The sequence below is a fragment of the Cryptomeria japonica genome, chromosome 4 (assembly GCF_030272615.1).
Source record: "Cryptomeria japonica chromosome 4, Sugi_1.0, whole genome shotgun sequence".
Taxonomy (NCBI): domain Eukaryota; kingdom Viridiplantae; phylum Streptophyta; class Pinopsida; order Cupressales; family Cupressaceae; genus Cryptomeria; species Cryptomeria japonica.
Genome location: NC_081408.1, coordinates 14202167 through 14346345, shown reverse-complemented (window position 1 = coordinate 14346345; position 144179 = coordinate 14202167).

Genomic DNA, 144179 nt, shown 5'->3' with positions numbered 1-144179 from the left:
TACAACAACTTTGATTTCCGCTTTCAAAATTGAATTTTGCGTGAAATTGAGTCAACTTTCAAATTTCAAAACTTGCATTGCTTTTGGTATTCCCTCTAAAATCATAAAATTCAAAATTTCAGTTTCTCTCTCTTTTTCAAAATTCAGCTTTTGCATTTTTCGACAATCTTGGTAGGGTTCAATTTTGAGATTGCAACTTTAATTTGGCCTATCTACAGATCGTAAAATCACTCAATTTTTTCAGGTTAGCTGTAAAATCATCATAACTTTCATCCTTGCAAATTTCGAAAAAAGTTGCGAGGACCGTGTGCACCCCGAGCGCCACGGTCCCAGACATTTTTTTCGAAATTTTGGGAGATTGTCCTGATTGTATTTAATAGCTTAAATCTAGGAGATTGGTTGATTTTATTGAAATTTGCTACCTCTAAAATTCAAAATCTTCTCTCTCTCTTTAGTGCATGAGTTTTACAACAATAAGCCCTACTTACACTATTCCCATTAGACGAAGCCTTAGAATTAAGTCCTTCCAAGGTTTAATTACTGAGGAGATGGAACCTAATTTGAATGGTCTTTTTAACGAGGACATGGGTAATTCCTCTAATCCTCTTAATGATGAAGAAGCTCTCCATGAGGTTTCTGTAGAACAACTTTCAAAATTGGATAACCAATTTGACGATTTTCGACAGTGGATGTCTCAAGAATACCCTAATAGTCAAGCTCTTCCTTTAATTGAGGGTCTAAAACGTATGCTTCAAAGTGATAAGAATGGAATTGATATTTTGCGTGGTATTGCACACATTGTGGATTCAAATGTGATGCCTATGAAAAGTTGTGCCGAAACCTTAGGTTATACACAACCTCCTACTCAAGACAATCATTCTATTCCTTTGATGACTCCTATTGCTAGTATACCTACTTTTACATCAAACATAATGACTACTTCAACACAAGACGTTCCTCCTATGATCACTAGTCATGGGGGCAATCCTTCTTCTTCAATTAACCCTCTTCCTTCATTCAATCCAACTTCATCATTCATTCCTTCAATGAGTGTTCCTCTTATATCTCTACAAATGAACATGACGCAAGGGGACAATCCATTTAACCATTCCATTCCTCCTTGTAGTGTTCCTCCTTTCCAATCATCTCCTATGACTAACTATCATAGTGTCCCACCACCTTACTCTCTACCTTCTTTCAATAACATAACACCTCCATCACAGTCTAACACGTCTAATATGAACTCTTCGACTGAAGCGACCATTAACAATCTTACACAAACTGTCTCTTCTTTACAGCAACAAATTACCTCTATGAATCAATCTAAGTTTAGTGTGCCCACATTTGATGTTGCGAGCCCACTTTCTCTTGACATTGTTCGAGCTATCCCCCCTAAACATGTTGAAATCCCGCATTTGGAGCTTTATAATGGTAAGGGTGATCCTCTAACACATGTTAAGACATTTCAAACAATATGTACCGATTTTGCTTATGACCAAAGGTTGCTTGCAAAACTGTTTACTAGAACATTAAGAGATAAAGCCCTACAATGGTATTGCTCGTTGCCTTCTTATTATATTACTTCTTTCGAACAACTTGCAAATGCTTTCATTCAACAATTTCAAAACAATATAAGTCCTAAAGTTACTTTGATTGATTTAATGCATTGTAAACAAGGTGTTAAAGAAAAAGTGACTGATTTCATTGGTAGATATAAGCATTTGTATGCTCAAATTTCTTTTCCAGTGCCTGACAATGATATTCAAAGAATCTTTATTTCTAATTTACAAAAAGATATTAGAGAAAAACTCATGTTTTCTGAGTTTACTTCTTTCCAACAGTTGTGCACAACTCTTCACAATTATCAACTGACTGTGAGTCAAATGGAACAAGCAAATCCTATGGCTCCGAGTGATAAGGGTGATAGTAGTCAACAACCATTTGGGAAGTTTAAACCAAACAGAGAGTCAATCAAATTCAACGAAAACATCATCAACAACAATGTGAATGCAGCATCAGGTGTGTTTCCTATTTCTAAGTTTTTCAAGAAAGAAAGAAAGTTTACTCCTTTGAATGAATCATTGCATAGTATTATGAATAAGTTATTGGAACAAAATGTGCTTACTCTTCCTCCTATAAGGCAAATTGATCCCGTGAAAGTTAATTCACCCTATTTTGATAACAAATCTTTTTGTCAATTTCATGGTCAACCTAGGCATGATACTGAAAAATGTTTTTCTTTAAAGGGGAAAATTCAAGATTTGATTGATAATAATACTATTTCTGTTTCTGGAGTGAATGATAAAGGCAATACATCTGTAGCTCCTCCTAACCAAAATCTTCAGATTTTTACTGATCCATTGCCTTCTCATACCTCTAATGCGATTGATACTACTGATTCCTCTGTCTCACCTGATGATCTTGTGTCTATGACTCCGAATGTGATTAACTTTGTGGAGCAACAGAAAATCCCTAAAGAACCTTCCATCACATTTGATTCTAGTGAAACTATTAGGGCACCTGATGCTCCTTTATATATAGTTGCAAAAGTCAAGAACACACCTTGTCGTGGAGTGCTTATTGATCCTTCGTGCATGGTTAATGTCATTACTGAAGAATTTCTTTTTACTTTGCAATTGAATCAAGTTATCTATGACGAAACAAATGTGGTTGTGAAACTATTTGATGCATTTTCTTCTCCTGCAATTGGTTCTATTACATTACCTATTGCGGTCCATAACAAAACCCTTGATGTGGACTTTTCTATTATTCCATCATCCGAACAATTTCATGTGAAGCTAGGCTATCCTTGGCTATCTTCCATGAAAGCTATTTCTTCTCCTATCCACAAGTGCTTGAAATTTCCCCATAATGGTGAAGTTGTTACTGTCAATCATAGTCTCTTTAAACCAGCTGAAAGAACTTCTAGCGTTCCTCTTGATTACTTTTGGCCTAAACAATTCCAATCTCTTCCTCCGCGAAGTGATCATCTTTTCAAATCTTATCAAAAGTGGAAAACAGATATGATCCTATCTCTAAGTGAACCTAGAACACCCAAACTTGATATTCCTATCATTCTTGAGAAGGAGGTTCTTCCTTTGAAAGATAAAACTAATGTCTTTCCTCAAGAAGATTCCCAACCCATTCCTATGGATGTGACTATGCCTATATCTAATAAACTTCCTAAGAGTAGACCTATACCTCCTCGTCATGATGGACTTGGTCTCCTTCCTAAACCAAATATTCCTCCTTTATATGGAGCAGTTCCTCCTCCTTCCTCTTATGGAGAGAAGAGACCTTCCTCTTCTCCTATTGTTCAACCTAAGAGACCACAACCTAAACACCCAAGTGATAAGGATGAGAACATTCCTCCTCCTCAATCTTCGCAACTTCCTACTAAGACTAGACGAAATCATTCTGCACGTGAACGCCGACGAAAGCGTCGTCTTAGAGCTCAGGCAGCTGCCTCTCAAACTTTGCAATCCCCAAAAACACCTTCAACAAGCATTATTCCATTTTCTCCTCAGCCGACGATTGAGCCAAAATCTCCTAAACATAAGATGCATGATGGTCTTGATCCTGTACGAGTTAAAGATCCTATTTTTATAAATCTTGATGATGATATAGATGAAAATGTTATTCATGATGAAAATGCTACTTCTCCTATTCATTCTGATAGTGAATATGAACTTGTTGATATTGATAACCATTTATCTAATGAATTTTCTAAAGCACTTATCCTAGCTCCTAGACAAGAACACCGCGGCTTGGGATATGAACATAGCCCTTGTTTGGATCTTGCGATAGCTCCATCTGCTGTGTTAGATGTTCCTCCTCTAGCATGTTTCCTACCTTCCCAAAATATTGATCAGCAAGATCAGGGGGTAGATGACGTGCTAGACTAGTTTCATTAGCATAGCAGATTCTCTCCTCCTCTCTTTTGTTACTTCTTCTATATGTTATTCTCATTCTTCTATTTGTTGTCCTTAGTGTTGTCTACTTGAGGATGATGCAAAGCATTGAGATCTCTTGGTCTCTCTCATGTTGACTCAAAAGACACATGTGTTCCCTTCTTCTAGGTGACCTTCCTTGATTGGGGAATGAAGAACAATTATGCATACATACATATGATATACATGAATTATCATACAGCATACTGACCCCGAGGAAAGTGAAGTCACCTTGTGCTTTGTGTTTTGTGTCTATTATCCTTGGGCTTATCTCACACTTGGGGGCTAAATCCTTGCGATAACGTGCTCCTTTCTCATTTCTTATATGTATCACTACCTTAAAGAAATCACCCCCGGTGAGGCGTGTGCGATCACTTTAATGTAGGGGGCATACATCCCATCTATATCTTTTCAAGATACTTGAAAATTTCTTGACAAATTTAGCTTTGCCTTGAAAATTTTTGATATCTTTCTTGCATGACTCATAGTGAGGGAACCTTACTACTGATAGTCATGGTTCTCCCTCATGATCTTCCCTTTTACTTTGTCAATCGAAGTCATAAGATCCTTAGTCCACTGGGGGCTTGGTGTATCTTGCCTCCTTGACGTGGTGAAAGTTTTTCAATGTTGTTTCCTTGTACTTTATCGGAAGTATGAGCGTACGCTTATACTCCCGCTAAAGTGGGGGCTAAATGTAGTGTCCTAAAATTGTGACACTTGCAATTTCGACCGCATTTGGGTCTTCACGATGGCGACGCAACACTGAACCTGAATGGAGACCCCGAAACTTGCTCACGACACCAAAAACTGCATTTTTCAAGCACCCTGGCCTGATCCTCCTTGCACCCTGTTGTCCCGGGAGGTGGGACCAGAGCGCCCAGCGCCCTGGTCCTTCAGGACTAGGGCGCCCAGTGCCCTAGTCCCCCAGGACCATGGCACCCAGTGCCCTGGTCCCTGGCCCTATTTTGGGCCCGGTCTCCTATGGGACTTCGGGCCTTTTTGTTTGCAAATTGGAAAATAATATTTCCTGGTCGGCCTAAGGTCAGGAAAATCAGTCTATCAGCCCTAATTGACAAGTATATAAACTACATTTCCTCTCCCATTTGAGGAGGTAAAAAGAAGGAAGGACATATGTGTACAAGACGTGGAAACTCTATTCAAACATTCAAGCATTCAAGCATTCAAGCATTCCTTCAAGCAATTGATCATTCTAAGTCTCCATTCAAGGCTAAGTGTTGCATTCAAGACAAGGATTCAACCATTGAAGAGGAGATCACATGCTACAACATACAACATACAACAAACAACAACATCTATACCTTCGCATATAAGGATACAAACATCCTTACAACAAGGTACTAGTACTTGTTTTACATTACAGTCATTTACATTTACAACATTTCTCATTTCTTGGTTAATTCCAAAACTGGGGTTTGACCTAAGGGCAAACCCCTAATCCCTAACCCCCCAATCGTCTTCGCTTTTCTGTGTGTAGGTTGTAGGTACGCGGCTGAAATTGAAGATCTGAAATTCTTGTGTAGAGACGAACAGATCCCCCTTCGTTTCGCGGATTTTTCGGAGGACCGTGTGCACGCCGGGCGCCATCGTCCCGTCAACTTTTGCTCAAATTTGCAGGACAGCGCTGTCTCAACATTTTACTGCTAATTCCAGGTCCGCAGCTTCATATCATATCCCTATCTCTATTTATAAGTGAATCTTTCTTTCTTCTACATGCATTCCTAGTTCAATCTTTCTATCTACATTCTTTACAAAAGAGGGTATCCTTGCTATCACAACCCTTGAAACTCATATAGAATCCAATCTTGCATTGCGTGGGATTGGATCTTGTGGGTTTCAACCCCTCTTTTGAATGTAAATTCCCTCCTAAGTGAAAACCATCAACCCTAGTGACTCTCCCTTCTCTCTCCTTGGAGTTGGGGAGGGGAGAACGACTAGGGTTCGATTTTTCTGCTTTACAAAAAGAAATCGATTTGAAAAGGGGAAGATTTTCTCTCTTTAGTTGTAAATGAATTTTGGACTTGTGTGATTTTTTACTTTGTTTAAACTAAAAATGGATCCTTTTACACACCAAAGGATGGTGAAGTTCTTTTTAAGCCCTTTTGATTGCAAAACTTGAGTAAATTGCTTTTGTTCTTTTTAAAGCCTGTGAGATTTTGCCAAGATCAAGAGGCAATGGAAAACACAAATAAGAGAGACAAAATATATGATAGAAATAAACTGTATTATATCAAGAGAAAATACTAATCAACTGGATCATCAATTGATGTTACATACAATGAATATGAGTCTGCTTATATAGGCAAGGCTATATGGATATGTGAGCAGACAAACATGACATGTGGCTCAATAAGAAACAAGGGTAGGTAGGAAATAGGTGTGGGTAGGTAGGAGAAACAATATAATATTCCACATGAGGTGGATCACCCACTGAACGTGGAATGTAACAACAAGATAAGTCCACAAAAGGTGGAAATTCTCCTACACACACTATCCCAATGTGGCACAAACACTCAAGTGTCTCATACCCAAACTACTATGAAATGCATGTACCTAAGTAAACTTAAGTAAGGTGTAATAATATCCAAGATGAATAATTATTACACCAACACCCCCCCTTAAGTGCAACTTAGGGGAATGCACTTAATTCTACAATGCAACTAAGCAATGCAAGATGGGTCCCGGATACAAGGCCATGTTAGGTACCCATGTACAAATGCAAATGCATGCAAACCAATGCAATGAAATCTCTCACAAAGCGAGGAAAGAGAGAAAAACCCAATGGGAAAAAACCCTCCCCCAAAAGAGAGATGAAAACTAGGTACAAAGAACTCTCATAGAAGTATGTGAAGGACAAAACCCCGTGTGAGGAAAAAGTCCCCCCCATATGAGAGAAAAAGAAGAGAGACTAGGAAGCCCCCCCTCAATGTGGAATCTGCACCCATGATATAAGCTCAAAGATGAATGAAGAAACTACTCCATGAACGTCGAACAACATTCCTCCCCTTAGGAAGAAACAAAACCAAAGGTGTATCCATGAAGTCTCCCCAACCATGAAGGGAAGATGAAGCAAAAATACTCATGATGAAAGGAATCTCTGAAAACTACTCAAGTGTCCCCATGTCGATGTTGAAAGGTACCCCCTCCAAAGGTGGTAAACTGTGCCACACTACTGAAAAAGGAACTTCAAGATCTATTGGGGATGAATGTAGAACAATATCCAAAGACTCATATGTTTCCTCAAAAGATAAAGAGACCTCCTCCAAGTGTTGTACAAAAGTATCCATAATCATGTCAACCTCTAAAGATTAATTATGTATAGAATGCACAAGAGGGTCAGAGTGATCCCTCACAACAATCAAAAAAGGATCATCTTCATCAAAGAGAAGATGAATGGTGTCTCCCAAATCTGTAATGTAGGACTCCACAAACAAACCTGCAATGTTTGTCAAGTAGGCATCCCAATCAACTGAAGCTGGAAGACATGAAATATCTTGCTGCACTAAATCATAAGAAGGCAAAACTGTCGCACTAGTTGCATCATCAGGTGCAATAGGTGGTGTAATATCAATAAAAGGAGATGAAATGCAAGGCTCAAGAATGGGGTCACATGTGAGAATCCCCAAGTTCAAATGCCCAAAGTTTTCCTCAAAATCTGAATCATCAACATAGGTAGAATCAACCTCATCAATAGGACCAAAATCTGAAAAAGAGTACAACTGAGATGAATGATCACCACCCCAGTTGCAATGATAGCTCCACTCTCCAAGTCTCTAATGATAACTGAATCAGGTGTGAACTCCACAATTTTCTTAGTTGCCCCATGTGTGATTTGATAGATGGAAAGAAGATTATTTGTCAAGTGGGGTACACACAACACATCATTGAAGGAGTTATCCCCAATGGCAATAGATCCTTTCCCAATCACATCCATGTATGTATGATTGCCCATCAAAATCCGTGACATGTGGCAAGGCTCAAATATAGAAAATATAGACTGCGAATATGCCATATGATGAGAAGCCCCTAAATCTAGAAGCCATCTCCCTAAATCTTGACTTGCAGTAGCACAAAGAGCTTGTCCCTTTCCTTTATCTGTCCCAAAAGAGTGATCCTTTCCTTTATCACTGGAAGAAGAAGCCGATGTAGACATTCTAGAAGGTAGGTTGATTCTATTCTTCTCAAGAAGATTCTTCAACTCATCAATATCCTTCTTATAACAATGATGTTCATCATGTCCCGACTTCTTGCAATATCCACAAAAAAGATTATCCTTATATGATTTCCTCTTAGGTGAGAATGGTGAATCACCTTGTTGTGGAGAGGAAGATTGTGCTCCATCTTGTTGTAGTTTTGACTTAGGTTGCTTTTGATTCTTGTCTTTTCCTTGATTACTTTTATTCCCTTTGTTAGCTACTAAAGCTTGTGACTTTGAAGATTTAAGAATCCGCATCATGGTCAACTTAGATTGCTCAAGTATCAACATCTCTGTGAATGAATCAAATGAGGGAGAAGTGTATGAGGAACCTTGAGCTAACATATGGGTGTGAAAGCTAGATATAAAGGCTGCATACTCTGAAGGAAGCTTGTCCAACAAGTTATAAACCAATTGAGCATCCTCTTTGTCAATTCTACAATCCTTTAGCTTTGCTCTTAGCTCAATTGCTTTTGTGACATAATTTGGGATTGTATCAAAATCCTTGGGATCCAAAGTTGTGAGTTCACTATCAAGCTTGTAGCCCTTAATCTCATCAACTTGACCATACAATTTCTTAAAAATATCCCAAGCCTCTTTAATTGTTGTACACTTATCAATGTAAAAAAATAAGGTCATCTGATACATACTTTCTAAGAGTTCCAAGTGCCATAGCATTCTTAGTAAGCCATTCAATTTGAGCATTAGGATTAGCCTTAGGATCAGGTGGTGTTGTAATAGTTTCATTTACATAATGAATGAGTCCTTTTTCCATTAGTTTACTCCATGCCTTAATTTTCCATGATGCATAATTATGAGGAGTTAAAAGTGGAAATTTAGGAGAACCCATAGCACCAAAATGAAAAAACACAAGATAGAGAGAGACACAATCACACAAGACACCCCCCCAAAATACTCAATCAAGAAATCCCCCCAAAATCGTGATTTTGGCACTTTATACTTAGTGTGTATACAATGGGCCACTTGCAAAACAAGGCAAAGTGGACTTCTGATTTCAATTTACAACTTCTCAAAATGAAATCTAAGAGACTTCAACAAATACTGCTAGTGATCTAAACTGAGATCCAAGCAAAATGCAAGTACCAAATATGTCAAAAATGACTAAATACTAAAAGTACAATTTCTACTTAAAATCACTGCAAACAGATGGCAGATTATGAAAGTAGATGAAAAAATATGCACTTTAAAAAAAAGGCACCTGAAAAGGAGTCCATATGAGCCCAAACGAAGCCTCCAAAGTTGTAAAAATTAGGATTTCATGATTTTCGAAAAACATGTATCCAAAAATCAGAAAACTCCTGCACCATTGTACAGATCACAAAATTCTACCCTAAAGCAAAAAAAATTGCTCGAAAAAATGAGTCCGGATGAGTGAGATATTGCTATTTGAAACATGCCTGCAAAATTATAATTTCTGGAAAATTTCCGCCGCAGCGTCAAACTTCAAATGCCTCTAGATTTGGCCTCCGAAGTCCGATTTGGATGAAAAAAAAGGCAAAACTAACTTTCTTGGACCTCCTAAATCCAATGGTGACCTCATATTTGACCCATTAAGCTTCAATAATAACCTGCAATAAAAAGTTCCAAAATACACAATCCCAAATAGCATCAAATTTCTCTCAATTAGCAAACCAATGACACTCTAATGACTCTAATACCATGTGAGATTTTGCCAAGATCAAGAGGCAATGGAAATCACAAATAAGAGAGACAAAATATATGATAGAAATAAACTGTATTCTATCAAGAGAAAATACTGATCAACTGGATCATCAATCGATGTTATATATAATGAATATGAGTCTGCTTATATAGGCAAGGCTATATGGATATGTGAGCACACAAACATGACATGTGGCTCAATAAGAAACAAGGGTAGGTAGGAAATAGGTGTGGGTAGGTAGGAAAAACAATATAATATTCCACATGAGGTGGATCACCCACTGAATGTGGAATGTAACAACAAGATAAGTCCACAAAAGGTGGAAATTCTCCTACACACACTATCCCAATGTGGCACAAACACTCAAGTGTCTCATACCCAAACTACTATGAAATGCATGTACCTAAGTAAACTTAAGTAAGGTGTAATAATATCCAAGATGAATAATTATTTACACGAACAAACCCAATTGAAGATTTTGTCTCCCTAGGAAAAGCAAAAAGGATTGTTTTGTGGTTCTTTTTAAAGCCCAAACAAAGTGAGTTCAATTTTATCCAACAAGAATAAAAAAAAAAACTCTAAATTCTAACTAACTTAAATAAGTTAGTAAAAATTTAAATTTTCTACGATTCTAGAAATAAAACTAAGCTCCCATTTGCAATAAACTGTCAAAAAAATTGCAAAATACCAAGTAAAACAGTTAGAAAAACCTGTAGATTTTGTGGACTTCAACAAGTCTAGTTTCAAATTTGGTTACAAATTTTTTTTTTTTAATTTTTAATTTTGCCTATGTTTGTGATGCGCTACAGAATAGACTGTACGTGCTACAAGATAACCGGGATGTGCTATCGGACAGACTTGATGTGCTGAGCTATTTTTTGAATGCGCTGCCCTTTTATTCTCCCACGCCAAGACCTACAGGAAAATGTTAGAAAGATGATGCGCTAAGATATGGTCTCTACACGCTGGGGAATGAGTTTCATGCACGAAACAGTGAGTCGGATGCGCTGGAAGATTAACCAGATGCGCTAAGGGATGTTCCCTATGCGCTGATTCTTGTTTCCCGCGTACCAACAAAAATGATTATTTTTAAAAACCAATTTGATTAATGGGGTAGTGCCCCATAGTGAGTGCCAGAAATGTGTGCAGGAAAAGCGGGCCAATGAAACTTAAAAAGTGAAAATGCGGTCTCAAACAGGCTTGTTCACACACCCACATGACTTCTTGGTGCAAGTTATGGAGTCATGAAGAATGACTCAACTTCCCAAGGTAGGTTCCATGGTTCTCTATCTCACAAGGTCCCTCAAGACAATGCCTTTGCTCTCAGATCATTGAGCAAAGTGGCTTAGGGATGACAAATGCAAGAATGAGGGATGCTTTAGATTTACTTTAGCATGAAATGCATCCTATCTATGCATGATTTTATAAATGAAGTAAGCTAGATTATAAGATGACAAGATTAGTATCAATACTATCCTAACATGATATACTAGTTAATGGTTTAAGCTAATGATAAAGGAAATAGTCTAAAATGCTTATTAGATTAATTTCTATTACAAAGAGAAGCTAGATGTATTGATAAATTTGAGCATAAATGAGATACTAAAAGCTTGCATGGATCTTTAAAATGGAGGAATGAGAGCTCTATTTATAGTGAAAATAGGGCAATGGATGGTCAAGATTGAAGAAGTCAATCAAGGGTCAAGAATGAAAGTTATCAATCCATGTTTATAATTTTCACCAATGAAATGGTGACAATTGTCAACATAAGACTACTTGAGAGGAGATGAAAGAAGCATTAAATGCTTGAGAAGACCTCATGGTTACCTTAGAAGGTAAGGGTTAAGGTTAGGTTAGGGTTATCCAATGGATAAAGCTTTTACCCAAGGGATAAACTCTTGTGCAAAAGTTAAAGGGATAACCATGGTCAAAGCAATGAATGTTTGATGAGACCCCTGGGTTAGATGAGGGTTAAGTTAGGCAAAAAGTCTCTAACCATGCCACTAAGGGTTAGTTAACCATTAATGGTTTGGAAGACTTTGGGGACAAATTTGTAAGAGTCCTTCCAAATTTGGGGGTATTCAATGCCTTTAGAAGACTTTACTCCAATTTTGAGAAGTGACCTCCTCAAATTTAGGGAAAGGGGATAATGAATGGGTTTGGGTTAATTTATTAGGATTACATGTATTCTAGAAAAAAATAGGAATAGGGTTAGGATGCAAGTGGGAGATGTAGGAAAATGCTAGTGGGTGAGGGAAAATAGAATTAATTAAAATAAATTGCTTTTATTTCAATTTGGTTGCAAGTTAGGAAATTAAATAAATTAGATATATTGAATTTGGGGTAAACTATTAATTAAATGTAAATTTAATTAAAAAGTAAGAAGAAGGGATTTTTAATTTAATAAAATGATTTATTTAATTAAATAGAAGAATGTGGGCGATTTAATTAAATTAAATTTAACTAAATAAAGGAATGGGAATAAAATGAACATTAAATATTCATTTAGGAATACAATCATTTTTATACGTCTACAACTACTGACGGTAGCAATGCTACCGACAGTAGTATCTGCTACCGTAAGGTAGCAACGCTACCTGCGGTAGTACATGCTACCGTAGGGTAGCAAATAAAGCTACCAGGACACATTTAATTCGTCCCTGGTTTGCGTGCCTTCGACATTATGAGAAATTCGGTTTTTTTATATTATGTGTTACGTAATATATGTGTGTGTGTGTGTGTGTTTATATATATGCTTTTTTTAAAACTTGGGCATTTTATTAATTAAGTTGTATTAATATGATGCAAATTTATTTATGTTTTAATATAAATATATTTAGTAATATGAATATATGTATATGATATATATATTCGGTGAATATATATATATATATATATATATATATATATAGTTAATTCAGAATTTGGTTATTTCCAGAAAAGCTTATATTTTTAGATTCTATATTTATTCTTGGAAATACATTAGAAGGTTAATTTTTATCTGCTTAATTTAGCCTTGTTGATCAAATGACAATTCTGCTTTTCTTTTATCAATGAGGTGTATTTTCTACTTTTCTGAAATATCTGCATTTGCAAGTAATTAATGCTTTTTACTGTTTTAGAAAAGATTGCCTATTATAGGATCTTTAGAATAAAGGGTATTCTCTAGCAAAAGCATATTTCGTTGTAAATCTGATTTGAGTTTTGTCTTGTTACTAAGGTTGTTTTACCCCTTAGTTAGGTGTCGTTGTATATCCTTGTTGATGTGAGCCATTGTGTGTTATGTTTCCAAATGGTCAATCTTGGGTTAGTGATTGTGTATACTTCACTTGTGGTTTGTCGGGATTAGATATGGCTATTAGTTTTGCCATAAAGTTCTCGTAGAGAGACCTTTCATGTTAGTGTCCTATGAGAGAGAGTGGCTTTCGAGCAGGGGTCTCACTCAAAGTGGATGGCAAGATAACCCCTCGAAAGTCAATTAAGAAGTGATAACCTAATAATTGATTAGGGGGTGGGTAGCTAAAATTTTAATTAAGATAATGCACCTCACACATGGTTGAGTGCTTGTATAGGCTCAGGATGTGGTGAGAAGGCTTAGAATGGCAAACCTACCACGTTGCCTTCTCAAAAGGATTGGTAGGGCTCGCATGATGCTTAGATGGAGTTGGGGGTTTGGGAGAGGTTACCAGGATAACCCAAGATGGGGGCCGAGACTTATGGAGGCCTACCTAGGGTAACCACCTTAAACCATGAGATGACACTCTCTCCTTAGAGTCATGAGTGTTTGTGAGTTGAGTCACATGGATGTTTGCGGATTCATGCATTTTTGTCATACTTGTCTTATTTTGCTTGCTTGAGGGTCTCCTACTATCTCCTAGCACAGTGGGGTGGTTCCATTTCGAGATCACATGGTCAGGTGGTAGTGCCACTTCCCATCAGATATCCTTGATTGTATCTTCAGGCGAGGAAAGGCTTTGCTGATGTTTCTTGGTTTGTGGTTCATGTACCAACTCATGTTCGTGATCATTGTTCAGTTGAGACCTTGGATTTTGTTCGGACCCACCCAAGATCCAGTAAGTGTCAGGTAGAGCAAGCTCGTATCCTAGCTCCCCTAGGTTTTCCTGGAGAAAGTGCAGTATTCAGTTGCTAGGAAGAAAGAGATGCGCCCTAATGTTTCGAATCCCTCGACCAACCGGTTGGTGAAATGTCGAGTCCGGAACCTTCTGTTTCCTCCTACTCGTTATGATGCATTTATGTAACCTTGGCATTGTAACTTTTGGATTCTATGGTATTTTTGGAGGCCTTGTATTTATGGATATTGTAACATTATATCAATGGAATGTATGTTAATTCAGTTGCTTTAATCTTTTGTATAAATGACCCATGGAAAATAAATGCATTGGAATACTTTAATTCTTTCATTATGGAATTTAGATGTATGTGTAGGTTTTATTTTAAGCATTTAATTTTCCTAATTAGATGTAAAATTGGATTAACCATGGTGTTAATATAATCTGCAAATTAATCTTCGTTGATAACCCTTAGGAAATCATGTGTTAGACTTCTGATGTGTTATTAAATGTGCAAATGTTATAGTTAATGCACTTATCCTTTTAAAAAAAAAATATTTCACCCTTTAGTTGCCTAGTTGTGTTGTTTTCCTTTAGGATTTCTGGCAGGTATTACAATATCACAACCTAAATCTCATAAGTATTAAGAAAACGATGGGCCAAAAAGGTGAGGAAGAAAATCAAGAATTAAGGATATTGAAGATTTTGAAATAATTTTTTAGGATTAAACTATGTTGAGTTAGTTATGAAATTTATGTTTTGAATCATACTACATGATCCATCATATCAAGATTAGAAGAACATATCAAGGTTAGTTATCAAAGCTCTATTAAAAAGTTTTTTGTAGATCATTTAAAGGCCAATGAGGGGGGTGGGGTGTTGGCTTCCAAATTTAATTATATTTTTATATAAAATTCTACTATAGATCTCCCTTCTTCAAAGAAATATAAAAGTAGGCAATTAGATGCTAAAATATTATGTCTAGAAGTCATAGATTCTATTGATTTTCGAGAAAAAAAGATTATAGTCCAGTCTCTCTTTTTCTACAAAAGTAGGAAAATAACTTCAACCCATTCATGACCATAATTTTCTCTTTTGATATATATTATTTCATCTTCAAATTTCTTTGAAAACTTCCTATTTTTATTATTTTGGTGACCATTGTACAACTCTTAAAAATTTCTTTCCCTAAAGATTGACTTTGATAGTTATTTTTATTATATTATCACCTTTAATAAAGAAAGCCCCAATAAATCTACTCATCTTACTTATCCCAAAAAGCAAATTATGCTAAACATTCAAGACAAAAACAAATCACTATCTCTGTGACATTTGTTGTTTAGTTGGTCTCAATTATTGTTGTATTCTATATTTGTCACAATCATTGAGAAGATTGGTTAATAATACCATTGATTTATAAGACACCAATAATGAGATCTACACCTTTAAAAAATAAATACCCCTCTTAAAAAAATTGCAGCTTTAAGCTTTTTATTATGTAAATAATTTGTTCCCATGTAATACCTAACCTAGCTCAATTTACTATGTTCCTAAGCTTTATAAGGCAGTGCCCTATGATTATGACTTAAATATTTCTTATATCAAAAAGACAATATAAGACAAGGAATCGAAATGTTTGCAAGTTTTGTCATTTTTCAACACTAACATATTAATATAAAGAAGAGTCAAGAAGGCTACAAATTAGTTTTCAAGAGAGGCATATTAAAAGAATAAAAGAGGGTCAACAAAATTTCAAATTTTCTTAAATACAATCTCTCCTTTTAATATTGCATTGATTTTATTCAACCTCATTGATATATTTTCTTTGGCTTTTCTTACATAAAGGTTATAAACTTTAAATGACAAGTACAATTTTGACACATGTAAATATTTTTTGGTTGTGGAGAGTTGAAAATTTATGATAATTAATTGTCATTAATTAGTAAATGGTTTTGGTTTTTTTTGTGAAGTTGGACGATTCATAAGGAGTTCACTTGTTGAGTATAAAATTCATAACATTTTGAAGTAATGAGGATAATTAATTGTCATTAATTAGTAAATGTTTTTGGTTTTTCTTGTGAAGTTGGATAATTCATAAGGAGTCCACCAGAGTCTTGTTGAGTATACGATTCATAACATTTTCAAGTAATGAGATTAAGATTATACGATGGAAGATTTTGATGAAATGAATATTTCACAATCCTTAAATTTTCATTAAAAATGCCAATTGTTCATATAACTTTGAATTCATACTTGTAATACCAAAATCTTTTCAAACCTTGAAAAGAATTTGGTGAGTATCTCAAGGTTTAGCTTGAAGGTGATACACAGGTCCTACCACTACGCTTTGCCTGTCGTAGGAGGAGGAGCCTGGTAAAGATGGAGACAGGGATAGAAATTGCAAGGATCTATTCAAGTTCATCACTGAGGACTGGGGTGGTCTCTTTGCTTAGCTCCATGTTGGTTGTTTTTTGGGGTCTTTTGGTCGTTTTGTTTCAAAAACATTAAAATTTTATTAATGTTGTTTTATTACTCTACAAGTTGTTTTATTACTATACCTACTGTTAATATATTGTTAATAGCTTGCTTAAGTTGTCTTTGGATTGTTAGGTTGAAAAGGTGAACACCCTAATTTAACTACTTTTGGAGCATAGCTCCTCTGTTAAACAATTTAGGTAGTTATAGCTTGGTCTATTAGCTAATGATCTTTTACTGGACTATGGTTTTATTATATTCTTATAAACTATTGTGGATATAGATATTTTTGTTTTTTGACTGTAGGTTTGCTAATATTTTTGGATGCCTTCAGACTATAGATATTATGGAAACAACACCCTTGTTATATTGTTTTTAGTATAAAAACAAAGACCAAAATCATTTTCATCCAAACTTACAATCCAAATTCTATTACAACTCTATACCAAAAGACCTACAATAGTTTATAATAATAAAGCCCAAATATCAAAAGACCTTGAATAGTTTGTAATAATAAAGGCAAAATAGAGTGACATGAATGTGTTGGTTCATCTTTAGCCATCATTGACCTATAAGACAAATAAGGTGAGGCCTTAGTGCTCTTCTAAACTAAAATAATCTCTACATTATTTTACACTATCAATTCATAAAATTTGTTAATGTTGCACGTGAAGACTTTGTATGCCCGCACCAAGGAGGAATATACACATAATTCCAAATGGTTGAATAATAATTTTTTAGAAAATAATTGTCCTCTTCACCCCTAAAAGCTGTAAGGGCCCCACCTTCCATATGTCCTGTCATGTCAACTGCCTAATCCTCCTGCAAACAAATATATATACATTGAGTATATTATATTAGCTATAACTATTTGGATATATATAATGTATATATTATTGTGAGCGTGCAGCAGATTTAGTGCTTAAATTCCCTAGGGAATGAGTTGATGTCGACCCACCGACTTTTTGTATTTAATTCACAAAATTATCAAAGGTTTTTGTGTAGGGCGACTTTCAATAAATTAAAAAAATATATAATGTAATGTATAATAAACAAATAGATAGATATATGTAATTAAATAATTTAATTATTGCACTCTTACCGATTAGTATAAAAGTAAAATATAACAATTTTCAATTAAAAGTATATATTTAAATTTGAGTAAATTTATATCGATGTAACCGTAGGTATTGCCAAAATAGACCAAAGAGAGTTTCACTAGGGACATGGTGGTACTCTTACAAGTACAAAGAAAATATTATATCAAATTCCTCTTGTAAAGTTGTGGGCTTTTACTCATTAAGTTCTTTTGAGGAGGGGAAGACTCTTGTTCAAAAAATAGCTTGAAATCATGTTTGTGAATAGGCATCCATTATAATCATATTTTTACATTTTTAAAGTAAATGAGAATATTTTTTTAATATATATCTTTAGTTTAATGGTGAAAAATTTATGTTTTTGAAAGAGATGTTACAAGTTGAAAAGAGTAAGTTATGTACGGATCAATTTTTCAACTATTTACTTTAAATTATATACTTAAAAACAAAGTAAATACATATATAAATGTATACTTGAAAGGTTAGGTCAATTCTCAAATCCATCTACTTCAGATTTATGAATAGAATGTGTATTATAAATTATTTATATTTTGTGATTCCTGTTAATATGCTAGAAAATGAATGCCTCTTTATTTAATTATATTGTGATGAGGTAAAGTTATTAGTGTATGACTATCTCTAAAGGTCAATCTTATATTAAAATTAAGACATCTAATTAAAATTAGAATTGATTATGTGCTAAGTGGGTCCCTTGTCTTTAATCTTTTGATTTGGATTCAAATTCATAAATATCACTTATGTATTAAAAGAGGTAAATGTCATTAATCTAATAACTATTCATGGAGGTGAACTTGAGGTGACTAAGCATGTATATGAGTATCAACATAATGGTCAAGGGTCAAATTCAAGTGAAAAGATGACACAAATGGAAACGATATAAAGAAGAAAACAAATGAAATCACGGGAAAATTAAAATTACAAATAAAAAGGGTCATCAAAATGTGAAAATCAATATTATGTTATCCAACCCAAAATGTGTGCACATTATTTATCACTATAATCAATTTGAAGTAAAACTATATCCAAAACCCAACTTTTCAAACTCGCTACCTACTCACGCATTTAAATGACTAATTTTCCTATTATATACAACACATGCCATTTGTATTGCCACATCAAATTAAAGTTGGTTACATATATAAATGCATGATCATGTAGTAGATTGAATAATGAGGTGTCATCTAATTAAGAATAATTTAGCCATTTCTCAATGAATTTGAGTTGACATTCTTCTAATTCCACAACTAGCATACTATGAAAAAATCTAATCATGTTGTTTGAAAAAAACATTTTAATAGGATGATCAATTCCTTGACATTTATCACTAACTATTCACTATATATTGTGCAATATAATCAATGGTAGATCCTTAGCACAAACAAAAGAGATCTTGTACTCCACAAAGATGTGTAGGGATGCACCATCAAACAACATAACATGTGAGACACAAGAATTCACCTAGCACAACATGACATGCATGGAACTATAAACAATATGGAAAAAACTATCACAACACAAGGAACATACAAGTTAATCATTTTCATGATAACTATACATCTAGTTTTAGGTGATACAAACTTCCATTGACCTAAGATTGGTCTTTCATCATATGCCTTCTACATATTTTGCAAACTCTCATATTTAAAAAAAATAAAATTTGTTTTTATTGAAAAAAGAATAATAGAACTCAAAGATAGTACAATCAAGCAAAAGAAACAACAATTACAATTGACAAAAATCATGTTAAGTAAAAGAAACAAACCAAGCCTTGACCCTACAACAAAAGTGAAACTAAACTAAATGACAATAAACGTCGTAAGCAGTTCACTATGTATAGATCACCTAAAGCATAAAGGACAGATGTAGTTAAATATCACCCTATTCAATTATCAAAGGTAGATTTTGGAAAATAAAAAATAGGAGGACTATATACAACTTTTTTGTGAGGATGATTAGTAAAATTGTTATAGCTTATTTGATCATTGAAGAGTGTGATATTTAAGTAGAGTGGGGACAAACTATATTGAGACAAAGAAAATGATTACACAACTAGCAATTCACATCAACTATCAAACTAGATAACCACCTATATATCTCACACCAAAGGATCAAACTCATACTCAAGCTTGATAAACCTACTACAAGTTGGAACACAACAAAGATATGTTCACCCATATATTGTTTGTTACAATGCCAGGTCAAGAAGAGAAACCAAATTAACTAATGTAAAATTAATATTCAAAACATAAAACAATGAATGCATTCTATACCTTGTGTCAATTTTGTTTCCTCGGCATTTCGGATCAAACTTCATGACCCATCATCACGAAGAAGAGAGAAAGACGAGAGAAAAGCATTATTTTCTCTTGTCTTGCTTTCTTCTTCGTGATGTTGGGTCATAGAGTGCTTTTCTCTTGTCTTGCTTTCTTCTTCGTGATGTTGGGTCATAGAGTTTGGTTTGAAATGCCGAGGAAAAAGAATTCACACAATTGATTCTAGAAGTTATGCACAATAACATCATGAATTGTAGAAATCATGTCTACAATATTCTATAACCTCCAAACAAAACATTTAACTTCTACCCTCTAGAAGACATTCAAGTTAATGACAAAATCACTATTATCTAAATGATGTCTAAGTTCAAGCCTCCGCCTCCACCTCCACCTCCGCCTCCACCTCCACCTCCACCTCCACCTCCACCTCCACCTCCACCTCCACCTACCTATATTTTAGAGAATATGCAAATGTGCTTGCTATTTTGGGGAAAGTAGACCACATAAACTGGTTGCTATTTTGGGGGAAGGTAGAGGACATCAAGCATGATCACTTTCGGTTTCATGGTATTATGATGTAATACAACAATAAAGTATGAAAGCAAAACATAGGCTATGTGCCACCATTGATTTGGATCTGATAGAAGAAAACACCATTTTCATAATAATAAAACGAAAGCAAAGCAAGTTTGTCTCTTAATCAGACGTCTCGTCTCTGTAGAAAAGCTCTCTCCATTATTGGAGCAACATCATACGTCAATGGCACGTCAAATATTACTAAATTGTATATCCAAAAGCAGCTAGAAATTATGACATCAAAGTGACGTGATGGATAATGCAGGAATTTAATAGAGCAAGGAAAAGGTGGTAGGGACCTTGGGAAGAAAAGATATCATCAGCATTGACCCTTGAGACTATATTATAATTATCACTACGTTGGACGTTGAAAGGCGAGTGGAGTGGACACACAACATATTTTTTCAGCAGGCGTGCAGAAGATTTAAAGCTAAGTGAATGTCAATGCCTTGTAATTTTCAACCCTAGAAAAGTTTTAAAACTTAAACAAAGTCATGTAAGGCATGAAAAGCTCAATTATAAAGACATTAATGGGTCAATGTAAGTAGGTTTTTTTCATGTAAAATAATCACAAGGCGTGAAGAAGAGGAAATGGGAAAGAACGCAGAAACTTTTGGTTATGAAATACGATCTTTACATGTGCTTACAAACACTTAGAAAAATGATACAAATTCTTGTCTTATTGCAGAGATTTCTTTTTCAATGAAGAGATGATTGCAAGGCATTGGCAATATGGCATGCTTGCTAACTTTTCATGGGGTCTCTGAGTAATAACATGCCATTTTGTTGACCTTTTATTTCTCTTGTGCTTTTGATTTGGAGTTTGATAGCAAAAGGTTAGGTGTGTGTTTGAATAAGTTGCAGAGATGTAATACCTCGTGCAAAATGGAAATGATTATAAGATATAGTATGGTTGACCTTCAAGTGTGATCATCAATGGGTTGACCTCTCTTTGGTTGGTTCAGAAGAAAACTTTGGCTAAAACTTTTGTTGGGTCAATCTAATGAAAGAATTCTTAAGATAAATAACCATGTTTCTTTGACCTATAAAGTTTCAGGCATGACAGGCTGATAGCGTCATATACCTTCTGTTTTTTTCTCATTGTAATGGAAATGAAATTGAGCCATTGGCCAAAAGTATGGCACAAACCCTAAAATGGGATCCAACAAGGAGAGCATATGAAGGAATCGGATACCCAGTGGATTATAATATCAAAGTCAATGTTTAGACTTTTGGTAGTTCAATCAAATTTGTTGCTCTGTAGAGAAAAGATGTTATTGTAATATAATACAAAATGTATACAATATTGGCATGCTACAAAAGTAGTCATACACTATGACTATAAAACCAGTAATACACTACGACTTTGCCATCTCAACATCATGCAATTTGATCTTGAGTCAGAGTGTATGGATTGGATGTTGCATATATCTACTCATCTAATGATTATGTTATTTTACTAGCTTGCTCCTTTGGTCAATTTTTATGATTTTTTTATGAATGCATATAGTATGTAGACTATTTGATTTTTTTTGAAATATCTAATGGGATCATCATTATCTAGGAGTTGTTTTGGTTGTTATCTAAATAACGAAGCAGTGGGGATAGAAAAAACAATTAAGGAATGTAAGTTGAACATTGCAAAAATACTTTGTATCTAACCTTGAATAAGATAGAGATTTAAAATGTTTAAAATTCATGATATTGATAGACAATATTTCTATTTTATAATTATGTAATAGTTTTAGTATCGATATTTTAGACTATATTCTATAATCTGACATTAAAACTAGAATTATTATCTTTCCAATTCTAGACAAATAATTCCATATTGAAGGAAATCCATACTAGACTATATACTCAGTTTTCTCTTACCATCTTGTTGATGAGTGCTTTGACACACCAATAGGTTGGAATAAATATCATTTGTTGGCATTATGTGAACTAGTATGAGAACATAATGACATTGTATGTTGTCATTGATGTCAATATGCTGAAGAGGTGAGAACCGGCATATGTGAGAACCGATGTAACACTGTGAACTGACATTTGTGTCAAAGTGAAGCGGTGTGTTTGTTCAAGGTGAACTGGCATATGGTTATGGGAACCGGCACATGGAAGCGTTGTATAACTACCGGTTGGTAGTCTCAACTTCAGGGTTTCTGGTTGAAGTGCTTCAAGCCTGTGTGGCTCAACCGGTGACTTTGGGTGATGAGTTAGCATGGTAACAAAGATCAGATTGTGTTGCCACATAAGCCTTGTGCGCATGAAGGATCTTGCATGAAGGAGATTGTTCCTATCTACCTCGGGAATGTGCGAAGTCTATAAAATGGTGATAATGTGTGATGGGTTATCAATCGCCATGAAATCAGTGGAAATGAATGATGGAGAATGTGTCTTGAGATTGGATATGGAACTGTTGCATTTAATGCAGTGTGCTCAACGGTCAAGATTGAACCGTTTGAATTCCTTAACGTAACAGGTTTTAGGGTTTAGGGTTTATGCTACCGACCTATCTGTTTTCCTATAAGGTCGATGTTGTGATTCTTTCTGAGGTTGTTAGAAAAAGTTGTGTGTCTGTATCTAAGAGAAGGGATACGTGATTCTTGCCAGACCAAAAGGAGAGAAGTGATACCTGCAGAGTGTAAGTGCAGAAGGTGAAGAGGAGCTTAAACAAATCTGCATTGGCATTGAGTGTTGTTACTAGATCATTGTAATACCTGTTGATCTCTAACCACTTCAACAGTTGAGAAATCCCTTAACATGGTAGCTTTAATAGGCTTGTTGTAAATCCTTTAACAGGGTGACTCAAAACCATTGGGTTCTTGAAATCCTCTAACAAGGTAACCTTTAACAGGGTTTAACCCTTAACCGGGTATTCTAGCCATCCCTTAACCAGGTGATCCCTAATAGGATCGGTTCTTAATAGAACCTATTGTATCAGTCTTTAACCGGACAAGGCTCCTAACAGAGCTGACTTCTAAAGAGTTCAAAAACAAGCTTGTGGGTATTCATCCCCATCATGGTTTTTCCTTGTTGGGTTTCCACGTGAAAAATATGTGTGTTATGTGTGATGTATTTTTCATGTGATGCTTTGTTATTTTCTGTCAAGCAGTGAATCTTGTTGATCTAGTTGCTCATATGTATATCTTTGATGGTAGATTAATTGTTCATGCATTAGGGTGAAAAGGAAATGAAGTGTTAGATTGTATGAGAAGATAAGTGTCAGCCAGTTTATGCTTGTCTCAGTTATTCAGGGTTTCGTCGATTGTACTCTGTTTGAGGACCAGTGTCACTGTTTATCTGTCAATGCACAGTGTTTGCAAACAAACCGGTTCAAGAGTGTGCTTTTGTCTGTATTGATTCACCCCCCTCCTCTCAATACCGGTTGGGTATTACTCATTCATCATTGTGTTATCAATTGGTATCAGAGCGTCCTCCAAGTCCTCTATGTTATAAGCTTAACCACTTGAGGTAAAGATCCCAGTCTAATGATGAAGAGGGAAGGTCCAAAGTTTAATAGAGAAAATTTTAGTGTATGGAAAGACAGAATGAAGATATACATCAGAAGCATGGGTGCTCAAAACTGGAGCTATGTTGAGAATGCCTATGTTGCCCCTACCGGTACTCTCACCGATGAACAAAAGAGAGAGATACAGGAGAATGGGTATGTCATGGAAGCCCTAATTAGTAGTTTATCTGACATTGAGTTTATTGATCTCCAAGATAAGGAAAATCCCAAAGAGGTATGGGATGCTCTTGAAAATATCTATGGCGGTGATGAGCATGTAAAACAAGCTAAGGAAGAAAGCCTTAGAGGGATGTTTGAAGATATGCAAATGGTTGAAGGTGAGACCATTCAACAGTATGGAATAAGAATATAAACCATTGTTGGAGATATCAAGAGTGCAGGTGGTAAAATAGAAGATTCCACTGTGGTAAGAAAATTCCTGAGATCCCTATTGTTCGTCTATGCAATAAGGGTTGTTGCTATTCAAGAGTTGAGATCAATAGACAAGACTAAGGTATCCCTAGACTCCATCATTGCAAAGTTGACATCCTATGAGCTAAATAGTTTTGATGGCAGTGTACAAAAGATTGAATCAACTTTTAAAGCTTTTGCAGTACCATCCAGAAAAGGAAAAGAAGCTAGCACTAGTGGTGAACCAAGACAGAGCAGAGAAATGGATGATGAAGAGATTTTGATGGCATTTGAAGATCTCCTTGCCAGGAAACTTCCTAAAGGAACTGGTAAATACAAAGTTAAGCTACCTTTGAAATGATTTTCCTATAATCGGATAGGACATATTGCTGTAAACTATCCTAATGGCGACAACAAGGACAAACCGAAAAGGTTCAAGAAATTCAAAGGAGGAAACCGGAGAAACTATTTTGTGGCAGTTGATAAAGGTGTCACAGATGAGGAATCAGAGGATGAAGAAAATGAAGATATTGTGTTTGTTGCTGTCAAGGAAGATGTGTCAGATAAGAAGGTTCTTGTCTCCTGGTTTGATAATTCCAATGAGCGGATCATTGACAGTGGCTGTTCTCACCATATGACTAGTGACCGGAGCAAGTTTCTATCCTTGGAAGAGTGTGATGGTGGTGTGGTTCGCTTTGGCAATGATAAACCATGCATGGTCAAAGGCAGAGGGTCTATCTCTCTGAATGGAAAGAGTAGTGTTGACAATGTGTATTGGGTTAATGGTCTCAGACACAACCTTCTGAGTGTTGCCCAGCTGAATGACAGTGGCCTCACTCTAGAATTCAAGAATGGAGTTTGCAGAATCAAAGGAAAGAATGGTGAATTGGTGGGCACCGGCATGCAGACCAAAGGCAACCTATTTCAGATAAATGCAAATATAAGTACATGTCTTATGGCTAAATTTGATGATAGTTGGATATGGCATAGGAGACTCTACCATGTAAACTTTGATAACATTGTGAAGGCTAGTAAGATCAAGGCAGTTAGAGGGTTGTCGGTGCTAAGAAAACTAGATAATACCTTTTGCAGAGAGTGTCAATTGGGGAAAATGTCTTCCTCAACCTTTAAAGGTAAATCTTTCACTGCTGACAACTTGCTTGATCTTGTGCATACTGATTTGTGTGGTCCTATGAAAACTAGAAGTGTGCAGGGTGATAGGTACTTCATGATTCTCACTGATGTCTGCTCAAGAATGATGTGGGTCACATTCTTGAAAGACAAGTCTGAAGCCTTTGTAAAGTTCAAAGCTTTCAGAGCATTAGTGGAGAAGGCAAGCAGTAAAAGGATCAAGTGCCTGAGAACTGATCAAGAAGGGGAATTCACTTCCGGTGAATTCAACAAGTACTGTGAAGAACATGGCATCAAGAGGCAACTATCTACCCCCCAGACTCCATAGCAGAATGGCCTAGCAGAGAGGAATAATCAGACTGTAGTTGAAGCGACTAGAACCATGTTGATTCAAGGAAAGGTAGCTCAAACCTTTTGGAGAGAAGCGGTTAGCACTGCAGTCTACACAATGAACCGGGTACTCATCAAGAAAGGTAAGGATAAAACTCCTTATGAGTATTGGACCGGTAAGACACCTGTGGTTAGCTACTTTAGAGTGTTTGGTAGCAAATGTTACATCAAGAGGAGTGAACACTAGAGCAAATTTGATGTGAAATGTGATGAGGGAATATTCCTAGGATATTCCATGAAGAGCAAAGCTCTCAAGTGTTTCAACAATAGGACTCAAAGAATTATGGAAAGCATCAATGTAAGAGTTGATGAAACCTTTGAGAAAACTGAGGAAACCGATAGTGAGCAAGCGGTAAATGAACCGATTGTCAGTCAACCAAGTACTAGTAATAGTGTTCCTACACTAGTAGATGTAGATGTTGATACTGATGGAGATGAGGATGAAGAAGAAAAGAAAGAGGAATCCATTAAGACCATTCCTTGGTATGTCAAGATGAATCATGATCCTAAGCAAATCATAGGAGATAAGGATGCAGGAATCCTTACAAGAAGAAAGGTCAAAGAAAACTCATGTATGATCTCAGAATTTGAGCCTAAATCATTCAAAGAGGCCCATAAAGATGAAGACTAGATCAAGGCAATGGAAGAGGAACTTGACCAGATAGAGAAAAATGGTACATGGTCTTTGGTACCCAGACCAAAGCATAAAAATGTCATTGGTACCAAATGGGTTTTCAGAAATAAGCTGAATGAGGATGGCATAGTGATTAGGAACAAAGCCAGATTGGTGTGCAAAGGATATGCTCAAGAAGAAGGAGAAGACTATGGAGAAACCTTTGCTCCTGTAGCTAGATTGGAAGGAGTATGTATGCTTCTTGCATATGCAGCTTTTAAAGGTTTCAAAGTATATCAAATGGATGTAAAATCTGCATTCCTAAATGGAGTACTTGAAGAGGAGGTGTATATTGAGCAACCAAATGGGTTTACCCTATCTGAAGATAGTGACATGGTATGTAGGCTACATAAAGCCTTATATAGTCTAAAGCAGGCACCTAGAGCATGGTATGAACGTCTGCATTCCCATCTTGTGAAGATTGGATTTGAGAGAACAAGTGAATATAGCAATATCTACTTGAAGTCTGAAGGTGATCAGATCCTAATTTGTGAGGTATTTGTTGATGACATTATCTTTGGTGGAGATGACAAGATGAGTTATGAGTTTGCTGATGAGATGAAGAAAGAGTTTGAGATGCCACTCATAGGGGAGATTAAATTCTTCATTGGACTGCAGATCCAACAGATGAAAAATGAATCTTTATCACTCAGTCCAAGTATGTCAAAGAGGTGTTGAAGACCATTGGCATGGAAGATAGCAAACAAGTTGGTACTCCAATGGTGACCAATTGTAAACTATCCAAAGAAGATGATTCAACATTGGTCGATGAGAAGGAATACCGATCAATGATTGGTAAGTTGCATTATGTAGGGCATAGTAGACTGGATATTGCACATGCAGTTGGCATTACTGCAAGATTCCAGAAAAGCCCAAGAGAATCCCACTTGGTTTTAGTCAAGCGGATTCTTAGGTATCTGAAGGGAACTATTGACTATGGATTGTGGTATCCATATAGCAAGGATTTCAACTTGAAAGTATACACAGATGTTGATTGGGCAGGCAATATAGATGACCGGAAAAGCACAACCGGTGGTGCATTCTTTCTCGGTGGTAGACTGGTCTCATGGATGAGTAAGAAGCAAAGCTGTATCTCTCAGTCTATAGCAGAAGTAGAGTATGTTGTAGCTTTTATGAACTGCACTTAGACAATTTGGATGAAGCATGTATTAAATGGCTTCAAAGTTCCTGTATCTGAACCAGTAAGTATATTTTGTGACAATACTAGTGCAATTAATATCTCCAAGAATCCGGTTTTACATTCTAGAACCAAGCACTTTGAGCTTAAGTATCATTTCTTGAGGGAAAAGGTTCAGAACAAAGAGATTACACTAGAACATGTTTCTAGTCAGGAGCAATTAGCAGACATATTCACCAAGCCTCTCCCAAAGGCTACATTTATGTACTTAAGAGGTGAATGAAGGGTGTTGCCCCTTTAGGAGGTGAACTAAAGTTATATGCTCCACATCAGTCAGGTATTGCATAGTCAAATTTTTCTTCAAGATTGATGTGTTGAAGGAGGCTACTCCTCAAGGGGAGCAGCATAATGGAATAAGGAAGCTTGTGCCTCTACTTTGGCATTGTTGTCAAAGGGGGAGAAGATGTGAAGCAGAGAAGATATCTACAAAAATTTGGGGAGAAGATGTGAAGCGGAGAGATATCTTTGTATATTGCCATCAATGCCAAAGGGGGAGATTGTTGGCATTATGTGAACCGGTATGAAAATATAATGACATTGTATGTTGTCATTGATGTCAATATGTTGAAGAGGTGAGAACTGGCATATGTGAGAACCGGTGTAACACTATGAACCGACATTTGTGTCAAAGTGAAGCGGTGTGTTTGTTCAAGGTGAACCCGCATATGGTTATGGGAACCGACACATGGAAGCATTGTATGACTACCAATTGGTAGTCTAAGCAACTTTAGGGTTTCTGGTTGAAGTGCTTCAAGCCCATGTGGCTCAACCGGTGACTTTGTGTGATGAGTTAACATGGAAACGAAGATCAAATTGTGTTGCCATGTAAGCCTTGTGCACGTGAAGGATCTTGCATGAAGGAGATTTTCCTATCTACCTCGGGAATGTGCAAAGTCTGTAAAATGGTGATAATGTGGGATGGGTTATCAGCTGCCATGAAATCGGTGGAAATGGACAATGGAGAATGTCTTGAGATTGGATCAAGAACTGTTGCATTTAATGCAGTGTGCTCAATGGTCAGGATTGAACCGTTTGAACTCCTTAACGTAACAAGTTTTAGGGTTTAGGGTTTATGCTACCGACCTATTTGTTTTCCTATAAGGTCGATGTTGTGATTATTTTTGAGGTTGTTGGCAAAAGTTGTGTGTGTGTATCCAAGAGAAGGGATACATGATTCTTGCTAGACCAAAAGGAGAGAAGTGATACCTCTAGAGTGTAAGTGCAGAAGGTGAAGAGGAGCTTAAGCGGATCTGTATTGGCATTGAGTGTTGTTACCAGATCATTGTAATACCTGTTGATCTCTAACCACTTCAACAGTTGAGAAATCCCTTAATATGGTAGCTTTAATAGGCTTGCTGTAAATCCTTTAATAGGGTGACTCAAAACCATTGAGTTCTTGAAATCCTCTAACAAAGTAACCTTTAACAGGGTTTAACCCTTAACCGGGTATTCTAGCCATCCCTTAACTGGGTGATCCCTAACAAGATTGGTTCCTAACAGAACCTATTGTATTAGTATTTAATCGGACAAGGCTCCTAACAGAGTGGACTTCTAAAGAGTTCAAAAACAAGCTTGTGGGTATTCATCCCCATCATGGTTTTTCCCTGTTGGGTTTCCACGTGAAAAATATGTGTGTTATGTGTGATGTCTTCTTCATGTGATGCTTTGTTGTTTTCTGTCGAGCGGTGAATATTGTTGATCTAGTTGCTCATATGTATATCTTTGATGGTAGATTACTTGTTCATGCATTAGGGTGAAAAGGAAATGAAGTGTATAAGTGTCAGCCGGTTTATGCTTGTCTCAGTTATTCAGGGTTTCGCCGATTGTACTCTATTTGAGGACCAGTGTCACTGTTTATCTATCAATGCACAGTGTGTACAGACAAACCGGTTCAAGAGTGTGTTTTTGTCTGTACTGATTCACCCCCCCCTCTGAGTACTGTTTGGGTACTACTCGTTCATCAAGAGTGTGTTTTTGTTTGTATAGATTCTATAATCTGACATTAAAACTAGAATTCTTATCTTTCCAATTCTAGACAAATCATTCCATATTGAAGGAAATCCATACTAGACCATATACTTAGTTTTCTCTTAGCATCTTGTTGATGAGTGCTTTGACACACCAATAGGTTGGAATAAATATCATTCCCTTAGCTAGAATGTATTGACCTCAAGAGTATATTCTATATGTGTTGATGGGCTGAAAGTCACTCAAATAACTCAGTAGGTGAGTAGTTCCGTTTTCGCATTAAAGGGCCTAAGTGGAATATGAAAGGACCAAGATCACCAATTGCTTAACCATGAAAGATATATTCATTATCCAAAAAAATGATAATAAATTATATATATATATATATATATATTAGTGAAATCATCATTATTTAGGGAGTTGTCATGGTTTTTATCCTTGGAATAACAAAATATTAAAGATAGAACAAAAATTAAACAATGTAAGTTTTGGATTAAGGAAAAAAATGGTTTTGAAGGGGAGCCAAAACCCTTTACAAAATGATTCTAAGAGGTATAGAACCAGAAAGCAACATCCAAAACAAAATGGGCTACAAGGATAGGCATACAAAACAACAGCCAAAGAGAAAGAAAAATCCCAGTCGGGCACAAAAAGACAACAGAAGGACCAAACCCAGACATGGAAAGAACTAGCAACAGAAAAAAACCCAACTACATTAGGCTTCTGAGGGTCTCGACGACCTCAGCCCCAAGGGCATTCATGGTATCAGCAACAACCTTCATAGCTTTATGATCCAAATTCTGAAAGGAAGCCTTTTTCTTCATGTTCCCTTGGGTCCTTTTGCAGGGTCCTTCACCACTTTGAGCCACCTTAGCTTCATCACCAATAACAACAATAACCTTTTTTCTGGTTGTTCCAGACTATTCACCATGGTATTGATGACCATTGCAGACTATTTGACAATTTTGTGACTGCTACCCATAATAGTCTTGAGGGTGTCCTGGATCTTGTTGTAGCCTTCCTCGACACGGGTTATGCATTCCTCCAACATTTTCTTTAGCTGATTAACCCCTTCCCATGTTTTATTGATACAATCCATGACCGACTTCTTCTCAGCCTAAGTCCAATTCCCTTCATTATTTATATTACCATGAGACAAACCAGCAAGGAAAGAATCCATTTTGCTTCCCAGGGCTCTTTGGTTAATCTAGATCTCTTTAAGTTCATGGAACAACCACTTGAACAAACAGAAAGTATCAATTGCATGATCATGAGCCATGCCCAACACATTTTCATAATCCTTCCTCTTATTATTTAGCTCATCGCTTTTGGGATGAAGGTCTGCAATACCAGCCACACCCACATTACTAGTCTCCTTATAGAACGAAGGAGAGGCCAAGACATTAGGGTTATCAGGGTTCTTAACATCATCTACCTTCTCACTCGAAGAGGGGGAGCCATTCTTAGCCGAAGTAGAGGAGGAGGACATAACAATGTCTTATGACCTTTGGAACCCTTCCTCATCTTGGGTTTAGAGCTCGAAGGAATTTCCATTTTAGCTTTTTTCAGGGGAGGTGGAGTCTCATTAGACCCAGACCCAAAAGCTTCATTATAAGACTCTCTTGCACTAGTCTCATCATTCTCAGAAGAAATGTGTATAAAATAATCAGGGGGAGGAAGAGCACGGAAATGGGCATCAATAAGGACCAACAAGCCTTCATGCACGATGGGAAACTTAGCAGGGTTCTTGCGGTGGTCACTGAAATTAGCCCTAAGAGCAGACATATGGTAGAAAGGGAAATACATCTTCACACCATGGTGGAAATGATTTAGAATAACAAAGTGGTGGCCATACACCCTGGTATACCGACCATCCAAAGTAAGGTAATTCATAATTACCTTGAGAAGCTTCTACCAGAAAGACTTAATGACTACAATATCATAGTAGTTGGTCATCTTCTTAACGATTTTAGTCCGCTCTACCTCTTTATTGGGGAAATTTTGTACAACTTTCTCCATATACACTCTATTGATGTAATACTTCATGCCATCCATAGATAGCCTAGTAACCTATGCAATAAGGGCTTCATCAACCAAGACCTTCCGCCCATGAAGAACAAACATTCCATCCTTCCATTTTTTAGCAAATAGCTCGTGACATCTTGATTTCTCCCTTGAAGCCTCTCAATGTATGGAGTGAGCCCATCTTTCTCTAGAATATGTCAAAGCTTCTTTTCATTCTTTAGTTGCACACAGCTAGGTGGCTCAATTCTTTTTCTCACACCACCCATTTTATTGAGCTCTCTGTAATACTCCCTGCGAAGAATTTCTAGAGTTAAAGAAAGCCTCTAGAAAATGTATAAAATCACCCACAAAGCATGCAAAAAAAATTCACATCGATTCTTATGTCCTCTCTGGCCACCTGTCTTAGAATGGAAGGTATTCACAATTCTAGAAACACTCAAAGTCATTATGGCACTAGTAATCATTAAATTTACTCCCCTAACTTTGCTCGTGGAGCAGATGCATGGAAAATTCTGAGTCCAACTTGTCACCATGGGTCCAACAAAGATGGGCTTTACACATCACTCCCCTGTTGGCAAGGAAGTCAGCAATCACATTGGCTTGTTTATAAACATGGACAAAAGTGCATTTATCAAAGGTTTTAATAATATCTTTAGCTTTTTTCATCCAAATATCAACATTCCAAGCCGGAGTAGAATTGCCCTTTAGGTAGTTGATAATGTTCTTTGAGTCCCCCTCGACCCAAACAAGCTTACAGTTGTACTATTTTGCAAGTTTTAAACTGTAATAAGCTCTTATGGCTTCAACAACATTATTAGTCTATTTACCAAGAGGGAGAGCAATAGTAGAAATGAAGCTGCCATAGTGATCCAGTATCACCCCACCACAGCCAGCTTGACCAAGGTTCCCTTTGGCTGCTCCAATGAAATTGATTTTAACCCATCCTTCGGGTGGAAAGTTCCAACTAATGTTGTCCCTAGGGTTGACCTTAGGTGTAACCATATGATGACCAAAATCCCAATCCTTGACAACATTGGCTTCATACTTCTTACGGATACCACTGTGAGAGAGAACATTGGGGCTAACAACTGAGAGGTTATCAAAGATGGCTCTATAAATTTTCTTGAATACAATATCAGAAGGGAAATGGATATCCCTAAAGATACGATTATTACGTTATTTCCATAAACCCCACGCCATGTGAAGAAACACAAAATACCAGAGCTTCTTTATGAAGGGATTTCTTGAGGGCGGGTTCCATTGGTGAAGGAACTCCTTAACAGTTACCGGTAAAGTCTAGCAAAGATCCCATGTTTGAAGCACCAGACTCCAAACCTCAGAAGTGTAAGAGCAATGTAAAAACAAATGGTCCACAGATTCAGCCTCCTGCAAGCACAAGTAGCATCTATTTTGGATAGAAAAGCCTCTCTTAACAATATTGTCAGTAGTTAAGATTTTATTAAGAAAGAGGAGCCAAAAAAACATATTGACCTTAGGAGAAAGGTCCTTAATCCAAACTTTAGAACACCAAGACACATGGGGTTCATTACAAAAATCCGCAAAAGCCACAAAAAACTTCCCATTGGGATTGAATTTCTAGATTAGTTCATCTTCCACACTTTACTCCACACCAAAAGAGTTTAGGGAAATTTGCAGATGGGTGAAAGATGGATTAATAACAAGAAGATTTACCCACTTACCCTCCTTCCAATAGTCATCCAACGTTGAGCCAAAAGAAGGCAAACAAAGATCCCTTAAAGATCCCAAAGTAGGATCAACAACAAGTGAGTGATTCCTGATCCAACAATCATCCCAAAACCAGATTTTTCTTCCATTCCCTAGCTTCCAATAGGCTCCCTAGTTAACCACATCCCTAGCCTTGAGGATACTGTTCCAAAGATGAGATCTAGCAGGGATGTGAGAAGAAAAAATCCTACAAAGAGTGAACATTAGAGAGATATTTATTGTGCCATAAGGTGTTCCATTCCCTTCTATAGTCATAAGACCTCCAGACTTGTTTAGCCAGAAGAGCATTATTAAAGGTTTTGATACTTCTAATTCCCAATCCACCATATTTTCGTGGCTTGCATACATTCTCCCAAGAAACCAGAGGGATTCTTCTCTTTTCCTCAACCCCTGACCAAAGGAATCTTTTTTGAATTTTGTCAATAATTTCAGCAAATTTAGAGGAATCTTGAACAAGCTGAGAGCATACGCTGGAAGGTTCTGAAGAGTAGCTTTCAACAACTAAATTTTATCAGCCTGACTTAAAAGGATATCTTTCCACCCAGCCAGCTTCCTATTAAATTGATCAATTAAATATTTTCAAAAGGACTCAAAAGGTTTAGATCCCAGAGGGAGACCCAAGTAAGTAGAGGGGAACTTACCAATGAGGTAGCCGAGAATGTTAGGAATCTTCATTTGGCATTGTGCAGGAGTGTTGATTAAATAGATAAAACTTTTAGTTTTGTTAACCATCTATTCAGAGGCTTTTTTATAGATATTGAGAATCGATTTGATGACTTTGGCTTCCCCCAAAAATGATCTACCCATTAAAATGGTATCATCAACAAATTGTTGGTGAGAGCAAATCAAATTGGCAGAGGATGACTTGAGACCTTTCAGGGATCCTTCCACAACTTTTTTTATGAATGAATCTACCTAAAATTTCTGCCATTATAGTGAAAAGAATATGCGATATAGGATCACCCTACCTAAGACCCCTTGAGGTTTTAAAGAAGTGGGACGACAATCTATTAACAATAACTATAGAAGAGGTGGTGGAAATGAGTTGCCAAATCAGATTGATAACCTTTCCCGAGAAACCAAAAGCATGAAGAACTTTTTTTAAGAAGCACCAATCCACCCTATCATAAGCTTTAGCAATGTCCAATTTCAGAAGAAAGCCTTGAGACTTCGCCTCCAAAAGTGAATGAATATTTTCATGAACAGTGATGATGGAATCAAGAATCTGTCTACCTGGCACAAAGCCATTTTGCTGTGGGGATATCAAAAGAGGAAGAACACTTAGCAACCTCGATGTAAGGACCTTGGAGATAATTTTGTAGAAGGAATTGCAAAAGCTGATAGGCCTAAAAGCATCCAAAGAATCAACCCCTCACTTCTTAGGAATGAGGACAATAAAAGTAGTATTCAGTTCCTTCAGTAGAGATCTAGCTCCAAAAAATTCTTTAACAACATTGGACACATCTTCCCCCACCACATCCCAAAAGTGCTGAAAGAAAAACATTAAACAATGTAAGTTAAGAACATTGTGAAAATACTTTGTATCTAACTTTAAATAAGATAGAGATATAATATGTCCAAAATTAATGATAGTGATAAAAGAGAATTTGTATTTTATATAATTATGTAATATCATTTTAATCAATGTTTTAGACCATACTCTATAATCCAACATTAAAATTATAATTATTATCTTTTCAATTCTTGAAGTGCTTTTCATGATCAATCAACCTCTCAAAATATTCACATGGTATCATTATTTTCACTAGTCTATTAAAATATGGTACATTAAATTTGGACTCCTTTAAACATTCACCCTTCACCACTTCCTTGAAATGCTTTCTCAACACATGATCCACTTAATTTATATCATTATTTTCATCATAGAATTTAGACATGGGATATCTTTAATAAATTACTAGTGGTAAAGGGTGAATGTGTTGAATTAAGTTTTCTCTCACTACCTTTCAATCTATTTCTTTATATCTATATATGAGATTCCCTATCATTAAAAATAGCTTCCAAAACCAATGTCTGGAAGTGTACCTTTGCCATATTTTTGACTTGCAAGTATCTCTCCGATGAAATTATTTACCATACACATTTTTTCTTCTAAAATTTAGGTTGTCAAAGCCCATCTCTAATAAATTAGAAAAAAACAAAAGATTTCAGTTTCCATGTTTTTTTTGGAGATCTTAACTTGGATAATTTGATCAATTGGATCAATGATATAGAGGAATACTTTGAATATGAGAAGGTGGAAGACCCTGAGAGGGTCAAATTTTCAAAGATCAAATTAAAAGTTCATGCTAATATCTTGTGGAAGGAAGTACATCTAGAAATAAACATAAGAGGGAAATAAATAATAACTAGATGGGATGAAATTGTGGAAAAGCTAAAGAGACAGTGCATTCATATTGATTATGAGTTATATTTGTTGAAGAATATGCAGGGTTTGAAGCAAGAAGGTAAGTCTATAAAAGAGTATACAAAATATGTTTGCAAGTTCATGATCAAAATATGCCATTTTAGAGGCCAACAAGAAGAAGGTATCTTGTTAGATAAATGGGTTGAAGCCAAGTCTTTGAAAAGAGTCAAGTTTGGTCAAAATGACTACTATATAAGAAGCTTATCAATTTTCCTTGAAGATAGAAGAAAAGATAAATATAATATTTGAAAACAATAAAAGAGGAAGAGGTTGTGGTGTAAGGACTATTGGAAGATCCTATGGAGGATGAAATGAAGACCAAATAAAGAATGAAGAAGCTAGCTAGAAAGGAGATAATTTGTATTAGTGTCATGACTAAAATTATAGTGATCACTTTGACATGTAAATACATGCCACTTGCAAAAATAATTTAAGTTTATTGTATAACCCTTTAATCAAGTCTATATTTGAACCAATAGAATACATAAATGTAACATCCATGTTGATAGGAGTATCAAGTAATTTTTGAAGTACTTTTTGTGATTAATCAACCTCTCAAAATATTCACATGATATCATTATCTTCATTAGTTTACTAAAATATAGTACATTAAATTTGGTCTCCTTTATATATTCACCCTTCACCTTTTCCTTTAATTTCTTTTTTAGTTGACACATAATCCACTTAATTTATATCATTATTATTATTGTAGAATTAATACATGGGATATCTTCAATGCATTTCTATATATTATTAATTAAATTATGAGCTAGGGGATGTGTTGAATTAAATTTCCTCTTACCACCTTTCAAGTTTTTTATTTATATCTATATTCTTATATTTTCATTCTTATAGGAGAGATTTCCTATAATCAAAAATACCTTCCAAAACCAAAGTTTGAAAGTTTGCATTTGCTATATTTTGAGTTGCAAGTATTTCTCCCTTGAAATTATCTACTATGCACATAATTTTTCTCTAAAATATTCATAGAATTAGTTTCACTTAAGGTTTTATGAGGTACATTAGAAATATTGGATCCAATTATAAATATTTTTTCATTCCATGTCCTCATGGTTCTTATAATTTCCTTATTTGTATTTCTAGTGAAAAATGGAATAGGTACAATCTATACCAACTAGGCATTGAGTATAAGAAATCAAGTATCTAACCTTTCTTCATCTCTCTTTTTTGTTTCCTTGTCCTTGTCCATTATTTGTATCATGATGTTTAGGGTGAATTAGTGGTTTATTTGATACATTTTATTAAAGTTTTTCCAAGGATGCCTCCATTACCTAAGATTCAAATATCTAAATGTCATCATTTAATTTGTCATGCAATGGTGTCATAATATTTGCATGCCTAACTACTTGAGAATCTATTGTAATAGAAGATCTCACATTGATTTTGAATCTCTTAGAGGAGGAGGTCTAATATCATAGGAGGAATATGTGAGAAACATATTATCACAAGTTTAATAATCCTCTTCCATTTTGATGTAGGCATTGAGGATGCAAGGGAAATCTTGCATCCACAAAAAAAAATATTTTCCTTTTGTTTTGTATGTTTCTTTAGTTCTGTTAGATCCCATGATGACACTTCACATGTGTGGTCGAGTCAAAAGTAGAAAGGTAAAAAAATGTCACGTGCTATTTTTAGCAAGTTAACCAATAGGGGCATGCATGGACTTGAAAACTTACCCCAAGGAGAATGATTGAATATTGAAGCAAATAGTGAAAGAATCATCTCAATATATTGTACCATTTGAAAGATATTAAAGTTTTCCTACTAAGAAATTTTTCCTATAAAGTTTCAAACTTAAATATAAAGCCTTAGAGGCCTCATAAAATCTTGAAAAGTGGGAGAAATGATCTCTATATGGTTTTATTTTGTCAGTCTATTTGAATGATCTTTCCAATTATATGTTATAATAGTTAATCACATAAATAAGTGAAAAGTTATGACTCTGAAAAGTTGTTCTACGATATATTTTCATAAAATCTAGAAAGAAGAAGGACAATTCAAAAAAGAACAAGATGTAGTAAGAGCTCCCAAGCACTTCAGATTGGTAAAAGGCCATCTTTAAGAATGGAAAAAGGATAAATATTGAAGTTTCCATATTTTTTGGAAATATTAAGCCAAAAGATTTGATCAGTTTGATTAATGATATAGAGGAACACTTTGAATATGAGAATGTGGAAGATCTTGAGAGGGTCAAATTTTCAAAGACCAAAATGAGAGATCATGCTAATGTATGGTAGAAGGAAGTATAGCTAGAAATAAATAGAAGAGGGAAATAAATAATAACTAGAGGGGATCAAATGGTTGAAAAGCTAAAGAGATAGTTCATTCCTATTGATTATGAGTTAGATTTGTTGAAGATGCAATATTTAAATCAATAAAGTTAGTCTATCAAGGAGTATACAAAATATGTATACAAGGTCATTATCATAATAGGTCATTCAAAGACCAATAAGGATAAGGTAGCTCATTAAATAAATGGGTTGAAGCCAAGTATTCAAGAAAAGATGAGTTTGGTTAGAATGATTACCATAGAAGAAGCTTATTAGTTTGACCTAATTGTATAAGAGAAGCTAAATAGAAGATTTGAAATAAAGCATGGAGGAGAGGTTGTGGAGGAAAGGATAGTAGAAGAACCCATGGAGGACAAAATTAAGATCAAAATAGAATAAAGAAGATACAAACAACTAGAACTAGAAAGGAGATAATTCCCACCATCATTATAACCAAAATAATTCTCACCAAAGAAGAAGAGGATGTTATATATGCGGAGGATTTCATGGAAATTGTTTTTAATATGGAGAAGAAGGACATTGAACATGCGAGTGTCTACAACATCAAGGAAGGAAAAATAGAATACTTGAAGTCAATGCATGAGTTTCACATGTAGATGAAGATGTTGAATATGAGCTTTTTGAAGGTTTAGAATGGTGAGAATTTCTTTTCACAAGGAGATACTCGCTAAATATGGAGAAATATCTAGTTCAAAGGAAGATTTTAGTTTGCACAAGGTACAAATGTGAAGGTAAATTTTGGAATGTTATCATTGATAGTGATAGAACTAATAATCTTGTTATATATAGGAGATGGTTAACAAATTATAATTGGTGAGGAGACATCTAGATCCATATTAGATTTCATGGTTGTAGAAGGACCACAAAGCTTTGATTAATGAGCAATGTTTAGTGAAGTTAGAGATTCAAAATTACTATGATGAGGTTGTTGGAGTTGATAGTTAGCCACATAGCTCTTACAAATCACATGCAACCAAAATTCCTATAACATATAAAGAGAAGTCATGATTTTATGCTATGGAATATTGAGAGACAGATTGATCCAATAGACAATTTGATATTTATATTAAGATAAATGACTTGAATTGATTATAATGAATGCTTATAAAATAATAGAGATAAAACCCTATATTTAAACCTAGGTGAGGATTAAATTAGAGTTGACAAGTGTCATCACCCTATGTAATATGATATCGTGGCCTTTAATTAGCTCAATCTAAAAATAGAAAAAAACTCTTAATTTTTCGTTTAAGTACATTATAAATTAATAAGGGATTGAGTAATTAATGATTGATTAATTGATTACTAAGGTTATATCCTAATTACTCTAACATATACTGTATTGTGTGGCATCATGCATATGGGTGCTTGTCAAATATTATTGGGGAGCCTCTAATAACTTGACCAATGTGTAGTACATGATGGACATGTTAACACTTATTCTCTATAAAAGTATGGTGTTTTCTAAAAGTTGAAGCCATTGAAGGAAGTGGAAGAAAAGGTATGCAGTAGTGAATGAATTTATTTAGTTGATGGTATAATTTTTTTGGATGGTATGAAGCAGAGTAAATGTGTTATGCATTGATTCCTAAAGTTAATAAAGAAGAATATGAAGATATAGAAATAGAATTATTATATTTGTCAGAGGAGTTTAGTGAAGTTGTGTTAGATAATGTACCTAAGGGATCACCATTACCGATGAAGATTGGTCACTGGATGGATTTTATACCAAGAGCCAATTTTCCAATTAAGGCAGCTAATAGAATGAATCTGCAGAGAATGAGGATATTAATAGACAAGTTAAAGAGCTATTGAATAAATCATTGATTAAAATGAGTTTGATTCCATGTGCAGTACCTAAAGTAATGGAACTAAAGAAGGATAGAGAATGGAGAATTTGTACTAACTTCCAAGCCATTAACAATATTATGATCAAGTATAGATTCTCATTGTCAAAGATGGATGACATAATAGATTGTCTAAGTGGAGCTGTATATTAAACAAATATAGATGTTAGTAGTGGTGTACTATTGTAGATTGCACCCCATGCAATTCCACATTACATAAGCGCCTTTTCTTTAAGCTGACTAGAGTCCTTCTTCATCTCTTTGTCTGTTTGTCCACATACACTGCCTCATCAACTTAGAATTTGGACTTCCTGCGATCATGCTAACCATTTGAATTGTGGATGCTAATGTGTCATATAGATGTCCATGCACCACATAAGCATCCTGTGAATATGTTAGTCTACAAGTGTCCATTTGAGTATTATGCCTGTGCCTAGAAGAGTTCATAACACCTTTGTCCATGGACATCAACATCACAATTATTTCTTGAGATCTATATCTTGTTCATTTGAGCATATTTTGGGTGTTCTTGATCATTTTGGGAATTATGAAGCTCTAGGCATTCTTCTCTTCATCTTTCACAAGTTTTTCAACATTCAATGTCCACCATTATCATAGGTTTAGAGAGTCCTTGGTGCTCAACTTCACTCCCTCAAGTGATAGCTTCTTGATTGTTGAAGGGGAGTTCTCTCCTCTTGCTCATTTGTATTTCACAATATCATCTCCATTGTTTTCCATTAAGCATATTTGTTATCTTGTTTATCTAGTTGTATCTTTATCATTTTTTTATTCGTGACTATTATCTTGGATTTCCATGGAGGTGGAAACGCCAAAGTGGGGTTCTAACCAAGACAAACCTAGATTAGCACAACCCCAACATTTTCCCTCTTGCTTGTGTGAAGGTTTGTTATCGAGAGAGGAATATTGCTTTGTTTGATTCTTCAATCATGGAACGTTTGTGAGCTTTATTCATCTCTCCTTGTCTCCTTTAAATTGTTGTTGTTTCCTATTTGTTTTTTCATTTAGTATAGCATCTTTGGTTTAGTAGTTCTATTATATTTTCGTTCATTGTATGGATTTTGTACTATGTTCGTATACGAAATTAGTGTGCCACGTTGGTGTCCCAGTTCAACGAGTTCATCTTGAGAATAGAGGCTTAGCAGAGGTTGTTTAGAGGTCTTTGTAGCCTACATGTTGAGTTTTACAACTTGTATCCCCTAGCTCACCAGAGCGCCAGTAAAGTGAGGTAGAGAAAATGTTAGTTTACTCCTTGAGGTTTACCACTTCGAGGGTAGAAAATCCCATCCTCTACATTTTAGTGAACTTAATGTGAAATAGTTGTGTTTTTATTCCTCATTGTGTGTGTGTGTCGTTATAAGCTAAATATATAATAATAATACAAACAAATTTCAATAAGTTTCTTTATCACTAAGTGTTGTAAGACCCTTATAGTACCCTCGAGCTTGTTGAAGTGTTCTAGAGCTTGTTTATGAGCTTTACAACCCAAACTACCATAGGGGCTTTTGCAAGAAGTATTGTTATGAAGATAATTCCTTTGAATCATTACAATCCCCCTTAGCCAGGACCAATGTTTAAAGAATCGCTTCCTGATCCAAATGACTTCATGTCTTCTCACCTTGTTAGGACCATTATGATAGGGGGCCTTTCTCCATCTAGTTCACAATCTAATTCTCAGAATAACACCCCAACAAATTCTCCCTCATATTCTCCTTTTTCTATTGATCATGACTCCACCATCACTATTGAAATTGATCAGATTCATTCATTAGAAGAGAAATTGAAAGATTTCAAAGGGTTCTTAAACTGAGAAAATGTTCTCCCTTGGGTTGGGAATGTTGTGAACACTTTGAGAGACATATTAATTTTAGGTTGAAGAGGCCTAGAGATATTGAGGGCATTACATTTGATTGTTAAGAACCATGTGTCCCTAGTAGGTACTCCTCCCCAGGAAAATCAATTTGACATCTCTAGTTCCCAAATTAGTGTTGACATACCTAGGATGACAATACACATGGTTGACTCAAGACCTATTATTCATAGCATCAATGCTTCTACTATTCTCTTGGGTTATACTGGCATGTCTAGTAGTTCCATTATCACTTCCTCCATAGCTCATACCACTTCTATCAGTGTTGGTTTAGGTTCCAGTACTATCCCTAGTGATGGTGTTGACCCTCGTGTTAGTACTGGTGGAGGTGGTGGTGTGTGTGGTGTTCCTCGTCCTACGCCTTCAAATTCCATTTTAAATACCATATTGCAGAACATGGGTCAATTGCAACAACTCACAAACCTTGCATTCGTCTTTGGATTGTCTTCTTTGCCTACTTATTATTGCAAGAGCTTGCTTGATTTGACTATCCTTAACACTATCCTTCCCTAGGAGGCTGAAGCATTGAAATTTGATTGATTCAATGGAGGTAGTGATCCTAATGTTAATATCGACTCATTAATGACCATATGTAGAAATTACCATAGTTTGGATTTTGTCTTCCTTAACCTTTTCTCACACTCCCTCAAGCGAACTGTGTTAGAATGGTACAACTCATTACTAGATCATTCCATTCAGACATTTTATCAGCTAATGAATTTATTTCTCAAATGGTTCCAAGCCAATATTGGTATCAGGGTCACCATTGCAGATTTTGTTCATTGTAAGAAAAAGATGAATGAGAAGGTTACTGATTTTATTTCATGATAACAATCTATCTCTACCAAAATCCCCTTTTCCCTGCCAGATAGTGACTTGCAGAGAATTTTTATCAAAAATCTATAACCAACATTGAGGGAGAAGCTATCCCTTAATTGATATTAGAAATTTTCTAATTTTTATTTTGCACTCACCAATTACCAACATACAATGACTCAATTAGGAGAGTCTTCTTCGAACTCTTGTACTAGTTCTTTTGGGGGCATGTATACTGAAGGGTCTAGAAAGAGCAAAGTTGTAGCTACACAGCAAATTGCTTCTACATAAGAACCATAGAATAATAGGGTCTTCACCAAATTGAATGACTCTTATGTGAGCATAATGTAAAATTTATTAATGGATAAACTTATAACCCTTCAAAAGTTCAGACCTTTGCCTAACAACAAACCATACCCTCGTTGGTATGATGGCTCAAAATTTTGTCAATATCACTGTATGCCTAGGCACGATACTAAATGTTATTATCATCTTAGACATATAGTCTAAGACCACATTGATAGTGGAGCTATTAAGCTTGGTGAAAAAAAACACAAGCCTAATAAATTTGTTGATAAAACAAAGAGTGAGTTACAGATTTATACAGATTCTTTTTTGCCACATTCATTTAATTTCATATTTGCATCATTTATGAATCCAACATCAAATGAGGACCATTATATTAACATGGTTACTATCACTCCAATCTCACCTCCCAGCCAAAAGATGAAATTCTCTGACATAGCATTCACCCTTTTGGATACCCCATATTGTGGAGATCCTGCTCCTCTGTACATCCCTGCAAAGTTCAATGGCCAAACTATTACAGGTGTAATACTTGATCCTTTGTGCAAAGTTGATGTCACCACAAAGGAAACCTTGTTTGTAAATGGATGGCATAGGCTAAGATACAATAAGTGTTGTGGTACTTTGGGAATGCATAATTGGCTCTCTTTATCCTTTAGGCAGTATCAATTTGATGGTTCTCAAGGCTATTTCAACTTCATTTCTCATCATTCTTGAATTAGATCTCTTTTGTGCTAAACTAGGTATTCCTTGGTTGATAGCTATAGATGTAGTACCTTTAGTTATTCATAAGTGCTAAAAATTTCCTCATGAGGGTTCGGTGTGTGTCATCCAGGATACTGGGTATCGACCACTAGTGGCTTGTGGGGATTTTTTGTTGGATTATTTTTGGCCTGCTTTGATTGGGCCTATGGTTCCCCATGGTGACTTAATGTATAGGGCTTATTATCAATATAAAATGGGGGAGTTGTCTCCAAAATCAGTTCAACCTGTCTATTCGTTGCCTCTTCCTACATCAACTTTCACTCCATCCATTCATGTTAAAATGTAAGATAAAATTTATTGTGCAACTTTCTAGCATCACATATTACTATTAGTCAAGAATATCTTAGTGATTTACTAAATGATAGAGGTAATTTTACTATGACATCATGGATGTGGTGTATATGTAATAGGGATAATTTAGAAAAAAATCCATTTTATTTCAATTATTATGCTAAGGATAATAAACACATAAGAAACACTTACTAGATAACTTGAGATCAAGGTGTTAGACTTGTATGAATATTGTTGTCATTGATGTCAAATTTGTCATCCAGTTTGGTCCGAATGGTATATACAGTATATTGATGTCAAGCTTGTTATCCAGTTTGGTCCGGATGTTGTATGCAGTTGGTATGCTCAATTTTTGCTATGAGCAGGTGATGCACATTTTGGTATTGCTATGGGATGTGATGCAGTAAGATGTAGTTAATCTAATGGAGTGATTTTTGGAATATCCATATCTCCAAAATTTTGATTTGTGCTTACATTGGTCCCAGTTTCAGTTACATGTTTCAGTATCAACTATTTTGGTCATGACAATTGTATCTCTTCATGTCTTGTGGTTCAGTATCCTTGGTGTGTGTGGAATCCGTATTTCAGAGTTTGGAGAAGTTATGCTTGAGTTTTGTGATAATGGGTCTGTATCTACAGGTTCAAATGACCCTGTCCCATTCTGGTAATTAAGGTATATGCATTGGTAAATAAATTATGAAAAATGAAGCATGTAAAGATCTTATGGAGGTCGAGTTGGTTATCATGTTTACATTCAAGGCTTTATTGGATAACATGTTGAGCTATGCCGACACATTGTCTCGATATGTGAGGTTCCCAGTATATATAGGAGTATTTGATATGTGTATTGTGTGGATATAGTGAAAGAGATATAGTAGCAGAGAAAGTAGAGAAGCAAGAGTGTGAGTGTGCATGTGTATGTGGAAGTAGCATAGCAACAGAGATAGTAGAGAAGTAGAGTGTAAAGTGTGAGTTGTGGACAGCGAAGGCAGTTGGTGTAGAATCTATATTGTAGTGTTGCAGTAATCCTTCACCAGATCTATTGCAAGTGTTTAAGGATAGTTGTACAATGATCCTTCACTATATATCTACTATAGGGTTTGTGAATTGTGATTTGAGCTTAACTTGGAATTGATCTTATGCATTTGGAGATGCAATCCTCTTTAGTTCAAACATACCTATTGCAGTGAGCATTCTGACAATAAGCCACTTTTGTAACTTTGCAGGGAGCATTCTATCTATGAGTATTTTTGTAATTTGGCAGTAAGCCACCCTTTTGAAAAACACCATATAACTAGTTATATTCTCTTGAGAGTTAACACTCTCTATGGTTTTTCCCATTTGGGTTTTCCACGTATAAAATCCGGTGTTCCTTTGTGGTTGCGTTTTTCATGCTTATTATGCATTTTCCATTTCATGTGTGATAAGCATAATTGATGAGTTTGATATATTAGAAAAAAATCTAAGTTTGGAGAAAGTTTTAGAGTCTATGGGAATACTGATTTACCCCACACCCCCCACCCCCCCTCCTCGTATTCTGGTCCCTTCAACCAATCCAACACATGGTACTTTTAAATTCCTACTATATATAATCATAATAATAATAATAATAATAATAATAATAATTATACTTATATACTTTATAAATGATGGCATTCAAGGTCTCTATGGGAGAATGGGGAGATTATGATGGGGATCAAGGTTCATGTTTGTACTTTTTTTGAAGAGACATGTTGTAATTTTCCTTGGAATCCATATGGTTACATCTTATTATTTAGGGGATCATGATTTAAAAGAAATCATACTATAAATATTTTTTCTTTTGAAGGAAAATTATTAACAATGATTTTCTAAGCTTTGAAACATCCTATCATCTAGGTGTTGGACTAATCACCAACATCCCTCTTTAGATTTGTGACATGGACTAATTGCCTCTCATGGATAGGTTTATCTCTATCATTTGTATCAGGCATTAATAAGTTGATCTTTTGGCACTACACATAATGTGTTCCAATAAATGGTATCTGTAGCGTCCTAAAATTGCGACACTTGCAATTTCAACTGCATTTCAGTCTTCACGATGGTGACGCAACACGCAACCTGAATGGAGACCCCAAAACTTGCTCACGACACTGAAAACTGCATTTTTCAAGCACCATTGGCCTGAACCTCCTTGCACCCCGCTGTCCCGGAGGTAGGACCAGAGCGCCCAGCACCCTGGTCCCTCAGGACCAGGGCGCCCAGCGCCCTGGTCCCTGGGTCCTATTTTGGGCCCGGTTTCCTAAGTGATATCGGGTCTTTTTGATTGCAATTTGGAAATATACTTCCCTGGTCGGCCTAAGGTCGGGAAAATCAGTCTATCAGCCCTAATTGACAAGTATATAAACTACAATTTTCTCTCTCATTTGAGAAGAGAAGAGATACATGACGGAAAAAGTGTGGAAACTATACTCAAGCATTCAAGCATTCAAGCAATTGATCATTCCAAGTCTCCATTCAAGGCTAAGTGTTGCATTCAAGTCAAGGATTCAACCATTGAAGAGGAGATCACTTATTACATGCTACATACTACAACATACAACATCTAAACCTTTGCACATAAGGATACAAACATCCTTAGAACAAGGTATTAGTACTTGTTTTACATTACAGTCATTGACATTTATAGCACTTGCTCATTTCTTGGTTAATTCCAAAACCGGGGTTTGACCTAAAGGCAAACCCCTAATCCCTAACCCCCCAATCGTCTTCGCTTTTCTGTGTGTAGGTTGTAGGTATGCGGCTGAGATTGAAGATTTGGAATCCTTGTACAGAGACGAACCGATCCCACTTCATTTCGCGGATTTTTTGGAGGACCGTGGTGCCGGGCGCCATCGTCCCGACAACTTTTTCTCAAATTCGCAGGACAACGCCGTATCGACATTCTACTGCTAATTCCAGGTCCGCAGCTTCATCCTATAACCTAAACTCAGTTTATAAGCGAATCTTTATGACTTTCTATGCATCCTTAGCTTAATTTCCTTAATCAACATTCTTTACAAAAGAGGGTAGCTTTGCTTTCCAAACCCTTGAAATTCATTTAGCATCCAATCTTACATCGTGTGGGATTGAATCTTATGAGTTTCGACCCCTCTTTTGAATGTAAAGTCTTCCCCCTAAGTGAAAACCCATCGAATCCTAGCGAACCTCCCTTCTCTCTCCTCGGAGTTAGAAGAGGGGAGACCAACTAGGGTTCGACCGCGATTTTCCGCTTTACATTTTGGTGAACCCGACGTGAACATCCTTTCTGATTTTTCATGCTTAGATCTGAAAAAAAAATTGATTACATTTCCATGTTTGATCTTTTGCAAAATTTTAGAGGTGATTGCATAAAAACCCTAAAATTTCTTTTTAGTAATTAAACTTGTGAAATTTTTAATTGTTAATGCTTGTTTTAGATCTGTCCTTCTATTACAAATTATCAATTTCTATCTATGCTTTAATTTTGAAAATTAAGTGGTTAAATGTCAAAACCCTAATTTTTGAAACCCTCTTAATTCAACCTTTGTTTGACAATTTGACCGATCAAAACATCTCCAAATCAGCTGTAACTTTGGATTCTGCAATAAAATCACAATATCTTTCATCCCTGAAAATTTGGAAAAAAGTTGCGAGGACCGTGTTGCACTCCGAGCGCCATCGTCCCCGACATTTTTTCCAAAATTTCGGGGGCGAGATCTTGCTGTATTTTCCTGCTAAAATCCAGAATTTTGGCTGATTTTGTCAATTATAACACTTTCAAAATTACGGTCAAAGTTGGTCTTGTGATTGCTTGGTTTAAGGCTCCTAATCATTCAAAAATTGTGGAAATTGAAATTTTGTATCAAATTTGCTTTCTTACTGTCCTAAATCTGAAAATTGTGTTTGCATTCATTCAAAATTTCAGTGCTTTATTCAAATCCTTGCAATTTGTGACTTTTGAAATTAAGTGCTTAATTACAACAACTTTGATTTCCGCTTTCAAAATTGAATTTTGCGTGAAATTGAATCAATTTTTAAATTTCAAAACTTGCACTGCTTTTGACATTCCCTCTAAAATCATAAAATTCAAAATTTCAGTTTCCCTCTCTTTTTCAAAATTCAAATTTTGCATTTTTCGACAATCTTGATAGGGTTCAATTTTGAGATTGCAACTTTAATTTGGCCTATCTACAGATCGTAAAATCACTCAATTTTTTCAGATTAGCTCTAAAATCATCATACCTTTCATCCCTGCAAATTTTGAAAAAAGTTGCAAGGACCGTGTTGCACTCTGAGCGACACGGTCCCGAACATTTTTTCCGAAATTTCGGGAGACTGTTGTGATTGCATTTAACAGCCTAAATCTGGAAGATTGGCTGTTTTTACTGAAAATTGCTACCTCTAAAATCAAAATCTTCTCTCTCTCTCTAGTGCATGAGTTTTACAACAGTAAGCCCTACTTACACTATTCCCGTTAGAAGAAGCCGTAGAATTAAGTCTTTCCGAGGTTTAACTACTGAGGAGATGGAACCTAATTTGAGTAGCCTTTTTAACGAGGACATGGGTAATTCCTCTAATCCTCCGAATGATGAAGAAGCTCTCCATGAAGTTTCCGTTGAACAACTTTCCAAATTGGATAACCAATTTGACGATTTTCACCAATGGATGTCTCATGAGTATCCCGATAGTCAAGCTCTTCCTTTAATTGAGGGTCTAAAACGCATGCTTCAAAGTGATAAGAATGGAATTGATGTTTTACGTGGTATCGCACATATTGTGGATTCGAATGTGATGCCTATGAAGAGTTGTGCTGAATCTTTAGGTTATACACAACCTCCTACACAAGTCAATCATTCTACTCCTTTGATGACTTCTATTGCTAGTATACCTACCTTTACATCAAACATAATGGCTACTTCTATACAAGACATTCCTCCTGTGATCACTAGTCATGGGGGCAATCCTCCTTCTTCAATTCACCCTATTCCTTCATTCAATCTGACTTCTTCATTCATTCCTTCAATAAGTGTTCCTATTACATCTTCACAAATGAACATGACGCAAGGGGGCAATTCATTTAACCATTCCATTCCTCCTTGTAGTGTTCCTCCTATCCAATCATCCCCTATGGTTGACTATCATAGGGTCCCACCACCTTACTCTTTACCTTCTTTCAATAACATCACACCTCCATCTCAATCTAACACACCTAATATGAACTCTTCGACTGAAGCTACCATTAATAATCTTGCACAAACTGTCTCTTCTTTACAACAACAAATTGCCTCTCTGAATCAATCTAAGTTTAGTGTGCCCACATTTGATGTTGCGAGCCCACTTTCTCTTGATATTGTTCGAGCTATCCCTCCTAAACATGTTGAAATCCCGCATTTGGAGCTTTATAATGGTAAAGGAGATCCTCTAACACATGTTAAGACTTTTCAAACAATATGTACTGATTTTGCTTATGACCAAAGGTTTCTTGCAAAATTGTTCACTAGAACATTAAGAGACAAAGCCCTACAATGGTATTGCTCGTTGCCTTCTTATTCTATTACTTCTTTTGAACAACTTGCAAATGCTTTCATTCAACAATTTCAAAACAATATAAGTCCTAAAGTTACTTTGATCGATTTAATGCATTGTAAACAAGGTGTTAAAGAAAAAGTGACTGATTTCATTGGTAGATATAAGCATTTGTATGCTCAAATTTCTTTTCCAGTGCCTGATAATGATATTCAAAGAATCTTTATTTCTAATTTGCAAAAAGATATTCGAGACAAACTTCTGTTTTCTGAGTTTACTTCTTTCCAACAGTTGTGTGCCACTCTTCACAATTATCAACTGACTGTGAGTCAAATGGAACAATCACATCCTATGGCTCCGAGTGATAAGGGTGATAGCAGTCAACAACCATTTGGGAAGTTTAAACCGAATAGAGATTCCATCAAATTCAATGAAAACATCATCAACAACAATGTGAATGCAGCATCAGGTGTGCCTCCTATTTCTAAATTTTTCAGGAAAGAAAGAAAGTATACTCCTTTGAATGAATCATTGCATGATATTATGAATAAGTTATTGGAACAAAATGTGCTTACTCTTCCTCCTATATGACAAATTGATCCTGCAAAGATTACTTCACCTTATTTTGATCACAAATCTTTTTGTCACTTTCATCGTCAGCCTGGGCATGATACTGAAAAATGTTTTTCTTTAAAGGGTAAAATTCAAGATTTGATTGATAATAATACTATTTCTGTTTCTGGAGTGAATGATAAAGGCAACACATCTGTAGCTCCTCCTAACCAAAATCTTCAGATTTTTACTGATCCATTACCTTCTCATACCTCTCATACCTCTAATGCGATTGAGGCTAATGATTCCTCTTTCTCATCTGATGGTCTTGTGTCTATGGCTCCGAATGTGATTAACTTTGTAGAGCAGCAAGAAATCCCTAAAGAACCTTCCATCACATTTGATTCTAGTGAAACCATTAGAGCACCTGATGGTCCTTTATACGTAGTTGCAAAAGTCAAAAATACACCTTGCCGTGGAGTGCTTATTGATCCTTCGTGCATGGTTAATGTTATTACTGAAGAATTTCTTTTTACATTGCAATTGAATCAAGTGATCTATGACAAAACCGATGTGATTGTGAAACTATTTGATGCATTTTCTTCTCCTGCAATTGGTTCTATTACATTGCCTATTGAGGTTCATAATAAATCTCTTGATGTGAACTTTGCTATTATTCCATCTTCCGAACAATTTCGTGTGAAGCTTGGCTATCCTTGGCTATCTTCCATGAAAGCTATTGCTTCTCCTATTCATAAGTGTTTGAAATTTCCCCATAATGGTGAAGTTGTTACTGTCAATCATAGTCTCTTTAAACCAGCCGAAAGAACCTCTAGTGTTCCTATTGATTACTTTTGGCCCAAACAATTCCAATCTCTTCCTCCGCAAAGTGATCATCTTTTTAAATCTTATCAAAAGTGGAAAATAGATATGATCCTATCTCTAAGTGAACCTAGAACACCTAAACTTGACATTCCTATCATTCTTGAGAAGGAAATTCTTCCTTTGAAAGACAAAACCAATGTCTTTCCTCAAGAAGATTCCCAACCCGTCCCCATGGATGTGACTATGTCTATGCCTAATAAATCTTCTAAAAGTAGACCTATACCTCCTCGTCATGATGGACTTGGTCTTCTTCCTAAACCAAGAATTCCTCCTTTATATGGAGCAGTTCCTCCTCCGTCCTTTTATAGAGAGAAGAGACCTTCTTCTTCTCCTATTATCCAGCCTAAGAGACCACAACCTAAACACCCAAGTGATAAGGATGAGAACATTCCTCCTCCTCTACCTTCTACACTTCCTACTAGGACTAGACGTAATCGTTCTGCACGGGAACGTCGACGAAAGCGTCGTCTTAGGGTTCAAGCAGCTGCTTCTCAAACTTTACAATCTCCAAAAACACCTTCAAGAAGCATTATTCCATTTTCTCCTCAGCCGGATATTGAGCCTAAATCTCCTAAACATAAGATGCATGATGGTCTTGATCCTGTGCGAGTTAAAGATCCTATTTTTATAAATCTTGATGATGATATAGATGAAAATGTTATGCATGATGAAAATGTTACTCCTCTTGCTTCTGATAGCGAATATGAACTTGTTGATGTTGATAACCATTTATCTAATGAATTTTCTAAAGCACTTATCCTAGCTCCTAGACAAGAACAATGTGGCTTGGAACATGAACATAGCCCTTGTTTGGATCTTGTGATAGCTCCATCTGCTGTGTTGGATGTTCCTCCTCTACCGTGTTCCCTGCCTTCCCGAAACATTGATCAGCAAGATCGGGGGGTAGATGACGTGCTAGACTAGTTACATTAGCATAGCAGATTCTCTCCCCCTCTCTTTTGTTACTTCTTCTATATGTTATTCTCATTCTTCTATTTATCGTCCTTAGTGTTGTCTACTTGAGGACGATGCAAAGCATTGAGATCTCTTTGGTCTCTCTCATGTTGACTCAAAAGACACATGTGTTCCCTTCTTCTAGGTGACCTTCCTTGATTGGGGAATGAAGAACAATTATGCATACATACATATGATATATATACATGACTTATCATACAGCATACTGACCCCGAGGAAAGCGAAGTCACCTCGTGCTTTGTGTTTTGTGTCTATTATCCTTGGGTTTATCTCACACTTGGGGGCTAAATCTTTGCGATAACGTGCTCCTTTTCCTTTCTCATTTCTTATGTGTATCACTACGTTAAAACAATCACCCCCGTTGAGGCGTGTGCGATCGCTTTAACGTAGGGGGGCATACACCCTGTCTATCCTTTCAAAGATACTTGAAGATTTCTTGGCAAACTTAGCTTTGTCTTGAAGATTTTTGGTATTTCTTTTGCATGACTCATAGTGAGGGAACCTTACTACTGACAGTCATGGTTCTCCCTCGTGATCTTCCCTTTTACTTTGTCAATCGAAGTCGTAAGATCCTTAGTCCACTGGGGGCTTGGTGTATCTTGCCTCCTTGACGTGGTGAAAGTCTTTCAACGTTGTTTCCTTGTACTTTACCGGAAGTATGAGCATACATACTCCCGCTAAAGTGGGGGCTAAATGTAGCGTCCTAAAATTGCGACACTTGCAATTTCGACTGCATTTCAGTCTTCACGATGGCGACGCAACACGCAACCTGAATGGAGACCCCAAAACTTGCTCACGACACTGAAAACTGCATTTTTCAAGCACCATTGGCCTGAACCTCCTTGCACCCCGCTGTCCCGGAGGTGGGACCAGAGCGCCCAGTGCCCTGGTCCCTCAGGACCAGAGCGCCCAGCGCCCTGGTCCCTCAGGACCAGGGCGCCCAACGCCCTGGTCCCTGGGTCCTATTTTGGGCCCAGTTTCCTAAGTGATATCGGGTCTTTTTGATTGCAATTTGGAAATATACTTCCCTAGTCGGCCTAAGGTCGGGAAAATCAGTCTATCAGCCCTAATTGACAAGTATATAAACTACATTTTTCTCTCTCATTTGAGAAGAGAAGAGATACATGACGGAAAAAGTGTGGAAACTATACTCAAGCATTCAAGCATTCAAGCAATTGATCATTCCAAGTCTCCATTCAAGGCTAAGTGTTGCATTCAAGTCAAGGATTCAACCATTGAAGAGGAGATCACTTATTACATGCTACATACTACAACATACAACATCTAAACCTTTGCACATAAGGATACAAACATCCTTAGAACAAGGTATTAGTACTTGTTTTACATTACAGTCATTGACATTTACAACACTTGCTCATTTCTTGGTTAATTCCAAAACCGGGGTTTGACCTAAAGGCAAACCCCTAATCCCTAACCCCCCAATCGTCTTCGCTTTTCTGTGTGTAGGTTGCAGGTATGCGGCTGAGATTGAAGATTTGGAATCCTTGTGCAGAGACGAACCGATCCCACTTCGTTTCGCGGATTTTTTGGAGGACCGTGGCGCCGGGCGCCATCGTCCCGACAACTTTTTCTCAAATTCGCAGGACAGCGCCGTATCGACATTCTACTGCTAATTCCAGGTCCGCAGCTTCATCCTATAACCTAAACTCAGTTTATAAGCGAATCTTTATGACTTTCTATGCATCCTTAGCTTAATTTCCTTAATCAACATTCTTTACAAAAGAGGGTAGCTTTGCTTTCCAAACCCTTGAAATTCATTTAGCATCCAATCTTACATCGTGTGGGATTGAATCTTATGAGTTTTGACCCCTCTTTTGAATGTAAAGTCTTCCCCCTAAGTGAAAACCCATCGAATCCTAGCGAACCTCCCTTCTCTCTCCTCGGAGTTAGAAGAGGGGAGACCAACTAGGGTTCGACCGCGATTTTCCACTTTACAGTATCAAAGTTGGGTCACAGTTTCGAATCCCCTTGGGTGACACTAAAGGGGGGGGGGGGGTTGTTGGACTAATCGCTAGCGTCCCGCTTTAGATTTGGGACATGGATTAACCGCCTCCTATGGATTTGTTTATCTCTGGTATTTGTATCAATTGTTAATAGGTTGATCTTTTGGTGCAATGATAAATGTGTTCCAACACTAGTAAGATCTTGGCTAATTAGATGTGATCTTCTCAAACCAAAAGTTAGCAATTAAGGATTCTTTTCTTAATTCAAGTGGAGCTTCACATGCCAATTCATAAGATGTGGATCATGTAGTTATTTTTTGTCTTTTTTGGACATCCCATTATTATATCTTGTTTTAAGATATGGGAAATTATTATATTTATTTAGTTTCAAAGTACTTACTAGTAAAACAAGAATTACTAGTTGCACATAAAAAAATATCTTAATCTATTAGTTACTTCTAACTCCCGACGTATTATGCAATAATTTTTCACTAAACTTATAAACATCAACCTGGTAATTTTGACTTTAATATTAGAGAGATTTAGAAATTGACCATGTCTAAATTTTATGCCCATCTAGCTTTCACCAATTTGATAGTAGAAATTTTAATCAATGAAGCAATTAATCATAATCCTATTAAAATCTCAAAATTCGTATGAACTTACCATATTTCTCATTCAACACAAATTTAGTACAAAAAATATAAACTTAAATCTTCAATATCATTATTTATAATGTTCCCATAGTTATTAACTAAGGAATTGTCATCCCAAATATCACACTTGACATGCACTATTAAATAATCTACCTCATCTAGAGCTATTGATATTGTCATAATATATTCATATTAGTATCATTACTTCTTTATTGTTGTTTCTTTTATGAAATCATTGGTTGTTTAATAATTATTTTAATTTTAGGGGGTTGACTATTTATTTTATTTTCAACATTAACAATTTAACTTTATAGTTGATATTATTTACCTATATATTTTCTTGCCATAAAATGATAGCATATTGTGACCACCCCAGTATAAAATGAACCAACAATTTAAGCCCTTTCTAATTTTTAAAAACCTTACTACATGTTTATACAATTCTACCACTTTGACAATTTTACAACCAATTAATTTTTCTCCTTAGAGTATCTTTTTATCTCTACACAATATGAAACCTCATGAACACTTTGATCAACATTAATTTAAATACATGTGAATGATCAAATTTTCCACAATATATTTATATGATATTAAATATTATGATACAAAGACATAATATAAAAATTCTCTTTGAGCATATTTACAATGAAGTTTGAAAAAAAAAAAACTATAAATACTATAAAATGAATTGTTAAGAACTTTAAACTATGAACATTCCCATTTACATTATTATGAACTACAATAACCAAATTATAAATATCACAAAGAGGTTCAAATTGAATGTAAATTATATTGTGAATCAAAATAAGGTATTATAGTTCATTTTTATATTGAAACTATAAAATACTAAATCAATATTAAATGTGAGGATTAAAATGATATCATCTTGAGATACATTATTAAATACAAACTATCAATATTATAAAAACATAGATTAAATTTTTTCTTAATATTATGAGACTCAAATAACATAAATTAACAATATTTTGATATAAATATCTAAGTATGTTTTGTGAAGGTTATGCATTAATTGTACAACCCTTAACAATATTGTGATGAATCATTATCCCCTTCAAATGATCAAGGTTCTATTATACCAACTCTATAGTGTGAAATTCTTCACCAAGATAGAAATTGAACTAGATTTTGTAAAATTGTCATATTGATTTGTAGATATTATCCCTTATTTGGCTTAGTTTTATAAAGACAAGGTTTTTAATCAAGAAAACAAGTTTCGATTTGAAAGTGTGTGATGAAAAATCATTAGACTATTAATATGTTTCATGGAATGTGTTTCCCTATTACATGAAAATCATATTCTTGTATTAGTGAACGATCAATTTATTGATTCAAATGGATTTAGAGAACCATACTTATGACAAACATCTACTTCACTTTATCAAGGATTTTGAAAGTGAGAATGAATAAAATGGTGTTTACAAGATTTAAATGTAAACAAAAAAAAGATTTTTTATATAATCTATTCTCTTCAAAAGAATAATTTTGAATTCTAAAGTGTAAGATGCAATTTATTGTGTATCTTTCTAGCATCATATATTATTATTAGTGTAGAATATCTTAGTGATTTACTGAATTCTAGAGGTAATTTTCTTATGACATCATAGATGTGATTTATATATGTAATAGGAAGTTATTTAAATTTAGTATCCAATTTATTTCAATTATTGTACTAAGAATAACAAATACATAAGACAAATTTATTAGAGAACTTGAGATCATGGTACTTTTAAATGCCTACTATATTATAATAATAATTGCATTCTATTCATATGCTTTATAAATGTTGATGTGGAATGTCTCTATGTGAGAATGGGAAAATTATGATGGGGATCAAGGTTCATGTTTGTACTTTTATTAAAGAGACTTGTTGTAATTGGTCATCTCATCCATATGATCATATCTCATTATTTAGGGGATTATGGTTGGAAAGTAATCATACCATATGTTTTTTCCTTTAAAGGAAAAAATATTAATAATGGTTTTCTAAGATTTGGAACATCCCATCAACTAGGAATATCTTGGCTAATTAAATGCACTCTTCTCAAATCAACGGTTATAAATTAAAGATTCTTTCCTCAATTCAAGTGTAGTTTTACATGTTAATTCATAAGAGGTAGATCATTTAGGTTTTTTTGTTTTGTTTGGAAAACCTTTCATTATATCTTATCAAGCTATTGAAAATTATTATTATAATTGTACTAAAACACTTGCTAGTAAAATAAGAATTACTAATTTCACATAATTTTTTTTATCTTAATATGTTAATGACTTCTGACTTCTAACTTCTAACCTATTATGTAATATTTTTTCACTAAACTTCTAAACATCAACATGGTACTCTTAGCTCTATATTATTAGAGAGATTTAGAATTGGCCATGTCTAAATTTATGCCCACCTAACTTTCATCAATTTAACAATAGGCATTTTAGTTAATGAATCAATTAATCATAATTCTATTACACCCTCATAATTAATAAGAACTTACCATCTTTCTCAATCAACACAAAATTAGTTACAAAAATCTGCAATATCATTATTTATAGTATTCTCAATAGTGATTAATTAAGAATTTGTCATCCAAAATGTCATACTTCATATCAAATATTAAATAATCTACATCATAGAACTATTGGAATACTATGGTAAGATATTCAAATTAATACCATTAATTATTCATTGTTGTTTCTTTTATAAAATCCTTGATTGTTTTATAGTTATTTTCAATTTTTAGGGATGCCTGTTTATTTTGTTTCCAACAGAAATTAATGCATCTTGGTTTAAATATTTGAATATGGTATGTAGAGGTTATGTATACAATCCTAAACAATATTATTATGATTAATCTTTATCCCTTTAAATGATAAAGGTTCTATTATACCAACCCTATAGTGTAAAATTCTTCACGAAGCTAGAAATTAAGCTAGCTTTTGTTCAATTGTCATATTCATTTGTAGATATTATTCCTTAATTTAAAATTAATGTAGCTTGGTTATAACACTCACCTCATGAATCATATATTTGAGATAGCTTAACGAAAACAAGGTTTATAATCAATAAAATGAATTTTGATTTGAATGTATGTGATAGGAAATCATTAGTCTATTGATACAATTCATGGAATGTGTTTCCATGTTAAGTGAAAAAAAAATCATATATTATTGAAGGATTAATTTATTGAGTCAAATGGGTGTAGAGAACCATAATTATTACTAACTTCTACTTCACTTTCTGGTTTTGAAAATGAGAACCCATAAAATGATGTTTAAAAGCTTCAAATGAAAATAATAAAAAAGATTTTATATACCATTTATTCTCTTCAAAAGGATAATTTTGAATTCTAAAGGGTAAGATAAAATTTATTATGTATCATTTTAGCATCACATATTACTATTAGTGAAAAATATTTTGGCGATTTGCTAAATTAGAGAGATGAGATTTCCATAGTCCATGCTAAATTGATATATGCTTCTAGATTCAGCTGTGTAGGAGTTTTTTGCATCAACGTTTCGAATCACACTCTATGATTCATCATCACGATGAGCGCTGTAGGAGAAAAAAATGATATTCCTAGTTGATGGGATGTTCCAAATCTTAGAAAGCCATTATTAATATTTTATCTTTTAAAGGAAAAAAACATATAGTATGATTACTTTCCAACCATAATCCCCTTAATATTTTTTTTCCTACAACTCTCATCCCGATGATGAATCACAGAGTGTGATTCAAAACATTGGTGCCAAAAACTCCTACACAGCTGAATCCAAAAGCATTTATCAATTTGCTAAATGCTAGAGGTAATTTTCTTATGACACCATGAACGTGATTTATATGTATTAGGGCTATTTAGAAAAGAAATATCTATTTTATTTTTAAAATTATTCTAATGATAATAAATACATAAGACAAGTTTACTAGATAACTTGAGATCATGGTACATTTAAATGTCTACTATATTATAATAATAATGAAAATTGTAGACATATGTTTTAAAAATGTTGGTATGCAAGACCTCTTTATAGGTGAATGGGAAAATTATGATGGGGTCAAGGCTTGCATTTGATCCTTTATTGAAGAGACTTATTGTAATTGGCATCACGTCTATATGGTCACATCTCATTATTTAGGGGATTATGACTGAAAAGTAATCATACTATATGTTTTTTCCATTAAAAGAAAAATATTAGCAATGACTTTCTAAGCTTTAGAATATCCCATCAGTTGGGAATGTCTTGGATAATTAGATGCACTCTTTTCAAATCAAAAGCTAGCAATTAAAGATTTTTTCATCAATTTAATGGGGGTTCACATGTCAATTCATAAGAGGTAGATCATGTAGTTTGTTTTGTCTTGTTTGGACATCTTATTATTATATCTTGGCATTCTATTAGAAACTATTACAATTATTTAGCTGAAGTACTTTCTAGTGAAACAAGAATTATTAATTGTATATCAAAAAATATCTTAATCTAAATTGTTTACTTCTAACTCTCATCTTGTTATGCAATAATTCTTCATTAAACTTGTAAATATCAACTTGGTACTCTCAAATATATTATTAGAGAGATTTAGAAATTGGTCATGTCTAAATTTATATCTACCTAGCTTTCAACAATTTGATAGTAAACATTTTAGTCAATGAAGCTATTATTCATAACTCTATTGCAATATCAAATCAATAAGGACATAACATTTCTCTCATTTGATATAAATTTTAGTTACCAAAACTATAAACAAAAATCTTCAATATTATTATTTATAATATTCCCAAAAGTGATTACTTAAGCAATTGTCATCCCAAATGTCACACTTGACATCAAGTATTAAATAATCTACCTCATAGAGCTATTAGTATTGTCATCTTAGATATGGAGATTAATGCCATTACTTCTTTATTGTTGTTTCTTTTGTGAAATCCTTTACTGTTTTATAATTATTTTTATTTTCTTAGGATTTCCTATTTATTTTGTTTCCAACATTGTCAATCTTTCTTTATAACTTATCTTCTATCACCTATATTTTTTTCTTGCCATAAAGTGGCAGTATGTTGTGGCCAATGTTCATACTTTATGGTGGAGACCACCCCAACATAAAGTATCACCACCTTGACCACAATGAACTCACAGTTTAAACTCTTCAATATCATTATTTATAATGTTTCTAATAGTGATTAGTTAAGAAATTGCCATCTCAAATGTCATACTTTACATTAAATATTAAATGATCTACCTCATAGTCTACTGTTAATATTGTCATAAGATATATATAGTAATACTATTGTTTGTTTATTGTTTTTTCTTTTATAAAATCCTTGATTGTTTTATAATCATTTTCTTCTTTTAGGGTTGTCTATTTGTTTTGTTTCCAATGTTACAAATCTAACTTAATAACTGATCTTGTATCATCTATGTCATAAATGGACAACATGTTGTGACCAACATTCCAATACTTTATAGGGTTCATCCGCCAGCTCAAATGGTTGGCATGGTCGGTCCGCTCGCCCCCTCCGTCCCTACAATCCTACCAATTTTTTTTTTTGAAATATGATATTAGTTAAATGCAATTCTTTTTACTTGGCTATTTATAAGCAAAGAGAACTTTGCTTTCTTATTTAAAGACATGGTATCTCTACAACTAGATCTCTGAATTCAAAAGAATAAAATAATAGAAGAAGATGAACACACATCTTAAATAATTGAAGAGAAGTACAAGAGATGCTGTAATGTGCTGTATCCAACAAACTGAGTGATCTCGCTAGAATGTCCCCCATCAAACTTATGATCTGATTTTTCGCCAACTTGCGTGTTTTCCTCGTCTCATTTAAAATGCCTGCTTCTGCACCTCTCGAGACCACAAACTTCAAATCTTGTCTTAGTTTGTTCACACATTACTCCATTATTTGTCTCCTCCTCTGTAATAAGATATTTAAGATTATAGATGCTGATGTACATCAAAAAGCTACTTAGCTTTGTCATCATACTCAAAAAATTCATTTTAATAATGTATTGGTGTAAGGATGTAAATATATTCTTGGAAGAAGAGTTGAGAATAATAAATAGATTATAATAAATAATATGTATTAGCTCTAGGTTTGATGTAGAATATGATTTTATTATGTGTTTTCAGTTGTATGTTTAAGAAATTAAAGTATGATTGACAAACATATTAGAGTAAGGGAAAATCATATTGTTTATTAAAAGATAGAAAATGGATAGTTGAGAAATGTCACCATTTCTTGACAAGTGTCATCTCTCCCCTCCTCTCTCCATATTCCATATCTTTTTAGTCATCCTGGATTTGCAACGATTCATTATTCTACTTCTTGAGCTCTCTATGATCTTGATGATGAATCACAAAGTATGATTTGAAATATTGATTCAAAAAATACAAACACGATCAAATCTAGAAATAGCAACAAGAAATGTTTAGTAGTTTATTGATCAACTATAACAACAAATTGTGAGCCATATTTCAGCTTTTATCATGAACAGTTGAAGCATAAGGGTTGAGACCATCAAAAGGAATCTAACAATAGGCAGACAAGAAAAATGAAGTATATGAGGCAATAAGTTTTTTCCTATAAAATAGCTAGAGTAGTGGCAAAAATGGATTGTGTGAGATTGTAGAAGGTGACTAGTTGAATTGAGAACTATCTAGAAGTAATTTTGTGATGGGGGCATTGCAACATCACACCAAGTGCATAACAACAATAGTAGGGCACTAGGGTCCTTATATTGGGAGATTGTGAAATTTACCTTGAAGCTTCATCATAACCTCCTAAATTCTCTTTTGCACATGAAATAATCACATTGTTTTATAGATCCTTGAATCACTTAAGCTAGAAAGTATGGGATAAGAAAACATAATGCTCAATAAACTACCTCTATTACTCTCTTATTTGGCATATTTACAGCTCCACTATAAAAAAATGTAAAATATTGGGTGCATGTAGACCCAATGATTAGGTGTTATGGTGGAAGCAACAATAGTAATAAAAATAGCAAGGCGTAGAATGCAAATTATCACAAGTCAAGTGTACAAGTGATGGGGAACAAAAAGGGTGGTGTGGATAATCACAGTGGAAAGGGTTCATAAATGTCAAAATATAAATTTCTATTGCTTTTCATTAATAGGTTTTTTATTAAGTAAGCAAATATTTTGAAAGGGCTCAAACCCTTTTACAAGTGAAAAAAGTTTAACAATAAGAATAATAGGACAACGAAGGATAGCCAAGGAGTAACAAACAAACTACATAGATAAGACATAAAAAACCTAACAAACTATGAATGTAAGATCAGTGTGGTTTATAAAATTGTTCCAATATTTTTTGTTTATACATAGAAAATTCACATGAGAACATCAGAACAACATTATAGAGCATATTGATTACATTGTCAACTTGCATCATCATTTTTTCCTAATAAGATCCTTAAAAAAATTGATAGACATCACCCATATTCAAACATAACAGTGATTTATTTCTAATACATCCCTATATTGATGTTTCTAAATATTTCCAACATCAAAATATAGACAAAATACATTATTAATTTTAATATTTATTAAATTAATGCTAAATCTTTCTCCCAATTTAATGTGTTTATATTGTGATTATCCTCCTTACACATATATGCTCTGATTTATATTTAAATAGTATAATGAAACTTTTCCAATAAAGAAAATTGTATAGGCATTTGAGCTATTCAATAGCAAATCATAGCATTTATAAGGTTCATTGCACTTTAAGGTATTTAAAAGAGATATATCTATAACGCTCAAGAAATATTTACATTTGCCAATAGAATATTAACAAAACCTTTGTTAACATACATGGATGTAGTTTTATGTGTATACATGAAAAGAATTCAACTTTAAACTCTTTAACTAAAAGAAAAATTCTTTAATTTTTTTCTAGCCTTTACACGATTGCCCATGTGAGTGGATATATTATGGTTTGCTTATTCCAATGTATGTTACAAACACAAAATCCTTTCATGTTTTCCACGTGGTGAAATTACCTAATGACGCAATGAAGTATTTCAATATGGGCTGCCATTAAATGTTTTATTAAATAAATTTAAACTAAATAGAAAATCAATAGTTTATCAAGAAGAGAAATGGTCATCTTTTCTAAAAGACTTCTTCCAGTTAAATTTTGATGGCATAGTTAGGGAACTCAAGCAGTGCAAGTAGGTGGTGGGTATTTTCCATACAAAATGATATCTGATCTATAATACAAATTTGCATAACACAATTGTCTTTTAGTAATATTTTTACATATTTACAACATTGAGAAGTCAGATTGAGATCGAACCAGTAGAAATTGCGTAAAAATATGTTGTGATTTGCAGAGTTTGTGTTTTTCATTAGGTGTTGTTTTGTATGGAGAATATATGGCTCCATACAAACAGAGGTAGTTGACTTTTTTAAACTATTAAACAAATATAATGTAATAATGTGAATAATGGAAATTGTAGGGAAGTCTAGAGAGGCTATTATTGAAGGAGTATTTAGAGTATCATCAAGGAGTATTTAGAGTATCATTAAAGGGAAGTCTAGGAGGTAGTGGTTTGTAGGATATCAATTAGTTTCTACATTGACAAAGTGCTTCGTTAGTATTTGGCAAGGATTAGAAGACAAGTGTGATGTAGTGCAAATGATAAAAGAAATGTTTTCAAACAATTGAATTTAATGTATTTCTTTTAAACCCAACTTCCTTAAGGTATGTCTAGGGCATATTTGGATGTATAGGGAGGTTCTCTAAGGTGGAAATTTGAGCTGATGTCATCATGAATTCCATTCATTATATGCTAGATGCAAAAATGAGTTCATGAATTTTGTAGTTATTCTTCCTAGACTAATTTTTTGTACAAGTTTTCATAATTTAGGGAAAATGAAGATGTCTATAACAATAGGGGTCAAGGATCAAGGTTCAACATTGATTGTAGCCCTTGGTGTGGTAGCGTTGATGATAATTTACATAAGTCAAGAAATGTGAGTCCTTCATGTCTTTTGTGAAGATATCGGAAAAGTATTGGTAGGATTACATATGCACCACCACCATGGCCCTCTTCAAGTTGGTAGTGAATTTACAATTATGATGTCATGTGGTATTTTTTCCCATAGGTCTTATCACAATAGATTTTTTTTTAATGGGATTAAGCTCCCATCTTTAACAAGACACTAGAGATAGACTACTACAAGCAAAATGACAATGAGTGGGACCTAGGTAGTAGACACAATGCATGCATCTTCTATTTATAGGACACAATGTGGAGTGTTTTGTAACTTTGGTTTCTCTTATGGTTCTTGGTTGTCTTCTATTTTTTTGTTATACGGTTGATGTTTTAAGTTAATGACTAAGTATGGGTGCTACGTATGGAATATTATCATTTTGTTTATGTTTAGCTACATATTCTTTATAAAAAAAATTATTGCATTATCATTAGGGTTGTTTATATATTGATAAATGAACGATTATAAACAAGGATAGCCCCCTTATAAATCTTCCACTATTATATATAAAATAAAATACTTGAAATATTTTTAAAAAGTAGTTGGCATGGATTATGCCTCAAAATTAAACCAAATTAATAACGATATGGAGTTACAAATAGAAAGTGGCTCCAAATATAGCAATTAGAAAATGATGCATTATTAAAAGGAAAAAAAATAATATAGATCACAAATTTAAATCATAAAATAAAAATAAATTTAGCAAGAACAATAGAACTAGTATTGGATAATGATATCAATCATCTAGGTTATCACACCCCTTAATAGATAGGTATTTTCCATATTTTGAAATTCTCTCAATTAGTCTTGTGGTCCCTCCTATTATGTCTTGCACATCATGATATAATTGAGCACTCTCCTATAGGAAAATGACAAGAGCTAATCGAAGAAATTATTTGTAACTAGAAATTATTTGCCACTTGTTGATGTGTTTTTTTACACAAAAACAAGTTGGAATAATAATAATCTCCCTACTCAAAAGATTTTTCAACTTTGAGAGTTCAAGATTTACAACTTGAAAAGATGCTTGAAATATAAAAGCAGACAATTATTTTTGTTTGTACCATTTAAGGATCTTTAGATGAAAATGAAAGGCCATTAAATTTTTTAATAATATAAGATTATAAAGTTAAATGCATATAGATCATACATACGTTTAATTGTGTTTAATTATTTATCGATGAATGTATGTCAAATTTAAAGTGCAAAAGAAATTCGTAACACAATTAATTTTAATTCTCTTATTTCTTTTAGATTCTATTGTGTACGCAATTTGTTATCATCGACGTTTCGAATCACACTCTGTGGTTCATCAGCGGGAAATTTTTTCATCTCCTTGGAATTCTTTTTGATCCCAATGATGAATCACGAAGTAATATTTTGTTACATATTTACAATATTGAGAAGTTAGTAATATTTTTTTACATATTTACAACATTGAGAAGTCAGATTAAGATCAAACCAGTAAAAATTGCGTAAAAATATGTTGTGATTTGAAGAGTTTGTGTTTTTCATTATGTGTTGTTTTGTATGGAGAATAGATGACTCTGTACAAACAAAGGTAGTTAATTTTTTTAAACTATTAAACAAAATATAATGTAATAATGTGAATAATGGAAATTATAGGGAAGTCTAGAGAGGCTATTATTGAAGAAGTATTTAGAGTATCATCAAGGAGTATTTAGAGTATCATTAAAGGGAAGTCTAGGAGGTAGTGGTGTGCAAGATATCAATTAGTTTCTACACTAACAAAGTGCTTCGTTAGTATTTGGCAAGGATTGGAAGACAAGTGTGATGTAGTGAAAATGATAAAAGAAATGTTTTCAAACAATTGACTTTAATGTAGTTCTTGTTGGTAAATGCACACTCCAATGAGATATTGTAGGTGATTGAAGGTTTTGTCATTGATGGAAACCTTGCAATCCTATGACATCGGCAAGACAATTTACCGGCACCAGCAAGGACAGACTCTACACCGGCACACAAACCACCGACAGTGAAAGAAAGTATACCGGCACCCAGGCTGATAGGATTTTTGTTTATAATATATTTTGTAAATTATTGTAAAATCATTGTAAGTTGACTTGGCATGTTGTAAAGTGACTCATATATGTATGAGATCATTATAGAACCTTTTGTAAGGAAGTAGATAAGTGAAATAAGGCAGACCTATTATGCAAATTATAGGTTAAGGGTTTATGTATGAAGCAGAGCTAAAACCGGTACTGGATCTGGCATAGTAGATGTTATTTTAAAGCAGTACAAGACATTGGATTTACATAATCCATTTTGTAAGTCAGTGAGACTTCCCATTTTGTAATTGAGCAGTGAGCTCTAGGCACTTGGCGTTGCTGCATGTGTAGGCCCCCATTGTAAGAGCAATATTCACTTATTGGCCAGTAAGCGAATATTGTGGGTCACAAATCCCACCGAGGTTTTTCCCACAACGGGTTTCCTTGTTAAACTACTATGTTATGGTGTGTTTCCTTGTGGTTTTTGCTATTCTTGTTTATTGCACTATTTCTGTTTACCGGTAGACAGTATTGATATGCTTTTCATGTTTTAATTGAAGTAAATTTAATTAACCGGTAAGATACTGATTCACCCCCCCTCTCAGTATCTTTGGGAATCCTAACATTTCTCTTAAACCCAACTTCCTTAAGGTATGTATAGGGCATATTTGGATGTATAAGAAGGTTCTCTAAGGTAGAAATTTGAGTTGATGTCATCATGAATTCCATTCATTATATCCTAGATGCAACAATGAGTTAATGAATTTTGTAGTTATTCTTCCTAGACTAATTTTTTGTACAAGTTTTCATAATTTAGGGAAAGTGAAGATGTCTATAACAATAGGGGTCAAGGATCAAGGTTCAACAAAATCACAAAAGAAGCAGTAAAGGTTGTGATAGGGTTACCCTCCACTGGTAACCGACCTAATAAAACAAAGAAGGTCTCAAATGACCTAGTGATTAACCTAACCAGTGCAACATTTGATAAGAGATCCTTAAGGGTAAATGATGTAATAGATATCAATGTCAGATTCATCAGTATGATCTTAGGCTACAAAACCACACATGCAAATAGGTTAAACTCAGTCTCTAGCCTATGCATAAAGAGTGCCTATGACATGATTAATGAAAATGCAAAAATAAATGTGTGCGAATGGCTTAAAGATGAACTAATTGACAATTTGGGAAAGATAAAGAAAGATAAAAAGGGGACATTCAAATTTGGAAACCTACTTGTTTGTCTAATGCTACACATAACCAAACAAGTACCCAGTATCGGTAATAGAAATCTTGGTTTTGATATACTGGTAGGCAAACAGTTGTCAGATTTACTAAACAACATGGGAGAGAACAAAGAAAAGAACATAAATGAGTATTTTCAGGCATTAAAGGCCCAGATGAAGACTAGAGTCAGATTGTCACAAGCAATTGTGAACAAGTATAAGGATGAAATCTATTTTGTTATAAAGAAGGATGAATTTTGGATGGAGGTAGTTATCCCAAGAACCATCTAGGTTACTAAAATGGGATATGAAGCTGATGACCACATAATAGAAACATATGCAAAAGCCCTCCTAGAAGCACCTAATGAACCTAAAGAAGAGGTATTTGGTAGTGCTAAGACTATTGAAAAACAAATTCAATCAAAGAAAAATGTTAAAAAGGTTGAAGCAATAGTTAGAAAAGGATCCAAGCAAGCAAAATCTATTAAGGAAGATGTACTTAAATGAACTGGTATTACTGAAGATGAGTTAGAAGCACTTCAACTAGAAACTCACCTTTCACTGGTTGGAACTTCTTCAGAAAGTGATATACCAACTGCATTCAAAAGAGTTGAGAGAAAAAGCAAACCTTCACTGGTATCTTCACCTTCTCCTAGAAGAACCAGATAGAAACAATAGGCAGTAAGGCCCCCAACAAAGAAATCAACTCCAAAGAAGAAGTTAACCCCTAAGAAGAAGACTCAAGAAACCATTGCTCCAATTGACAAACTTCTCAATGAAATAACAGAGGATGGAAAGCTGAAAAACATTAATAGATTATATGACTCATTATCAACTGATGACAAGGAGAAAGTAGAAAACAGTGTAATCCCACACTTGGATATTTACAAGAAATTTTTGATGCAAGTTGTTGATGAAATACCGACAGAACTGTACAAAAGACTTGAAGCTAGAAGGCAAGTTGTTGTTGAGCTTGATAAGAAAATAAAAATTGAAAAACTACTTGTTGTACATCCTATCAACTCACCTAAAGAGATAGATGAACTGATCTCTGAGGCTAACCGGTCAGTATTTTCAACTGCACACCGGCATGTAGCACTTATGGTTGGTAGAATGAATGAGGTAATAGAGGAAACAACTAATGCATGGGACATATTCCTTGTAGAGAAGGAAAGGCGGGAAGAATAACGAAGCCCTAAACCCATCAAGGTATATCAAAAGGATAAGGGAAAAGGTAAGGTTGGTGGACCAGCCAGCATAAAAATAACAGATAACTTATCCCCACCACCTCTATATACTCCACCGGTAGTTACCACTGACAGTCAACTGGCTAGTGAGAGTATGGACATACCACATGAGGACACAAATCCTGATTCTGAGGTGTTATATACAATGAACATTGACACTCAGAAAGTCAATATTGTGGTAGATAAGGATTCAACAAGGAAAACAGATGTGGCAAATGAGCCACCGACAACAGAGAGCACAAAAGGTAAACCGACAGGTGACAACACTGAGAAACAGACAGAGCAATAGGCTCCCTCACCGCAACAGGTTCATGCAGAGATAGTACCATCAACAACAGCTGAGCAATCCAAACCTTTACTTAAAGAGATGCAAACGTAAACTGACCTACCAAAGGTCACTACAAGAAAAGAAATTACTCCCACTGGTGGAATATAGATTGCTGGTTCTTCCAATGTAGAATCAAACCAACAAATGTGACATAAGTTCTTTTGGATTCCATCAAGAAGATAACAGAGTGTAGTTCACAAGCATACAAGGCAATTGATGACACAATTCCAATCTTGAAAATGATAGCACCCAAGTGTAATGTAGATAATAAAGATTCTTTGAATCAACTTGACACATTGTCTAAGTATATTACTAACAACACTGTGACAATTGAACAAATAAATGAGGAAGCATTCAAGGAGAAACTAGAGAAGGAAAAACTCAAATTCTTTGATGAAGAAATAAAAAAGTGCATGAGACAATTTGACACTCTTTTACTAGAACTATGTAGTACACTAAAAGAATTTAAAACTTTGTACAGAGATACATGTAAAACTAACTTTTTGACAGTAGATATAGACTAGAAGATTAGCAAGGTACAGGAAGAAATAAATCAACTAGCTAATAATTTCATTAATTCATCTGAACCATTATCAGTTCTTGAGTAGAAAATAACAGGTTTTGAGGAGGAACTTCTAAAATTGGAAAGAGAAAAGGAAAGAATTAAAGGAAAGGCAAAAGATCTAAAATGGAGACTTAGTCCAAAATTGGACTACCTAGCCTCCCTAAGAAAAGAGATATTTGAGGCTTTAATTCAAGGATAGAAAACACCAGCACAACAAATGTAACACCTCACTGGTACAATTCAGAGGATAGAGGCCACATTAAAAGATAGCAAACAGTTCACTGAGAGCCTGAATCTGGTATTGGCAGACCTTTTTCATATTGTAACCAACTGGTTACAAGGATGAAACTGGTAACCACACTCAATTGACACTTTGACAACCTTTGTCATTGATGCCAAAGGGGGAGTAGTGGTAATGAGAAAAATAATCAACAAATGGCTCATCAACCTAGGGGGAGCACATATTCTTTTGGTACACAATTTTTGGTAAGACAATTCTGGCAGATTCTTTTTGGATGACATTTTTTGGATTTTTCTCATGAGTGTTGCCATCAATGCCAAAGGGGGAGATTGTTGGCAAATACATACTCCAATGAGATATTGTAGGTGATTGAAGGTTTTGTCATTGATGGCAACCTTGCAATCCTATAACATCGACAAGACAATTTATCGGCACCAACAAGGACAGACTCTACACCAGCACACAGACTACCGACAGTGAAAGAAAGTATATCGACACCCAGGCCGACAGGATTTTTGTTTATAATATATTTTGTAAATTATTATAAAATCATTTTCAGCTGACTTGGCATGTTGTAAAATAACTCATATATGTATGAGATCATTATAGAACCTTTTTTAAGGAAGTAGATAGGTGAAATAAGGCAGACCTATTATGTGAATTATAGGTTAAGGGTTTATGTATGAAGCAGAGCTAAAACGGGTACTGGATCTGGCATAGTAGATGCTATTTTAAAGTAGTACAAGACATTGGATTTACATAATCCATTTTGTAAGTCAGTGAGACTTCCCATTTTGTAATTGAGCAGCGAGCTCTAAGCACTTGGCCTTCCTTCATGTGTAGGCCCCCATTGTAAGAGTAATATTCACTTATTGGCCAGTAAGCGAATATTGTGGGTCACAAATCCCACCGAGGTTTTTCCCACACTAGGTTTCCTCGTTAAACTACTGTGTTATGGTGTGTTTTCTTGTGGTTTTTGCTATTCTTGTTTACTACACTATTTATGTTTACCAGTAGACAGTATTGATATGCTTTTCATGTTTTAATTGAATTAAATTTAATTAACCAGTAAGATACTGATTCACCCCCCCTCTCAGTATCTTTGGGAATTCTAACATTTATCTTTAACCCAACTTCCTTAAGGTATGCCTAGGGCATATTTGGATGTATAGGGAGGTTCTCTAAGGTAGAAATTTGAGCTGATGTCATCATGCATTCCATTCATTATATCCTAGATGCAACAATGAGTTAATGAATTTTGTAGTTATTCTTCCTAGACTAATTTTTTGTACAAGTTTTCATAATTTAGGGAAAGTGAAGATGTCTATAACAATAGGGGTCAAGGATCAAGGTTCAACATTGATTGTCGCCTTTGGTGTGGTAGCATTGATGATATTTTAGATAAGTCAAGAAATGGGAGTCCTTCATGTTGGCAATTGACACTCTATTGGTTGGTTTCACTATGTTGTCATTGATGGCAACATGGTATTGTGTTTTGGCTTCATGTTTTGATTCTATGGTGTACCGGCAGGCACTTCATAGATACTTCACCGACACCGACATCGACAAGACATAGGAATTTCTTTGGTCATCGACAATGCAGGCCGACATGATTTAGTAAAGGGTATCGGTATTGGAGGCCGACATATCTTGAATCCGGCATCGACAACTAATTTTAATGTTTATGCATTTATGTTATCTGTCCGACATATAATTTGATATTGTAAATATCTTTGTAAGCTGACATAAGGCATGTAAATTTGTATAGGGTATATAGAACAGTTTGATAGATCATTTTGCAAGAACAATCATCATACAAATATATAATTGGAAGGAGAGAATATACGAGATACGAAATATATTAGAGAGATTATGTATGTGAAGAAATTTATGTAAGGGCTATTCCGGTAAAGGGTTTAGGAATTTAGACTGGAACAGACAAAGCTTAAACCAGAACTGTATACTGGCATAGAAGATGTTATCTTAGCAGTTCACACTTATCCGGATTCTAGTCTAGAATTTTATGTAGTCAGTGAGACTCCTTTTGTGATTGAGCAGTGTGCTCTAGGCTGTAAGCCTTCCTGCAAGTGTAGGCCCCTCATATTTTGTAATATCTCTTCATATGGCTAGTGGATTGATATTGTGGGTCACAAATACCACCATGGTTTTTCCTCTTTGAGGTTTTCCATGTATAAATATGTGTGTTATGGTTCTCATTTATGTGATTGACTTATTCATTGCTTTACTTCTTTCATTTCTATATGTATCGATTTACCAGTTGGTGTTTGCATGTTTTAATAAGGCTAAAGATTATTATTTTGGTATAACACTAATTCCCCCCCCCCCCTCTCAGTGTTATTGGCTTCCAACAATTGGTATCAGAGCCTTGTACCTCAAAGAAAGTTTAACAGCTTGAGGAAGATCCTAAAACTGGAATCCATGGATATGGTCTTGGAGAAACAACTTGAGATGACACTTGAAGATTATGATGCTGAAAGGTTGAAGAAATTAAAGCTACAAGATGAATTGAATTCTGTTAAGGAATTCATTCTTGTCCTACAAGAGAGGCTATCACCAGTTCAAGCTAGGAGGAAGGAACTTCTGCAAAGTCGAGATGATGAAGAGAAAGATGCACTTAAGGAACGATGTCAAAAATTGAGTTAGCAGAACATTGTTATGAAAAGTGTGATGCATGTTATAACTACGAGGATGTCTAAGGAGATTGAGGACAAAAAGAAAAAGGAATAAGATCTTGTTGTATCCCTGAAGAACAAATTTGAATAATGTGGTAGGTTGGTTCATGAGAATGATCTGTTAAGAACTAATTTAGCACAATCCTAGAGTAATGAGCAAGAGCTTGAAAGACAAATGATAATTCTGAGAGAAGATCTGACTACTAAAAGTGAGTATAAGGAAAAATTCAAAATTAGCTTAGCATAGCTAGATGAGTTATTAAAGAGACAGAGGCAGATTGGAGATTCTAGTGGACTTGGATTTGAACAAGGATAGAGTTTTGGTACTGCTAATGAAGATCAAAACCATAAGACACTAGTAAGAAAATTTAATGCTTATAAATTCAATGGTAAATGTTTTGTTTGCAATAGATTTGGTTGCATGGCTAGGCAGTGTAGAAATAGAGCAAATCAGAACACTGATTTTGCTCCCGATAAATGTTCTAAATACAATAAGTTTGGTCATAAAATAGAAGATTGCAGAATGAATGTTAAATGCTATGCTTGTGGAAAATTTGGGCATATGGCTAATCAGTGCAGGTCAAGCAATTTCACTAGTTTTAGAAAAGCAATTCAAAGAACAATGCTACATGTTATGCATGTAATAAGGTTGGACATATTGCTAAGTTCTGTAGAAGCATAAATCCACCGGTTAGTAATGGAGGATCAAATGAGAAAGGAAAAGAGAAGGTTAGTGAAGTCCAACAAGATCATACTCAGAGATGGGTTAGAAAGACTGAAAAACAATCATCAAATGGGAATGTCCCAGTTACTTATCCAGCAGAAGAGGTTGCTCCTGCACCAAAAGGTAGCTCATCTGATAATTGAGGTAGATGCCTTAGGGGTAGGCAAAATTCATGAAGATGCTGCATATGCCCGAGGAAGAGGTTCTGGAAGATGTTCCAGATATTGATTATCCGACATGGATATGTTCTGAGCGAGATCCAATATCTTTCACCGACAGTCATTTATGTCAATGAATGATTAGGGTTTTTCTCAAAGGTTAAAAGGTCGAATACACTTCATTGTTAATCACCTTTCATTTAGAGCGATTCTTAAGTGATTAAGAGTGACTAAGTGTGATCAAGGCAATTCAGAGCAATCAGATTTCTTCTTGAGCGATCTCACAGACGTCTGGAATAATTTGTTGGAGGTTTTCACTGAAAGTGATCAAAAGGTATTTATCATTAAACATGGAAGCGAGATCATCATCTATTCCTATATTTGTTGCAAACCCAATTGTAGTAAAGGTCAAGGATCACCCCAGGCCAATTTTCAAGTGGTATCCACATGTGGCTACCCTGGAAGATCTGGTTGGAGCTTTTTCTCGCGTTCTAGAGGGAGTTGTTTATGTAGAGGATGTTAGGGCATATATTCACTATCACATCAAGGACTTGGGAACTTTAGAAATTAAGGGCATGTATATGAGTGAGCTGATGGGAGAATTTGGAAAGATTAAACTGACATTTAAGCATATTGAAGACCTAGGGTTTACCGACATTCTAGATATTCCAAAATTTGAGGATGAGATAATCAAATACATTTTGAGTTGAGCACATGGGGAATTTATATGCCTAAACAAACCTTACAAAATCACCAAGGAAGCCATCCAGACAATCATTGGTTTACCATCAGTTGGGCAACAACCAAACAAGAAAGTTTCAAATGATTTCGTGAGAAAAATTACCGGTGCAACATTTGAAAAAATATCCATGAAAGCGAGCACTATCACCGACATAGACATCAAACTTGGTAGCATGGTCATTGGATATAAGGAAACTCAGTCAAACCAACTGAATTCTGTTTCCAGTTCATGCATTTTGGCTACATACAAAATGATGAGAGAGAATATAAAATTAGATCTATGCGGTTGGATGCTTGATGAGTTGTTGATAAATATACTTGGTTCTGGTAAGAGGCAATGGGCTTTTGACATCCCGGTAGGAAGACGATTGAAACAGTCAATTGCTTCTCTAGGAAGCTAGAGAGATGATAAGGTATGAGGGTATTTTAAAGCATTCCAAATATCTATGAGGTCTATGGTAAGGGTACTTGAGCATATTGTAGAGAAATATTCTACCGACATATGCTTCATGGTAAAAAAGGATGAGACACTCATGGAAGCAGTTAATCCATGAAAAATTTGGATTGAAGAAATGGGCTATGAGGTGGATGCACAGATTCTTGATGCTTATGCAAAAATGCTAATTGATGCACCAATAAATGAGGTAGAGAAGTCCTGTGGTATTGCACACCAGAAAAATCAAGAGGTTGAAATAGAGTTCAACTGGAAGAAAAGAGAGAAACATGAAGGAAAAGAAAGCAAATTTGTGGAGAAGGTCTCAAAGGACATCCAAGCACTAATTGATGTTGTTTTAGAGAAAGGCAGAAAGAGGAAGGATCATGTAGTTCATATTGAGCCTGTTATTGCAGAATCAAAATCTGAGGATGAAACACCGTTGACATTTAAGAGGGTTGTTAGGAAGAAACCAGAAGAAACAAAGGCAGAAGTTAAGAAGCAATCGGTTAGGAAGGTCACAATCAAGCTACCAGCACAAAAGAAAGCACCTAAAGCTACACCTATAGCTACATCCAATACTGCTAAGAGGAAGAAGAATGATGACACTGATTATGGTAAGGTTCTACCTAAAACTTATGTAGAATTAGTAGATGAAATCACTAAAGATGGCATGTTGAAGAATGTTCAATTTTAGTATGATCACTTAGAGGAGGATGAACAAACAGAGGTAGAGGAAGCAGTCCTATTATAGTTGGATATTTATAAGAAAGCCTTAATAGAAATAGAAAATCAAATACCAGTTGATTTATATAACATGTTAGATGCTAGAAGACTGTCAGCTATGCAAGAGGATAAACACTTTAAAATTCAAGAGCTATTATCTATCTGTGTTACTATTGCTCCCGATGAAATGGAAAAGACACTTGAGGTGGCAGACATAAAATTTTTCAATAGTAAGCATAGGATAACTAGTCTGATGCTAGGAAGAGTAAATGAAGTAATAAAGGAGACTAAAAAAGCATGGGTTAAATTTCTTGAAGAAAGCAGAGGATTCTTTACTACACTAGAAACCAAGACAGACATTGTAGATACCCCAACTGAAGAAAAAGGAAAGGGGATTATGGGTACTTCACCCATAGTTTTAAAAAATATTAAGATAGTAGAAATTGATCCCCCGGTAAATACAAATGTATAGAAAAATATTGAGATACCGATCAATATAGAGAGTGAACAAGCTAACATTGTACAGGATAGTGAGGATAATTTTCCTTCAGCCAGAAATGTACAGGTTGAGGTTACTATTTCTACAAAGGAACCGACAACTACATTGACTGCACCAAGTGGCGAAGTGACAAGTTCAAGTGAAGAAGTTATAAAGGATAAATCTTTAGAAGAGAAGGAAGGGGAATCCGACAAACAATAGATTGTTGATCCATCATTATTATCAATTGACACTGCACAAGTAGAAAAGAAAAATATCACATAAATGAGTTCCATTGAACTAATGATAATGGCAGCACAAAAACTGATGGAGGGATCCACAAATAAAGGGATTATAGATCAATCAATCATCATTTTACATAGACTGGTCCTGGAGTGTAAGATTAAAAATGAAGCAAGCCCATCTGACAAGTTCAAGGTAATTACTGAGGATATATCAAAGGACTTTCAATCCTTACAAGAAATCTCAAACTAGAAAGCACTAGAAAGGTTTACTCAGGCTAAGAGAGCTGCATTTGATTTGATAATTGAAACTGAGAAGAAAAAGACTGAGGAGAAGTTGATCCTAATAGAAAATTATTTGAAACAATGTACAAATATATATAGGGTATGTTGTAACATTGAAATACTTACAACAATATAGATAAAAAGATAAAAGAGATTTAGGAGAAAATTGCAAGTATTGCTAACTCTTTTGACAAATTAATTTCATTGACTACATCAATTGATGGTCAAATTTTGATTTTGGAGAACCAAATTTCTGCTCTTGAAAAGGAAAGAGACAAAATAATTAGAAGAGCTAGAAGTCTGAGAAGCTTGGTAAGTCCCTGGTTGGATTCACTCTGTGTACACAAGAAAGAATGCATGGATATGGTGGGAAAGCCCACACCAACAGAGGTAAATGAAAAAGAGTCTTTTGCATATTTATTGAGTGGACTTGTATGTATTTCCAACACATTCAAAACCGGTTGGGATACTTATCTGGAGTTACTGGAGAAGGCTTATCCAGAAATTTTAAAATTTGTCAAGCTCCAGTAAGACATTTTTTTGGATATTCATTGTACAATTCTTATTCTTTGACATTTATTTTTGGAATTGATGTCAAAGGGGGAGTAGTATAGATGTGAAAAAGAACAAAAAGAGTTGCATACATTAGGGGGAGTTGAGAATTCATGGATTTTTTGGATCTATGGAATATTTTGCATATTTAGCTCAGGGGGAGCAGGGCAGGATGAAACCAATAGATGAAACCTTGACCATTTTTTACATGAGTTTTTCCATCAATGCCAAAGGGGGAGATTGTTGGTAATTGACACTCTATTGGTTGGTTTCACTATGTTGTCATTCATGGCAACATGGTATTGTGTTTCGACTTCATGTTTTGATTCTATGGTGTACTGTCAGGCATTTCACAGATACTTTACCGACACTGGCACTTCAGGACAAAGGAATTTATTTGGTCATCGGCAATGTAGGCCGACATGATTTAGTAAAGGGTATCGGTATTGGAGGCCGACATATCTTGGATCTGGCATCGACAATTGATTTTAATGTTTATGCATTTATATTATTTGACCGACATGTAATTCGATATTGTAAATATCTTTGTAAGCCGACATAAGGCATGTAAATTTGTATAGGGTATATAGAACAGTTTGATAGATCATTTTGCAAGAACAATCATCATGCAGATAAATAATTGGAAGGAGAGAATATAGGAGATGCAAAATATATCAGAGAGATCATGTATGTGAGGAAATTTATGTAAGGGCTATTGTGGTAAAGGGTTTATGGATTTAGACCAAAACAGACAGAGCTTAAACCCGAACTATATACTAACATAGAAGATGATACCTTAGTAGTTCACTCTTATCCGGATTGTAGTCTAGAATTTTATGTAGTCAGTGAGACTCCTTTTGTGATTGAGCAGTGTGCTCTAGGCTGTAAGCCTTCCTGCAATGGAGGCCCCTCATAATTTGTAATATCTCTTCATATGGCCAGTAGATTGATATTGTGGGTCACAAATCCCACTGTGGTTTTTCCTCTTTGAGGTTTTCCACGTATAAATCTGTGTGTTATGGTTCTCATTTATGTGATTGGCTTATTCATTTCTTTACTTCTTTCAAGTCTATATGTACCGATTTACCGGTTGGTGTATGCATGTTTTAATAAGGCTAAAAATTATCATTCTGGTATAACACTGATTCACACAACCCCCCCCCCCTTCCCCTCTCAATGTTATTGGCTTCCAACACTTCATGTCTTTTGTGAAGATATGGGAAAAGTATTGGTAGGATTACATATGCACCACCACCATGGCCCTCTTCAAGTTGGTAGTGAATTTACAATTATGATGTTATGTGGTAGTTTTTCCCATAGGTCTTATCATAATAGATTTTTTTTTTAATGGGATCAAGCTCCCATCTTTAACAAGACACTAAAGATAGACTACTACAAGAAAAATAACAATGAGTGGTACCTAGGTAGTAGACACAATGTATGCATCTTCTATTTCTAGGGCACAATGTGGAGTGTTTTGTAACTTTGGTTTCTCTTATGGTTCTTGGTTGTCTTCAATTTTTTGTTATACTGTTGATATTTTAAGTTAATGCCTTAGTATGAGTGTTACGTATGGAATATTATCATTTTGTTTATGTTTAGCTTCATATTATTTATAAGCATTTTTATTGCATTATCATTAGGGTTGTTTATATATTGATAAATGAACGTTTATCAACAAGGATAGCCTCCCTATAAATCTTCCACTATTATATATAAAATAAAATACTTGAAAATATGTCTAAATATTTTAAAAAGAGTAGTTGGCATGGATTATACCTCAAAATTAAACCAAATTAATAAGGATATGGAGTTACAAATAGAAAGTGGCTCCAAAATATAACAATTAGAAAATTATGCATTATTAAAAGGGAAAAAATAATATAAATCACAAATTTAAAGCATAAAATAAAAATAAATTTAGCAAGAACAATAGAATTAGTATTGGATAAAAATATCAATCATCTAGGTTATCACACCCCTTAATGGATAGGTATTTTCCTTATTTTGAAATGCTCTCAATTAGTCTTGTGGTCCCTCCTATTATATGTCTTGCACATCACGATATAATTGAGCACTCGCCTTTAGGGAAATGACAAGAGCTAATCGGAGAAATTATTTGTAACTAGCAGGGCTACTTGTTGATGTGTTTTTATACACAAAAACAAGTTGGAATAATAATAATCTCCCTACTCAAAAGATTTTTCAACTTTGAGAGTTCAAGATTTACAACTTGAAAGGATGCTTGAAAAGAAAAGTAGGCAATTATTTATGTTTGTACCATTAAATTTTTTAATAATATAAGATTATAAAGTCAAATACATATAGATCATGCATACGTTTAATTGTGTTTAATTATTTATTGATGAATGTATGTTAAATTTAAAGTGCAAAATAAATTTGTAACACAATTAATTTTAATTCTCTTATTTCTTTTAGATTCGATTGTGTATGCAGATTTTTATCATCGACGTTTCGAATCACACTTTGTGGTTCATCAACGGGAAATTTTTTTATCTCCTTGGAATTATTTTTCACCCCGATGATGAATCACAGAGTGTGATTCGAAACGTTGATAATAAAAATTTGCATACACTATCAAATCCAGAAGAAATAAGAAAATCATAGCATGGATTGTGGAAACCTCATAGCATTAAACAATTAATTTTAACACTCATTTAAAAGAGATTGTTTTAAATTATGATATTTTTACTTTGAAAACATTATCATAACACATTAATATTGATAAAAATACTTTATTATTCTATCTTGTAAGTGAAGTAATTCATTATTTTATACATTACAATTTTTTTTCCTAAAATCAAAACATTAAACCAAAATTGCAGCTAGTTAATCCTAGTCTAAGTACAAGATAAAATATTACATAAGTTAGTGTAGTAAATTGTACCCATTTACAATTTCAAACTCTATTTGGGCTCCTACTTCAGTGTTCTTTCTTCCAGATCATTGGAAGCCTATTTGGGCCCTATCCCACTCTCTAATTTAATTTTTAAACCAACAACTTAGTTGTTATCATATGATAATTTTCAAACTAGGTCCTATGTTCTAGATCTTGATACTTTACCACCCATTTTGCAAATCTATTTTTAAGTGCACAAGGGGTCCTAGTGCCCTAGTCCCTCTAAAAAAGACCCAAATTCAAACACGTGTAAGTGTCAACCTCTATCATTCGCGATCTGATCCTGATTGTATCAGTTGACCATTGGTTGTTGCCCTACATTGAAAACAACCTTGTGAACTCTATTTTAATCAATATTTTATCACTCATAAGGCCTAATTAGATTCTATGAACATTCTATGAGAAAGAAATAACTTTAAATATGTGAGTAAATTCAAAATATTAAGATGCAAGATATGTTTAACCTACATTCACATATGATTTCATGTTTGTGATTTATATCTATGTTATTACATTAACACATGAAGGACTTGTCTAAAGAGAATTGCATAACCATAGTTTTCAATCATAAGGTATAATCTTGTCAATTAAACATTTCAATTATGATTTATCCTCTATCCTCCTTGAGGATAATCTCTCTTTTTATCAATCATAGTTGTTGTTGCTGGCAATATGCAGGAATTGATTATGTGTTGTCATTGATGTCAACATTGCTCCAGTTGGTTGTCAACATTGCTTTGGTTAGTTGTTGACCTGCTCCGGTTGGACATGGTTTTGGCAAAGATTATTGGAGATTCTTCTCTAGTATGTTCAGATTACTAGACTTGGTTTTAGAAGGATATTTATGATGATTATATCTATGTCATATTCAGTTGGTTCATGACTCAGTGCTTCGGAAGCTATTGATTATGTTCTAGACTGTCAGTTGATGTTCTTGATCCCAGTTGGTGATATTTGATGAAATGGTCAAGTGGTTTGTATGTGGCTTATAGAAATGGTTCTTAACATGCTAGAGGTGTTCTTGATTGTGTTCCAATTGTTTGGTGGCTTCACATTTACTAGCATGAAGATTTGGTGATCCTATTTGGGTCTGGTAGGATATTCTGTGTTATTGACACAAAGAGTTTTTCCCGGTTGGTGTAATGTGTTGCAATTGGTCTTGGTGGTATTTTTGGTGGATGTAATTATTTGGGAATTTGAATTAGGTCCATGATATGTAATATAAAACATAATATTGATCTGGTGGTTGATCTTTGTATCGTGTAATGTAATTTTTGTAATTGTGAGTTGAGGCTTGAGGGTTTAGCCGACCTGGTTATCAAGGTTGATGATTTGTATATATAGGAGATATGCTTATGTAATTTTTGTGATCGATATTTTGTATGGATTATCAGAGAAAGGTAAATGTGTGAAAAAGGATATATCATTTAGGGAAGTGTTGTGGAGAGTTTATTGTTGCAGGGAAGACAATTGTGCTTAACTAGAACTGTAACCAAGCATTAGGAGATTCTATTTCCATTGTTCATTTTCTTCAGATTGTAGTCTGATGATTATGTAAGTTAGTGAGACTTCCCTTTTTTATTGAGGAGTGTCCTCTAGGAGGTTGGCCTGATTGCAAGTGCAATCCCCATTGTAATATTTTCACATACTGCTACAAAAGTATTATCTCATTGTGGGTAGGGTTTCCCACCGTGGTTTTTCCATTCACCAGGTTTTCCACATTAAAAATATTGGTTTTGTGTGTTGTATAATTTCATGCTTTATCTTTGGCTATGTTGTTTTCATTTTGCTCTGGTAGAAGGTTATAATCTGCAATAATTGTTGAACTTGTGGAAAACTGATTCACCCCCCTGACTCTTAGTTGTCCTCTGGTTCATTCTAACAATTGGTATTAGTGCATTCTAATAGTTGTGGAGGTGGGAATACCAACACGAGGTTTGACTTGGGCAAGAATCTTTAAAGAACAACCATTTTCCCCATTTTTTTGTGTGTAGGTTCAAATTTGACAATTAAGAAGGTTATAAATGTGTAGAGGAAATTGAGATAGACAGTTATATATTTTAGACAGGTGAAAACCCCTATACTAAGGTTCCCTACAATCATGTTTAAGACTTTTTGGCTAGAATTTTTAGTAATAGGCCTATAGGTCACCCTATTTGCATTTTGGATCTTTTTTTTCAAATTGCACACCCCCGGGAATAGGGAAATCTCTTACTGTGTTTAGCCATTTTGGCTCCAAATTTCAACTACAAGCTCACATATGTGTCTCATTTCTAGATCTATACTACTATATTTTCAACTCTATATTTCAATGTTATTATTGAAAGTTATCATTTAACCTTGGTCATTCACACACACTTTGCAATCTCAATTCCATTTCAACAAAGGTATATAATTCCAAGTGTTCAACTCTTGTATCTGAATTATAACTAAATCTAATTTGTGTTCCAATGATATGTAATGGTGATTTGAGATATTAATTTACATTCCTAGGCAAGGATCTCATTTCCACACATATAATTTTGGTGAATCCAACATGTGTTATATTTTGCATAATTTTTTATTTATATATTTAGATATGAGTTATCTTTTATAAAATTTTAAGATTTAGAGGCATTAATTTCTAAAATTTATTGTTTATGTACTTACACTGGTTAATCGATCACAACATTTCAATTTCATATTGCCTAATTAATCACATAGTTGTTATGTCATATATCATTGCATTCTTAATTATTTGATTACTTCTTCAGTTTTACAATACAAATATATCATGATTGTGATGGTGGCTTACTTTCCCTTTTAATACTTTATTCCTCTCCTAATCATGCACAAAATAGGGTACAAGAGATTGATATAGTTAAACTTTCATCTGATTTCAATTTACCTTCTACTCATTTCAGTGCTCTCTTCTAGAGATGAAGCCTTGATGAGCCATTCTTATTCCTCTACTAAAGCTTCTTTTAGTCATAAGGATATTTAGGTGCAAGAATAGGATATCATTAATAACCATTCAATGATATCTCTCTTGTAGATGAAGTATTGAAGATGGTGATAATTCTTCTCCCAAAACTTACCTCCCATGTGAATACTTTGGTCCAAGAGGAACATACTTTAAACATGGATACCTCGGTGCATGATGAACATGATTTATACATTGAAAACAAAAATATTAACACATAATGGGCATAGATACCTATTCATCTCTCAGAGACTGCCTTACTTATCAAGACACTTAAATGCAAAATTATGTTATTCACTTCCTTAATGAAATTTCACCTAGTAGTACACTAAGTAAAGATGGGATAATGAAAAACAAATTGTGAGAACAAACTAATGAGAGAGGACTCCTTTATCTCCCAAATGGATATGAATGATATAATAACAATGTGTATCCTCCAAAAAGGATCAATCCTTATTCAACTATTGATCCTTTTGGTGCTAAAAAATATGCTTACTCTACTAATTTTAATGTAGCTTATCATGAAAGTAGCTCCCCATTCGAGTTTCATACTCATCACAATGTTGGTATTGATATACTTTCTAAAGAAGGATATATCTTGGACATATGGAACATGGAATTAAGGTCCCATAGATCTCATACATGTTACACATATGAGTCTTTTTTGCCATTTATGTCAAATCTATTATTGTGGTTCTAATGTTGGTGTTGTTGGTATAGAAGTGATATAACACAAAAGTATATAGTAAAGTGTATGGTATGTAAATTTATTCTGGTTATGGCTAAGTCCCTGATGATTGGTTGTATTTGGTTACTAGTTTAGATGTCTATTTGTTGCTAATATGATACAAAGTTATGTGCATATTGATGTGGTGTTTTCAAGAATAGGCAAATATGCCATGTTAACTATCTATAAGATTTCCGGATAGCTAACATGATGATATGATGTATTTCTAAAAGGTTGATGTCTTTTGTTTACTCCAAAAAATAGGTTACTACATTTGTTGATTAATCTAGTGATTTGCATCTTTGTCTCGAACATATTTCTACAATAGATATGTATCAAATGGCTATGAGGATTGGAGTAGAATGATTATGGAAGACCGATTTTTTTTTCTAGTTGGATGATGTTTTTCTATGAGTGTTATTTATGTCTTGGATCTGTTTTGGCACAGTTTTAGGAGTGTGCGGAGGAACACGTTGCTTTCCTCACCTTGCTATTTCCTTAAGGTTATTGTGGATCATTTGATATTGTTCCTAACACATTATGCTTCTTTAGTAGTGGACCATATCTTTTGCCTTTGCGTCTGGATTAAGATATTTTGGTTAAAATATTTTGATATGAATCATCTTATGTGATCTGGTCTATGTGGTTGTGTGTATAACCTTTATGAGGATAATTGGAAGGCGTGTCGACTTAGTGCGAATCTTCAAACATCTTATTTTCCTTCTGCATGCAATGTTTTGGGTCGATAATGCATATACACAATACATATTTCAAGATGACCTAATAGAATTTATTGATATTTTGGTTTGTAAATTAAGGACAAATCAATTGCGATTAAGTGTGCAATATAAGTGATATGTGGATGGATAGATGGTGTACGCAAGTATGGAGATGAATTAGTGATTTGTGTTTGGAGAAAAGAAGAGGTCTGGATGTGTTACAGAGCAGAGATGTATCAGATGAGTATTAAGATGTGAATTGTTATATGTATGTTGGTAGATGTTATTCCTTCTCTAGTCCAAATTATTTATTCCAATTGTATCTATTCAATTTTTTTTGTATCTCACTCTAAAGAAGTACTCTTTAGTTGTGGAAGTATCTCTTTTGTATCTTGCCTAAGGTTGTGCACCTTAGTCTACAAGTCTAAAGTAGTGAGCTCCCTAGCTTATGGCCTAAATCATTGTAAATAATTTTTATATATAATCATGGTTTTTACCAGTTTGATTTTTCTATTGGATATTTTTTTTGATAGGATATGTTGTTGTCATTGATGTCAACATATTCCCATTTTTTGGTGTTGTAGAGAGTTTCTTTGATGATCTGGTGATTGCAGTGAGTTGATGTAGTTGGTTTATCTGTATACTATGTTGAATCAAATAGAGATACTCCATTCTTTATTGATTTAATGAAGATCTGGTGATTGCAGTGAGTTGATGTAGTTGGTTTATCTGTATACTATGTTGAATCAAATAGAGATACTCCATTCTTTATTGATTTAATGAATCAAATAGAGATACTCCATTCTTTATTGATTTGATCTAGTTGTGGATTTCGATATGAAGATTGGCATTTTAGTGTTCAGTGTTGTAGTATTATGATGTTTGATCCATTGTACTCTAGTATGTTCATATCTTTGGTTGCAGATTTGGGAGAGTGTTTTGGATGTTCATGTGTATCTTCATTTCAAATGGTTCATGATTTGGTGCTCTGCAAGTTATCTTTCTTGTCTGAGTTACTGTTGTTGAGTGTTCTTGAGTGTCAGCGTGTAGATCGATGATTTGATTAAGTGGTGTTGGTGCAGCTATTGTGGATGATTCTAAGATGTTTATTGGTGTTTCCTGATCATGTCCTATTTTTTTTGGTGGTTTGCATTGATCATTGTGTGTGTTATTGAAGATCTTATGGGCCTGGTGATATTATTCATGTTATGCGGTATTTTCGGTGGTGTAACATGTTGCGGTTGATCTTAGCGAAATTCCTAGTGATGTTGCGTGTTCGATGAGCTGATTTGGGTACATTCTATGTTGTTTATGGCATTGTATTAGTCTGGAAGATTATTTATGTATTGTGTGATGTAATTTTTTAATTAGGTGTTGAGGGTTGAGTTGACCTTGTAGTCAAGGTTGATTATTTGTATAAATAGGTGTTATAATCATGTAATTTGGGTATCAGTGTTGTGTCTACATTATCAGAGAGTGGTGTATGTTTGAATATGCAAATTAATATTTTTGTGTGGTGTATTGATTAGAGATTGTTGCAGGGCAGACAATTGTGCTTAGCCATAACTGTCATCAGGCATTAGGAGATGCTATTCTTTTAGTTAATCTTATCCAGATTATAGTCCAAATATTATTGTAAGGTAGTGAACCTTCCCTAAGGGTTGTAGCCTTCTGGGTCATTGTATATTGAGCAGTGAGCTCTACATAGTGTGCTTGAATGCATGTGCATTCCCCATTGTAATATTTACACATACTACTGCAGAGTATCATCTTATTGTGGGTAGGTTCCCACCATGGTTTTTCCCTTAATCGGGTTTTCCATGTCAAAATATTGGTGTTATGTGTGTTGTTGTTATTGTGTTTATCTTTATTCTTGCCACAATTGATCAGATATGAGATTTTCTTAATTTGTTTAGTTTGGTGAAACTGATTCACACCCTTCTCATTTTTCCTTGTTGTTGCAAACAATCGGTATTAGAGTTAGATCCTCTAGAAGAATCTTGACTTCTTGATGAGATATGAGATGACTACCAATGTATTCAAGAAAGAGAGTCTGAGATTTGATGGAAATAATTACACTGTTTGGAAGGATCGAATGGAAGTTCATCTGAAGTGTCTTGGAGATGATTATTGTAATATTACAAAGAATGTCTACAATGTTCCTCAGAATGGTCTGGTTAATGCTGATGAGATCAAGAATGTTGAACATAACATAAGAGCTAAGGAAGCATTGTTGAGTGCCTTGACCGATTCGAAGATGACTAATGTGATGGGTTTGGAGACTGCACATGAGATCTGGAAAAAGTTAGAGACCTTGTATGAAAGAGACATGGTATGAAAATTGAAGAAAGAACTATATGGATTGAAGCAAGCCCCTAGAGCCTGGTATGCTAGATTGTACAAGTATTTGATGGAGTTGGTATTTTGTAAAATTACTGTTGATAGTAATCTATAGTTTAAGGTTGATAAAGATAAAATTTTGATTGTTTAAGTGTTTGTGGATGAAATTATTTTTGGAGGTGAAGATGATTTGAGTATGACGCTTGCTGATGATATGAAAAAAGAGTTTGAGATGTCTATGATAAGTGAGATGAAATTCTTCATAGGATTCTTTATTACATAGACTGGTAAAGGTATTTCTCAATCTAAGTATGTGAAAGAATTGTTGAAGAAATTTGGTTTAGATGATTCTAAACCTGTTGGAACTCCTATGGTGACTAGATGCAATTTGTCTAATAATGATGAATCTTAGAAAGTTAATCAGACTTTGTATAGATCTATGGCTGGTGGATTGTTGTACTTAACTCAGACTAGACTAGACATTATGCATGCTATTTGTCTTTGTGCTAGATTTCAAGTTAATCTTAAGGAGAGTCATGTTACTGTTGTGAAGAGGATTTTCAGATACTTGAAGGGGACAATTGACTATGGTTATTGGTAGTTGAAGAAGAATGAAGAATGGTTAATGTTATGTTATATGCCTATACTAATGTTGTTTGGGTAGGTGCTGTTGATGACTGGAAGAGAACTACTGGTGGAGCTTTCTTTTTGGGAAATAATTTGGTTTCATGGGTGAGTAAGAAACAAGATTCTATATCTATGTCTATTGTAGAAGTTGAATACATTGTTGTTGCTAGCAACTGTACTAAGGTAGTTTGGATGAAGCAGATGTTGATGGATATTAGAATTGTGTATGATGAGCCTACTGTTATATATTGTGACAATTCAATGCTACTAATATTTCCAAGAATTCGGTACTGCATTCTAAAAAAAACATATATCAATTAAGTATCATTTCTCGAGGGAGAAAGTTAGTGATGAAGAAGTCAAACTGGAGTATGTATCTACAAAGGATCAAATTTTACTAAAATTTTGCCTGTAGATACATTTGTCTATTTGAGAGACAAGTTAGGGGTCTCTTCCCCTCCTAATGAGAACTAGATGCATTGAGATGCATCAATCCAATGGACTTTAGATCCTTATCTTCTTATGTAGATTGATGAGTTAGTGCTGCTACTCAGTTGGAGTAGTGAGTGAGTGATTCAATTGTTCATTTTTATGTGTTTATCCTAAGGGGGAGAGATTTCCCTTATTAGAGGGAGAATATAATGATTTGTATTTTGTCTTTGGCAATGTTGTAAAAGTGGGAGAGGAGCATGTGAAAAACTGCTTTATCTTTGGAGCTTTGTGTGTATGATTTTAGGGGGAGTTAGTTGGTGATGATTTATTCCTTTACACTGGATATTTTTCACATTCATATGTTGCCATAAATGCCAAAGGGGGAGATTGTTGGATATTGTTGCTGCTAGGATATGCTGTTGCCATTAATGCCAACATATTCCTATGTTTTGGTGTTTTAAAGAGTTGCTTTGATGATCCGGTGATTGAAGTTAGTTGATCTGCTGGTTGATTTGTTTGCTAAGTTGAATCAACTAGAGATACTTCATTATTTATTGATTTCATGACACTATGTGGTGATTTGATCGAGTTGTGGATTTCGGTATGAAGATTGGTGTTTCAGTGTTTAGTGTTGCAGTTTTCTGATGTTTAATCCGTTGTGCTCTGATATATTCATATCTTTGGTTGCAGATTTGGGAGAGTGTTTGGGATGTTCATGTGTATCTTCATTTCAGATGGTTCATGATTTGGTGCTCCGCAAGTTATCTTTCTTGTCTGAGTTGTTGTTGTTGAGTGTTCTTTAGTGTTAGCATGTTGATCAATGAAGATTTGATTAAGTGGTGTTGGTGAAGCTATTGTGGATGATTCTAACATGCTATTGGTATTTTGGATATGTTGATATGGTTTTGTCATTGATGTCAACACCTGTCATCACTTGTCAACACTTATCATCACTTGGAGATCTTTGGTTATGTTCACTACCAAGTCAGAGACTTATGCACAGTCATTGGTATTTGGTTCACCAATAGATTATATTGTCCACCAGCACTTGGAATGACTTGGAGATTACTTGGTTATGTCGAAGACATTATTCGATCACTTGGTTTTGGTGATTTGGTTATTTGTTTATTTAGGTTTGCATATTTGTTGTTACCGATAAATAGGTCCAGGATATGCACTAACAGACATATCTATTGTAGATCAGCACGACACATTATGCAGATGATTTATTATTAATGTAAATGCATTTGAGCCGACATCATGCATCAGATATTGATTTATTTGTAATTTATTTTATTGTAATTTAGTGATCTGACCTATTCAATTGGTCTTAGGTTATGGTATATATGTAGGATCTCATTTGTGAGATTGATAAAGGTTGAAGGAAGGTTATTGTGAAGGCAAACAGAACTAAACTGGTACTGAATCCAGCATATGAAGATGCCATTTTATGTAGTACATTATCATTAGATTTAAGCATCCAATTGTAGTCAGTGTGACTCTCATTTTGTGATTGAGCAATGAGCTCTAGGCAGCTGGCATTTCCGCATATGCAAAATTCATATTGTACACACATACTATCTACAGTGTATCATTTGATTGTGGGTAAGGCTTCCCACCTTGGATTTTCCCCTTACAGGGTTTCCACATACAAATATTTGTGTTATGTGTTGTGGATGTAGTTTTCTTTCTGTTTCATGCATTAATCTTTACCGATACTGCAATTAACTGATAAAACTATCTACCGACATAAAGTTTGGTTTACCGGTATTAGGCATTAAGTTTTGGTTAAGTTAATTTTGGTTGAATTTATTGAACAAATGATTCACCCCCCCTCTCAGTTGTCTTCAGGACCTAACAATTGGTATCAAAGCCTAGTCCTCTTTTTGCAGAAGTTTAACAGCTTGAGGAGATCCAATGTCTTCTAACTATTTCAGGAAGGATAGTCTGAAACTTGATGGAACTAACTATGGCATATGGAAGATCAGGATGGATACACATCTGAATTGCATTAGAAAAGACATATGGGATGCTACAAAGAATGGATATACTACTCCTACTCAAGGTCAACTTAATCCACCTAACTTGGCTAAAGATGAGAAAAATGATTTCAAAGCAAGAGAAGCATTTTTAAGCGCATTATCAGATCAGCAAGTCATGGGATTATTAGATAGATCTACTGCTAAAGCTATTTGGGACAAAATAGAAACATGGAATGAGATTCCACAGTCAAAATTGCAAAACTTGAATGCTTCCGAGTCAGGTATGAAAGTCTGAAAATGGAAGAAGAAGAAAGAATTTATGCTTTTATGGAAAGAGTAAATGAAATTGTTTTGGGTATACAATGTTGTGGAGGAACCTTAAGTGAAGATGATATTGTTTCTAAAGTTTTAAGAGCTTTGCCACCGACATATAAAATAAAAGTTACTTCTATAAATGAATTGAGAACAATGCCTAATGCATTAGTATCTAGAGACACTTTGGTTGGAAAACTTTTAGCTTTTGAGCTTGAGGAATTTGGTCCTGTTACTACTATTAAGAGAGATCTAGCTTTCAAGGCATCATCATCATCATATGATAAATCTGATTGGAAAGCCTTCTATGCAAGAGAATTTGAAGAAAGCAAGAGAGAAAATGAAGAACTTGAAGAACTTGAAGCACTATTTGCAAGGAAAATGCCTAAAGGTCCAATTGGAAGTAAGTATGAAGGTAAAGCACCCTTTAAATGTTTTAACTGTAATAAGATTGGTCATATGGCTTCTAGGTGTCCTGATAGACATGCAAGATTAAGAGAAGAAGCTAAAAGAACATATAAGCCTAACCCTGACTATCAGAAATACAAGTTTAAGAAGAATAGAGACAAATCTTGTTATTATGCTAATGAAGGATTTACTGATGATTCTGATGAAGATCTGGTAGACAATGGATGGGCTTTTGTTGCTATAACAGAAGATCAACCGGCACCTACTGTTCAACTGGTAGAGCATGCCCTCACAGCTAAAGTTGAAGATAAGGATGAATGGATTATTGATTCAGGATGTTCACATCACATGACTGGTGATAAGAGTAAATTCTTAACCTTTTAGGATTACAATGGAGGTCTAGTAAGATTTGGAGATGATAAAGCTTGTTTGATCAAAGGAAAAGGCACTATATCTTTTGATGGTAAGCATAATACTGATAATGTTTACTGTGTTGAAGGTTTGAAGCATAATCTTTTGAGTGTTGGTCAATTAGTTGAGAAAGGATTTCAGTTACAATTCAAGAATGATAAATGCAAAATCTTAAATAGAACTGGTTTGGAAATTGCAACCGGTAATCAGACTAGAGGTAATATCTTTCATTTGAACAATAATGGGAAAGCATGTTTTATTTCTCATATTGATGAAAGTTGGTTATGGAATAGGAGACTTTGTCATGTAAATTTTGATTGCATTGTGAAAATCAGTACAACTAAGGCGGTAAGAGATTTACCTAAGATTGTTAAACCTCACAATCTGATATGTAAGGAATGTCAATTTGGAAAGAAAGTTAAAGCAACTTTCAAGAGTATTCCAGAAAAGTCTGACAATGTTCTTGATTTAATTCACACTAATTTATGTAGTCCAACAAGAAATAGAAGTATACAAGGAGATAGGTATTTTATGCTAATCATTGATGACTATTCTAGAATGTGTTGGGTTACTTTTCTCAAGGAAAAATATGAAGCATTTGGGAAATTCAAACTATTCAAGGTGATGGTAGAAAATGAAACTGACAAGAAAATCAAATGTTTGAGATCAGATCAAGGAGGTGATTCACATTTAAAGAATTTAATACATTCTGTGAAGTGATTGGGATCAAAAGACAGTTATCAACACCTCAGACACCCCAGTAGAATGGAGTTGTGGAAAGGAAAAATAGAACTATCTTGGATGCATCTAGAAGTATGATATCAGAAGAAAATCTACCTCATATATATTGGAGAGAAGTGGTCAATACAATAGTTTATACATTCAACAGAGTTCACATCAGAGGTGAAACCGGTAAGACCCCTCATGAACTATGGTTTGGTAATACTCCTACTCTTAAATATTTCAGAATATTTGGAAGTAAATGCTATATCAGAAGAGATGAGTATATTGGCAAATTTGATCCTAGAAGTGATGAAGGAATATTTCTTGGCTATTCATCTAAGAGCAAGGCATATAGATGTTTTAACAAGAGATTGCAGAAAATTGTTGAGAGTGCAAATGTGAAGATTGATGAACAGTTTAGAGGAAATTCAAGGTACACAGACTCTGAACCAGCAATAGAGATAATCACAAATGAACCTATTGTGAATACATCAATACAAAATGGTGATCCAGTTACACCGACATCATCTGGAGATTCAACAGTTACTGAAGAACAACAACAAGTAAAAACACCCCGGTATGTAAAACTGAATCATTCTAAAGATCAGATAATTGGAAATAAATTTCAAGGAGTTATGACTAGAGGAAGATTGGCAAATGAAGAGGTATTGTTGGAGTTGAGAAACACAACACCACAGGAGCCTAAAGATCTTTTGCAAGATAAACAATCTGTCACAAGGAGAAGCAATGAAAGCAATAACAATCTGTAGAACAAAACACAAGAAAATATGCTCAAAAGATGAGAGCTCTATATTCACCAAAATGTGTAATGATATAATGAATCAAAGAAAAGAAAATTGACCTTTAATAGGTCAAGAAACCCTAAAAGGGAAAACCCTAGGCATGTACATAATAATTAATAAGTATTAATTAATATGCACCTAATGTTAGCTTAAGTGTAAAAAGATAATAGGGAACTTAAAGAATTAAAAAAATATTGTTTAATTAATCAAGTAAATACCCAATTACTCTAACACCCCCCCTTAAGCTAGACTTAGGGAGAAGCTAAAACCTAGAACAACTATTGAAAGAAGGAAAGATGGGTCTCGGCAACAAGGTCTGATCAGGTACCCAAATATAATGAAATCTCTATGAAACAGAGAAAAGGAAAAACCCAGTGGGAAAAAACTCCTCTCCAAAAAGAGATAAAAGAACATGCTGAAAGAAGAAGAAGGAAGGAAGGCCTCAGAAAGACCCCCCAAGGACAACTTCCTTCACCCCAAGCATAGAGCACAACTAAAGATAGAGTGGCGATGCAAAAGGTTTCGTGAAGATGTATGCAACCTACTCAGCAGTGGGAATGTACTCCAGAATGAGAACACCATCCTGAATCAACTGGTGAATGAAATGCATGTGAAGCTCAATGTGCTTTGTCCGCTGATGCTCTATTAGGTTGCGAGAAATATGAATAGCACTCTGATTGTCACACCAAAGAACAGTGGGACTATCAGAAGAAAAACTAAACTCAGTCATCAACTGTCGAAGCCATAAGATCTCCTGACTGGCAAGCACAACAGTGTGGTACTTAGCCTTTGTAGATGATAATGCATGAGCAGTCTGCTTCTTGCAAGACCATGTGATAGGACCAGAGCCAAGACATAAAACAAAGCTAGAAGTAGACCTCCGATTAGTGACATCAGAAGCCCAATCTGAGTCAGTGTAGCCTACAATGTGAGGTTCCCCTAATGTGTAGTGAATGCCATGAGTACTAGTGCCCTGAAGGTACCTCAAAATATGTTTGGTAGCTTGCCAATGACTTTCATGAGGATCATGGGAGAATCGAGAGACAAGACCAAACACAAAGGAAATATCAAGATGGGTGTGAGTCAGGTACAACAAACTGTCAACCAACTGTCGGTAAAGTGTAGAATCTACTGAAGGAGTGGAACAAGCAGTAATTAAAACAACCCCTGACTAAAAAAGAGTGGGAGCAGGCTTGCAATCAAGCATCCCAAAGCGTCGAAGCATGTCAAGAGCATACTTTTGCTAGTAAATGTAGATCCCATCTGAAGACTGAATCACCTGGAGACCAAGGAAGTAGTGCAGAAGACCAAGGTCTATCATCTCAAACTGATCCATCAAGGCACACTAAATATGCTGAATCATAGAGGATGAGTGATAGGGAGGTAGTGCAAGTGGAAGTGCTCAAGTGACTTGTATGCTCACTAAGTATAGGTCCTTACTAATTTCAAGGTATTGTTACTGTAATCAGAGTGCAAGGTGTAAAACCTATCTTTTCATGGCCTATCTAGAAAGTAACATGGTAGAGCCAAGTTTGTTTGGTCCATATTGAAAGTCTCCAACTTATTTGTCATTTGTTGCTACCAAAACCCTTGCAAACCCTCCTTTTTGCACCCATTTTTGGGACAGTCATGGAGAAGGCTTAAGGGACCCTAAAATTCAATAAATCTTTAAGAACTCCCAAAACGGTATCCATAAAAGTGAAGCTTTCAGTATGAAAGCCCATCGTTGGAGCAGGGTGAGTATAAAACCTCAAAAGGAGGGCTAATTGCTTGTAGCCTTTTTAGGCCTTAAAATTGGGTTTTTGTCAAATCGGGTACACAAATGGAGGATGTAAGACACAAAAGTCATCATTACTAATTTAAACAAGTTGTCCTTACATGAATTTAACCCTTTTTGTATGGTAGACTCCAAAAACTTAGTTTTAGCACTTAAGGAGGACTTCTACATCTCAAAACGTAGAAGACAAAAGACACCATTGGGAGCAAAACTTGGTATCAATGTGTAAACCAATAAAAGGAGACCTTGTGCAGTCAGGGAGCAGGTTAGGGATAGAGGAATGAAAGCCAAGAGGATGAATAAGGAGTTAGTTTACCAAGCCAGAGTGATTATGGGGTTGAAGCCCTTGAGCAACCAATGAGCTACCTGTGAGGAGAAGATCATCAACATATAGCACAAGAATCAGGATCTCATCCTCAAGAAGCTGAATGTACACTGTGTGATTAGAATGACTATGGGTGAACCCAGTGGAGAGAAAGAAAGAATCCATCTTCTCATACCAAGCTCGAGGGGCCTGCTTGAGACCATACAATGAATGCAGAAGTCTATAAACCAAAGAACTGTCATGCAAAAAGCCCCGAGGTTTCTCCATGTAGATTTCCTCCTGTATATCCCCATGCAAGAAGGCACTCTTCACATCCATTTGAAAAATAGGCCATCCCCTAGAAGCTGCAATAGATAGTACAAAGCGAGTTCATTTTGGTGATAGGGGCAAATGTCTCAGAGTAATCAATAGCCTCAACCTGTGAAAACCCCTTCGCAACAAGACGAGCTTTGTACTTATCAATGGAACCATCAACAACATACTTAGTGTGATACAACCAACGACACCTAACCATCCTTTTGCCCTTAGGAAAAGGATAGAGATCCCAAGTATGATTCCTCATCAAAGAAGAATACTCCTCCTCCATAGCACAATCCCACTCAGGGTGACTTGTCACCTCTAAAAACTTCTGAGGATCATCTGAAATAGCATAACTCAAAAGACTAGAACCCACAGTATGAGAATGGGTGCGTTGAGTATCTGAAGGATCACCGCCCATAGGACTTGCCGCTTCAACAGTAAGGCAAGCCCACTTGGACATCTGAGGTGGAGCAGGGGGAGGTGGGGATGGTGGATCATCAACACCATCATCAGAATCATCCTCAAAAAGATCCCTAAGAAATGCAAAGGTAGGAGTAGGTAGAGGAGTAGACATTGGAGTTGGGGTATCCACTGTGGGAAGGCACTCATCAAACTGAATATCTCATCAAAATAGGACCTCTCTGGAATCAGGATCAAACAACCTGTATGCCTTAACATCCTCACAGTAGACAACAAAAATGAGTGGTCGGCTCTTCCGCTCCATGGCCTTCCTCTGAGCATTAGGAATAAAAGCCCATGCCTCACTGCCAAACACTCAGAAAAAGGAGACACCAGGCTTAGCATGAGACCAAACCTCCTCAAGAGTCATATGTCAAATCGCCTTGTGAGACATCTAATTCTAAATATAGTTGGCACAATTGACCGCCTCAGCCCATAAAGATGAATCCATGGATCTGGACTAAATCATAAAAGTTTCCATCTCCCGTAAAGTTCTCTTCTTGCGCTCAGCGACACCATTCTGATGAGGGGTGTAGGGAACAGTAAACTGATGTTGCAAACCATGCTCAGTGCAAAAATCTTTGAAAGCCTGATTCACATACTCCCCCCCATTATCTGTATGTATCCATTGAATAGAATAGCCAAACTGCTTCTCTACAAGTGTCTTGAAGATTTGAAATGAATCAAAGACATCAGACTTGTACTTAAGAAAGTACACCCATGTGCGTCTGGAGAAGTCATCAATAAAAGTGAGTACATACTTGGCCCCTGAAAAAGAAGGAGTGGGAAATGACATAAGATCACTATGAATCAAGTCCAAGGGTGCCAAAGCATGAGAGGCTCTTCCCTTTAGAAAGGGATCTCAATGATGTTTGCCAAGCACACAACCATGACAAACACCATTAGTGCAGGTGATCTGTGGGAGCCCAAGTACAAGTGCTTGTGTACTCATCTGCTAAAGATATCTATAATTGACATGGCCCAAGCGCTCATGCCAAAACTGACTCACTGAATCTACATGTGCTATAAGAGATGAACCTATACCTGAAGAGGGCTCAAATTCATCAAATCTATAGAGATGAGATGCAGTATCCACACTACCAGTAGCCACAACCAAATCAGGGTCATGGAGGTTCTGAATAACCACATCATGGGGTGAGAACTCAACTGTCTTACCAGAGCCAAAGTGGCACATCTGATAAATGGACATGAGGTTCATCAAGATGTCAAGGACAACCAAAACATCTTGCAGAGTACCCCCATCCAAAGAGATAGAACCTGAACCCAAGACTGAAAGTTGAACTGAGTCACCCACTGCAATCTGTGAAATACCACAAGAGCCAAGAGAAGTAACCAACTGCTAAGTGTGAGTCATATGGTGAGAAGCACCAGAATATAGAATCCATGTGGACCCATAAGTTGAAGCTAGAGCAGTGAGAGCATGACCTTTCCCTATGGAAAGAGAACATACCTGAGGTGAGGAGATGGCTTCCGCTAAAGCCTCTAAATGTTTCCAACACCTAGAAATGAGATGTCCTTCCTTGCCACAAAAGGTGCAAGTGTCTACTGATTTCTTCTTAGTCTTGGAGGAAGACTCACCAGACTATGAAGATTTCCCTTGTTTTGGAGGAAATGGAGGTTTAGAATAAAACTTAGGAGGTAGCTTGGAGGAAGACTCACTGCCTATAGAATTCTTCTTAGGCTTCGGTTTTTGCTTTTCTCCTTCTCCTTAGAGGACTGAGAAACCAATGCTTTGTTCTTGGAGCCTGAGAGCTTATCTAGCTGAGAAAGATGAGACTACTCACAAGACAAATGTTCACAAAAGACATCAAAGGTAGGCATTGTGAAACGAGTACCCAAGCCATCCATGGTGGAGTAGAAAGTAGAGGCAAAAAAATGAAAGTGACCTCGAAGCTTCGAAAGAATCAAATGAATGCACTCTGTGTCTGTCTTGATCTTTCCACATCCCTGAAGAACAGATCTAGTAGTCTTGAACTTGTTCAAAAAATCCTCAATAGTGGGAAAGGAATCAAGTGACAAAGAAACCAACTCTACCTCAATCTCTAATGCCTAAATCTCATTAACCCTCCCAAAGAGAGAATCAAACTTCAACCACATAGCCCAAGGAGTGAGCAACTCATCAAGGTGAAACAAAAGACTATCGAAGACATGCAAAGAGAGCAAACCCATGACCTCATCCATCTTGTTCCTGTACTGAAGAAGCTCATAAAAATGCTGCAAGACATGATGAACCTCATCTAAACAAGACCACAACCCCCATTCCCTGAGAACCCTCATGATGCGGGGCTTCCAAGTGTGATAGTTGTGTGAAGTCAACAACTCAATTGAAGGATCTGCCATGAGAACAAAGAACTTTGCACTTGCACCTGCTTGTCGGTTTTTTTTATATGTGATCTTTCAGAATAGACAGAAGATGCAAAAGGGCTTGTTTGTTTTGAAAGTTTAGGTGTTCTTAATTTCTAATATAAATGACAGGAAGAGAGAAAAAAAACCCCCCCACAATAGATAAACCCAAACCCTAGTACAAACTGATGAGAAGGAAGTAGTGCATAAGCAAAAAAACTTCAAATTGATATCTCATGTACCTAATGAAAATTCTGAGAAAAAAGATCACAAATTTGAATAGAGCAAGCTGAGATCTTTCCAATTCCTATTCGTTTTCAAAAAACGGAGTCCATTTACACAATCTACGACCCCAAAAGTGCAGAAAAGAAGGCCAAATTTGACTGAAAAAAGTATAGTCAAACACAAGATGAGGGAAAAAAATCCAACTCCACGATGTCTGGCTTGGAACCAGCTTTTCGACACCTATTTGTTTGCCAAAATATGACTCTAGATGTGCAAGAGAGACCCAAAAAACCAACCCCCTCTCAAAAAAAACTAGAGAGTGGAGAAGGTAGGACAAGGTGGCCAGAGGGTGGCGGTGGTGGTGGTCAGGCCGGGTGAAGGTGGTGATCCCAGGTGGAGCGGAGCTGCTGGGTGGAGCGGTGGTGATGGGAACCTCTGGACGTAGCAGCGGTGATGGCTACAGTGGGCCGCCGGTGGGGAGCGGTAGCATCGACAGGGGAACACTGGTGGCGGTAGGGGCTGGGCCAGGCAGTGGCCGGGCCAGCAGAAGCTGGCGAGGGCCGGTGGGGGTTGCCGATAGGAGCCAGAGCCAGTGCTGGCAGGGGGGTAGAGGGCTAGCGGGGGTCGGTGAGGGCCGGACTGACAGGTTCGATAGGTCGTACGACGGTTGCACTGTCAGGTCCGGTACCCTGTAGAAGTCCCACTAACCAAAAAAGTTTTTTTTGAAAAAAAAATTGAATTTTTTTGTGACTTTTTTCAAAAAATAAAAAATCCGGCCTGCATGCTGTAAAAAGGTAAAAAAAAATTTGAATTTTTTCTCGATTTGCATGCCAAAGCCGTACAACCTGGTGTTGGAGAGAAAAATCACCCAGATGCTCAAGAGTCAAAAATGGATAAATTTTATATGACTATAGGGGTTTTTGGGCCTTCTATCCACGCTGGTGAGGTCTTTTTAGGCCCAAAGTTCTCAGAAAAAAGCCTAACCCTAAGAACACAAAAAAATTGCCTGAAACCCCAGATCTGCTTCCACTGCAAATAAAAATTCTCAAAAATAGGAACAAATGGCTGCAGATCTGAGCTCTTATACCATGTTGGAGTTGAGAAACACAACACCACAGGAGCCTAAAGATCTTCTGCAAGCTAAACAATTTGTCATGAGGAGAAGCAATGAAAGCAATAACAATCTGTAGAACAAAACACAGGAAAATATGCTCAAAAGATAAGAGCTTTATATTCACCAAAATGTGTAATGACATAATGAATCAAAGAAAAGAAAATTGACCTTTAATAGGTCAAGAAACCCTAAAAGGGAAAACCCTAGGCTTGCACATAATAATTAATAAAAGTATTAATTATTATGCACCTAATGTTAGCTTAAGTGTAAAAAGATAATACGGAACTTAAAGAATTAAACAAATATTGTTTAATTAATCAAGTAAATACCCAATTACTCTAATAGGTATGTCTTATTTCTCAAATTGAACCTACATCAATTAATGAGGCATGTGAAGATAAATATTGGATTAAAGTTATGGAAGATGAATTGGAACAAATTGAAAGGAATAACACTTGGTCATTAGTTGTCCGGCCTAAAGACAAAAATGTAATTGGAACTAAATGGGTTTTCAGAAATAAACTTAATGAAGATGGTAAGGTAATCAGAAACAAAGCAAGATTAGTGTGTAAGGGATATTCATAGAAAGAAGGAATTGATTACAATGAAACCTTTGCACCGGTAGCTAGAATTGAGGTAGTCAGACTTTTATTGGCTTTTGCAGCACATAAGAACTACAAAGTATATCAAATGGATGTTAAATATGCATTTCTGAATGGAGATCTTGAAGAAGAAGTTTATATTTAACAACCCGATGGATTTTCTTTGACAGATAACAAAGACATGGTTTGCAGGTTAAGGAAATCTTTATATGGATTGAAAAAAGCTACTAGAGCTTGGTATGCTAGATTGGACAAATATCTTTTGAAGCTTGGATACACTAGAGGTAACACTGACAACAATCTATACTACAAAGTGACTAATGATTACATCTTGGTTATTGAAGTTTTTGTTGATGATATAATGTTTGGAGGAGAAGATGGATTGTGTAAATACTTTTCTAACAAAATGCAACAAGAATTTGAAATGTCTATGATTGGAGAGATAAAATTATTCTTAGGATTGCAGATTTCACAAACTGGCAAAGGTATATTCCTATGTCAATCTAAGTACTTGAAGGAATTACTAAAGAAATTTGGCATGGAAAATTGTAAACCGGTAAGCACACCTATGACTACAACTGATAAATTATCTTTGAAGGATGAATCAACACCTATCAATCTGACTAGATACAAGTCTATGATAGGAGGTTTACTGTATTTGACATAAACAAGACTTGATATTATGATACAGTATGTATTGTTTCAATATTTCAGAGTAATCCTAAAGAAAATCATGAATCAACAGTGAAAAGGATTTTCTAGTACCTACAAGGCACTACAAATCTTGGTTTATGGTATCCTAGAGATGAAATTTTTGAATTATGTGCATACACGGATGCTAATTAGATAGGAGATGTAGATGACAAAAAAAGCACCGCCAACGGAGCATTTTTTCTTGGTAGCAGACTAATTTCATGGTTGAGCAAGAAACAGAGCTATACAAGTCTATCAACAACAAAATCAGAATATGTTGCAGCAACAACTAACTATACACAGGTATTATGGATCAAACAAATGTTGAAGGACATAAAGGTAAAATGCAAGGAACCTATAACTATTTACTGTGATAATATGGCAGCAATTGATATATCAAAGAACCTCGTATTTCACTCTAAGACTAAACATGTTTCTATCAAATTCAATTTTCTAAAAGAGAATGTTGAAGCAAAAGAAGTGAAATTGGTTTATGTGAATACTAAAGAGCAGATTGCAGATATTTTTACAAAGCCTCTGCCTAAGGAGAATTTTGAATATCTCAGAGAGCAACTTGGAGTCCTACCCCCACCGGTAGAGACTTAGATAGTTGATGTTTGTCATCAATCGACAAAACTAATAGAAAAATCTTTTATTTTGGCTTTGATGAGGAGAGCTACATCTCAGGGGGAGTAGTTGGTATAATAAGTTGGTATTTTGTATATGAAATTGGTTTTTGTAATGCTTTGGCATTTGATGTCAAAGGGGGAGAGATTGATATGGAAAAACACATTATCCCTTGGGGGAGAGATTGTTACTTTGGGGAGAGACTTTTGGAGAGATTGATTACTCTCTGTATCTGTATTTTCATTTATGGTAACAGTCTCTTTGGGAGATTGTTGGTTTTTGGTTTTTGGCATTTCTATTTTGGCACTTTGATGGTTTTTCCATCTTGTGTTGCCATCAATGCCAAAGGGGGATATTGCTGGTATTTTGTATATGATGATATGGTTTTGTCATTGATGTCAACACCTTTCATCACTTGTCAACACTTATCAGCACTTGGAGACCTTTGGTTATGTTCATCGACAAGTCAAAGACTTATGCACAGTCACCGGTATTTGGTTCACTAGCAGATTATATTGTTCACCGACACTTGGAATGACTTGGAGACTACTTGGTTATGTCGAAGAAATTATTCGATCACTTGGTTTTGGCGGTTTGGTTATTTGTTTATTTGGGTTTGCATATTTGCTGTTACCGGCAAATAGGTCTAGGATATGCACTGATAGGCATATCTATTCTAGATCAGCATGACATGTTATGGAGATGATTTATTATTATTGTAAATGCATTTGAGCTGACATCATGCATCAGATATTGATTTATTTATAATTGATTTTATTGTAATTTAGTGAGCCGACTTATTCAATTGGTCTTAGGTTATGGTATAAATGTAAGATCTCATTTGTGAGATTGATATGTGATTGGGAAAAAGAATTGTAATAAGGTATATGCAAAAAATAAGAAGAGCTGTACACACAGACATCATTTGAAGGTTGAAGGAAGGTTTTTGTGAAGACAATCAAAACTAAACTGGTATTGAATCCAGCATATGAAGATGCCATTTTATGTAGTACATTATCATTGTATTTAACCATCCAATTGTAGTCAGTGTGACTCTCATTTTGTGATTGAGTAGTGAGCTCTAGGAAGCTAGTCTTTCTGCAGGTGCAGAATTCATATTGTACAAACATACTATCTACAATAGTATCATTTAATTATGGGTAAGGCTTCCCACCATGGTTTTTCCCCTTATAGGGTTTCCACGTACAAATATTTGTGTTATGTGTTGTGGATGTAGTTGTCTTTCTGTTTCATGCATTAATCTTTACCGGTACTACAATTAACTGATAAAACTATCTACCAGCATAAAGTTTGGTTTACTGGTATTAAGCATTAAGTTTTGGTTAAGTTAATTTTGGTTGAATTTATTGGACAATTGATTCACCCCCCTCTCAGTTGTCTCTGGGACCTAACACATGGTTATTGGTGTTTCTTGATCATGTCCTATTTGTTTTGGTGGACCGTATTGATCATTGTGCACCTTATTGAATATCTTAAAGGTTTAATGATATTCTTTGTGTTATGCGGTATTTTTGATGGTGCAACATGTTGTGGTTGATCTTGGTGAGATTCCTAGTGATGTTGCATGTTTGATGAGTTTATTTGGGTCCATGCTATGTTGTCTATGGAATTTTATGTCCAGTGGATGATTTATGTATCGTGTGATGTAATTTTCTAATTAGGTGTTGAGGGTTGAGCTGACCTTGTAGTCAAGGTTGATGATTTGTATAAATAGGTGTTTATATTCATGTAATTTGGGTATCGATGTTGTGTCTACATTATCAGAGAGTGGTGTATGTATGAATAAGCGAATTCATATTTTAGTGTAGTGTATTGAGCAAATATTGTTGTAGGGAAGACAATTGTGCTTAACTAGAACTATGATCAGGCATTAGGAGATGCTATTCTTTTAGTTAATCTTATTTGGATTGTAGTCCGAAGATTATTGTAAGGTAGTGAACATTCCCTAAGGGTCATATCCTTTTGGGTCATTGTATATTGAGTAGTGAGAACTAGAAATTGTGCTTGAATGCATGTACATTCCCCATTGTAATATTTACAAATACTATTGTAGAGTATCATCTTATTGTGGGTAGGTTCTTACCGTGGTTTTTCCCTTAATCAATTTTTCCATGTCAAAATCTTGATTTTATGTTTGTTGTTGTTATTGTGTTTATCTTTATTCTTGCTGTAGTTGATCATATATGATTGTGCTTAATTTTTTAAATTTGGTGAAAACTGATTCATCTCCCCCCTCAGTTTTCCTTGTTGTTGCCAACATTTGGTATCAGAGCTAGATCCTCTGGAAGAAGCTTGACCACTTGAGGAGATATAGGATGGCTACCTATGTGACGTTCAAGAAAGAGAGTTTGAGATTTCATGGAAATAATTACACTATTTGGAAGGATCAGATGGAAGTTCATCTGAAGTGTCTTGGAGACGATTATTGGAAGATTACAAAGAATGTCTACAATGTTCCTCATAATGGTCCGGTTACTGCTGATGAGATCAAGGATGCTGGACATAACATAAGAACTAAGGAAGCATTGTTGAGTGCCTTGACCGATTCAGAGATGACTACTGTGATGGGTTTGTAGACTACACATGAGATCTAGAAAAAGTTAGTGACATTGTATGAAGGAGACATGGTATGCAAATTGAAGAAAGCATTGTATGGACTGAAGCAAGCCCCTGGAGCCTGGTATGCTAGATTGGACAAGTATTTGATGAATTTGGGATTCTGTAAAAGTACTGCTGATAGTAATCTATACTTTAAGGTTGATAAAGATAACATTTTGATTGTTGAAGTGTTTGTGGATGATATTATTTTTGGAGGTGATGATGATTAAAGTATGAAGTTTGTTGACGATATGCAAAAATAGTTTGAGATGTCTATGACAGGTGAGATCAAATTGTTTCTAGGGGTAAATTAAGCATAAATGACATAATCAGGTATCAAAGAGAGAATCACAATTCTAATCTAATAAATAGTACTCCTAAATGATAATGAAATAATGCAAAGTCAATTGAATTGAAAGAATGATCTATCTAAAACTCCCTCAATTGAAATAGAAAGGCTTCCATTTCTCTTCTCCATTGTTGTTGATGTAGGTGGCTCTCAGATATTGCACTTGATTTCCTACATAAGATGAACAACAATTTTGAAGACTATGATTCTGTGATTCTAGCTTGAATTGAGAAAATGATGTTGTTTATATAGATTTTCAACACAAAGGGAGTGAGAAATAGAACTCAAGTGTTGATTGATAGATAACTGAAATTGATTGATCAGTGAACTAGTCATGATTGATTTGTTAACTCATTTGATTAATTTGTTGACATGATTGATTGGAGAGTGAATTAAATAGATTGGCTAGTAAACTCATTTGATTGATCAGTAGACTGAATAGACTAGGGAGATGTCTAAATAGATGGATTAGAAGAGTGAATTGATGGATTAGAAGACTAAAATGATGGATTAGTCATAAAAAGCTGATTTTGAGTTAAAAAAGATGATTGATGAGCTAACCAAGTTAACTGATTAGACAATTGATTTGATCAATCAGTTTTGATATCAGCATGTGTTGTAGGATTTTGAAACTGAATTTGATTTTCATTTTCAATTTGGATTTGAATTTGGTCATTTGAATGCTGAAATGCACATGAAATTAATTGAAATTCAGATTTGGTGAAATGTGAATTTAGAAATGTGAAATTAATTGAAATGAAGTGAAATTTGAACTTGGGGGAAATGAAATGAAATTAGTTGGAATTATAATTTGGATAATTGGAGGAATTTAATTAATTAATTTAAATAATTTAAATGAAATTATTTAAACTTAGGAGATTAAATTAATTAAATAATAAAGATTATTTAACTAAGGAATAAATCATAATTAATTAAATAATCGATATTTAATTAATAATTGAGATGGGGTTAATTTATTAAATGATGAAATGATAGAAAGTCATTTTTAGATGTCTACATTTGCCCCTCTTTGACACAATGTCAGAACAAAATTGTTTCAAAGAAAACTGCCCCAGTATGCCCTAGTGACACTTAGGGTATAAATATGCCCCCTCGAAAAAAGTGGTCAGAAAATTGTGGAATAAAGACCATTTTTACGGAAATGTGGTGGATAGTGATAATATGAAGTTTTGTATGGTTTCAATCTTGTTTGATATGTCTACAATTGTGTTGAAGTTGGAGGGGTCCACGAGTGTTAGGGTGACAAAAAACCCTTCTTTTGAGCTATAAATTGAAAATTGGTATTGATTTGAGCTCCTTTGCACTAATTTGCTTTGTGAGAAGTCCTTAAAGATATTAGTGCTTTCGGTGTCCTTGGAGAGAAATGGTGGGTCATAGAGTGAGGTTACATTTATCTGAGTGAGTTCGGTCTTATTAGAGACCTCCCAACACTAGTGGCATGGTGAGTTGTCATGATTTTTTTGCTCGTTTGTATCTATTTTTTTCAAAAAAATTAATCATTTTATGGTATATCATCTTTCATGAATTTCACAATTGACTGTCAATTTTTCCGTAATTGATATAATTATCTTACAATTGATGTTAATGCACCGCAATTGGTATTTTATGTCACACTTGCTACTCTTGATTTGCCTTTTCTCAAATCACTTCGCAGTTGCTAATTTTGTTTCTCAATTGAAAATTTTGCTTCACATTTGCTCAAATTAATTCGCATTTGATAAATTCATTTCGCAGTTGACATAAGTATGTCGCATTTGATAATAAAGGAAATTTTTCTTATGCACCCTGATAATTTGATGATGTAACTGATTCATTTTTATGTTTTGCAAATGCAAGCACATTATCTAGTACTGCTTGCTAGACAGACGAGGCAAGATGGTCTTGATCAACATCATGAGTTGGACGCAGAGGATACCGCTTTGTTATGATAGGTTGGATTGTATCACATAGCATGTTTGCCTGAGGTTATGACCAACAGTGCTATGATTACTGCTTTGATTGAGCGGTGGCATTCAGAGACATGTTCTTTTCATCTACCAATAGGTGAGGTGTCCATCACACTTGAGGATGTGTAGCGTATCTTACACATTCTGATATTTGGTACATGAGTTACTTTTGATCATTGTTATGGTGTATCTGCTTTGTGTACATTGTTCGAGTGTGAGGAGCAGGATCTTCATATTCGTGGTCCTTATGAGATTCACTGGGATAATTTTGACTATGATGGTCTCACTATTGTTCTTGCTTGCATTGTTGCTGGATTATTGATTCTTGATAGATGTACCCATGGTTTCCCTGTTGGATGGGGTCGAATCATGCATGATATGATTATTGATAGATGGGTGTTTTCTTGGGGTCCCTATCTTCTTGTCACTTTATATCATTAGATGCATGGGATTGTTTACTTGCAGTAGAAATCAGTTGGATGTGGCATTACTTTTCTCTAGACATGGGCTTGAGAGCACATAGCTATCTTTCATCCTACGTTACATGTTGATTTAGAGCTAGATCAACAATATGCTTACGGGTACACTATTGGTGTGAGACATAGGGCATTGGGTAACATCTTGTATTGGTGTCATTAGATTGATATCTTATAGTATTTCTCATGGAGACCTTATCTTACGTGCCCCAGTTAGGCTGATGATGCCCAACATCTTCTTTTTTGTCGACAACATAGATATCTTATTGGTCAAGACGTGGGTGGTCATAGGGTTATTGATATGCATCTTCCTAGTCCTGTACTCTAATAGTTCAGGGAGATACAAGGTATTTCGGATGTGACAACTTATTTTGCTTGCACTACTAGAGAGGCTAGTGATTGGGGTGCTTGCGTGCAACCTCATGTTGCTATTGTTGAGTTTGATGCCCTTGCTCTTGCTCAATGGGGATGGTGGGTTTGTGTAGTGGACACGAGGTCCACAACACAGTATAGTGTATGGTGGATTCAACACAAGCTTGTACCTTTGACAAATCCGACAATTCCGATTGTTGCTCAACAGATTTGACATGGCAGGGGTCCCAGGGGGAGAGGAAGAGGTGGGGGAGAGATGTGGGTGGGAGAGATGTGGGTGGGAGAGATGGAGGTGGGAGAGGTGGAGGTGGGATAGATATGATAGAAATAATTACAGAGCAGGTAGATAGAGGAGAGAGTGCATCTATGAGAAGTTCTGATAGGAGTGATAGTGAGGGAGATGAGTCAACATCAGGTTCATTGAGCAACGTTGAGGATGAGGGTGGGGATAGTGGACATGATGTTGAGATGCTCAAGGCTATGGAGTCAGGAGGTGTGGAGAGAGGAGATAAGGAGGGATTGAGAGATCGGGTTAAGCATTTAGAGGACTTGGTCACTACTTTGTGGCAATAGCAGATGGAGGATAGAGATCAGTATTGGTGGGAAATGGAGGAGTTGACTACAAAGAGGGATCAGATAGCCGCTGAGAGAGATCGATAGAGGCACAGAGCTAGGCAAATAGATATTTTGTTGTTGCACATGAGGCTATTTACTATATACAAGCTTATGAGAGAGCCATTCCTGAGGGTTAGAGGGAGCCTAGTTTTAGTTCTTTCAGGGGGAGAATATTGAGTCGGTCTACCTCTTGACATACTAGTAGTGGAGTGATGGGTCCACCTAGGGTGCCATCGGGACAGATTGGAGCTAGGCGAGATGCACCTACTATTAGAGGCAACATAGGTTGAGAGAATCGACATTGATGTTGATTTTATAGATACAATGTATTTTGACTCATTTCTATATAATATGTGATATACATTCTTGCTGAGCTATTTTATGATGAACTTCATGGTCCAATGTTGCTTTATTGTTTTTATGCTATTGTAATGATGATTGCAATGTGAATGTGATATCATGCAGTGATGTGATGTACCTATATTGTGATGCATAATGGTTTATGAAATTCTTATTATAATGCAATGGACTAATATTATGAAGTGATATATGAAAATGTAATGTGACAATGTTTATTGTTTTGTTGTGTCAAAATATGTGTTGAAAATTGATTTGGATGAATTGTTAGTTGTTAGATGCAGAATAGATATGAAATGATAAATCAATTGAATCAACCTTTGTTTATTCTAGAGATAGATATGATAGAAATGATTTGATAAAAATTTGATGAGAAAGTCTTCATTGCTTTATTCGTAGTGCAATATATTATCATCATTGATCCTTATTATTTAACAACTCAGCTTATTACACTAGGGTATGAGGAACCAAGATGTATAGATATCTCATTGCAAAGAAACAAACACATAGAAGACAAGGAATGAACCCTCCATTCTAGGAATTATGCTAGGGGTTGAGGTATGTGTGGAATTCAAAAGATGACCGCTCCTATCGAAGACACCCACTAGAGAAATTGCCCCAAAACTTCATTGGTTCAAACCACAAACAACAAACAAAGAAAAGGATCATGCCCATCATGACTCCTCTAGTCACTTTTTGGACATCCTTGAGTATCTAAAAGCAATGATCTTCGCCAATTTGATAAAAAGAGTCGACCAAAATAGACAAAACTCAACAGTTGGACTGACTGTGCCTTTGCTTTGATATGTTTGATGTGATTTTGATAATGTCTGGTTTCAAAAGTTTTGGACCCCGTTTAAGATTGACCTATCTGGTTTTGAATGTACCGATTCTATTTAAGACAAGATGTTGATCATGTTGATAGTTTGATAGTGATTTAATAGATTAGACAGTTGATCAGTTTGATTGCAGATGTTTTGACAAGATAGTTGTATCCTTTATTTAACTTCATGTGAAGTGTTTGTTGGATTCTTCAGAGACAATTTATTGCAAGTTTTTGATGTTTTTGGATTTTTAGTTTGTTTTTGAAGAGCTTTTCGATGTTTAGGGTGTTTTGGCATTTTCTCAATGTTTTTTATGCTTTTTTCAGAATCGATATTTGAATGTTTTTGTTGTGATTTTGATATTTGAATGTTTTGGATTTGATTTTTTTAGGATTTTTTTTTCGGATTTTTAGAATATTTTCAGGACTTTATTTGATTTTTTGGATTTTTTTAGGACTTTATCTAATTTTTAGAAAAAAAATTTCAGTTATGCCCCCAAGTATGCAACCCTATAATGATATACAACATGTATGTGGAGACAATGAATTTTGACATGAGGTACTAATGTAATATGCAAGATGGAGATGCAATTCCTATTTGAACAAGGATAATTGTGTGATTCTTTCATTCTGAAATGCACTAATTGGATTAAAAGTGTGAAATCTTTTAGAGATAGGAGTTCAATTCATTCTAAAAAGAATTATGCCATCCAACCTAAAACACTATGTAACCAAGATTTATGAATGGAGGTGCGGAAAAATTCTCTATTAATTCTTGAAACTTTGATCTTCTTTTGCCCATGTGTGTGCATTTGAGTTTATTCCGACCCTTATAATCATCAAAGACCCTTGGAATCTTATGTGGCTAGCTATGTGAGTTATTCTGACTTCAAAAGCATCCTAGATAGAGCCTCGTTGCCAACAATAATTTAGGGCCCCGATGAGGTTATACACCATAATCTCTCAAAGATTGCTCCATTGCCAGCAAACATCCATAGCCTTGGTGGAGTTATTCGCATGTTCCCATAGTCAATCTTTTTGTTGTCCAACTTGTATGCGTGATATTTCAGTAATATATCATTTTTTAATTTTATTTTCTTTCCTTGACTTGTAAGTAATAAAACCTACTTGGGTATGACAATTATAGTGGCACTAAAGCAGAATATTGGATATTTCACTAGCCACATGACCAACTAGGTATCTGTAATGACTTAGAGCTATTGATTAATGTGTGAGATATAGAAATTGATAGATTTTGGGTAATAAGACTTGATAGTGAAATCTCTAACCAACCAAGGATAAATATTAATCACAAGGTGATGTTGAAGATGAATGACTAAAGACCTCTTAAAGACTTCATGAACAAGTATCTAGGAAATGAGACAACCTTCATTCTTTTCAGTGCAATCTGGTGAATGACTCAGACAATCTCCTTGACTTATTAATGCAATTATATGAGAAAGGAATAATAATATGCAGCTATATGTTGCATTCTAAAATGGATATATGCAAAGCAATGCAGTAAAGAAATATGCAAATGCAGTACTGAAAATTGAAATGAACCTACCCTTAGATGCAATATCTTTTTAGGTGCATGTTGTTAATGGGACCAGGGAGTAAATCTCCCTCCATTGTTTGCAAATGATAAGCATTATTTCCAATTAATTTCGTTATAACAAAAGGACCTAACCAGTTAGGCTCAAATTTTCCTTGCTTTTCGCGTTCAATGAGGTTACTTTGATTTTCTTTAAGAATGATGTCTCCTATTTTGAAGCAACATGGGTTGACTCTTTTATTGTATCTGCTTCTCATTCCATTTTGATATTCTTGTAAATGATTTAGAGCACTTTGTTATTTTCTGTCTAGGAATTCTAGTTCTTGCAAACATGCTAATCTATAGTTTTCTTCTAAGATAATGTTTTTTTAGAGAGACCCTCAACGATGGCAATTCTACATCGATAGGCAAAATAGCTTTTGAACTATAAACCAAAGAGAATGGTGTGGTACCAATTGCTATGCAAACACTAGTTCGATAAGCCCAGAGAGCTGGATTCAGTTGGAGATGCCAATATCATCCACTGTCGTTGACAAATTTCTTTAAAGTTTTCAAAATAGTTTTGTTTGTTTCCCTAGCTTGACCATTGATTTGGGGATAGTAGGGTGTCGTAAAACATTGCTAGATGTTAAATTATTCGCAAAGTTCACCCACTTCTTGATTTTTGAAGGGTCATCCATTATCAGTTAAAATGCACATGGGCACTCCATAGCTGCAAATAATATAATTCAAAATGAATTTATCTATTTGCTTTCCTGTTGTGAAAGTCATCGGGATTTCTTCAACCCATTTTGTGAAATATTTTGTAGCTGTGAGGATAAATTTATGTCCATTGGAGGAGGTACAATTTATTTTCCCTACAAGATCTAATCCCCATTGTGAAAATGGACATGGTGATGTTATTGGATAAAGATCTTGAGCAGGTACATGAATCAGGTTCCCATGTATTTGGCATTTCTTGCATCTTTGGACATACTTGTAAGTGTCCTTTTCCATTGTAGGCCAATAATAACCCGTTTGCAACAATATTTTTTGCTAGAGTGGGTGCAGAAGAATGTGCACCACATATGCCATCATGAACTTCTTTCAGGGCAATTTGTGCCTCCTCAATATTAAGGCATCTAAGTAAGGTGCTATCTACACTTTTTCTGTAGAAAGTATTAGCAATAATTGAATGTTTTGACAATTGTCAAATGAGTGCCTTCCTTTGATTTCATGAAAGATTGGGAGGTATATATTGATCATGAAGGTATGCATATATATATCTGTATCATGAGGACTCAGGTCCTATTATCATACATACATATTCAGTGGATGGTATTTCATAAGCTGGGACAATGAGTTGTTCCACTTGAAATTCAAAGTGAGTTCCATCATTTGGCATATCCAAGTGAGATCCTACCATTGCCATTGCATCTACTGCCTTGTTTTGCACCCTCGGTATCTATACAAATGTTACATTGGTGAAGTGTTGCTTGTATCCTTCCACCAATTGTTTGTACAGTGTTATCTTATCTTCTTTTGTATTTTAATCATTGTTGGCTTGATTAATAATAAGTTGTGAGTCTTCAAAGACCTGTAGGTCCTTGATCTTCCATTGTAGTGCAGTGCATAGTCCTACCATCAAGGCTTCATATTCAGTAATGTTATTGGTGCAAGGGAAGCTAATCTTGAATGATTTGGGAATTGAATCTCCTTGAGGAGTTATGAATAGAATTCCTACTCCTGCTCCATGACTTGTATGTGAACCATCAAAAAATAATTTCTAGTTTGTTTGTGCTGATAATGCAAATACCAATTCATCTGGAAAATCTATCACCATTGGATGACTATCTTGTAGGGGTGCCTTTGCAAGTTGATCTACTATGATTTTTCCTTTTATGGATTTTTTATTGATATATTCAATGTCAAATTCACTAAGTATCATAACCCACTTTGCAAGTCTTCTGGTTAGTGCTGTTTTATTCACCGAGTACTTGAGTGGATCAAATTGTGCAATGAGCTGTACTTTATGACTCAACATATAATGTCTCAGTTTTTGTGATGCAGAAACTACTACAAGACATGCTCTTTCTATTGGTGTGTAGTTGAGTTCATATCCAATGAGTGTTCTACTGATGTAGTAGACAACTCTCTCTTTTCCTTGTTCATCACGTTGTGCTAGGAGAGCACCTAAGGAGGAGTTTGTTGCAGCTATATACATGAGTAGTGGTTTCCCATGCATGGGTGGAACCAAGATCAGTGTGGACAAAAGATATTATTTTGGTGTCTTGAATGCCTCTTGGCATTGTTGTGTCCATTTTAATGTGACACCTTTCTTTAAAAGATGTTGAAATGGTTGGCACTTTTTTGCCAATTGGGTAATGAAATGCCTTATGGACTATAATCTGCCTTGCAGACTTCTAAGTTGCTTAAGCATAGTAGGTGATGGCATGTCTAAAATAGCTTTCACTTTCTCTGGATCTATCTCAATGTCGCATTTGGATACAATGAAGGCCAAGATTTTTCCGGACGTTACTCCAAAGATACATTTTTTTAGATTGAGTCTTACATTATATTGATCAAGTCTATCAAAGATCTTAGCCAATATGTCTAGATGACTATCCCTTGTGTTGGAATTTTCTAGCAAGTATTCTACATTTTCCTCCATGATTATGTGTATCATGTCATGGAATAAGGTGGTCATTTCCCTTTTATAAGTGGCACCCGCATTTTTAAGGCTGAATGGCATCACATTCCAGCAATATATTCCCCATGGATAAGTCAATGCTATTTTAAGTCGGTCTTCTAGTGCAATTTTGATTTGATTATAACCATAAAAACCATCCATGAGTGATAGAATTTCATTTCCAGTAGTCAAGTCCACTATGATGTCTATGTTAGGGAGTGGAAAGTCATCTTTTAGGCAAGCCTTATTGAGATCTATGAAGTCGGTGAAGATCCAGATACCTCTAGTATGCTTGGATACCAAGACTAGATTTTAAATCCATTCAACATAGTCTATGGGCCTAATGAAATCCACATCTAACAATTTTTGTAGCTCAATTTTGACTAACAAGGCTATGTGAGGGTGCATCTTCCTGAGCTTCTGCTTATGTGGTTTTACTCCTAGAATAAATGGAAAAAATGTAAGACCAATTCAGGATCTAATCCAAGCATATCTGCATAAGACCATGCAAAATTGATTGGTCTTTTAGTAAATAATTTGACAAATTTCTCTTTTTCTATCAGATTTAGGGATTTTACTAGGTGAATGTTACGAACTTTCTTAGTATCACCAATGATTTCCTCAGTTTCTTCTACCAATAATGTTGATTGTTCTTTATCAATAGGTAGAGCATCCATTAATTTATGAGGAATGTGTTCTTCTTTATTATCATTGTCTTGATTAGGAGAGGAGCTTGCTTCATCGAAATATGCAGTTATGTCTAAATCTATTATAAATCCAACCTTGTGATCATTATAAGGGAGTTTGTCCCTTGCACCCAAGAATTCAGCTATGGCCTCATCATTTTGAAACCAATCTAATTATGGATTTCCTTTTTTCCCCTAGTCAGTCAAATATGGATGTATAAGGGGTAAGTCTTTGTTCCCTGCTATCGCAGAAGATCCTAATACCATGCATACTTGGTTATTATTTGATGTGTCCTCATCATAAATTGGTGGTGGCTTGTATTCATTATTAGATGGGAATTCATAGTCATGAGAATCTGTGACACTTTCTATGTATGTTTCACTTTCTGATTATGTGTCACTCATCTGCTCTTGTTCTTGTAACTAAATTTGTTGCATATTAGTGGATCTTCTTTGTATTGTGGATACCCTTCTTAAGACTGGTATCAGTCTTTGCATTATTTCTTCACCTGACTCAAATGGAGGAGCTGGAGTTGTTTCCCTTGGAAAAATTAATGACAACAACTGAGGATTTGGCTCATTTGTTGGTGTTAAGCCTATATCTGCTACCATGTTTTCTTGTGCAGATGTTTTAGGTACTGTATTGCTAGATGACTTTTTGCTAGTTTTTTGTAGAAGTTTCCTCATGTCTTCACCTTCTGATTCCATAATAGGAGATGTTGGTGCTCTCTTTCTTTTTTGAGATGAAGAGGAATATATTCTTGTCGATGACTAATTCTAAGGTATGTATTATGAGGGTAACCTAGGCTTGTTCAATATATCTAATGTATGTTGCCTGGTTTTTGTTATTTACAACACATGTTTATATCCCAAACCTTGATTCTTTGGGTTTTCATGTGGCAAAAAAGGTTCTAATATTCCTTTCTTTTCTAGTCCCAATCCCATGGTGCCATCATACCCATGTTTTTGTAACATCTTGAAGTCATTGCCATATTGATGTAGAGGTAACCTGGGTACTATCATGTCATCTTCTTCTTTGTCTATCTAGTGATTGACATCTTCATTTAGAAACTCTTCTTGTAAGTCTCCCCATCTAATGAAAGAGCATGAATCTGAGTACTTCACTATCTCTTTTCCTTTATCTTGCTTCATTGTTGTGGTCTGAGGCTTTCCAAAAGACTTGGGAGAAAAAGATGATTGTTTGCCATTTGAGGTACTCAAAATGGAATATTATCCACAACCAAATTCCTTAATCTGCAAAGAAGATGTGGTTGGTGTATTTTTATTTGTTTCTCTGATTGATAATAATTCCATTTGTAAGTGAATTGGGCCTCTTGATTGTTTGGTACTTGATTATTTGTGCTTGCCCTTAAATAATTACAGTGTTGAAAAGGGTTTGGGTCACCATGGACAGTGATCTCTATGCCTTGTATGGGAACTTCACACATTGGTAAAAAGTTGATGGTACTTCTTACATGGTATGTATCCATGGGTGACCTAACAACATATTGCACCCCAATTCTTTGTCTAGGACTTGAAAGGTGATGCCTATTGTAACTGGTCCCACTTGTACTAGTAAAGTCACCACACCCTTAGAGGGGCGTTCCTTGTCATCATAGGTTTTGATATTGATTCTCTTGGCAAAATTAATATAATGTTTAGAATATCCCAAAGCTTTGATCAAATGTATTGTGCACATATTAAGGCCAACTCCACCATCTATAAGTACTCTTTGAACCTTCTTTCAGTGAATAAAAGATTCTAAGTGCAAGGGATCATTATGCATAAATTGGTCTATCGGTACATCGCGTTCAGTGATTGTGACCTTTGAAGCTTCCAAGTTTCCAACTATGGATTGGAATGTGTTCTCATCAATATCTATAGCAACTGAATCTTGTAAGGATTTGTCTAGGACTACCCTATGAGTTAATGAGATGTGCAATAACTCAAATAATGAAATTTGGGTTGGAGTTCGCTTCAACTAATCCACCCTATTGAGTTGCTAGTTATTGAAGGGGGATTTGAAGGTACCCCTTGTAATGTGACCTTTGATCTTCTAGTGATAACAACACAATCTTTGCTTTTATGATTCACTATGATTTTTGCCACCATTTCATCTCCTACACTTAGTGTGTTTATGACATAGTCAAATGCGACATTGCTATAGTTGGAAGTATTATTTTGTGCATTAGAACTAGAAGCCTTTCCTTTGTCATGTTTGATGAAAGGATCCTTAAAAATGGCATGACCTGTGTTTGGTGCCTTATTGGTATCCACAATAATGTCACCTTGATCAATGAGATCTTGGATGAGGTTCTTCAATTTGTAGTAACTTGCTATCTTGTGACCCTTATTGTAGTGATATTCATAGAAATTATTGTCATTCTAGTAAGCAGGATTGAATGGACCTGGTTCATATGGCCTGGATTTTGGTAAAGTTATGGCATTACTCTATATCAAATTTTTTAGTGTTGATTCAATAGGTTCACCAAGGGATGTAAAGTTTCTTCTGGGTGTGCCTATCCTTGGTGACCTTGGATTATTTGATTGTAGTGCATTGGTGTTGTTTGTCTAAGACTGGTTCTTATTGGCAAAATCATTTGGTCCTTGTAGAGATACTATTGGTTGAGCTTTGTTTACAACATGTGCATCAACAACTCCATCATTTGTGACATTTTTGTTCCTAGACCAAAATTTTGGCCTTTCATTGTTTGTACTAGTGGTTGGTCCACTATCCTTGTGGTGTTTCAGTATCCCTTATTCTAACAGGCGTCTCTCACACTTGATCCCTTTTTTTGTTATGTCTTTAAAAAATTTCAGGCATTGTATTTGCAATGGATACTTGATTGGAGGCACAAGATTTTAATTGAAAATGTCTTCTTTCTCAGCTTCAGGGATGTGACTAAGACATCTGTGGTATAGGCCTCTCCATATTTGCAATAATGTGGCATAAGTTTCACCTTCTTTTTGCTTTGTTTCACATAAATCCATTAGGGTAATTGGATTATCTATGTTGAATGCAAAGTTGGATATAAATAACTCAGTTGATTCTCCCCACGAAGTAATTTTGGGTGGAAGGTGTGAAATCCATTCCAATGTTGTCCATCCAAGACTTTTGGAAAATAGCCTTATTAAGTATCTATCACCGTGGGATACTTCAATACATGCCATGAGTAATTCTCTGACATGATCTCGAGGATCACCTTTCCCTCTATACTTGTCAAACTTTGGAGTTTCAAAATGTGGGGGAAATGGTGGCATGTATAACTTTCTATCTAAAGGATACAGACAAAGGTCCTCCATTGTGTAGCTCTTTTTATCATTAACTGCTTGCATGCTAGCCATTTTTTTTGAAGATTCTCCATTTGTTGAGTCAGGATCTCTATTTCGGTCAATGGTGTATTGACTTGATGAGTGTTTCCCACAAAAGGGATAGTTTTGGTGTACCTTTGAGCTTGTTGTAATGTAAATTGACCATGTAATTGTGCACCATAAGTTCCACTAGGTGGTGTAAAGTATGCAAATTGTCGACTAACATTAGGCTGAGCTGAGCTAGTTGTCCCTTGATTCACATTCTGGCTACTGTTGGTGGAACCAATTGAAACTGAGGGTTGAGTTATATTTATCAAAGTAGTGTTGTGAGCCATTGTAGCTTGCATCATCATGCTGGACATTATTAGAGATGTAAGATTGGTACTTGTTGATGCCACTATTGACTGTGCTAAGGTTGTAGCCATATGGGCACTTTGAGATATACCTTGTGTTGATGTAGCAACTATTGCTTGAGTCTGTGTTGCAATAAGAATTTGAGGTATATTTTGATTCAATGTCACACCCTATGGTAATATCACTAAAATTTCTACCCCTAGAGGTAACTTGGCCCCATTCTAGACTAAGAGAGTGAGATATATGTCTCTATCATTATTGATGAGAGCGTTGAGAATCATAAGTGTCGCAGGATCTTCTTGGGCTGCTTCCAATTCTTATTTTGTCAAATTATGTTATATTTCATGAATGGAAGGCATCATGTTTGTGTTTGTTGACAGTGTTGTGGGTGTGTGACCATGTATTTGTTGTTGTGTGGATAGATCCATATTCCATGTGGGGTTAACCAAGGGGTCATTTTTAGGATCCATCTAGTGTTTTTCCTTTTGAGCATGCGTTAATGGCATGGATATTGTTCCAAAGTGATCTTGAATTTCTAAGATGTGTATGAAAGACTCACTTAAATGTAGCTAAGTATGCTTATATGACTTCCTAAAGACTAAAGTACAGACAATGCAATCTATAAATGATGACTTGCTATTGAGGATTCCAAAATTTGAACACAATATTTTTAGCATATTACCGAAAAGCTTCTAATTTTGCATCTTCTTTGATTTGATTTTCGAGGTCTATGTCTATTTGTACTAACTTCCGAACTTCATCATCTATGACAACTTGGACTATGTCGTATTGATCTTGATCAACTATTAATTCCTCAGTAAGGATATTCAAACCATCAATTATTTCTAATTGAACGTTGTTTGGCCCAAGATCGGGTTGCTCAAATGGGAATTTATCGTTTCCTTTTAGACCCATACATTGAAGACTACTATGTAGATTATGCAGACCCTAGACGTGATTGATACTTTGCTTTTTAACAAGGTTTCAGAAATGTTGCTATGGTCTTTTATACCAATTGTCTAATGGTTTTTTTCTAAGCTACTCTTTGTATCTTTTTCCTTAGTTTCTTATCAAGACGAACAAACTTTATATTTCATCATCTATGACGGCCTCAACTGTGTCAAATTGGGCATGATTGACTCTTACTTCCCAAGTGAGGTTATCCAAACCATCAATTATTTCTAATTGGTCATTGTTTGGCCCAAGATTGGGTTGTTAGATTGGAAATTCTCTGTCTCCTCTAATACCATGTACTTAGGTATGATTCCTATACTCTAATGCAACACTAAATTTTAAGTGAGTAAATGAAAACTTGATGAAATGAATTGTGCCAAGACCTTGTGTGATGATTCTAATGGTACTTATGCATGAATTGATTTCCTAGGACCTAAGATCACTTGAAAGAAACATGTATATCATCTTTGAATTTGTGCAAAGGTTTGGATTTGACGTTCATGTTAATGTTGACACTCAACTTTGTTGAGGTTTTGTTTGGTCTTGTTGAACACTGAAACTTTGTTAAGGTTTTGATTGATCTTGTTGAACACTAAAGCTTGACTTTGTTGAGGTTTTGATTTATTTCCTACAATATTTGAATTTGTCGAAGTGTAGCAAAGGACACAACAATAACATCAAAAGAATAAAACCATGAAAAGAACAATTGTTTAAGGATTTTTTTTCAAATTTCTATGAATGTTGGGATCTTTCTCAAGATATCATTTTATTTTTGATATATTGGGGTAATTTGATATCATATCAGATAGACTCTCCTAAGGTCAAAAGGTCACAAGTACTACCACAACCCACATCTTGATACTCCGTCAGCTCAAACAACCCTGTCACACCCTAGGGTGCGCCCATTTTTTTGCCTTTTTCCAAAAATTAGATCAAAGAAGATTGCTCCTCAATTGGTCCGTTATCCTAGGAGATATATGGTGAGTGTCTTGGGGGCAAATTCTTCCCCACTCTTGCACTTGGATAAAACAAATGTCTGGTTACTGAATCAGTTCAGCTTCTAATTTCTAAGGCGTTTAGAAAGGGTTTCATTCGAGTGGTCACAATCAACAGTGTTTTACACTCCATTGAGGGAGGTCTCCCAATCTGTAGAGGTTACACTCTACAGATTTTAATGTATCGTATATGCACTGAGGGAGGTATAACACTGTTATGACAACATGTAACACTCATCGCATATGATTTTCATCACATACACATTTATTTATAGTGGCTTAGATTATTTGGCTTTAGTCGTTGCCACGTAGGTCGTTCCCCTCTCACCGATCTTAATGGCACCCTAAGGGCAACTCGGGAGGGTAGGCCTTCTAAAGGACTTAATTGCAAAAAATAAAGGAAAGCATGAAAGAAGAGAGTCTGGCTTTTTGATCACCCATTGAAGAGGAGAGCATAATACCTATCCCTTCGAAAACACAAAAAACAAGAGTTCTTTTTAACCTTTTATCGCAATGATTTTCTAATCTATTTGGATCTGTTGCTCCAAAAAAAGCATGGGGTTCAATTTTAACTTTCATAGCAATTGTTAAACATAAGACAAGTTTATTTGTGGTTTATTTTATTAGCACCAAATTGAAATGTTTCTAAGCTACCCCTGCAAAAAATGATGTTAGTAAGCACATGGTGGGCTATCCAGCCTAATTTTCCAATTACAAAGCTCTGTCTTTTTATAGACATAAAGAAATTTTGATAAAAACTAGAACTGAACTAGGACAGAAAGATAAAAATCTAATCTAACAATTGCAACTTACCTATAGAGAAAATGCAAATTCATGTTAGTTCAATTGCGAATTATGTTTTAAGCAATTACAATGTGATGATTGATCAATTGCGAATTGATATAAGATCAATTGCTCATTAGTAAAATATATATATATATATATTGAATTTTTCAAAAAATAACAGAAAAAAGACAAAAGATAGTGTAACTAGGAAAATGGAATGCATTAAAGCAATAAATATTAGCTAACCACAAAGCTAAATTGCAATGAAATAAAATCCTATTACAATCAATAGAAGAATTGAAAATAAGACATTCAAAATAAATGAAAAATCATCACCAATGTCTCTTTCAATTGACCTCCATTGTCCTTCTTTCTCCTTCAAATTATCTTGTTTGTGGATCTCACCTACAAGTGCAAGAGCAAAGTATGAAAGCAAGAAAGATGACAAGAGGAAAATTGCAGCATAAGGATACTAGAAGCGTGGTTGATTGATTGAAAATGTGATTGATTCCTCCTTTCATTGAAGAAAATCATCCAATTTATAGACAAATTGGAGAGAGGACAAGATTAGCATGAAGAGATTTGAAAGGAAATTCAAATCAAGAATGGCAAAATTATGACAAATGATAATTTGCTATGCAAGGAGTATGACAAATTATGAAAAATTATGACAAGTTGCTATGCAAAATGCATGACAAATTATGACAAATTATGGCAAGTGGAAGCATAAACATAGGAGAAAATGAAGGAATGAAATTAGGGGAAATATTAGAAAAATTAAAGAAAATAGGGGAAATAGAAATTAGGAATTAGGAGAAATTAGCAAATTAGAAATTTGAGGAAAAAGATGAAATAGAAATTAGGTGAATTAATTAATAGGTTTTCATCCATTAATTAATTCATGAAAGAGACCTATGACTAAATAAATAGATTTATTTAACCCACAAAGAAGAAGAAAAGGATTAAATGAACAAACCATAAAACCCTAGAATTAAGAGGACAAGGAATTAGGTCAAGACAACAAGAAATTAATGTAGGTTTGATCATGATTCTGATTGGCAAAGGACCAATGTTGATAAATGATTGAGATTGGTTGACAAAAATCAATGACAAATTGACCAAGATTGACAAGGAGATCAAATTGATAGGTGCCAATTGACGAGGAACAATGACTAATCGATCCAAATTGACATGATTGAAAAGGACAAGGATCGATGATGAATCCATCGCAAAATGACAAGATTGACAAATTGATAAGAGATTGACAAGATCGACCAAAATCATGACTGGAGATTGTTATCGACAAGACCTAATTCAAAAGCGATAAAAATGAGGAATGCAGAAGAAGGACTTGATTCTTGCAAATGATAAAGACCAAGTGTGCAACATAGAAGAAACGTTAATGCAAGACAAGAACCCTAAAATAAGGCAATGCGCAAATGTTAAAGTATGACTCCACAAGCATTGACCATTTTTAGATGTCTACATTTTGCCCCTCTTTGAGACAATGTGATTTTAAGCATTGTTTCAAAGAACAATAATGAAAATGCCCCAGACAATAACAATGACATATGCATGCCCCCTTGAGGAATTGGCTGAAAAAATCCAGAAAAGAGGCCAAGTGATCGATAAGAATGATGGAAGACGATAGGTTCGAATGGATCAAACAGACTACCAAGACTGATGGAAGAAATGTTAGTAAGAAGAAATTAGACAGAGGACAGTTAGAGATGAAGGAAAACTTGCTTTCACAAATGCACATAAGTAGGTGAGAACCTTTATTTATTGTAGCAAAGCGGATGCAGAGCATCATGGCATTGAAGGCCAGAGCTGGAACGCAACCCCTTTTGCAAAAGATAGACACATCGCACACAAAGAATGAGTGAAGCATCCTAGGGTGCATACATCAAGGGTCAAGGTATGTACGGCGTCCACAAAGCGAACGTACTTATCACAGACACCCAATGATATAGTTGCCCCAGTTTGTGACAAATATTCCACAAACAACAAATACAACAAAAAAAAAGGAAAGGGACCATGAACTATCCCAGTCACTCTAAATCACTTAGTGACATCATCGAGCAACATAGGAACATGATCGAAGCCAAAGATAAATTAGTAAAAAGATAAGACGCACAAATTCAACCAAGTCAAACAAACAGTCTGATCGTCATTGTCAAAAGTGGAAAACAAGAATGATCATGTTGTCTGGTTTCAGGGAATGCGGTACCCCGTCTAAGACAAGACACAATTTGGTTTCGAGTATACCACACCCTGTATAAGACTCATGATAATGTTGACAAGGACCAATGGTAATGTTGATGCTAGTTTGATTGATATGACAACTGTGATGAGGTTGAATGTTTGCTTGGTCGAATAGTTCATTTGTTAATGCGTGATTTCATTAAAGCACAATGTTGTAACATGTTAGCTGTTTTTTGTCTACACAAATGTTTGATCGATTATCATTGGATGTATGCTCAACAATCTGTCTATGCACAAAGGGGATATTTATGGACAAAATGCAAAATGCTAAAGAAATTGTTTTTGGATTTTGATATTTTTCACTTTGTAGGAATTTTGAGTTTTTTACAATTTTTTTTTCGTTTTTCAAGACTTTATTTGACTTATTTTTTTAGGGATTTTTTCAAGACATTATGTGATTTTTTTGGATTTTTTTTTTTTTCAGGACATTATTTGATTTTTTTGGATTTTTTCAGGACATTATTTGATTTTTAGGGATTTTCGCCCCCAATGTCTAGCAAGGAAAGGAATATGACAGGTGAATAAATAGGCTTGCTAAAATGTTGGTGGATAGAGGGAAGACAAAGGCCTTTTATCATGGAGACAATACGGATGCAATTTTCAAGGGCTATTGCGTGATGGGACAAGAGACTGGATATGACAATGTAAAGCAGTGACATGGCATGAGGGACATGTGAAGAGGTTTTTGAAACCATGTTGAAATTTTGCATCCTTATGTCAGATCAAGATCAAGGAATGAAATAGAGTGTATTGATAGTGATAAGATATGGATAGGATAAGCAAGACCAAGAATGGATAAGGGACATGGACTGAAGATTGGGGTAGACTAAGGGATAGTGGCAGAAAGTTGCAATAAGCTAGGGAATATGGATGAAAGGTTATAATAAGAAAATGGAAAAATACCAAAAGCTATGATAGACTGAAAGCTACAAACAAGATGCATGATGCTCATGATGTTCCTCAGCCTTGTCAAGATCAAAGGTGGAAAGAGGAAATGGACATGAGGGACAATAGGATATGAAGGGTAATGATAGGGGTGCGATAGGATAATGGAACAATGAAGGACAAAAGGATATGATAGGATAAAACCTGTCCCCAAGTACGATATGCAAGAAGTTCATAGATTACGCATGATGCTTGTTTGCCAGGTTTCCATCACGGTACTTGCCCAAGGCGCCTGTTTGCCAAGTTTTCACCAGTGGACGAATTATTTTTGCTTTACTTTATTTCTTTCTTTTTTATTTTATTTGTATTTTGACTTTTTCAATAGAAGATGGACACATGATAGGGGATGGAAGAAGGACTTAAGCATCTTTTTTTTTTTTTAAGGATAGTAGCCTTAAAAGAATGGACCATGACCTTTAAAAGTATGCTCAAAGACGTTGGTAGGATAAGGACATGGAAAATAAGATGAAACTAAGGCAAGGATTTATGTAAAGGATTGGATCAAAGGGATCAAAGGATGGAAAATATGCATTTTATAATGGATAGGGTATTGGAAAAACTGTTCTTGAGTGGATAGAAATGTTGGCAAGATTGACATTGGCACACACCTTGAGGGGTGATGGACTGATGGAGGAAAAGTGGGTTTTGGATATGGAGATTTTGATGAAGGAATAGCTAGGGATTTGTGAGATTTGGATGGAGGAATAACTTGGGATTTTGGGACATAAGGGCCCAAAATGGATGAAGAAGGTGATGGAGGAACAAATTTGAGAGGGTTGGATGGAGGAATAGCAACTTTGGATGCCAAGTTGGATGTTTCTTTAGGCTTTTGTGCTTCAAGGAGTTGCTTAGGGATCCACATGGTTTTTTATTTTTCATGCTTTTGTGGTTCCTTGGAGTGCATTACCAACACAAGGGATTTAGGAACCCATACATATTTTGACTTTGCTTTATTTTGCTCAGTGGGCTTTGTGGCCTTTTGGATATTTCTTTTTCTTTATAGATCAATTTTTTCTTTGTTTTGACATGTCGATTATATTGGACATGTTGATCCTTGAATACATGTGGATTTCTAGACTTATGAATTTTATACTTGGCATCCAAATTGCTTGGAGGGGGAAAGGAGTGAATGGATGGATATGAATGAAATGGAGTTCTTTTGCATTGATGAAATTTACTCAAGGATGTGTGCTTTTGCTGACCTTGCATAGAGGACGAAGGGATATAAGGACATAAGATGGATGGAAGGGATAAAGGGGAAGAGATATGTTTGGATTTTGAAGGAATCTTGGATTTAGTAGGGGTACCCATGTCTTGAGGAATTTCACTAAGGCCATGACCCTTAATATTTTCTTTAACATGAAGGGATTCTTGCTTATGGAGACCTACTCCTTTGTCTTTATGAATATTTTGACTTGTAGGATACTCTTTTCTTTGGGAAGAAGATGTGAGTCCATTATGAGGTGGATATGATATGAGAGAAATAATGAGATCATGAAGTGGATCGGATTGCACCAAAGTGGAAGAACCCATTATGCATGTCGAGGGTTCATGAACATCTTGCACTGACATGTTAGAATCATGAGAGGGATTGGGATCATGAGGGGGACTAGGATTGTGTAGTGGACATGGTTCAATGACAGTCTCTTCAAGAGAAGGAATGGGAGAAATAATGGGATCATCAAAAGAAATGCGATCTTGGAGTGTATATGGAGCATTAAGACAAGGAGATGGAGGAACAAAAGGATCTTGTGGAGGATTTAAAGGAATAATTTGATCTTGACAAGGAGGAAGATCATTGGAATGCATCAAAGCAAATAACAATTAGGACAACCACAAAACCTAAAACTGCAATGAAAATAATCCTAATCTAATCAATGAAAACATGAAGACGAGATATTCAAAATGAAATCAAAGCAAACCAAATGCAGATATCTCCTTCATGTAGCTCCATTGTTCTTCTTTCACCTTCCAATTTGATGTTGTTCTCACCTACAAAGTGCATTTGCAAGTGGAAAGCAAGTTGTTGATGAAATTTGTGGCATAAGGTTACTCGAAAAAATGTGAATAATACCTCCTTTCATTGAAGAAAATCATCCAATTTATAGACAAATTGGAGAGAGGACAAGATTAGCATGAAGAGATTTGAAAGGAAATTCAAATCAAGAATGGCAAAATTATGACAAATGACAATTTTCTATGCAAGGAGTATGACAAATTATGAAAAATTATGACAAGTTGCTATGCAAAATGCATGACAAATTATGACAAATTATGGCAAGTGGAAGCATAAACATAGGAGAAAATGAAGGAATGAAATTAGGGGAAATATTAGAAAAATTAAAGAAAATAGGAGAAATAGAAATTAGGAATTAGGAGAAATTAGCAAATTAGAAAATTGATGAAAAAGATGAAATAGAAATTAGGCGAATTAATTAATAGGTTTTCATCCATTAATTAATTCATGAAAGAGACCTAGGACTAAATAAATAGATTTATTTAACCCACAAAGAAGAAGAAAATGATTAAATGAACAAATCATAAAACCCTAGAAATAAGAGGACAAGGAATTAGGTCAAGACAACAAGAAATTAATGTAGGTTCGATCATGATTTTGATTGGCAAAGGACCAATGTTGATAAATGATTGAGATTGGTTGACAAAAATCAATGACAAATTGACCAAGATTGACAAGGAGATCAAATTGATAGGTGCCAATTGATGAGGAACAATGACTAAGCGATCCAAATTGACATGATTGAAAAGGACAAGGATCGATGACGAATCGATCGCAAAATGACAAGATTGACAAATTGATAAGCGATTGACAAGATCAACCGAAATCATGACTGGAGATTGTTATTGACAAGACCTAATTCAAAAGCGATAAAAATGAGGAATGCAGAAGAAGGACTCGATGCTCGCAAATGATAAAGACCAAGTGCGCAACATAGAAGAAATGTTAATGCGATGCAAGAACCCTAAAATAAGGCAATGCACAAATGTTAAAGTATGACTCCACAAGCGTTGACCATTTTTAGATGTCTACAGATAGAAGGATTATTCTGCAATAATATTATCCCACACCACTCAAGCCATCACATCAATATCATCATAAAATTTGTACGTCGCTAAGAAACAGTGGCTATTTCTATGATATTGAGCAATCTCCTCTTTTTCTTTGATTTCACGGAGCTCCCTTTCCGCCTTTAAGAGCCTTTGATACGCCCTTTGTTGTCTCCTATGTTGTTTTGCCTTCCTTGGACCTGAAATTTTGAAAGTCACCTTTCCTGTCATTGGGTTAGAACCATTTTATGCAAAAAAAGGAAATCTCCTAAATTTAATGATTTTTCTAGGTTAGGTGCGCAAGATCGCATAATAAAGAAATAACAAGATTTTTTTCAATTTTGCAACCCTTTAAGTCAATTGCGAGCTATTTTAGCAATTGCGAACTTTTATTAGCAATTGCGAATTTCAGCATATGTAATTGCAAACTGAAGATTCTTGTGTATGTATAGATCTAAAAAATCAGTCAAAACATAAAATGAAGGTTAGAATGATTCACATTAGGTTCACCAAATGTTTCTAGGGATAAATTTAGTGTAAATGACATAATCAGATATCAAAGAGTGAATCACAACTCTAATCTAATCACTATTACTCCTAAATGACAATGAAATAATGCAAAGTCAATTGAATTGAAAGAATGATCTATCTAAAACTCCTCAATTGAAATAGAAAGGCTTCCATTTCTCTTCTCTATTGTTGTTGATGTAGGTGGCTCTCAGGTATTGCACTTAATTTCCTACATAAGATGAAGAACAATTTTGAAGACTATGATTCTGTGATTCTAGTTTGAACTGAGAAAATGATGTTTATATAGATTTTCAACACAAAGGGGGTGAGAAATAGAACTCAAGTGTTGATTGATAGATAACTGAAATTGATTGATCAATGAACTAGTCATGATTGATTTGTTAACTCATTTGATTGATTTGTTAACAAGATTGACTGGAGAGTGAACTAAATAGATTGGCTAGTAAATTCATTTGATTCATCAGTAGACTGAATAGACTAGGGAGATGACTGAATAGATGGATTAGAAAACTAAATTGATGGATTAGAAGACTAAAATGATGGATTAGTCCTAAAAAACTGATTTTGAGTTAAAAAGGATGATTGATGAGTTAACTAAGTTAACTGATTAGACAATTCCTTTGATCAATTAGTTTTGATTTTAGGATGTGTTGTAGGATTTTGAAATTGAATTTGATTTTTCTTTTCAATTTGGATTTGAATTTGGTCATTCGAATGCTGAAATGCACATGAAATTAATTGAAATTCAGATTTGGTGAAATGTGAAATTAATTGAAATGAAGTGAAATTCGAATTTGGGAGAAATTTAATGAAATTAGTTGGAATTAATTGGAATTATGATTTGGGGAATTGGATGAATTTAATTAATTAATTTAAATAAAATTATTTAAACTTAGGAGATTGAATTAATTAAATAATAAAGATTATTTAACTAAGGAATAAATCATAATTAATTAAATAATTGATATTTAATTAATAATTGAGATAGGGTTAATTGATTAAATGATGAAATGATAGAAATTTGATAATTAGGAGTGTTAAAGGGTGATGATAAGAAGAAATAGTCAATTTAATCAAATAACTAAAGAATTACCTAATTAAATAGATGAATAATTAGTCTAGAATTAATGAGACATTTTTAGGTGTCTACAAAAATTATTCTTAGGATTGTAGATTACACAAATTGGTAAAGGTACTTTCATTTCTCAATCTAAGTATGTGAAAGAATTGTTGAAGAAATGGAACTCCTATGGTGATTGGATGCAAGTTGTTTAAGAATGATGAATCTCATAAAGTTAATCAAACTTTGTATAGATCTATGGTTGGTGGATTTCTATACTTAACTTAGACTAGACTAAACATTATGCATGTTGTTTGTCTTTGTGCTAGATTTCAAGTTGATCCTAAAGAGAGTCATGTTACTGCTGTGAAGAGGATTTTCAGATATTTGAAGGGGACAGTTGACTATGGTTTATGGTATCTGAAGATTGATTATTTCATGTTATGTGCCTATACTGATGCTAATTGGGTAGGTGATGCTGATGACCAAAAAAGTACTACCGGTGGAGCTTTCCTTTTGGGAAATAAGTTGGTTTCATGGGCGAGTAAGAAACGAGATGCTATATCTCTATTTATTGTAGAATCTGAATACATTGATGCTCCTAGCAACTGTACTCAGGTAGTTTGGATGAAGCAAAATGTTGAAGGATATTAGAATTATGTATGATGAGGCTACTGTTATATATTATGACAATTCAAGTGCTACTAATATTTCCAGGTGGATTTCTATACTTAATTTAGACTAGACCAAACATTATGCATGTTGTTTGTCTTTATGCTAGATTTCAAGTTGATCCTAAAGAGAGTCATGTTACTATTGTGAAGAGGATTTTTAGATATTTGAAGGGGATAGTTGACTATGGTTTATGGTATCCAAAGATTGATTATTTCATGTTATGTGCCTATACTGATGCTGATTGGGTAGGTGATGCTGATGACCAAAAAAGTACTACCGATGGAGCTTTCCTTTTGGGAAATAAGTTGGTTTCATGGGCGAGTAAGAAACAAGATGCTATATCTCTATCTATTGTAGAATATGAATACATTGATGCTCCTAGCAACTATACTCAGGTAGTTTGGATGAAGCAAATGTTGAATGATATTATAATTATGTATGATGAGCCTACTATTATAAATTATGACAATTCAAATGCTATTAATATTTCCAAGAATCCAGTACTGCATTCTAAAACAAAGCATATATCAATTAAGTATTATTTCTTGAGGGAGATTGTTAGTGATGAAGAAGTCAAACTAGAGTATGTATCTACAAAGGATTCGATTGCAAATATTTTTACTAAACCTTTGCCTGTAGAAACATTTTCTATTTGAGAGACAAGTTAGGGGTCTCTGCCCCTCCCGATGAGAACTAGATGCATTGAGATGCATCAATCCGGTGGACTTTAGAGCCTCATCTCCTTATCCAGATTGATGATTTGGTGTTGCTACTCAGCTGGAGTAGTTAGTGAATGATTCAGTGTCCAGATTTGTGTGTTTATCCTAAGGGGGAGAGATTGTCCTTCTTAGAGGAATAATATAATTATTTTCATTGTCTTTGGCATTGTTGTCAAAGAGAGAGAGAAGCATGTGAAAAACTATTTTATCTTTGGAGCTTTGTGTGCATGATGTTAGGGGTGGTTAGCTAGTGATGATTTATTCCTTTTCATTGATTGTTTTCACATTCATATGTTGCCATCAATGTCAAAGGGGGAGATTGTTGTATATTGTTGCTGCTAGGAAATGTTGTTGTCATTGATGTCAGCATACTCCTGTGTTTTGGTGTTGGAGAAAGTTGCTTTGATGATCCAATGATTGTAATGAGTTGATCTGGTTAGTTTATATGTTTGCTATGCTGAATCAAATAGAGAGACTTCATTCTTTATTGATTTCATGATGCTATGTGGTGATTTGATCGAGTTGTGGATTCTGGTATGAAAATTGGTGTTTTAGTGTTCAGTGTTACAATGTTCTGATGTTTGATCCATTGTGCTTTGGTATGTTCATATCATTGGTTGCAGATTTGGGAGAGTGTTTGGGATGTTTATGTGTATCCTTATTTCAGATAATTCATGATTTCATGCTTTACAAGTTATCTTTCTTGTCTGAGTTGTTGTTGTTGAGTGTTCTTGAGTGTCAGCATGTTGATCGATGAAGATTTGATTAAGCAGTGTTGGTGAATCTATTGCAGATTATTCTAACGTGCTTGTTGGTGTATCTTGATCATGTCCTATTTATTTTGGTGGTCTGCATTGATCATTGTGTGTTTTATTGAAGATCTTATGGGTCTGGTGATATTCTTCGTGTTATGTAGTATTTTCGGTGGTGTAATGTGTTGCGGTTGATCTTGGCGAGATTCCTGGTGATGTTGCATGTTTGAGGAGTTGATTTGGGTCTGTGCTATGTTGTTTATGGCATTGTATTGGTCTTGTGGATGATTTATGTATCATGTGATGTAATTTTATAATTAGGTGTTGAGGGTTGAGCCTGATAGACTTATAAAGCACTAAGAGGGGGGGTGAATCAGTGATAGCAAAAACAATAACACTTTAAACCCAGATCGGTAAAAAACTTTTAACTAGTTTACTTAAGACTTTGCACATAGTCCAAAGTGTTATAAAAGCATTCACAACAAGTAAAACATTCACCTTAACACGAGTAGATATACTTGGAAAACCCAACTGGGAAAAACCACGATTGGATGGGACTCACAAGTTAACTATCTGTAGAAATAGGTAACTGGCCGGTTAAGGTCTACAAAGTTCTATGTTCGGAGTGAATCTTGTTAAAGATCCCAAAGCCCTATTAGGAGCTATACCTGGTTAAAGGTAACCTCAGTGGAGGATATAGATCCAAGTTAATGAATCACCTTGTTAGAGGATTTGTAGAATGAAGCTTGTTAGAGCTTACTCGATTAGGGGATTTAACTATTGTAGTGATTAGAAAACAACAGGTGGTATGATATGGGAATAGCACATCTTGCTTGTATATATCCTTTTCTGCTAACTCAATACTGCATCGTTGACATAGATTGCAACTCCTTCAATAAATCACATCAACTCTAACTCATAACATCACTTATATCTTTCATATCAAAATAACTTATGATAATGTCTTTTTATAGACATTGGATATCATGTCAGCTCAAGAACCTCATCACAATTTCCTAGGTTTAGTGAATCTGGACAATCTTTCATAACACATCACAAATCACCACCAAAAATGTCGGTTGGTGGTAACACATCATGATTGGTGATAACTCATCACACAATCTGTGACACTGGTTGGAACACCGATACCGGTTGAGTGTTGACCACTTCTAGCTCACATACTAATTGTCTCCATTTGCCTCCTTATCTCTCTCACCATTGTAGCTCGAACATGGTGACAATGGAATTACCCAAAACCAATTGTCTTAATTGCATATATTGGTTGTCTACATATACCATTTTGACCTAACTAAGACAATCAAAACATATGTGTGTGTGTATATGTGCCATCAATGACAACACATAAAGTCATCCAATACAAAAATCATCATCAAGCCAACAATCTCCCCCTTTGGCATTGATGGCAACACAGAGAAAATTTTAGACAACTAAGTGTGCTTACAAAAATGTACAGACTCCCCCTTAACAGTACATACAAAATTTTCACATCACATACATATTTCTAATCCCCCTTTGACAACAATGCCAAATTGAAAAGTAAAATACATATATTACATCAAAATTTGTCATTAAAAACTACATATATATAAATAAGAGTTTTTAAGGTGTGTACAATGCAATTCTTAAGAAAATATCACTGAAATGAATCTTCAACTATTTAAGATTATTATCCCATATTTCTAACAATGTTTCAATGATCTCAACATTTGTCAAAATTTGTGCAACAAATTCTTCCACGACATCCACTGTGCTCATCTCCGGAGTAGCCAAAATTGCTTCAGAATCATTTGCTTAATTTTTTCAAAATCATAAACATCTAACAGATGTTGCAAAGCATCAATCAATTTGCCAAAATTTAAAGTTGAATCCTGTACTGGTATATAAGCATCACTTATCCTCTTCAGTTCCTTTTTTGTATCTTCCCAATTTTTGTTCAAATCAAAATAGAAAAATAAAACTTTAGATATATTAGCCAAAATTTTACCTCCAGTTTCAATACTAGTTCTCAAAAGATCTCTATTCATTGATAAAGCAATCTTGCCTTCAACAATTTCTGAAATTAATTGCTCTCCCCTTTCCTTCATGTAATCTTTTTCAGCAAAGGCATGTGCCGCTTCTTCAAGTGATTTCAGTTGATTAGTAGCATCAGCAACCAACTATCCAAGCTTTCCAATAGGGGTAGACAGATTACCAGTGTCAGTCTCTGGTAGGAGACTTGTGAAAATGTCAACAATAGTCTGAATAGTCTTTGCTCTTTCAACCTTTTATTTTGAGCCCTCAATTGCATAATAGTAGCAATCTCCATCAGTTCAGATGTGCTTAAATTGTCTACATCTATAGGGCCTTTTATGCTTATTGAGTCATCGTTATCATCATCAATTTTCTTCTCCTCCTTTGCTTTCTCCTCTTCATCCTTTTTCTCTTCTACCTTCTTCTCTATTTTCTCTTTCTCTATTTGTTCCTCTTGTGTGGTTGTAGTGATCGATGACAGTTGACTTTCAACTTTGTGTTCTTTTTTTGGTGGTGATTGAATATCCACACTTGGTTCAGTAACCGGTGCTTCCTCCGTTGTTTGTTTCTCAACAATATCCGGTTGTGGTTCTATTTCCTTAGCTAGTTCAATGTTGTTACCAGTTGTATCAACAGTATCTTGAATTTCTTTAGTTTCATCCACACAAAATATGACCATTGGAGAACTTGTGTCATCCTTATTCTTGACAAGATAGACTATATCTGGTGTAATAAACTCTTCAGCATCTAGCTTAGGTGGAGCTCCACTCTTAGTTTGATTAGGTTTACATCATAGCCTTTCAATAGTGCATTCATCCTTTGAATATCTTGTGCAACTCGATGAGTATCATCTTCAACAGGCTGAGTCTTTCCATTCAATAGTTTTAGTCTTCTTGATTTAAAATGAAATTGTCCTTTATATTTAGCAAGCAATGCTAATAGTTCTCATGCGATAACTCAGGAAAATATTGAAAAAAAACTCTATCAATAATCTCTTGGTCCTGATTTAAAATCAACTTCCATTTATTTTCAAGAATTGAATATAAAGAATAAAAAATGTCCTTTTGAATATCTTGTGGTAGCTATTATTTAGACATAGGTGATTGATTACCTCTTGAACAACTTCTTGTTTCTAACTTTCATCAAAGGAATCAAAATGGTCTTTTACATTATCAAACCACTTTCTCCTTAGTGTTTCCAGAGCCCTTTCAAAATCACTCACTGGTTTGAAAGATGTAACATTAATAGGAGTACTTTTCTTGGAAATTTCTCCTATTGGTTTAGACTTCTTACTAGTTACCTTCATCTTCTTTGATTCTTCTTCAGTTTCAGTTTTAGTTTCCTCAGATTCCTCTTGAAGGATGAGATGTCTACCTCTTTTCCTTGTGATAGTTTTCTTCTTTACATATACCTTAGGTACTAGTTCCTTCTTGATTTGAATACTTCTAGTTATTCTTGTACCGGTGGACATAGAAGTTGGTTGATCAACTTTCTTCTTTTTATCCTTCATACGACTGGGTTGTGCAGGTGTAATCCTTTCATGATAATTTCCCAGTCTTTTATTCTTTGTATCCTTAGGAGATACCAATTAGCAAGTCATAACTGACTTCATAGCTCATTTCCTCCATTTCTTCTTCTCTTGGTTCAATATCCTCCATAAGACAAAAGTCAGTGGTCATGACGAAATAGATGTATTTTTCAAAGTGTTTCACCACTTCATTAGATAAACTTAATCTCATGCTCATTTTCTTTTGAAACTCATTGAAATACCTATTCATTGCAATTGGGAAAGTGTTCTTCACAACCTTTTTTATATTCTTAATTTGGGCTGTAATCGGTGTATCCTTAGACCATTGTATATCACCAATTCCTAGAATGAAAATTTGAAAGTAAAAAAACAAACCAATCAAAAGTTGACCATATTTAAATTTATGATTGTTGTCTTTCTTTATGGATTCTAAATTCAACATCAATTGACTTCTCATCTCCTTGCATAGATCATAATTTGCATCTTCTTTCATCATTCTGCAGGTGGCATGCACAACAACAGATAGTACACCATTCATTCTGCTAAAATGGAATATCTGGTAGCCAATAACCATAGTTGCAAACCTGACTCCTTGATCTACAATGTTATTGACCGATATAGCACAACTGTCAGCAGTGGTCTTTGTCAACTCAATAATGGTCTGCTTTGAGATTTTCCTCAATTTAGGTACTTCACTAGTTTGGCAAAAACCAGTTACTACATGAATAGCCTCATTTGTAATGGTGTGAGACCTATCAAGATACATATTCCCTCCATGTACATGATTGAGGATAATCCTAACATGTTCTTCCTCAAAATCTTGAAGAAAATAGACTGCATTATGAAAACCCTTTTCATAAACCCTAATATATTCAGGTTTGATTTTCCCACTCATATCACACAAAGATTTAAGCTGAGAATAGATTGCCAATGACCCTAGATCCTCAATTTTACAATCTATATAACTTGTCAAATCACCTTTGATTAGAAGACCTTGTGGTACTTGAGACAATGCATTATAAGACTCTATCTTATATGTTCCCATTGACTCCATAGCTTTAGCAGTAATAAAAAGACTCTCTGCTACTGTAGACGACAATACCATTTTATATAATCTTGATTCGAGAGAGAGATTAACAAAAATACCTTGTTCCCTTCATGTTGGTAGGGTTTTTGGTTTCTCTCTTATATGCACACCCAATTCACCTTTCCTTAGCTTCAAATCTGATTCACTTATTAATTCGTAGCATAAATCTGTTCATAATTTGCTAACAATACTCTATTTTCTCTACAAGTGCTCAAAATGCTTCTTCGAATGCAATTAGGATAAAAATGACTTAGTGAAACTTCCTTTATTAACTTACCCACTACATTTATTACATTAATGATAGGGTAACAAACCCTAATTACCACTTATCAAACTCGCCTATAACGGTAGGCATATAACCGGTTGGTAATCCTTAGAATACCAATAGATAACAATATAAAAAATGATCATATTACAACTCGAAATGAAAAAATCTCTTACCATACACTCTTCAGGGGGTCCGAAAATGGATTTACCGATATGCTCCCCTTAGGCTTGTTGAAAATCTTAGTTTACCAGTGAAGCATTATCCACACTCGGTGAAGGGTTTGATTCTTCCGATGGCTTGTCCTCACTTTTCTTCTTCCAAATTTTGTTCATCTCCACTCTGGTTTCTTCAACATCGACTATCTTCTTTCCTTTCTGATCTTCATTGTGACTTACTAGTTGGTTCTTCTTAGTTCTGCAAAACTTGGCAATGTGTCCCGGTTTGTGACAATGATAGCAGGTCATCCCAGATGTTCTCCAAGGTCTTGCATTACCTCTTCTAGTTCCTCTTCTATAGATCATAGCCACATGCCCAAAGTTGTTACAAATTGTGCAAATCACATTGGTTAACTTCTCCATCTCATAGCGACTGAATCGATTTACATAGGGTTTTTTCTAGTTCATGTTTCTCCAGTTGTCATAAGTCCTCCAGTCACCAATAGGTCTTGGATTCATGTGAGGTGTCAGATTGTTTTCTCCATATCTGCATTCAATTGATCTATGTTCATACATGTTGCATGTGTAACAATGACCTTCAAATCTTATAGACATATATCTAGTATTAGCATTATACCTTGTGTTATCATTAGATCTGCTTCTACACACATTAGCAATATGTCCAGGTTTGTGATGGATAAAGTAAACAGGTTTGTAAGCTTTCTTACCAGTAGATTTTTTATCCTTAGGAGCAGTTTTACCTTCATGCATGTTGCTCTTGGTACCGAAAGATTCTCCTTTCTCAGATGTATTGAATCTTAATTCAAATGTGTCACCTTTCATCCTTTGAGATTGGATCTATTCATCCAGCATAGAGGAGATCTTGTTGAATTTGTCAAGCTTCCCATTAGCCTTGGTAATCTCTTTGGTAAGATCTTCATTATGCTTTGTAAGATTCTCTCTAAGAGACATTGTCGTCTTAATATCTAATTGTAATGCTTCTTTTTCTTCCTTATCCTCAAGCCAATGTTCATGTAAAACTACATTCTCTTGATTGATCTTAGAAATGTCATGATATTTCTCTTTGATCAGGTCTTCAGCTGTCCTTCTTGCTTCAAGTTATTGAATCATATAGATTGTAAGGGCTTCAAGTTCTCTTCTCAGATTAAGTTTTTCACCATCCAGTTTCTCCACTTCTTCAGCCAGTGCATCATTGTTGGCCTCATTTGAAGAGCTGCTATTAGAGGTATCGAATAACTACTCAATTAGTTCTCTCCTCTTTACTTGTGAAGCTTTGAATATGCCTCTTAGGGTTTCAAGCTCATCCCTAGTTGACTCAAGTACTCTAGCCATATTTCTATAACTCATATCCCGCATAATGGGTTTAGGGTTTCCTTCCAAGTGGTTAAACCTTAAAGAAGTTAGACTCTAATACCAATTGATAGACTTATAAAGCATAGAGGGGGGGTGGTGAATCAGTGATAGAAAAAACAATAACACTTTAAACCCAGACTGGTAAAAACATTTAGCCAGTTTACTTAAGACTTTTCATGCAATCCAAAGTGTTATAAAATAATTCACAACAAGTAAAACATTCACCATAACACAACTAGCTATACGTGGAAAACCTAATTGGGAAAAACCACGGTGAGATGGGACTCACAAGTTAACTGTTTGTAGAAATAGGTAACTGACCGGTTAAGATCTACAAAGTGCTATGTTAGGAGTGAATCCTATTAAAGATCCCAAAGCCCTATTAGGAGCTATACCTAGTTAAAGGTAACCTCAGTGGAGGATTTAGATCCAAGTTAATGAATCACCTTGTTAGAGGATTTGTACAATGAAGATTATTAGATCTTACCTAGTTAGGGGATTTAATTGTTGTAGTGATTAGAAAACAACAGGTGGTATGATCTAGTAATAGCATATCTTGCTTGTATACATCTTTTTCTACTAACTTAATACTACATCACTGACATACACTGCAACTCCTTCAACAAATCACATCAACTCTAACTCATAAAATCATTTGTATCTTGCATATCAAAATAACTCATCACAATGTCTTTTTATAGAAATTAGATTTCATGTTGGCTCAAGAACCTCATCACAATTGCCAAGGTTCATTGAATCTGGTCAATCTTTCATAACACATCACAAATCATCTCCAAAAATGTCGGTTGGTGGTAACACATCATGATCGGTGATAATTCTTCACACAATTTTTGAAGCAGTTGGAACACCGATACTGTTTGAGTGTTGACCGCTTCCAACTCACATATCGATTGTCTCCATTAGCCTCCTTGTCTCTCTCTATTGTATCTTGGAACTGGTGATAGTGGAATTGACCAAAACCAATTTTCTTAACTCTATATACCGGTTGTCTACATATACCGGTTTGACCTAACTAAGACAATAAAAACATATGCTGTTGGCATTTCAATAAGGATATTGAGAAGGTTGTTGATGATTATGGATATAATTGATTAAGGATATTTACTATCTTAATATTATTATTTTGTCATTGATGTCAAGAAATTGATTTTCTAATTCAGTATGATGTTGCCATATCTTAAGAAGTATGTTTTGATGAGTGTAAAGAATTTGGTAAAAGACACAGAAAGAATATGATGAATAAGGGGAGAAATAAGTTATTCAATGGGCAACTATTACCGAGTTAGACAATGATGATATCATGATATTTTAGATTGTTTTGATATCTTACATATGTTGTTATTTGTAAGGTTAATACTATACTATGTTACTGAGCAAAGAACCTAGTCGGTAAATCCTAAGGAACCTAGTCGGTAAACCCTAAGGTTATCGCTATCGGCTAATGAAGGCAGAATGTCTACCAAGTGAAGTTTAGTATTCATCGAGTTACAACCGAGTTGCAACCAAGTAATAACATAATGCATTAAATGATTCAATGAGTTATTTAATGAAGGAAGCTGATGAGCTAGAGTTGATTAAATGATTAGTAAGCCATGCATGAAGATTGTTAAATAATCTATGGCAAAGGAAGATCGGCAAGAAGATCTATAGCTTAGATTGAACCACAATACCCTAGCACAAGTTCAAAGAAATGTATGCAAGTTCCAAGGCGGGGTAAAACACTTTTCAGATTGAAGGACACACTGAACCTAGTCAATATTGAAGATCTGATGGCTATGATTGATCATGGGAAATGTGATCAAGGAGATTATGCGATTGGCAAATTGTTTATAAATAAGGAACTGTTGATAAACAATGTATGTGGGCAAGTGTAAGCACAGGGATTGCTACACAGTATTTACCGAGCACAAAAGCTTGAAGACCTGTTTTGAAAACAGAGTATAGAGCCCAGCAGAGGGACAAGATAAGTCCTATGACTAGATTGTATTGAGCAAATAAGAATCTGCTTTAGCATTTTAGATGTGAAGTTGCAGATAGATTTTTATTATTGTTATTTTGTAAAGTGACAGAAAATCTCTTAACCGAGTGGACTTAACAGTCTTATTTGTAAATCCTCTAGCAAGGTGACATTCTGATTGAGTGTTTGAAATCCTTTGATAAGGTCACTTCTAACAAGGTGAAGATCCTAACAGATCTGAGGGAAATCCCTTAACCGGGTCACATCTAGCAATGTGTTTTGCAATCTTTAACAGGATTTGCTTTTAACTGAGCATACTCTAGAAGAGTATATTTCTTAGTGGGTCCAAAATCCCATAGTGGTTTCTCCCTATTTGGGTTTCCACGTTAAATTTGGTGTTATATGTTTTGTGATCTTAACTATTTATGAGTTTGCATGCTTTACAATTTTTCTGATAAGGTTATCGAGGTTGAATCCATTGTTTTTATGCAAGATTAAGTTTGTATGATTCACCCCCCCCCCTCTCATCTTATTTGCTTGACATCTGTACTAAACATTTAGTATCAGATCTGTCAATTAATATCAGAGTTATCAATTAGTATCAGAGCTTTGGACTCCAGAAGAAAAAGTTTAAAGGTACTTGAGGCAAAGATCCAAAGATGTATAAGAGGGATGCACCAATGCTGAACAAGTCAAGTTTCTCTACATGGCAGAAAAGGATGAAGCTGCACTTATCAGGAGTTGGAGAAAATGTTGTATATTATTTGGAGAATGATTTCATTACACTAAGCACCTATCCATTGACAATGGAAGAGATAAAGGCAAAGTAAGAACATATCTAAGCAATGATTGAAATAACATCTGCATTGACCGACTCAGAGTTTAATGATCTAGAAGGCTGCAATGATGCAAAGGCAATGTGGGATAAGCTCATATCTGTGTATGGTGGTGATGAACATGTTCAAAGAGAAAAAGTGGATAGTCTAAGAGGACAACTTGAATCTATGAGGATGAATGAAGGTGAGAACATAACCCAGTACAATACAAGGTTAAAAGAGATTGTCAATCAAATCAAAGGAGCAGGTGGAACTATTGAAGAAAAGGATATAACAAGTAAGTTGTTAAGAACCCTTCTACTAGCTTATGCAATCTGAGTCTCTGCAATCAATGAATTGAGGTCTATACCCAATATGCCAGTTTCTTTAGATGCTACTATTGGTAAGCTACATGCTTTTGAGTTAAGTAATTATGATTACAGTGGGTCATCGGTAAATAAAGTTGAATCTGCTTTCAGTTCTTTTTATCTTGATGAATCTGATGATTACAATGATAGAATGAGTAAGTACACTGAAGGAGATCACAATGGAGCAAGTGAGAGATTTCGCAAGAATATAGAAAAATTACACAAGTTGTTTAAGGAAATCAGGAAACAAGAAGAGTTTGAAGCATTATTAGCCAAAAGGTTACCAAGAGGCAAAGGTAAGTATAAAGGAAAACTACCTTTGAAATGTTTCAATTGTGATAAGATAGGACATATGGCTTCTAACTATCCTGATAGAGAATCTAGTGAAAAGAGAGATTACTGAGATAACAGACAGAAAGATAATCATTACAAAGGACACCGAGATTTCAAAAGAAGAGATAAGAAGACATGCCTAATAGCTAATGAGGAATCTAATGATGATAAATCAGATGAAGCTGATACAGAGGAAGTTGTTTATGTGGCTATCAAAGATGGATTAGATGAAGAAAGGTATGAAGAAAAAGCCCTACTATCTCAAATAAGTAAAAATGATCCTTGGATCATAGATAATGGATGTTCACATCACATGACAGGTGATAAACACAAGTTTGTTATATTAGAAGACTATGATGGAGGCTATGTAAGATTTGGTAATGATGCACCATGTCTAGTAAGAGGTAAAGTATCTAGAACACTTCTTGACAATGAAAAATTCAATGATGTTTATTGGGTTGAAGGTTTGAAATACAATTTATTGAGTGTAGCACAGCTAAACAACACAGGTTACTGAATAGAATTTCAGAATGGAATTGTCAAAGTTCATGACAAGCATGGAAAGTTAGCTGCTACTGGGACACAAACAAAAGGTAACACATTTCACCTTGACTCAACTCAAAATAAGTGTCTATATGCAAAGATAGATGATACCTGGTTATGGCATAAAAGGTTTTGTCATGTAAATTTTGATAATCTGATCAAAATAAGTAAGAAGCACCGAGTAAGAGGTCTACCGAGTCTTGAGAAACCTGAGAATGCTATGTGTCGAGGATGCCAAATGGGTAAAATGACAAGATCAAGATTTACAATTAAGTCCTACACTTTTAAGGGAATTTTAGATCTTGTGCATATTGATCTTTGTGGTCCTATGAAAGTTCAGAGTTATTATGGTGATAAATATTTCATATTATTTGTGGATGATTACTCAAGGATGATGTTAGTAATGTTTTTAAAAGAAAAATCAGAAGCATTTCAAATGTTTAAATGGTACAAGGTAAGAGTTGAAAATGAAACAGGAAGACAACTGAAATGTCTTAGATCAGATAGAGGAGGTTAGTTCATATCTGATGAGTTTAACTTATCATGAAATGATCATGGTATTAAAAGACAAGTCTTTGCACCGAGAACTCCACAACAAAATGGAATTGTTGAGAGAAGAAACCGATCTATTGTGGATTGTGCCAGAACCCTGATGATTGAAAAGAAAGTGTCACAAACGTTTTGGAGAGAAGCAATAAGCACAACAATTTACACCCTGAACCGAGTACAACTGAAGAAAGGAACTTTGAAGACACCATATGAAATCTGGTATGACAAGAAACCTAATGTAAGTTATTTTAAAATCTTTGGGAGTAGATGCTATGTTCACAAAGATGATAGAAATGGCAAGTTTGATCAGAAAAGTGAAGAAGGAACATTTCTAGGTTATTCTTCTAGAAGCAAAGCATTTAAATTTCTGATCAAATCATCTAACAAAATAGTAGAGAGTGCAAATGTGAAAACTGATGAATTTGTAGAAAGGAATGATGAAGGGAACTCCAAAGAACCAGAAGATTATGAAGAATTTATCTATGTTCAACCAAGAAGTCCTACCGAGCAGACTACTGAAGGAAATGAAGAGAATATCCAGTTACCGAGTGATGAAGAAGATCATACAGAGCCTACCGAGCCTGTATTAGCCAAGTATATCAGAAGACATCATGCATCAAGTCAGATTATAGGAGATAAGGATGATCAAGTGATGACAAGGAACAAACTAAGACAGAACACATGTGTGATATCTGAATTTGAACCAAGGATAGTGAAAGAGGCATTTAACAGTGAAGATTGGATAAATGCTATGACATAAGAGATTGATCAAATCAAGAAGAATGACACATGGATACTAGTCCCAAGACTGAAGGACAAAAATGTAATCGGTACAAAGTGGATTTTTTGAAACAAGCTGAATGAAAAAGGTGAGGTCATTTGAAATAAAGCAAGACTAGTTTGCAAAGGTTATGCTTAAGAAGAAGGAATTGATTATGGTGAGACTTTTGCACCTGTGGCAAGACTTGAAGGAGTAAGAACATTGTTGGCATATGCTGCTTACAAGAATTTCAAGATATATCAAATGGATGTCAAATCTGCATTTCTGAATGGTATATTAGAAGAAGAAGTTTTTATTGAACAACCTGAAGGATATATTGAAGACAAGAATAAAGATTAGGTATGTAAATTGAACAAAGCTTTGTATGGTTTGAAACAAGCACCTAGAGCATGGTATGAGAGATTGCACACTTATTTGATCAAAATTAGTTTTATAAGAACAAGTGAAAACAATAATATGTACATGAAGAATGATGAAAACAATGGAATACTGATCTTAGCCATATTTGTTGATGACATTATATTTTGTGGAAATGACTCTCTATGCAATAACTTTGGAAATGAAATGAGCAAAGAATTTGAGATGTCACTAATCGGTGAGATAAAGTATTTTATAGGTCTATAGATACTGCAAATGAAAAATGAGATTTTCATTACCCAATCCAAGTACATAAAGGAAATCTTGAAGAAATTTGGAATGGAGGATTCAAAACCAGTAAGTACTCCTATGACTACCAACTGTAAATTATCAAAGAATGATGAATCTGCATCTGTTGATGAGACACTCTACCGATCTATGATTGGAAAACTGCAATATGTTGTTCACAGCAGGCCAGATATAACACATGTAGTAGGTATAGTTGCAAGATTTTTTGTAGATCCCAAGGAAACACACATGACAGCAATCAAGAGAATTTTTTAGGTACTTGAAAGGCACTGAAGATTATGGCTTAGTATATCAGAAAGGAAATGATTTTGATTTAAAAGTTTATACTGATGTTGATTGGGCAGGCAACATTGATGACAGGAAAAGCACAAGTGGAGGAGCTTTCTTTTTAGGAGAAAGACTAGTGAGTTGGCTTAGCAAGAAACAAGGATGTGTTTCACAGTCAACAACAAAAGCTGAATATGTTGCTGCAGCATTGAATTGCACTAATATAGCATGGATCAAACAATTGTTGGAAGGCATAAATGAGCAAGTTACCGAGCCAGTAACTATATTCTATGACAATACTAGTGCCATTAACATTTCAAAGAATCCTGTTATGCACTCTAAGACAAAGCACATCTCTATCAAGTATCATTATCTTAGAGAAGAAGTTCAAGAGAAGAAAGTGGTGTTGGAGTATGTTAGCACAAAGGAACAAATAGCAAATATCTTCACCAAGCCATTGCTAAGGGACACTTTTGAGTATCTCAGAAGCAAGTTAGGGGTCCTACCCCTATATTCCATTCAATGACCGAGTTCGGTGAAAGCATCAATTCACTAACTCTACCAAATATCTTTTAGGAGTTGATGTAGACTTACACACTTTAGGAAGTTTTCTAAAGGTGTACAGGAAACAATAATAAGGAACATCAATTGAAGACAAAATGCTCTGACCGAGACTAAATTGACACATATCAGTAAGTAATTCATTTCTCAGCGAAAGAAATTATGTTTTAGTTCTTTACTTTTTGGCATTGTTGTTAAAGGGGAAGAAGACTGAAGAAAGGAGGAGAAGACTAATGTATGGGGGAGAATTCTGATGACAGGAGGAGAGAATTTCAGCATTTAACAACAATCTAAATCTGAATCACTTAGGTCAAATCAATTGGTTTTTCCATCAATGCCAAAGGGGGAGATATTTGGCATTATAACAGACAAGGAGAGATTGTTGTCATTTCAATAAGGATATTGAGAAGGTTGTTGATGATTATGGATATAACTGATTAAGGATATTTACTATCTTAATATTATTATTTTGTCATTGATGTCAAGAAATTGATTTTCTAATTCAGTATGATGTTGCCATGTCTTAAGAAGTATGTTTTGATGAGTATAAAGAAGTCGGTAAAAGACACAGAAAAAATATGATGAATAAGGGGAGAAATAAGTTATTCAATGAGCAACTATTACCGAGTTAGACAATGATGAGATCATGATATTTTAGATTGTTTTGATATCTTACATATGTTGTTATTTGTAAGGTTAATACTATACTATGTTACCGAGCAAAGAACCTAGTCAGTAAACCCTAAGGTTATCACAATTGGTTAATGAAGGCAGAATGTCTACCGAGTGAAGTTTAGTATTCACCGAGTAATAACAGAATGCATTAAATGATTGAATGAGTTATTTAATGAAGGAAGATAATGAGCTGGAGTTGATTAAATGATTAGTAAGTCATGCATGAAGATTGTTAAACAATCTAAGGCAAAGGAAGATTGACAAGAAGATCTACAGCTCAGATTGAACCGCAATACCCTAGCACAAGTTCCAAGAAATGTATGAAAGTTCCAAGGTGGGGTAAAATGTTTTTCAGATCGAAGGATACATTGAACCTAGTCAACATTGAAGATCTGATGGCTATGATTGATCATGGGAAATGTGAGCAAGGAGATTATGCGATTGGCAAATTGTTTATAAATAAGGAACTGTTGATAAACAATGTATGCAGGCAAGTGTAAGCATAGGGATTGCTACACAGTATTTACTGAGCATAGAAGCTTGAAGACCTATTTTGAAAATAGAGTATAGAGCCTAGTAGAGGGACAAGATAAGTCCTATGACTAGATTGTATTGAGAAAATAAGAATCTTCTTTAGCATTTTAGATGTGAAGTTGCAGATAGATTTTTATAACTATTATTTTGTAAAGTGATAGAAAATCTCTTAACTGAGTAGACTTAACAGTCTTCTTTGTAAATCCTCTAGTAAGGTGACATTTTTATTGAGTGTTTGAAATCCTTTGATAAGGTCACTTCTAACAAGGTGAAGATCCTAACAGATTTGAGGGAAATCCCTTAACTAGGTCACATCTAGCAATGTGTTTTGTAATCTTTAACAGGATTTGCTTTTAACTGAGCATACTCTAGAAGAGTATATTTCTTAGTGGGTCCGAAATCCCATAGTGGTTTTTCTCTATTTGGGTTTCCACGTTAAATCTGGTGTTATATGTTTTGTGATCTTAACTATTTATGAGTTTGCATGCTTTATAGTTTTTTTGATAAGGTTACTGAGGTTGAATCTGTTGTTTTTATGCAAGATTAAGTTTGTATGATTCACCCCCCCCTCTCATCTTATTTGCTTGGCATCTGTACTAAACATT